Source organism: Anabrus simplex, chromosome 2 (genome assembly GCF_040414725.1).
Source record: "Anabrus simplex isolate iqAnaSimp1 chromosome 2, ASM4041472v1, whole genome shotgun sequence".
In the NCBI taxonomy this organism is placed as follows: domain Eukaryota; kingdom Metazoa; phylum Arthropoda; class Insecta; order Orthoptera; family Tettigoniidae; genus Anabrus; species Anabrus simplex.
In genome coordinates, this window is record NC_090266.1 from 1,170,121,826 (window position 1) to 1,170,266,004 (window position 144,179).

The window sequence follows — 144,179 nt, forward strand, 5'->3', positions numbered from 1 at the left end:
GGGGTAGATTGGTTTGGGTTTCTGAATCTGTGGTGGCAGATATGGCTTCTATGGTTTCTTGACGGATTTTCATTATTTTGGTTCAGATATCTTTGTTTTTGGTTTTGATTGGGTTTTTGGGAATGGTCTGGGTGCCGGTTTTCGTGGTTGAGTGTGTGGGGGTGGATGGGGGTAAGAGGTCACGTTGGTTTGATGAATTTTGTACAGGAGTGATTTGAATTGGGGGATGGGATACCGGTGTGCTGGAGTTTATTGAAGATGATGGGTATTGATCTGCTTCTGATGGGGGTAATGATTAGATGGTTATTGTGAGTTTCTTCGATAACAGCTATATGTTGACTGATTATTGGTTGAATTGCTAGGATAACTGTTTGACGGAGAAGCCTCCGTGGCTCAGGCGGCAGCGCGCCGGCCTCTCACCGTTGGGTTCCGTGGTTCAAATCCCAGTCACTCCATGTGAGATTTGTGCTGGACAAATCGGAGGCGGGGCAGGTTATTCTCCGGGTACTCCGATTTTCCCTGTCATCTTTCATTCTAGCAACACTCTCCAATATCATTTCATCTGTCAGTCATTAATCATTGCCCCAGGGGAGTGTGACAGGCTTCGGCAGCCGGCACAATTCCTATCCTCGCCGCTAGATGAGGGCTTCATTCATTCCATTCCTGATCCGGTCAAGTGACTGGAAACAGGCTGTGGATGTTTTTTAACTGTTTGCCGGGTGAGTGGTACGGGTCCTGGGTTCGTGAGTGGTATGATAAGGAAGTTGCATTTTCGGATAGTGGGAAAGGGGTGTTTCGTCTGGTGTAGTGGAAGGGATGTTCGAAAGTGTCTTCTTTTTCTTCTTCGTTTTCTTGATGTTATTTTTCCTTATTCTTCTTCTTCTTCCACTTTTTTAGAAGTTGTTGTGAGGTGGGTTATGGACGGAGTAGTTGGGCTGTCGGTTGGGTTGGTGGATTGGTGAATAGTGTGGTATAGTTCGCCATTACATTGAACCCATAATTCTACGGTGAGAAAAATTTTTTTTCTCTCAATATTTATTTGGTATTAAGAAACTACTTTTATGTTTGAGGGCAGCCATGTTGCGCTCCTATGAGCCCCGATGTCGCGTGGGAAGGAATTCACGAGCTTGCCGTGGAACCTCGGTGGAACTCGAGTGCCCGACAATTCTTTAAATTCATGGAATTCTATACAACGAGGGATTTTGGCAATACAGCAAATAAAGAAATAAATAAGCAAAATTATTCGTACACCCTACGTGAAGACAGAGACACCAAGGAAAACATAAATGTAGTTAAGCCTAAGTACATGTTGGCGTCAGATCAGTGAATCAGCTACACGTGCCAAGGTCAGGGGATGTAGAAAACGCGCGAAACGCACGGGCAGAAATAATTTATTTCCCCTGTTGTGAGTGTGGTAAAATTATAAGACTAACATCTAAAATAAGTGCAAGCCTGTCCGGAGTTCTGGGACAAGTCTCATCAAAATCGGTCTATTAGACGCAAAATTGGCAGATTTCACAATCAGGCTTCATAGTGGGGATAGCGTCCCTCCTGAGATTATAAAAGAAACCCCCCACCGTAGATTTTTCAGTGTCGATCTGGAACTTGAAGCCGCGGGAGCTTGTGCCCGTCGTCATTGGGAATTCGCGCCAGATTGATCGACAAATAATTAAATACATGTCCGTGGCTAAGGTCCACATACTCGGGTAAGAAGAGAAAGTGATTGGAAAAGTTCTGAACGTTTGCCGACGAACTAGGAAAGTGTAGGCTGGTTGAAATATACACAGCAGGTTTTATTTATATCATCTCATGTACGCTTGAAAGTGAAGAGGGTTTGGGGAAGCTATTCAGAGTAGTTCTGCTCCCTTTATCTGTTGAACACCTGTTTTATTGGAGTAACGGAGAAGAGACCACTCTGGGAGCGAGTCAGACAGTTGTAGTCGACTGCAGAACGAGGGAAGTTCGTGGTGCAAATTACAGAGAAAGTGCTTGATTTATGTGGTAATTTTAATATCGTGTGTGAGAAGGGTAGTGTTGGTAAGAGTGAGATTTTGGAAATGAAAATGTTAAATGTGAAAATGTATGGCTAAGTACGAGGTCTGCTGGTGACAATGCGACCAGAATGCTGGGAATGATGCCATTGTTCAGGTCTGTCTATTTTTATATTATGTTGTAGTTAGTATTGTTCTGTCCCAACAAACTGTTCCAGATGATTGTCGGGTTGATATTCGTAATTATCAGGCGAAAGGTGTTGTAATTTTTGGTCAGCGTGTGAAAATTTCAGTGTGTAAATTTCATGTCAAGAACGGTAAAATGCGACGGTTAAAATCTGGTGTTAAATGTTCGATGAGATATTGTCCAAAGCGTGGATTTTTGGAAAGTTATAAGTGTAAATTAATCGTGGCGAATATCTTAATTTCAAATGTCAGTTGAATTCAGAAATGTTGGTTAATAATAATAATAATAATAATAATAATAATAATAATAATAATAATAATAATAATAATAATAATAATAATAATAATAATAATAATAATAATAATGTCTACCGCGGGATAAGGAAATTTTTCTATGTTAAAAGTGCATTTAACCAGTATATTTTACAAGGATCGTAGGCATATTCAGATAATTTCAATATAATTTGATAGAGTTACAGTCATTAATGGGAAGGAAATTTTCGAGACATCGAGTATATCAATGATACGAGAAAACGCTATGTGCTCCTGAATTCTCGAGGTCCGGAAGTCGTAATAACAGAAAGTAAGAGATGTGTTTAACAATGGCAGTTGTTTTCACCAGTGGATTGAATTATGAAAAGGTGTCTTGGAAATAAAAGAAAAGGGATTGAGAGCGATGAATTTATACGTATGTGGAGATGAGAGAGGAATAGATGAAATGAAGCCTGGATCGTAAGGGATACCGCTGGAATAAAGCGAGGAGAATGAGTTTGAGAGAGGCTATATTTTTGAAGAGGAAGTATTTAGGAACAGGCTGTGTTGAGGCAGGCTGTATTGTTTTCCGCTACCAATCCGAATTTGAGACGACTACTGTGTGAAGCACCGTAAATTTTCTAGTAAGACCCCAAGTGAAAACGACTCTAGTAAAATGTAAAAATCTTGGTAGTAAACGTCCAGTGATTTTGTTACGTAAAGCCTGTATGAATATTAAAATGATGCGACCTCAAGGATAAAAAGAGCACTTTGGACACACGGTTGGTGTTGTATTGAGTTTGTTCACTGGATAGGTCATTGATAAAATTAGTTGGAATTGATGATAGGCGATTTGAGCATTTCGAATGCGGTAGTGATGATTATTATTTTTAAGGCATCCACTAAATGGTAAACGTGTGTTGGGAATTTTCATTTGCTTCCCTAACACTTCAGTGCACAGGCTGAGATTGTGTTTGAGGTGGAGAATCGTTCGTCACGTATATTTATTTTCGAGTTCACGTATTGTTACGAGGTAGAGACTTACTGTATTTTTTGACTTGCATTCGTTTGATAGTAAGAGAAGTGGTTCCGTCGTGCGTTGTTTGTCTGACCAGGCTTAGTATTAAATGTCAGAGTCTGTTCGAAATTGCTAGTTCGCCTGATATGTTAAGGGAGGCGTAGTACAACCCACTTTGACGCCCAACGATAGATTTAGGACGTCACATGTTATCCTTGGTGTCACTAATGATGAGACGTCCTAGTTCACGCCCGACGATAGAACTTGGAAGGTATCATGTACATAGTGATTAGTGTTAGGATGTACAGATTTCAAGTGAGCCCGACGATAGGTCTGGGATGGCAGCTGTATACACTCAAGTCTCAGATTAGATGTTTCTTTTGTTTTTTTGTTGAAGTGGCCTGGACGAAGGTAGCATCTACAGTATGATATGATTATGAAGAGGGTCAATGCGTAGCTCTCCACTGAGATAACGGGACCGCTGTCGACGAGTGAGGGTTGTCCAAATATTGGACATCGACCTGATGGAGATTTAATATTTTTACCGTGATTCTCCGTGCGCGTTGAGCTGTAATGACTTCGAGATGTTAATTTATGTTACGGACTTTATTGTTTTATCGTTTTGACGTCCGTTTCGTTTGATAGTGTGCATATTGACACTTAGTGTATTAGTGTGAGACTTGAGTTGCGAATGCGGTTTCGATTCGTCAGCCAGTAACACTATTTTATTTTCAACCCTTGTTGTATTTTTCATTTTATTCATAGTTAAATTTAATTAAGTAATCACTTTACAAGTAGTGTGTTGGGACAGACAATAAATAGATAGATCTGTACAGGTAGCATTGTTTTTCAAGGGAAAGAATTCCTTAAAGTTGTAGTAAATTTTAGCGTGGACTGGTAATTTTATTAAGCATAACAAACCCATTTCTAACCTGAAAATCGGTTCGATAATAATATTTTCCAAGTGATTTTCCACTTTTTAATTAACTTCAGTGTTTGGCATTTCTTCTAAATGCATGATTAGTCATTGTTTCCTGCATTTCGCAGTTTTGTTCCTTTAGAACGACATAACGTAAGATCCTCAAGGATCCTGTTGTTGTTGGTTCCTTCCGAACAGCTGTTTTGGGTGATGCATATTTAGCATCGGGATTACCTTATCACTTAAGGGTGTCATGAATGACAAATACATGGTGGAATTTTATTTCAATTGTGAATGATGCTGTTAATTCGTAGTGAACACCATGCTTTCACATAATATTTCGCAACCTATCCAAAGCAACTGATAGTCAATTTGGTTCGATTAAGGGTCCATTCGGCGGGTGTTCCGTATCCGTGAAGGGTATTCGACTGGTGGATAACCTTAATTGAGAGAAAATCAGGTGTTCTACTTGTTGAAAGTCAGATTTTCCACGGATCGTGTGGATTAACTCTCAGTTCTCGTTTGGAATAATAGGTGCCCGGTTTTCAGGTCTTCCCTTTTTCAGTTTTTCAGTTTCGCTGTCCACTAACATATTAACTTCTCCGAAGCAACTCTTCGATATTGTAAGAAACAAATTGACGTTATGTAATATGACTGTGTTTGGAACATTCAAAAATCAATAATTTATATTTTTTTTATTTTGCAAGAATGCATATTAAATTAAGGATGTTATCGTGCTATATTTCAATTTAATAAAAGTTAGTAAGCACATTTTGCTCCTCATTTCAAGTAGTTAGGCTCTCTTCTGAACCCCATCGTTTGGTTAAGATCGTGACCGAATTTATTCCCGCAACGACCCATGATTTAAGAGTTCTAGATTGTTCTACTGTAGCAGCCGTGGCCGACCAACGATGGAATGGTAAGTTCAAGGGTTCAACATAGGGTTTCTGAGAATATATGATTGTCAGTAGGATGATGGGGTATAAGATAAATGGTGTGCTTGGGGTGTTCTTCAAGACTGTGGATTAGGTGGGTTATAGGGCGTAGGATTGAAGCGATTAGCTGTTTGTGTTGAATTAATTATTCTTGGGATTTTTCTTTCGGTGCGTCAATAACAAAATAGTTATTGATGTTACGAGGACAGGTCAAATTGAAAGTGATTGTGAGGGCTAAATTAAAATTAGAATACGGGCCCCAGCTACTCGGTCCACCGGGGTTATCCATATTTCTGGGTGGGAGGTTAGTCATGGTGTGGGTGAGAGGTGGATTCTTGGTTGGGCTTGGAAAGAAGCACTGGAACGGTCAAACTCCTACGAGGATAGGCTTCGAATTTCTTGGCGCTACTTAGTGAGTAACTGTTGGGTCAGGTATCATTTTTGGATCTCGCCGTAACAAGACCTGAACAAGTTATTTCACTAAGAGCTAGACAAATTGTTTTCTTCTGATTCTTGGTGGGCAGTTGACGATCATTGTTGATTTGAACGGTTGTGTTCGGCGGGTAGCTTGTGTCGGTGAGCTAGGGGCTCGCTGCTGGCTGGCTATTCGTCTGGGCGCTCTGTGCGACTAGATTTGGTAGTAATGTACTGGAGAGCTGAATATTGTCGGCGATGTCTAGCGATCTGGGAGCTAGATTACTGGCGATGTGTTCTGATCGAGCGCTAGGCAATGCCAATGCCAATGCAGCGAATGCCTCAACAGCGTGGCCTGTAGAGGAGGGCGGGGAGAGGATTTCAGCTCTCATTTACTTATTCCTTTATTTATTTACACTGCACTACTACTATTACTACTAAAATGTTTTCATTCCTCCCCTAAAGGGGGAGGCGGGCCTCTTAGACGATGACGCCGTCTCTCAGGCCGGAAGATTTGTAACGGTGAAGGAGATGCTCGGATAAGGTGAGGGGGTTGGCGGCCGTGGCCTATAATAGGAACTATCCAGGCATTCGCCTTAGTGCAGGAGAATGGAAAACCACGGAAAACCATTCTCAGGACAGCCGACGGTGGGGACCAGCCGTGAGGTCCAGCCCTGTCCCGTCTCCCGAATGCAGAGGCGTAGAACCACGCTAGATGCCGTGGCCCTCCTCTGCTCGGTTGGGCAGTCAGAGTGCAGAGCTGTCAGACCATGCACCAGCTGTGGCCACTTATGGGTCGAGACCCACTCTACATCTTCCGACTTATTTACACCGCGTTGTCCCACCGTGTCAGCAAATAGTGGTAGCCAACCTGCTAAGGAGAAATGAACTCTCCGTTTTCAAAAATATGCACATCCCATGGAGACACAATTCCAAACATGCCTTTCATGGCCGCAGCTGTAAGAATCACTGGTATAGATCCAGCGTTTGGGTGGTTAGGCCGTGTGCATTTGCACAACAGTGTAAGAGAAAATTGCAAAAAAAGAAACAAACGAAAAAAAACACCTCTTCGCGTCTTCCTATAAACTCCCAGTCAATTCAGTATTTTTTAATGGTATGAATATCAAAACCTGCTCCTGACTGAGTAGACACTAGATATGAAGTTTGGTCGAGATGTATTTAGCCGTTTGATGGTGGAACAAACAGACACGAAAGTTAAAAACTACTGATTCGATCTTGAATTGACCTGAAACGGAGAAATATATCAAAATTTGGCGAATTATTTGATATTACAGACAACGGACCCCCTAGAACTTCATTTATAATTTCTATTTGTAATTTTGAATAATACCGACCTATTATGTGTAACGACTAGATTAACCGAGTTTAGCAAAACCCGTCCTGCGATATCCCGGCACTAAAAGCCATACGACATTTCATTCATTTCACCGAACACAGGACAACAGGAAGTTGTCCAGCACTTCGACAAATGAAGGTATCGGCTAAAGAAAGACAAGGGCCATGAAGGGCGTGAAAATGAAAGACTCCCTAACATTCATAGACCTAATACTACAGAAAAGAACAAAAGTTGACCAAGGGAGGTGGGATAGGACTGATAAAAGTGAGTAGCCTGGCACAACTAAGTGCAAGCAATGGCAGAATTCAGCTAAAGGCCCCATGGTCGCCAACCCAAGCTCCCAAGTTGACAGCCCTTGGTACCCTTTTAGTTGCCTCTTACGACAGGCAGGGGATACCGTGGATTTATTCTACAGACCCCGCAAACTCAGAGGGCTCCATGGCAGCCGTTATATATTACCATCAGTAAGCCTATACAGTACTTCAATGTAACTTTATTACTAAAGATTGCTGCTATTGGCCCCTTAGCTTAACGGTCAGCGCTGACTACTTTACTGCATATACTCGAACCAAGGACCCTACTACGCTTCAACAACACCGCCGAACTTTACGCCACGCGCGCTCATATCTGATTATCACGACCCTCGACGTTTTTGGACGACTTTTCGATAACTAACCAAAACTACCAAACCTCTTCCTCGCTACCCTATTACACATCCCCCAATCATCCACAAACTGACCAAGACAAGGCTAATCTTTTCGCTGACTATTATCAAACTGTTTTCCCCCTCCCACGCCCCTAATTTCCATCATCCTCACGAACCCACCATCATTGCTTACTCTGATCCCAACCTCTGATCCTAACCTTCATTCCTTCATTTTTCTCGTGTTGATTATACTCATCCATTAAATGCTCCCATTACACCCAATGACATCCGGGTTTTCCTGAAACATCGGAAAAACACCTCCCCTGGCTCAGATACCATCTCATATCGTCATATTCAAGAATCTCCTCCTATTCTTTTTGATCTTCTTAGCATTATTTACACCTACATTCTCTATGCTGGCGCGTACCCCGATCATTGGGGTAACGCCAACCTTCCCTTATTCCTAAAACCCCATCAACTCCCATCCGACATTCGGTCGTATCGCCCAATCTCGTTACTCCCTGTCCTCAGCAAGATCCTAGAAGGGATTCTGAGTAGGAGACTTTCCTCCTATCTCGACTCTCTAGGTCTTATTCCATCGTCTCAAGCCGGTTTTCATTCCCATCATTCCACTCGAGATCACCTCTTTCACATCTCCTCTTCTCTCAATGCCTATCTTCGCCCCCGTAAAACTGCCGCTTTAGTTTGCCTCGATGTGAATAAGGCTTTTGATTCAGTCTGGCATGCTGGTTTGCGTTTTAAGTTACGCCATCTTCCCATTCCTATCACTATCATTCGCTTTATTTTCAACTATCTTCAACATCGATCAGCACAGATCCTCATCCGTGGTACCCGTTCCTATTCATTTCGTATGACTGCGGGCGTAGCCCAAGGTTCCCCCCTTTCCCCACTTTTATATATTTTATATACTTATGATATCCCACATCCCGACCCCCCTTTAAGACTCTATCAGTATGCCGGTGATCAGGCTATCCTTGCACTTACACCTACTACTGTTACCTCTTACCCGTTATTTACAGACCTACCTCTCCCTCCTTGAATCCTGGTTCGACGCCTGGCATATTGCTCTTAATCCCACCAAGACCCAATTTATTGTGTTCCGGAAAAATTCCCGCCTCTCTAGACCCCGTCACCGAGTTCTTTTAACGTTGTATAATACTCCACTAACAGAAACTAATACCCTAATCTACCTTGGTATTCAATTTCAGAACAACCTTCATTTGAAACATCATTTAACACAAGTCTACAAACGTTCTCTTGAACGCTTCCGAGCCCTACGTATTCTTACTGGTAAAACTTGGGGCCTCCGTCCTTCCCAAATCCTCACAGTTTATAAATCTTTTATCCGACCTGTCGTAACATACAGTTCATTGACCTGGCTCACAGCTGACAGACAACTATACGTGACCTCGCTTAAACTTGACAGACATGCTATGCGTATTGCATACCATCTCCCCTTTGACTCCCCTTCTGCTGACTTCCAACCTCTTTATTCTTTCCCCGCCGGGCTGAGTGGCTCAGACGGTTAAGGCGCTGGCCTTCTAACCCCAACTTGGCAGGTTCGATCCTGGCTCAGTCCGGTGGTATTTGAAGGTGCTCAAATACGACAGCCCCGTGTCGGTAGATTTACTGGCACGTAAAAGAACTCCTGCGGGACTAAATTCCGGCACCTCGGCGTCTCCGAAGACCTTAAAGAGTAGTTAGTGGGACGTAAAGCAAATAACATTATTATTATTATTATTATTATTATTATTCTTTCCCCAACATCCTTACTCACGTCCATGATCTTCGTCTCAAATACTTACAATCTGCCCTAGCCATCAATCATTCTGCGATTAAAGAAGCCCTCAACCTTTCTCCTCTTGCCACCTCTATCCTTAATAATGACCGCTCTCCTGCTATCTCTTACCTTTTAGCCACCCCTATCACGTAACTTCCCCCTATGTCCCACTGCCTTTTTATTCTAACTTTTTCTTTTACTGGATATTATGATACTCCTCGCGGCAGTGGTACCGGCCTCCAATATCTGTGTCTGAGTGCTTTACGACACTGGCCTTCTTAGCCTAACTTGGCAGGTTCGATGTCGGTCGGTCTATCACACGCTTTCTTAGCTTACGCTGCGTGAACCGTCAACGATAGACCCCAAGTGTAAGCGTACGAATTGTAAAACATAGAAACCTCTACAAAAAGACCGCGGTGGTATATACCTATTTCGAACAGGTTGCCCTCTAGAAGCGATTTTATAGTCCGCGGTAAAGAAAAACAACTCCTTAAGATGAAATAAATATTTCTATATTATCCTCGAATTCCTCATCGAAATAAATTGCTTGACCTCCTCCACTATTTCATAAGGATTACAATAACCTTTTCAGGACATTATTTGCATGAATGGTTCAGAAGTTATGACCATTTTAGACTGTAGTGGTAATTCGTTCCCTGTTGTCTGCTAGCAAGTTGCCTCTACCTCGCAGCTTGGAGCGCTTTAGTCGCCTCGGATGAAAAATATCATCAGAGCTTCGCGATGTGCTGTTACAAGACAGGAAGCTCCGTTAACAGACTGGTGACAGCGAGACATCTCCGCGATGTATCCTACACCTCACTTCAGATATATTTAATCGTAACTGACAGCAGATGCAAGAGCTTCATGTTCATCACAAAATACGATACGTATTCTATCGCAACATACACAACAGAATGCCGAATGTCCTGTTCGTACGAGAACGCGAAAACACACAGGCACAGATACACAAATACAGTAAATTTTAAAAGTAATTTAAATTTAAAAATAAATTAATCTCCTGCCCTTACAAGATCAGGTTCCTTATTCGTCTACTACCCAGTTCACACTTTGTCCTGGATACTTTGTTTTCAAACATTAAAATGTATTAAGCACAATCTGCCGTTCCTTTGTCCTGAGAACTTCATCACTTTTCCTTTTCACGCATTCAGCAACAACTTAGAAAAATATTACTCGCTGATTGATCATATAAAATACTAAACAAACAGAAACAATACACACACAACGAAAAGCAATGCAATGCATGGACTACGAAACACAATATATTTACAACGAAACACTATGCACCCCAGAAAGGCGATCACTTCAATCTGACGAATATGTCCTTTACATAAGCAATCAGTAGATGAACAATGATGACGAACGTACGAATCTGGAAAACACCGAAACGAATTCGTACGTTTGTCATCACCAGGTGGTTCATTACAAGTTATGTGTTATGTGTCATACTTTCATAAGGTATGTTCACGGGTTATGACCACCCCTCCTACACACACTTACACCGTCTCACATCATTATCATCCTCTGGTTTTCTCCACACAAGCTACTTTCTTTCCATTCTTCAGCTCGGTTCTATTCTATCCTGGTGTCTTCAGTTGCATTTTATTTTATTTTATTTTATTTTATTTTATTTTATTTTATTTTATTCGTTCTATTTATTTCGTCTACTACATTCGTCACTGATTCGTCTGATGTCCTCTCTGTTACTTCTTACGCACACACGGAGTGATGAACATCTTAATTGGATGCTGGAGCTTAATGTTGTCGCCAGCTCCCGCTTGGAGCGCTGTGCCAGCATACAGCGAGCCACCTGGTGACGAATGAGCGTACCACTAAAGTTTCAACGGTAAGCATTCCTAAATTCAAACCCTCATTATTGTAGAAGTCTTTCTCGTGAACAGTCGAGATTTTCTTCTGAATACGCGAAGCAAAGTTCTCTGCGAGACGTAATTCTTGACACGGCATAAGTCCAAAAACCTACAAGTACTGGCCGTGAAAGCATCAGTGTTAACAAGGAGAATGCTGCTCTGCAGTGATCACTTACCATGTTGGAAAAGGACGACAAATTGTTCAGAGGACAGTGTGAGTCCTTGTCCCACGCACCTTTCACATCAAGGCACATGTTCTTTATTGCTGAAGCATCGCTACGAAAAAACACTATTGTTCGATATACATCCTCCAGCTTGTAGAGATTACCTGTAAGCCTGCAACAAGAAACGGACGTTAACAAAAATGAAGAGAAGCATAAAATGTGGAATAATAGTATTCTATTCATTCACTTTGCCTGCTGCCATTTCTTGATGGATACAGTACTTTTGTATCCATCTCTTGGCACAGGCCAGAATAAAGTGTAGCTTTCACCAAAGTCCCAGTCTCATCCATGGCTGTGACAATATGGAAGCTGCTGGGGTATGGGTGGTGCTAAGTAATGACATTCAGAGCACGGCTAGTGCATCTGAGTGTTATGAAAGGTGTTGCTCATAGGGTCAGTCGTGCTGCAATAGCACTTTCTGACCCAGTGAGGAAAGCAATGGCAAACTACCTCACTCCTCGTCTTGCCTAGTACGCCTCATTTTGGTGCCGCCATTGGTTTTTGCGGTTTCCTTATAACCGCATAACCTTTGGTGGTGCTATTTGAGGATCCAACCAGCCTCTGGGCTGATGACCTAACAGACAGACATTCATTCACTGTCTCACTTACAACATTCCTCTATAACGCCACACCCATAAAGCGTCTATTCCCTTTCATTCTGTCCGACTCCACGGCTAAATTAGCTTGCATACGATGATGCTGGATTTAGAATGTTAAGCTAGTCCTATTTCATGTGAAATTTTCTTTCCATGGAATTGCTTGTTGTACTCGTGTTGTTGTTGTTGTTATTGTATAATTATATTTTGACTTTACTTTATTATCACACTACTGTAATTGACCATTGCCAAAGGGATATTTCCCAATTGGGATGTATTTGTTAATAATAGTAATGAATGAGTAGCATGATAGACACTGGTCCACATGGTCGCGGGTTCCATTCCCGGTTATGTGTGTTGGGTATTCAGCCCGAAGGCTGGTTGGATCCTCAACAGGTCCACCATTAGCTGTCATAGATGGGCTAGGTGTCACTGAAGAGGCGTACTAGGGAAATGAGCAGTGAGGTAGTTTCCCGTTGCTTTCCTCCATTCCCGGTTAGGTTAGGATTTTAACCTTAATTTGTTAATTCCTCTGGCTCAGGCACAGGGTGTTTGTTGAACTGTATAACTGTATTCTTACGTGCCAGCCCCGTGGCAGCTCCTTTCGGAACTTCCAGGAAGGGGTTGGTGACTCATACGACCTGGAATCTCCCAGCCGGCTTGTGGGGTGGGGCCCGCCTTTCCGTGTATTCTACTCGGCGGCCGGCTTACCTGTGAGTCTCTTGGAGATTCCGGAGCCATCTCGATCTCCCCCGCAAACCCCCTCACGCCCTTCCACTTTTCGTAACCGCGCCCGGCTTCCCAACCCCCAACCCCACCTTCCAAACCCCCACAACCACTCCTACCTACTCCAAGTCCTACTCACATCCCTACTCAACTTCTCCACCTTATATCAACAAATCACCCAATTCCTCTTCCCCAACTCCCAACAATAAATTTTAAGTAAACTGTATTGTAACTACTGTACCCCTTTCTAAATCACTGTAACTCTTATTTTAAAACAAATTTTTCTGTAACACAAACATAATAAAAAGCAGAGAACGGACACTGCACCCCTTAGCCAAGAAGCCCCATCTCCAAATCTCCAAACCAAAGCTCCTCCTTTTCATCTTCCCAACACCACAAATCCCCAAAACCCCGCCAAATCTCCTGCCAGAGAGAAGGCGTAACCTTCTAGGTGGCCCGCCCCTTATATTCGGGAAGGGGAATGAAAACATTCCCCTTGGTCCTTGGTCAACAGGAATATTCTGCCGCCAGTAACATCGCGATATTTCTGGGACAAACCACGCGAGCTATAAAAAGGGAGGCAAGCCGCGGACAGTCAGTCAGTGTTGGACGCGGAGTGACAGTTGGGCTCCGAAGTGGAGTCAGTGAAACACTCGGTGAGTTGGAGTTCGGTGGCTGGGCTGAGGGCGACAGAGGTGTTGGCTGTTGCCAGTATCCCACCGAGATCCGAACCAGGAGCGGTGGTTGTGGTGTCGGAGAGACCAGTGTGTAGGTGAAGACGACAGAACGGAAGACGTGTACTACCTGAGAGTACTGCGTGTTTGTGTATTTCTGTGGACTGAGGATCGCCGTGAGTCAGTGAGGACATCCGCTATCGTAATGGACCTGTGTTAATGTTCGCTGTCGTGAGTATCGTCCTGCTGTTGAATACTGTTGAGCTGTTTAGTTGTTCACTGCTTGTGACAGTATGAATTACTGAACATTCTGTGGAGTCGAACCAACGAATAGTCGTCGTGTGTTCTAGTGGCACTGTGTTCAAATCCGGCGGTCTATACACAGCTGTTGTATGAGTTGACTGACTGGACTTTGGGAAAGTGAAAGCAAGGATTAGCGTCCCAGGTAAAGGAATGGGCTGGACCTCTGCTGCGCCATAAGGAAGAGCAATTTGTAAATAGACAGTAATTAGTAAGTGTGGCCATTCAAAACTGGTTAGAATTGTGTGTGTTTAAATATGTGTGTGTGCATTTATTAGGTCATACTGAATAAATTAGAGTAATGAAACAGATGGAGTTTTATTCGTAACAGTATCCTAGGTAGGGCCCTATCCTAACAGAAGTTGAGATCGCCTATTGGGCGTCTGCTCAAAAGACCTGCACTAGGCCTCTCCGGAAGGCCAAACGCCATTATTTCCTCAACTGAGATTGATGTCAGGAAGGGCAAGGATTAGGCCCTACCAATGATGAATTCCAGTATTGAAGATGTCACACACACCCTGCCCACAGCCACCGAAATTAACTCGGGATCCCTCGGAAGAAACACTATGTATCCTGTCGCGAGACGGGAACTCGCAACGCGCCCTTCCTCTTAAGATAGGAGAGAACGGATCGAATGGGATTTGATCCGAGACCTCCAGGGTAAAGATCCCTGCACTTTACAGGGTATTTAATCGCATATATTATAATGGAAGCTAATGTAGCTGAACACAAGACTCCAGTGAAGTAATACAGTGATTTCGGTTATAGTGAAAATAATAATAATAATAATAATAATAATAATAATAATAATAATAATAATAATAATAATAATATTATAATAATACTTGGTGACTGCTTCATAAAGTCATTTGGCTGTAGTGGAGACAGCTCCCAATGCTGAGACAAGTTAGTGCAATGTGTGTTTAGTAAATAAACATATAAGGCAGCTTGTTATTTTTGGAAAATTTTAGAAGGAATTCTTGGAAATGCACTGACTGTGGTCATGTAGCCGCAGTTCTGAAACCAAGCAGGAGACATCAGCAAGAAAGAACATATTTCCAGAACACATTAGAAGTTAGGTACATGTGTAGGCCTACTGAGACTTAGAACTTGCACAGGTCTGCTTGAACCGAACCAATGAGAGCTCAGCAAACTAATCATGTGAGTAAATTGTGTCACCCTTCGGGAAGACAGGGGAATTGTTCTGGAACACTTAGGAGGAGAATAAAACTAGTCAGCAGTCGTGCCGCGGAGGTTAGTAAAAGGCTAGTAGATGTTCGAGTAGAGAGTGCTAGTAAGAGTTCGTGAAGTCGGCCAGTAGGCTGATAGGGTAGATCAATATGACAGTACTGTGAAAGCTCACAAAGAGACATTAAAGGGACTGTAGCCTCAGTCCACGGGTATGTTGAGCATCAATACAGCTGAACGTTTCTGAGTAAAGCACCCTAGACTTTAATTTGGGAATTTACCGTATAGGCAGTAGTACGGTAAGACTTTAAGTGGGAGAGTTTGCCCGTGTGAGATCTCGTCAGCCAGAGAAAGAGTTCCGTGTTCGAGTCCCGAGCACAGCAGAGAAGAATCCAGTGGAGCCCAACAGCGAGAGTCAAGAGAGAAGCCGCCAACGTCAGAGCTAAGTATCTACTATTTAAGAGACTCTAAAGACTAGAGGAAACTTGAGGCGTTGTAAAGTGAAATTTTAATATATGTGCTTTTAAGGTTTTCAAAGACTAACGAACTGCTAATCGATGACAGTTTGAGAGATGAACATCTGTAAAAATATTTGAGAAGCTAAACGAGCTGTAAGGTGTTAATGTGTGGATGGTATATCCTAGCTGTTACTGCATATCGCATTAACAGTTATATTTGAGTGATTTTATGACTTATTTGTGTAACTTACATTATTGTAGTGTTTTATTTATATTTCTTGAAATTGTGAATAGAGGGCAGCACTTGGCTTCCGGGACTGTTTTCTGGCGCAAGTGACTGGCGAGAGAAAAGAGTAGCGCGTCAGACATGCCGCTAGTAACATGTAGAGATAGCAGTCTCACAAAATACTAGCACAACAGTGCTAACCTTTCAGGTGCAGCCAAACCATTGGCACAATAACAATTAGGAACACAAGTGTAAAGAATATTTCGAGTGTTAATTTGTGTCAGTACGTACCGCATGTGTAAATAAAATTTTATTGTATATGTACAAGAAGTACGTTCAGTACTAGTGCCTTTTGTAGTTCACGTACATCTGAATATATGTGACTTGTGTACTTTTTATGTTTTATATACTGTATTGCCTTAATAACATTTAAGTGGTCCTCCGAAAGTGTAATTCATTGTTTTTATGTGTGGTTATCATACGCGACCTCCAGAGGTAAAGTTTTGATCGAAAAATAAACAACATTTTCATCTCGGTCAAACATTTGGTCCTAACGGGCCGGATACTTCGAGCTTTCATTTTATGTGACAACAAACATAGTGCATTTACAGTGACTGGATTATGCCGATAATATATTGTGATGTATCGTGGTGCAATTTATGACGCAATTCGCCACATGGCTGATTTACGCGCGAACTCACGCCGCTAAATCAGAGCTACCAACCGCGCCGGTCAAATCTTCCGCGCTGTGGAATACAACCTGTGGACTGTTGGCAGTAGCAACCCTGAGCCATATCAAGATGGCTCCTTGATGACAACAACTAGTTCCCACACCTTACAAGGTCAGATCCAATTCATATCTTTATTCCTATCCTTTCATTATGGCAGAGGAGAGTATTAAAATTCTAATACGCAAACGAGGTGTAATAAAGGGCAGCGTAACACGTATTAAAAACTTCGTAGATGGGTTTAACAGTGAGCAGGGAATTGTGGCTATTATCTCTCGTAGGGAAAGTTTAGAGGAATTGAAACAAAGGTATGAGGACATTCAATCCCAGCTAGAAATCAGTGAGGAGGGAGAAACATACGAAGCAGATAGAGAAATATTTGAAGACACATATCATCAGATAAAGGTCGACATAGACAGAATAATCACCCAGCATGATATAACAGGTCTTTCCAGACACTCCAGTCAAGGGAATATCTCAGTAAGCAATAATTACAATGGGGCGCACATCAAATTACCTACTATTACACTGAAACCATTTGGAGGCGAGTACGAAGACTGGAGAGGATTTCACGATTCCTTTGTATCTATGATCCATAACAATCAAGATTTGCATGATATACAGAAATTTCACTACCTAATTAGCAGTCTAAGAAACGAACCTCTTTCAATTGCACAAAGTCTCCCTCTATCTGCTGAAAACTACAGCATAGTTTGGCAAAGGTTAATAGACAGGTTTCAAAACAACAAATTAATTTCGTCAATCCACATTAAACGGATATTAGAGCAAGACTCAATCCAGAAAGAGAATGCCAGTTCTCTCAGAGAGGCTATAAACACAAGTCAGGCCAATGTAAAAGCATTACAAGCCCTTGACTTAGATGTTTCAATTGAAGATTTATTATTGTCACAATTGTTAATCAACAAACTAGACCCAGCGACTAGGAAGGCATGGGAAATACACACTTCAGGTTCTGAGTTAGAATCTCTGGAGGTGTTGTGGACATTTTTAGAAAAGAGATGTTTAGCACTTGAGGCAATCAAGCCAGGTACTCAAGTTCAACAGATTAAACAGTCGATTAGATCTACACCCAAACATCAAGTAAGCAATGTGCATGCTAGTGTTAATTACCAATGTGTACTCTGCAAGGGCTCACATTACCTATTTAAGTGCGAGTCCTTCAAAAGGCTCAATGTCCATGAGAGACATAATGTTGTGAGAGATTACAAATTATGCTTTAACTGCTTGGGCAGTAATCATAATGTCAATCAGTGCCAATCAGGCTCGTGCAAGATGTGCGGAAAGTATCACAATTCACTATTGCATGATGACACCAGACGTGACCGCAGCAGGCCAATGCTTAGCTCACGGGAAACAGAGAGAGAACACAGCTCACGCCAAGCAGTAGCTAATCACACAACCCGTTCAACAGATGTTACTCACTGCGCTGTCAAGGAATCCGATCTGTCTACAGTCTTGATATCAACAGCGATAGTCAAGGTTAAGGACATTCACGGTAATATGCATGAGGCTAGATGTCTTTTGGATTCAGGTTCTCAGACAAATTTCGTGAGCGAAGAACTAGCTCAATTATTACGTCTAAGAAAACAAAAACATGTTACACCAGTAACTGGAATTAACGGTGCAGGAGTTCAAACCTCACACTGCATTACAGTTCATTTGCAATCTGCGGTCAGCCCTTTCAATGTAGATGCCACATGCTTAGTGCTACCAAAGATTACAAACAATTTGCCAAGTAGAAAAATCGACATTTCAAGATGGAATCTACCCACCAATATAAAATATGCCGACAGAAATTTCCACATTCCAAGCAAGATCGATTTGCTACTCTGTGCAGACATATTCTTTAAGGTTATATTGGAGGGCAAGAAAACTCGTGATGGGTATCCAACATTGCAGAATACGAAACTGGGTTGGGTAGTAGCTGGCCAGGCACCCATACAACACCAAGGGGAACATGCAACATCACTATTCATCCAGGTAGACCAATTAGACACACACCTTAAAAGATTCTGGGAAATAGAAGAACTGAATATGCCACCAATCACTAAAGAAGAAAGAGATTGCGAAGAACACTTCACTAAGAACACAACGCGAGATGCTACAGGAAGGTTCCGAGTTCGACTGCCACTTAAACAGACTTCATCGCAGTTAGGGAATTCATACCCTCAGGCAGTAGTGAGATTCTACAGTATTGAGAAGAAACTTAATCGTGATCCCAAATTAAGAGAAGAATATTCAGCATTCATGAATGAATATCTGAAACTTGGCCACATGAAACCGGTACCCACGTGCACTGAAGATGGAGGATACTTCATGCCACATCATGCCGTATTCAAACCAACAAGTACCAGCACTAAAACTCGTGTTGTCTTTGATGCGTCTGCTAAGACTGACAGTGGCGTATCTTTGAATGACAAGTTACTCGTAGGTCCTACCATACAAGACGACCTGCATTCTATTGTACTACGTTTCAGATCACACAAGATTGCTCTTGTCGCAGATATTACAAAAATGTATCGACAAATACAAGTTGACAACAAGGACATGAAACTACAACGAATACTATGGAGAAACACTAGCACCGAACCTCTCCAGTGTTATGAACTCACGACAGTTACTTACGGTACGGCAAGTGCTCCCTTTCTCGCTGTGAGGTGTTTGAAACAGTTAGCCGATGACGAGTCAAAGGAATTTCCACAAGCAGCAGCTGTCCTTAGAAAGGATTTTTATGTTGATGACCTCCTAACCGGAGCCAGTACTGAATCAGAAGCCATTCGTTTACAGCAAGAATTAGAGACATTACTGTTAAGAGGGAGATTTGAACTTAAGAAATGGTGTTCTAACAGCAGTAAGGTCATGTCAAAAATACCAGAAGAAAATAGAGAAACCAAATCACCACTTCAACTCGACAATGCAGACACAGTAAGAACATTGGGAATACTATGGCACCCTTCTACGGACCAGTTTCAATTCGACATAACTGTTAAAAGGGTTTCCCATGCAACCAAGAGAAGTGTACTCTCAACTATTGCTGCAATTTTTGACCCTCTGGGCTTATTGGGTCCAGTTATTCTCTCATGCAAGGTCTTCATGCAACAACTCTGGACCTTTCAATTAAAATGGGATCAAGACCTGCCGAGTCAGCTTCTTAACACTTGGAATGCTATTTACTCGCAATTACCAGAACTTAACGACATCAAAATTGACAGGTACATTTTAAGTAAGACTAAAGTTGTAAATTGTGAATTACATGGTTTCTGCGACGCCTCTGAACGTGCTTACGGGGCTTGCGTGTACATTCGTACCACAGATGAAGAAGGGCTTATTTCATGCAATTTGATGTGTTCTAAATCAAGAGTCGCCCCACTTAAACAATTGTCAATTCCACGCTTAGAATTGTGCGGCGCTCTCCTGTTAGCAAGATTACTTAAGCGAACGTTCACGAGTCTCAACCTGGATATAAGTTCTATTCATGCGTGGACAGACTCTACAATTGTCTTACAATGGATTGCGTCACCGTCGACGAGGTGGAAAACATTCGTCGCCAACCGGGTCTCTGAAATCCAGGACACGGCAGAAAACTGCACATGGCATCATGTGTCTACACAAGAGAATCCAGCTGACATATTGTCACGAGGAAGCGAGCCTCAAGCATTAAAATCACATGACCTCTGGTGGCATGGACCGTCCTGGTTGTGCCAGCCTGAAGAATTATGGCCAATCAGTACTGCAGAATGTACCTCAGAAGCACTTGAAGCCAAACCCACTACATGTGCAATCAACAGCTGCGATAATGAAGACATCACTACACGGTTTTCCTCGTTATCAAGAATGAAACGTGTCTTTGCGTACTGTAAAAGATTCATCTACAATTTACAGCACTCACATGCGAAGATTACAGGAAATCTAAGCACGGAAGAATGCAACAATGCACTACTTTGCTGTGTACGATATATTCAACACCAGGAATTTCAGAAGGAAATTCAATATCTTCAACTGAAAAAAGAAGTTGACAAGAGAAGTCAGTTAAAATCTCTCGCTCCATTTCTTGATAAAGATGAGTGTCTCAGAGTGGGCGGGCGATTACGTAATGCAGACGCAGCATATGACCAGAAACATCAGATTATACTACCAGCGCATCACCATGTCACGAAATTAATTATTCGTGACGAACACTTAAGATTACTACATGCGAGCACACAGCTACTAGTTGCATCACTTAGAATGAAGTATTGGATTCCTCACGCCAGGACAACTGTCAAAGGTGTCATTCGCAAATGTGTGACATGTTACAGGTTCAAGGCCGAGAGCTCATCGCAATTGATGGGCCAGCTGCCTGCTGAAAGAGTTAAACCCACTCGTCCTTTCCTATATAGCGGTGTAGACTTTGCGGGACCCTTCTTCATTAAACAAGGTTCTCCACGTAGTAACACGAGAGTAAAATGCTACGTTGCACTTTTTGTCTGCTTAGCCACCAAGGCCATTCACTTGGAACTTGTAAGCAATTTAACCACCGAAGCCTTCATTGCTGCCTTAAGGAGAATGATAGCCCGGAGAGGAAAGGTACTTCAACTTCACAGTGACAATGGTTCATCATTCATCGGAGCCAGAAATCAACTTCGAGAACTTAACAAATTATTCCAATCAGAGCAACACCAACGTGAAATTGATAATGTTGGAATCCAAGAAGGATTTACCTGGAAATTCATTCCTCCACGAGCACCAAATTTCGGAGGTCTTTGGGAAGCTGGGGTGAAATCTATGAAATTTCACCTTACTAGAATCACCAAGCACGCTCACTTGACATTCGAAGAAATGACCACTCTTCTCTGTCAGATTGAATCCATTTTAAATTCACGTCCAATCACTCTCCTGAACAATGACCCAAATGACACCTCTTATCTTTCACCCGGACATTTCCTGATAGGAGAACCCATGATGGCCATACCTGAACCAGACCTAACCTTATCAAATACTTCAAGGCTTTCCAGGTGGAATCATCTTCAAAAAATGAAGGGACATTTTTGGAACAGGTGGTCATCCGACTATCTGGGCAGCTTGCAGCAACGCATGAGATGGAAGTCAGCACAGCCCAGTGTATCTACAGGAACTGTTGTCCTAATTAAGGAGGACAACACTCCACCATTGGACTGGAGACTAGGCATCATTGAGCAAACATTTCCAGGCAAGGACGGGTTGGTGAGAGTCGTTGATGTCCGTACACCCACAGGAGTTTATAGGAGACCTGTGTGCAAATTATGCCCACTCCCAATTGACTAGTGACCTCAGTGTAGTGCGTCGTCCATATTTTCTTGTGTATTTGTGCATATGTATTTATCTTTGCCTTGACAGTTTTTCTTTTTTTTGAGACAGAACTCATGCATTACTTGTTTTATTTTCAGGGTATTTAATTTCATTGTTATTGCATTTAATTTGTAAAATGTGAGCACATTTTAAGTGGGCCGGTATGTTACTGCATATCGCATTAACAGTTATATTTGAGTGATTTTATGACTTATTTGTGTAACTTACATTATTGTAGTGTTTTATTTATATTTCTTGAAATTGTGAATAGAGGGCAGCACTTGGCTTCCGGGACTGTTTTCTGGCGCAAGTGACTGGCGAGAGAAAAGAGTAGCGCGTCAGACATGCCGCTAGTAACATGTAGAGATAGCAGTCTCACAAAATACTAGCACAACAGTGCTAACCTTTCAGGTGCAGCCAAACCATTGGCACAATAACAATTAGGAACACAAGTGTAAAGAATATTTCGAGTGTTAATTTGTGTCAGTACGTACCGCATGTGTAAATAAAATTTTATTGTATATGTACAAGAAGTACGTTCAGTACTAGTGCCTTTTGTAGTTCACGTACATCTGAATATATGTGACTTGTGTACTTTTTATGTTTTATATACTGTATTGCCTTAATAACATTTAAGTGGTCCTCCGAAAGTGTAATTCATTGTTTTTATGTGTGGTTATCATACGCGACCTCCAGAGGTAAAGTTTTGATCGAAAAATAAACAACATTTTCATCTCGGTCAAACACTAGCTTTGGTATTAATACATTAGAGTAAGTTTGAAATGGTGTCAGAGTGTTGATTTATATTGAGGTCAATCTGGTATTCGAACCCCAGTGCCCAGCCTGTCCATTCCCTAGGATACGAGAATCCATGGAGCGTGACAGTTAGTGAATGAGTGAACCCCATGGCCATGTGCTTCTTCAGAAGTGGAGGACTTGTTTCTAATAATAATATTATTGGCTTTAGATCCCACTAACTACTTTTACGGTTTTCGGAGAAGCCAAGGTGCCGAAATTTAGTCCCGCGGAAGTTCTTTTACGTGCCAGTAAATCTACAGACGGGAGGCTGACGTATTTGAGCACGTTCAAATACCATCGGACTGAGCCACTCAGCCTGCCATTGCAGGTCTTCACATTTAGTTTTCTTCCGACTCTGTGATATTAGGGTCACAATGTAAAGAGAGTCCTTCCTCCTCCACCCGTGACCCCCGCCTTGTCTTATTCTTAAAGCGACCCTTTCTTCACGATTTTTCTCATTTCCCTTGTCGAAATGGGCTTTTAACCACGAGGCTTCTCACCTTAAGATAATCACAATAAAACTCACCTCCTTCAAAAGTTAACATGACTGAACAATATTTCCGTGTTAGCGATACTTGGCGATGATATGAACTAAGCGACAAAATTCTAAATCCATGAATATATTGTACCTGTTATCATAGTCGGTAAGGTAAAACTGTATAACACATAAGTGATCGGAAATTGTATTCTCAATAATGTTTGTTAAGTTGTATTTATCGATAGGACCACTAATAACTAGACATCGGATTTTAGGCAAATGCCTATTTTTTCCGTAACATATACATGCGTCACGTTTTAAATTTACATGTTTCATTAACGTTTAGGTCTATTTAAAGCAGTTTTATAATGCCTAAAAATGCCTATTTTTACCTTAGCGCCTATTTTCCATTCTAAGTCTATTTTTAGTGCCTATATCCCAGTTTGAATAGTTTTTCCTTTGTTAGATTTGAATTTCCGTTTTAATTTTGATATTTTACACCATTCATAACAATGGTCTATTGTGCCTTTATTTTTAAAGAGCATGTAACTTAAAAGTCAACTATGATTCTTACGAGCCTGTGTAAAACACTCCAACCCCTTCCTTATTCCCAGATTTGGAAATCCCAGCAATTAGTGACACAATGCGAACGTTCCAATCTCTTTACCTTTATAAAATAATATAACCTTCTCAAATCTTGAAATTTCATCTTTCACTAGAACAACAGCTGCACCTCTGGTACGTGTGTACTGTTGATCTTTAGAGCTCGACGTGTTCACTTCAAGAAAACGTAATGCCGAAAATAAAATCATCTAAAGTATCATTAATTCGACAGTGGCTCCTTGAATTCCCCAAGTACACGACAGAGTTTTAATGTTTTCTTGATATCTGCTCAGTTATATATATCTGCCTATTATTCATTCTAGTGCCTAAATAAAGCAGTTACGGAGCCTATTTTAGGCGTCTAAAACATTACCTTTTAAACCCTAAACTTCCGCTGTCTACTAATAACATAAGAAACTTGGGTATTGAATTTTAGTCCTTTCCCTAGACTACTATTTTACCCAGCGCGAATAAAATTATTTACAGCCTTATTCTCAGTTTTTACATACCGATTGTCATGAAAATTCCATTCAGCCATTTTCTCGTGATGCGCGTGCATGCATACAGACAGAGAGAGAACGGAAAATTAAAAATTGCATTCCCTTCTTACTGTGACTACGACTGATACAGAAATGTTTTTTTATTAAATTCTGAGCAATGTAAAGACAAAACTTTTATATATAAATAGATATAAGTGTTTTATAATCCGTCGGCTCTTGTGATTTACGTCCTTTTCTAAATTTATATTTGCCTTTCACGTGATAGCTGGCCCCGTGGTGTAGGGGTAGCGTGCTTGCCTCTTACCCGGAGGCCCCGGGTTCCATACGCCATTTCATTTTCAGAAGCTTGAAGAGAAAACAAATATGAGCGAAATCCCTACTGAAAAGAATACACACCGGTGTACGGCCTGTATGGGCATCCCATATCACCATGTTGAAGACGGGAGGGAATTCGATTGCCATTCACTCAGTTACTTTACTCGGAAGAGAACAAGGAATCACAGAAGAATGAGTCCTAACTGTATATTTTCACCTACAATACGGGAGCTATTCCCTTACTAAACAGGGGCCAACCAGGAATATATCACGAGAAAAAAAAACCAAACCCCATGGCACCACAGCCCTTGAAGGGCCTTGGCCTACCAAGCCCGAAGGCCTGCAGAATACGAGGTGTCGTGTGGTCAGCACGACGAATCCTTTCGGCCGTTAGTCTTGGCTTTTTAGACCGGAACCGCTATCTCACCGTCAGACAGCTCCTCAATTCTAATCACGTGGGCTGAGTGGACCTCGAAACAGCCTTCAGGTTCAGGTAAAAATCCCTGACCTGGCCGGGATTCGAACCCGGGGCCTCCGGATAGGAGGCAGGCAGGCGACCCCTACACCACGGGGCCGGCAATAAAAATAATAATAATAATAATAATAATAATAATAATAATAATAATAATAATAATAATTATTCTACCACTTTCCTTATACCTGCGGTTTACGTTTGCGAACTGTGTAGGACATGTGGATTTCGCCCTGTTTTACGTCCGAATGCCCTAAATCCCGGTCAGGCTGCGAATCGAGCCCGGGACCCTCTGAACCGAAGGCCACAACGCTGACCATTCAGCAAAGGCGTCGTACATTATTATTATTATTATTATTATTATTATTATTATTATTATTATTATTATTATTATTATTATTATTATTATTAATTCTACCACTTTTCCCATACCTGGGGATCGCGTTTACGAACTGCGTAACACATTTGGATTTGACCTTGTTTTAAGGCCGGATGCCCTTTCTGTCACCGACCCTATATGGAGAGATGAAATCTTTATTGTGTGTTTCTGTATTCGTTGATAGTATAGTGTAATATCTGAAAATGAAAAGGAAAGTGATGCGAAAAACACAAACAACCAGTCCCGCGAGCCAGAATACTTAATCAGATAACATTAAAATCCGCAACCCAACTGTGAAACGAAGCCGAGATCCTCTGTACAGAAGGCATCAACGCTGACCTCTCATAATAATAATAATAATAATAATAAAAATAATAATAATAATAATAATAATAATAATAATAATAATAATTGTACCGGGCGGTACACCTCCACGCCGCTAATTCAAAAGGTGCGCCAGTTGAAACTCCTCTGCTGGAGGAAACCTGAACTTTATTGACGGTATTAATTTTCTACTTTCTCAGAAGATGTCACTACCTGTAAATTTCGGAGTTTTAGAACTGTGTCATTTTTGATGTGTTTTTGTTTTGCTTGAAGTAAGCAGTGTGAACTTTCTCTTCTAGAGGACACTACTGAAGAACTACAATAGTGCACCCTAGTGCGAAGAAAAAGAACTGTTCTTTGGAGAAATTTTTATTTCAAAAGTTTGTTTCTTGTTAAATTTCCTTCTGTTATGGTTTAAGTTGGCTGTATACCCCTCTCTTTCTCCTTGTTTTGTATTCAACTAATCCCGAATTTCTTAACTTAATTTTCCACCAATAATGTGTTTCTTCTTCATCTTGTGTAGGGGTTTCTCTTTATTCTCCAATAAAGTGATTGTGGGCGGGTGTTCTCATTCCCCTAACGCCTAGAACCTTCCGCGAGAGTATATAAACTGCTGATTTTAGGGTCTCTGGGCCACTTCTGTTCCATCTTTCAGTGTGTAAAGTACATTGCAGGGGGCGGGAAGCGCCTCTTTCTTCGGCAGCGGTCAACAACAAGGTAATGGCCAATTAATAACTTCTTTCTTTGCTAGCTCAGCAGTTTAACTCTCGGGGCGGGTCCGAAGTTTTTCCGTTATGTAACCTTCCTTAAAAATGTAAAGAATCTGGTATCTATTTTACCTTTTAAACTACGTATTGGGATAGAGAGTGCTTAACCCTCTCGATCTCCCACTCATATTGTTTTGAGGTGAACTTTTTTCTCATCCTATTCTTCCTTAACATTATGTAAATTTGTTTTTTTTTCTAAAGTCACCTCCGTTGTATGGGATTAGCCCTTGCATCAGTGGCCTAAGAGCCAAATTAGGTTTTAAAAACAAAGTGTATTAGGAGTGCCGATCGCCTCCTCTCAAATTGTTATTTTGGAGGTCATGTAATCAACCTTCTTTTCATTTAATAGACCTCAGTAGGTTGGGTATTTTACCCCTGTGTCTATGTCCAGTGAGGACAACTCGAAGGTGGAGTTTGGTGTGGCCTTTGAGAGGCTTAAAGTTGAGAGCGAGTGGCTCTTTTTGAAAATTGAGTGTTGTATGCCTCGTGGAGGCTTTTCAGTGTAATTTGGAGCAAGGGCTCCTAGGCATGAATGGGGTTTTCTGCCCCTCTGTTGAAACTTGTGTTTGGGGTAAAACTGAGCTGATTGCCCAAGCATTGTGAAGTCAGGGCGCGAAGCCCAAATCCTGTAAATATTGTAACTACCCTTTTGACTTGCTACTTTGTACCTGCCATGCTTGTTATTTCCTTATTTTGAAAAGAAAATATAACCTTGTTAAATTTTAAATTAATTTTACTTTCGTAGCTTGAGACCCGTTCACACCCGCACCTTCTTTCACCTCTACCTACCACGGAAAGCTCCGTAACAATAATAATAATATAATCATAAGAGGAAGAAGAAGAAGACAGAAGCGACGATATCACTCGCTAAAGACATTATATATAGATATTAATCGCTGCGTTTACAGAAGCGTAACACATAATACTGCTTAAATTTACTGCGATCACAGTTAATAGTGTAATCACGTCGATTATACACATCACAGTTACCTTAGTTAACGTAATATAAACTTAGAAGTAAAATAAGTAACTTCACTCCATATCCCTCCACCCCCTAGCTTAGTGAGGAAAGTAACAGTAGCTGAAAGCTACACACGCATTTCAGTACGCCATTATCAGCTAGACTAACTAGGTTACCATACAAAATAAGCAACGACACAGTAGGCTTAACACACTGATACGTAATAGCATCTTCTGGCTTAGTGAAGAAAGCGACGATAGCTCTCGCTACAGACATTATATATAGATATTAATCGCTGCATTTACAGAAGCGAAACACATAACACTGCTTAAATTTAGTATGAAAACGGTTAATGTTGTATACACGTCGCAGTCTAGTGAAGAAAGCAACGGAAAGCGACGCATTTACGAAAGCATAACACTCACACAGCTTTTATGAACGCGTTTGATTCTACACACACAACAATCACTTTTTAGTATTCAATTACTTACCTCATATGGTATTAGCAAAATATATATACTTAAAAGTATTAAAAAATATATAAGGAACGGGCGAATTGGCCGTGCGGTTAGGGGCGCGCGGCTGTGACCTTGCATCCGGGAGATAGTGGGTTCGAATCCCACTGTCGGCAGCCCTGAAGATAGTTTTCCGTGGTTTCCCATTTTCACACCAGGCAAATGCTGGAGCTGTACCTTAATTAAGGCCACGGCCGCTTCCTTCCAACTCCTAGGCCTTTCCTGTCCCACCGTCGCCTTAAGACCTATCTTTGTCAGTGCGACGTAAAGCCAGTAGCAAAAAAGGGGATTAATCATGTTTAAAATGTTGCATGTGGACTGCAATCAGTGGTCTTAAGAAATGAACGCCTCTGCTTCTCAGCATACTGTTTGCCGAGGGAACCGGAAACGGAAGTTTTATATTTCATTGATAATGCGTTCTCCCACACACAGTGCACTGCAGAAACTCACTACTGCTCCTTGATCCTCGCTTACAATACAGCGTGAGCGGAAACGTAATTAAATAAAAAAATAATTAACAGATACTATTTACACTGACTTAGCAAATGTCATGGGATAGTCACCTAATAACGTGTGGGGCCTCCTCTGGCAATGCGAACTCCAGTGAGACGCCGTGGAAATGAGTCGACAAGTCCCTGGTAGTCCTCTGGACGCAGCTGACACCGAATCGTTTGCAGAGCGGCCGCCAATGCTGGTCTGTTCGTGGGTGCAGGATCCATGGCACGGAGCCTGTGTTCCAGGACATCCCAGATATGCTAGATAGGGTTCATATCGGGGCTCCTGGGTGGCCATGGCACTCGTTGGACCTCCGCTGCATGTTCCTGGAACCATTCCTGGGCGACGTGGTAGCGATGTGGCGGCGCGTTATCATCTTGAAACACCGCAGAACCGTCTGGGCGCTGGAAGGCCAAAAATGGGTGGCGATGGTCTCCGAGCAGCTCAACATACCGCGTACCATTCAAAGTCTCTTCCAGAACAACTAGGCGACCCATTCCATACCAGAAAAATGCACCCCAGACCATAACAGAGACACCAGCGCCATGGACCACACCTTCGAGGCAGGCGGGATCCATTGCTTCATGTGGTCTGCGCCATACACGGTGCCTCCCATCGGCATGGTGCAGTTGAAATCGTGATTCGTCCGACCATATCACGTTACGCCATTGTTCCAGTGTCCGTCCCTGGTGACTGGCGACAAATGCGCGTCGTTGTACCCGATGACGTTGGGTTAACAGTGGCACTCGTGTGCGGCGCCGGCTCCCATACCCCATAGAACCCATGTTCCTACGGATTGTCCACCGAGAGACGTGTCTAGCACGGCCTGTGTTGAATTGAGCCGTGATTTGTTGCACGGTTGCCCGTCTGTCACTATTGACAATCCGTCTCAGATGTCGCCGGTCACGGTCATCGAAGTTGGCTGGACGGCCGGTCGTTCGTCTGTTGTGGACGATGACACCCGTATTCAACCATTCACGATACACCCTGGACACGGTTGATCGTGTGAAGCCGAATTTCCGCACCACTTCCGAAATCGCACTTCCCGCCCGTCGAGCACCGACCACCATACCCCGTTCGAACGGTGTCAGCTCACGACGACGTTCCATGTTACACCTGTCACATGCACATCCACTGCTTACAAGGTCTCCTATACAAGTGCCGCTGGCACAGGGGGTGTGTGATGCGCAGACAACACACCTGCGCATCAGTGCTCCGCTATCCCATGACATTTGCGCAGTCAGTGTAAAACGTTTGTTAGCACAGTCCTTGTCCCGTTCCTCTACCGTGTCTGGGTTTGAGGTGAGATGAATCTGTCGAGGTGGATTTTTATAACCGGATGCCCCTTCTGACGTTGACCTCATCTGAGGAGTTAATAAGATGAAATGAATGACGTGATATTGAACCATATAGTTCATGGTATGAGAGAAAAAATATTTAACGCATTAGAAATGTGGTATCAGGCAGTCGAATTCAGAAAGGGCGAGAAGTAGCATCTTGGAACGAAGGGGGATATCCAGCCAAGAAGGGCGCGGCTCGCTGTGAGACAGAGCAAGGAAATCGCCTGTGAAGGATGGAGCGACGCATATGCTGTTAGAGGAACTACAAGTGCCACCCTGGTAAGAAGAAAGGCGGCAGAACGCAGGTCTGGCAAGGTTAAAAACGAGGAGGATATCTTCATTTGTCATAATTTTCTGAGGGCTAAGACTCGATTTCCGATATGAATAGCCATTGCCTTCCATTATACAACTTTCGCGGGAGAAGCGTGGGAACTAAACTCCTCTATGCACAAAGAAATCAAGTATGTATCTCGGTTGTTTCCCTGGCTTGGCGTCTCTACCTGAACCAATAATTAGCGCGTGCTTAGTGGAGAGGGCACTTACTCGTTCTTTCAGTCTCGCCCGTAGTAGATGTTTGCCACGCAGGAGGCTGCGTCGTGATTTTACAAGCTACACAGAGACATTATCTTTTGCTTATTTGCTAGTACCCGAACTAAAAAGGGAACAATTCATAGACTTCAGCGTATAGTTCGTGTGCGGTTGAGCACTAGGCAATACTTTACGCCCTAACGAGTTTATAGACTTCAGCTCGTATTCCATGTGCGGTTGAGCACTAAGTATTTGTCAAGTAACTGTCGACTGTAATGGGCAATACTCTCAACTCTAACGAGTTTGTAAACTTCAGCTCGTAGCTCGTGCGCGATTGAGCACTAAGAATTTGTCAGATCACATTTTGACCGAGTTAGGCAGTACTTTCAGTCCTAGCGAGTTAATGGAGATATAAGAGTGATAGGAATGCACCAGCAGACGTTTAACTGAATGTCTAATTGCAGTCAGTGCGGTGGAAACTACGACAAGAGCTCCCAACAGCACGAGACCTTCCAACAATTGCATCAAGTAGACGACCTCGCGTCAAGCAGATGGTGTCGCGGCAAGTAAGCGGCATCACGATGAAACAACTCCAGGAGCTGAACCGAGGACCATCTACCCATGATAGAGTGATATTGGGCTAAGTCCAATAACCGAGTCCGGCCTGGGGGAGCCATGAGGTCATCATGATAAGACAATTTTGAACAGATTTATTCAGCATGAGTTAGGGACAGTTAGCTCCGCATATATTTTATCTGTAAATAGTCAATTCAATGATCCCCTATGGCATTCATGTATTTTAACACTGGGCATTTGCACGTATAGTTAGTGTAGTAGCTTTGTATCTTTTGTTTACTTGGATATGAGGGAGTTAGGTTGGATTTAGATTTCTTTTAGTGTCTGTTATGTCATGTTATTTCTTTGGGTTATATTGTGTAGTGATTTTGCGGAGCCAGGATCCTTCAAATATAAAGGACATAAATGCCTTGTAACGTCGAGTGGGAGACTCTTATTAAAAGACCAGGCGACCTAAGAATATGACTTGCATGCTATAAGTTTGTGCATGAAATTCACAGGTGCAACAGAGGCTGAGGGTCATGTATCCTCAACGTTGTATTAAAGAGGGTCATCCATATGTTTCCGGCGAGTTTTCTCATGACTGTGCACGTGGCTTGAACTGGGGATTGTTGGATAAGAGATGCAATGCACGGATGATATTCCGTTTAATTTGATTGACCTGAAATGAGGTCCGGCATAATAGCCAAATTAAGAGTCTGAGGAAAGTGACTCTCATATAAGAAGGAATGAGTTGTTATATTATCGGAAGGCAGAGAGAGCCTGCGAGATGCCCTGCTTTGAGGGGATAAATGTTTACTCAGCTGATAGCTCAGTGGAATAGGGTGTGAGGCTAGGCAGCCATGTGACATAAGCCAGCTGTATGAAAGACTCGGTCGTGTAGCGGAAGTCAGATGACGTAATTTTTTGTTTGTACCCGAGGAACCGGCGACCTTGCTACCCCTCTCTCCTCAAGGAAGGTCGATGTTCCCACCCACACAGACGATGGAGAAAGACCCGCTTCACCAAGACCGCATGATGAGTGTATTTCTTTGTAAATTTCGTTTCAGGTGCAGTGACATTTTGATTGGCAACGTGGTATCTTGTTGTGTTCATGTATATGTTTATATTCAGTGTTTGTCATCTGATATGTTTCATAGAGGGATAGCACGTACGCTAGCTAGGGTTCGCGAGTTTTAGACTCGTCTGTGCATATAAGCGCGGGCTCATCTTAACTTCAGTGCTTTTGGGGGAAATTGATAGTCCTGTATTTGTGTTCATGTATATTTGTATCTCGAATTTAAGGGAGTAATGTTAGATTTAATTTCTTTATGTGCGAAGAATTTCTGTTCCTAATCTCGTGTATCCGGACGTTTTGTGACGACAATTTCAGAAGTGAATCTGTTTAAACTTGTCAAGTTGTAAATAAGTGCTCTTGTAAATTGGTTACGTCTCAAAACTCACGAGTCTCAAAACTCACGGGCTATAATTAGTAACAAATAGTATCAAAACTCACGACTACAAACTGGTAGCTAAAGTATACATTCTAATGAGTCTCAAAATTTACGAATCCGGACATCAGGTGCTTGCGATGACTGCAGGAGGGATGAGGTACGCGGTGACTCACGTTTCCCCTCAACACATGTTTTTCCACCTACTTAGGGCAGTCACCTAGGTAGCAGATTGCCTATCATGTGTTTATCTAGTCGTTTTTTAAATAATTTAAGAGCCCCTGGGGCCCCCTTTTAGTCGCTTCTTACGACAGACAGGGGATACTGTTATTCTGCCACCCCAACCCACGGGGGAGAATAATGGTTAGTGAATGAAAGAGACCGAGGTATTTTATTAATGGTAGTTATGGTATTTATTAATGAACAACACAGGCGTTTAGCCCCAATACATGTTCACAATAGAGTTCTACCTAAGCCACCCTACAACTATCAAATAAACAAATGAATAGCTAAATATACTAATAATAATAATAATAACAATAATAATAATCGTAATAATAATAATAATAATATAATAATATTAATATTAATAATACTATTAATAATCAGCTGGCCAACGGTTGATTCCCTCTATGAACCGTTTGCCAATATAAACATATAATATCACATGCGCGCTCCCGGAGGCAGACAACTCCTTCTACCAAGTGTCCTTGTTGACACTGCACATTCCACACCGCCATTGTTTTTCTACATGACCCACTCTGCATTGCTGTGCTCAGGCAGACCTTGCCTCGCTAGCCATAACTGTGTTTACCTCACACCTCACCTGTTGTGACTTTGTCCTTTAGCAATGCATATCTCCTACACCCCTCCGTCTCCACAATTTCGCCACCAATAGATTTGTATATTACACAATACATCAATGACTCACCATTTCCAAACCCGCATTCACTCTTACAAACTCACATACATTTTACACATACTTACTCCCATATTCTTCAGATGACCTTATTTCACTCAACACTTACATCACTATACAACTAATCAATCATCATTTCAGCACTTGCCGGCAATGCATAACAAATACCCATCACGCATATACCAACACCTCTCCAACATCATATTTCTTCCTCCTCTCCATACAAACAAACCAAAATTTACAAAATGATAATACAACACCAACTCCACATTATATACCACCTCTACTTATATCACCACTTCTCCCACACCACATTCCAACGATATAACACTTTTCCAACACCACATTTACCACCACTCCTCCAACTCCAAATATCAACAATAAATATACCACTTCTCCATTACCACATTTCAGCCTTCACAAATAATTACCATCATAACCTAATAAAATTACAATGAATAACAAATACCAATCACGCATATACCAACACCTCTCCCACATCACATTTCTTCATCCTATACCACTTCTCCATTACCACATTTCAGCTAAGCCTTCAATACTTCCAACACCACATTTCAGCAATATAACACCAACTCCACATCATATACCACCTCTACTTACATCACCACTTCTCCCATACCACATTCCAACGATATAACACTTCATAATTAATCATAACATATAATCATACCAAGCCCTAAATATTTTCCGACACCACATTTCAGCAATACAACACCAACTCCACCTCTTATACCACCTCTACTTCTTCTACCATTACACTCACCACTGCCATCCGCCATCTTATACCACCACTTCTCCAACACTACATTTCAACCCTATAACACATCATAACTTATACATCACTTCTCCCTCACAACATTTCAGCCCCCACCAATAAATAACACATAATCATACATACCAAGCCCTACCACCACTCCTCCATGGTCTACTTGAACCCCACATTGCTCTCAGATCTCTGTCCCTGAGCCTAGCCCTACTCTGAACTAGACTCAACAAGCTTTTACCCTGCTCTTTCCTTACTTCACTGACACTTCCCTTACTTCTCTCTTCCCTGCAAATAGTCACATTCTCACTTGTCCTTTCTACCCGCACTTCTTCACTCCGAACACTGCCATTGGCCACTTTATCACTTGACACCTCTCCCTGCCTCTCTTCACACGGTACACTGTTACTTCTTGTATTTTGCCTATCCTCTCCACTACTCGCTGCACTACTCCCTTTTTCTTCAGCCCGCTTTGACTTCATCTCTAAGTCCATCCTCTGCACACTGTTATTTGTATCTCTCCTCACTTGCCTACAGTTTATTGCACTACTCTCCTTTTCTCCCTCTTGTTTTAATTTCGATTCTAAATCCATCAATCTATCCACAGACCAGATTCTCTTCCAGTTTCTGTCTGACACCACTAGATTTTGACCTCTGATAGTTGCCCTCAGCCCCTGTTTTACAGCCAGTATCTTGTGTTTTCTGAGTAGCCTCTCATTTCTGATCGCGTCACTTCCCACGTCTCTCCTTATCCATATTTTATCCCTCTGGACATTTCCCGCATTTGCTAACACAATATCCGCCATCAACGTTGAAAACAATTGAACCTTTATAGGCCTATTGCCTCTAGTTCTCCCCACTCTGTGCACATCGTCAATATCCACTTCACTAAAATTTATTTTCATTTTTCCCTGTATTAGGTCCACTACTTTATAAGTTGTAATTACTTTGGCTTCACTCGTCTCCTCAGGCAATCCATAAATAAACAAGCACTTCTTCCTTCTATATAAAATATTCGCTTCCACTTCTACTTTCAGCTTTAAATTCTCCTCTTCAAGTCGTCCTACTTTTTCCCTTAATGCTACCACTTCCTCGGTGTTATTTCTCACCTGTGCTGCTATGTCGTCCGTTTTTCCTCTTATCCATACTTCCATTTCGTCAATCTTACTGGTCTGTTCCCCAATCATCTCTTTTATTTGCCCTAAAGGGCAAACTTCTGTCAACACCTCCCTCACAGCTCTTTTGATTGCGTCCATATTTTCTCTTTCCTCATTTCTACTAGATGACGGGCCTGGGTTCAACTCGACTCCCCCAATACATAGTAAAATTATAATCACTGCTGCCGATAACAATAGTTCTCCTTTCCTCTCCATATCCATTTTACACCCACCTGGCTTCTTTTCTTCTTTCTTCATTTTCCTCTGCCATCTTCCTATCGTCGCTCTGTACTGCTCTATACCAATCATTATCGGCCCACTTCTCGGCGACCTTCCAGCACTCCACACTCTCGTACTCCACTCCCCCTCCCGGGACTCACCGCTCAATGCAACCTCCTTTGTCGGTGGCTTAGGCAAGACTGACGGAGGTATTTTATTATTATTTTAAAAATATTTTGCTTTTGTCTTAAAGTTAATACTGTATAATGCATTTTTTCCCCTTTCACATAAATTTATAATAATGACGTGTGGCCACCGGAAAGGTCTGGTGCAGGTCTTTAGAGTTGACGCCGTGCAGGCAACCTGCACGTCTGTGAGGATGGGATCCTACCTAAGATGAAGTCTAATGCTGAAGATGGCACTAACCATAGGAATTAACTAATGAAAGTTAAAATCTCCCACCCCCTGGACCCCTTGGACCAAAGGCCAGCATGCTAACTATTTATGCATGCAGCCGGGCGACATAAAATTAAAGTAGGTATATTGTCCGCTGCTAGTTAAAAGAAACTGTCAGTAGTTAGTACAGGGGCTTAGTTCCATAATACAGCCAGAAGGCGGCATTTACTTGAATAAGGAATTTTATTTAGAGATATTAGAGATCAAGACAGTTAATTCACTCATTAATTTCAACATTTGGAGATTCATTTGGGAAAAGGCGTATTTCTAATTTTCGTAAGCGTTCATTTATACGCTTACTTCAATCGGCTATCTACTAGACACATTTAAACCGAAAGAAATATCCATGACGCATCCTACTGTTCTGCGCGATATAATTGAATGATATCTGAAACTCATTCGATTATTTGATTTTATTATTCATTCGATTATTTAAATAATCGGATGGAAGTTATTTGATTATTAAAAGTATTCGATTATCCCATCACTAATAGGGTAGACATTTATCCATCCAAAGAAGAACTGGCCCTGCTCGTGAGTTTTGAGACTGGCGCAGGTAGAGAAACCTAATCTTTCTAAACCTCTTCCAGGAATTCGTGAGTTTTGAGCCTGGCCCAGGTAGAGAAACTTGTTCTTACTAATCTTTTTCCTGAAATTCGTGAGTTTTGAAACTCGTGAGTTTTGAAACTCTTGAGTTTTGAAACGACACGTGTAAATTTACTCACGGCTTCCGACAACATTATTTGATTAGGTTGTCACTGATACTGTATGTATTTGTGTTTATGTGTATAGACTCTTGAGACTATTAATGTTATTTTTGGCCGATTCTTATATTTCGATCATTGAAGATTAGTTTATAAAATATTATTCTCATTCATTAACACAATCGTGATTCCTGTCCCATATCTTTAAGTTTATTTAGTTAATTTGAAAAGTCATGGAACGTTCGCGAGCTCGCCGCTGATCAGCCAGGTAAGAAGAGGACAGGAATAATATGGTAAGATGTGCCTTCTCACTCTGTGACCCACTTTTTCTATTTATTAATGACCCAGTAAGGTATAATATATGGCAGTAGGAAGGGAGAGGGTGGCGGCACAGTATGGTCAGCGTTGGGGCGTTCGGTTCAGAGGATTCCGGGTTCGATTCGCCGCCGAGTAGGGGATTTGAATTACAGTACTCTGAGTTAATAATAATGTTACTGGATTTTTGGCTCACAAACTACATTTGACGGTTTTCAGAGACGCCGAGGTGCCGGAATTTATTTCCGCAGGAGTTTTTCTATATACTAGTAAATCTAACGACACAAGGCTGGTGTATTTGACCACACTCACAACCACGGGACTGAGCAAGAATGGAACCTGCCAAACTGGGGGTCGGGAGGTTCCCGTCATCTTTCATTCTACTCCACAATCTGATTTTATTTTATCTGTCAATCAATAATCATTGCTGTAGAAGGGCATAACTGGCTTCGAGAGCTGGCACAATTCCTATCTTCGCTGTTAGATGGAGCTTCATTCTATCTCGAATCTGGTTGAGTGACTACAAACAGGCTGTATTTTTTTAATTTTCACTTCTAACTTATACATAAGATATTCTGAGGTATTTAATAATAATAATAATAATAATAATAATAATAATAATAATAATAATAATAATAATAATAATAATAATAATAATAATAATAATAATACTGTTATTGGCTTTTCGTCCCGCTAACTACATTTGTCGGTTTTCGGAGACGCCGAGGTGACAAAATTTAATTCCGCAGGATTTCCTTTATGTAGGCCTACCAGTAAATCTGCCGACACATGGCTGATATATTTCACTACATTCACATACCACGGGAATGAGCGGGAATCGAACCTGTCAAGTTGGGGTCAGAAGGCCTGCGCCTCAAACGTCTGAGCCACCAAGCCCGGCTATTATTATTATTATTATTATTATTATTATTATTATCATTATTATTGTCCGAGTCCTTGGTAAATGGTCAGCGTTGAGACCTTTGGTTCAGAGGGTCCCGGGTTCGATTCCAAGCCGGATCGGGGGCCTCAACCATCAGAGCAACTCAGCCCGGCTATTATTATTATTATTATTATTATTATTATTATTATTATTATCATTATTATTCCTATTGTCCGAGTCCTTGGTAAATGGTCAGCGTTGAGACCTTTGGTTCAGAGGGTCCCGGGTTCGATTCCAAGCCGGATCGGGGGCCTCAACCATCAGAGCAACTCAACCCGGCTATTATTATTATTATTATTATTATTATTATTATTATTATTATTATTATTATTATTTTCCGACTCCTCGGCTGAATGGTCAGCGTTGAGGCTTTCGGTTCAGGGTTCGATTCGCCACCGAGTCGGGGATTTGAATTATTCTGAGTTACGTAATAATAACATTATTATTGTTTTTTCGTCCCACTAACTAGATTTGACGGTTTTCAGAGACGCCGAGATGCCGGAATTCAGTCCCGCAGGAGTTCATCTATATCTTCTAATATTCTCATCCGCTTACATGTCCTCAGTTCAGCGTAACAGGTGAGGCCCTGGGTAGATGACTACGGAACGCGTATGAATTAACGAACCGTAAAAAACAACGTTTTCTGGCAAGATACTCTTCCTATCATTTTTATTCTCTTATTTTATACATCAGAGCGAGATATTTTTTCATGCTTTATTCTACTGAGGTAGAAGAATAACACCCACGGTATCCCCTTACTTCTTGTAAGAGGTGACTAAAAGCAGTCGCCTCCCTAGTGCCTCTCAACTCAGGAGCGTGGTTGGTGACAGTTTTACATAGTTTTAATTTCACTCTCTCTTTTGCTTACTCGATGATGTAACGAACCGTAAAATAATGTTTTCAGACAAGATGCTCTTCCTATCATTTTATATCTTCTTTTTATACGTGAGAGTGCGATATTTTTTCAAACATTATTCTACTGATGTAGTAGAATAACACTCATGGTATCTCCTTGCCTCTTGTAAGAGATGACTAAAAAGGGGCTCCCCTAGGGGCTCACAAATTTAGGAGCGTGGTTTGCCGACTATAAAGGTGATCTGACCTCTGTGGGTAGGGGGCGTTAGAACAAGTCTACGGTATCCCCTTGCCTCTTGTAAAACGAGTCCAAAAGGGTACTGAGGTAGTAGAATAACAACAAATGGCACTCTGTTATAAATAGAACTGTTTGCCACGTGAATACGTGTGTTAACGCATTTCCTTTGAAATGTATCTTTCTTATGCTAGATATCAATCAATCAGTCACTACTGATCTGCATTTAGGGCAGTCGCCCGGTTGGCAGATTCCCCATCTGTTGTTTCCCTAGCCTTTACTTAAATGAGTGCAAAGAAATTGGACATTTATTGGACATTCATTGAACATCTCCCTTGGGAAGTTATTCCAGTCTCTAACTCCCATTCCTATAAACCAATATTTGCCCCAATTTGTCCTCTTGAATTCCACCTTTATCTTCATATTGTGATACTTCCTACCTTTAAAGACACCACTCAAACTTATTTGTCTACTGATGTCATTCCACGCCATCTCTCCACTCTCAGCTAGGAACATACCACTTAGTTGAGCAGCTCGCCTCCTTTCTCCCAAGTCTTCCCAGCTCAAACTTTGCAACATTTTTGTAACGCTACCCTTCTGTCGGAAATCACCCAGAAAAAATCGAGCTGCTTTTCTTTGGATTCTTCCTAGTTCTTGAATCAAGTAATACTGGTGAGGGTCCCATACACTGGAACCATACTCTAGTTGGCGTCTTACCAGAGACTTATATGCCCTTTCCTTTACATCCTTACTACAACCCCTAAATACTCTCATAACCATGTGCAGAGATCTGTACCCTTTATTTAAAATCATATTTATCTGATTACCCCAATAATGATCTTTCCTTATATTAACACCTACTGTAGGTATTTATAGTACAATGTTCCCCAAAAGGAACTTTCACCCCATCAACACAGTAATTAAAACTGAGAGGACTTTTCCTATTTTTGAAACACAACCTGACTTTTAACCACGTTTATCACACATTTGCCTACTGTCCATCTCACAACATTATCAAGGTCATTCTGCAGTTGCTCACCATCTTGTAACTTATTTATTACTCTATACAGAATAACATCATCTAAAAAAGCCTTATCCCTGATTCCACTTCTTTACTCATATCATTGATATATATAAGAAAACATAAAGGTACAATAATACTACCTTGAGGAATTCCCCTCTTAATTAGTACAGGGCAGGTAAAGCTTCGCCTACTCTAATTCTCTGAGTTCTATTTTCTAGAAATATAGCCACCACCAATTCAGTCACTCCTTTGTCAAGCCCAATTGCACTCATTTTTGCCAGTAGTCTCCCATGATCTACCCTATCAAATCCCTTAGATAGGTCAATCATGATACAGTCCATTTTACCTTCTGAATCCAGGATATCTGCTATATCTTGCTGGAATCCTACAAGTTGAGCTTCAGTGGAATAACCTTTCCTAAAACCAAACTGCCTTCTATCAAACCAATTATTAATTTCGCAAACATGTCTAATATAATCAGAAGGAATACTTTCCCAAAGCTTACATAAAATGCATGTCAAACTGACTGGCCTGTAATAATTTTCAACATAGCGTCTATCACCATTTCCTTTATACACAGGGGCTACTATAGCAACTCTCCATTCATTTTGTATAGCTCCTTTATGCAAACAATAATCAAATAAGTACTTCAGATATGGTACTATATCCCAACCCATTGTCTTTAGTATATCCCCCAAAACTTTATCGATGCCAGCTGCTTTTCTAGTTTTCAACTTTTGTATCTTACTGTAAATTTCATTGTTGTTATAGGTAAATTTTATTACTTCTTTAGTCCTCTATCTGGACATTATCTTTGTAACCAACAATCTTTACATACTGCTGACTGAATACTTCTGCCTTTTGAAGAGCTTGGCATACACATTCCCCTTGTTAATTAATGATACCTGGAATGTGTTCTTGGAACCTGTTTCTGCCTTAAAGTACCTATACAAACTCTTCCATTTTCAATAAAAAAATATGACCGCCAATTATGCTTGCCATCATGTTAACCGTAGCTGACTTCTTTGCTGGATTCAATTTCCCAGTAAGTTCCTTCAATTTCTCCTTACTTCCACAGCCATTTCTAGCTCTGTTTCCTTCCAAGCTGCACCTCCTTCTTAGTCTCTTTACTTCTCTGTTATAATATAGTGGATCTTTACCATTCCTTATCACCTTTAAAGGTACAAATCTATTTTCACATTCCGCAACAATTGCTTTAAACCCATTCCAGAGTCTCTTTACATTTTTATTTACCGTTTTATACCGATCATAGTATACTTTTTTTTAAACTCCCTCATGCCTGTTTTATCAGCCATATGTTACTGCCTAATAGTCCTAATTTTAATACCTTACTTTCTTTCACATTTACTTTTAACTACGACAAAAGCAGCTTCGTGATCATTAATACCTCTATTACTTCGGTTTCTCTATAGAGCTCATCTGGTTTTACCAGCACCACATACAGAATATTCTTCCCTCTAGTTGATTCCTACCGAGCTCGATAGCTGCAGTCGCTTAAGTGCGGCCAGTATCCAGTATTCGGGAGATAGTAGGTTCGAACCCCACTGTCGGCAGCCCTGAAAATGGTTTTCCGTGGTTTCCCATTTTCACACCAGGCAAATGCTGGGGCTGTACCATAATTAAGGCCACGGCCGCTTCCTTCCCACTCCTAGCCCTACCTTGTCCCATCGTCGCCGTAAGACCTATCTGTGTCGGTGCGACGTAAAGCCACTAGCAAAGAAAAAAAAAGTTGATTCCAACACTTTCTGAATCAGATGCCCTTCCCATATTAATTTATTTGACATTTGTTGGCCATGCTTCCTGTCGTTCGCATTACCTTCCCAATTGACATTTGGTAAATTGAGATCACCTGCTACAATCACGTTCCATTCCTGATCATTTCCCACATATCTGATCATCTTATCATATAATTCTGGATCAGCGTCAGCGCTACCCTTTCCCGGTCTGTACACTCCAAAAACATCAAGTTGCCTATTATCTTTAGAGATGAGCCTTACACCTAGAATTGCATGTTTGTCACCTTTAACTTTTTCGTAGCTTACAAATTCTTCTTTCACCAGAATGAATATTCCCCCTCCTACCATTCCTATCCTATCTCTATGATACACACTCCAGTTCCATGAGAAAATTTCTGCATCCATTATATCATTTCTCAGCCATGATTCAACTACTATTGCATATCTGGTAAGTATATATCTATTAAATTACTTAATTCTATTCCTTTCTTTTACAATACTTCTACAGTTCTGCACTGACATTTTTATGTCATCCCTACTTGACTTCCACTGTTCCATTATCATCGCTCCCCAGGCCACCTCGTTTCCCTGAATGTACTTCCCTATAACCCTTCCAAACAAATTTCCTAATTGATATGTACCACTGCGGTTTAAGTGAAGGCCACCTGAGCACAGATCCCTATCTCCTACCCACCCATTAGGATCTAGAAATCTCACTCCCAATTTCCCACATACCCACTCCATAGTCTCATTTAAATTTCCAACCACCTTCCAGTCAGCATCCCTCCTACACAGTATTCCACTGATAACAATCTCCGCTTCCTTAAACTTCACCCATGCTACATTTACAAGATCCCACACATCCCAACTATGTTGGTACATATACTTGCTTGTCTTACGTTTTTAGTACCAACGTGAAACACTACCAGCTTCACCTTTCCCTTCTCATTATCTTCTACATTTCTCAACATCTGCCTCAACCTAATTCCTGGATAACAATCACTCTACCCTGGTTCCCTTTCCTCCACACACTTTCTCCGCATGTCTAACAATGGAATCCTCCATGGCCAGAGCCTCAACTCTACCCACCTCATTTGATCCCCTCATCTCCTGGTCAGTCCTTTCTTTCGTAATAGCTGCAGACGGTACTTCCTCCTCCATTTTCTCCATCCCATGACCATGTCTCACCTGTCTTTTCCTATCCACTACTCCACAGTTCCCTTTCCTACCTTTTCCCTTCCTCCTACTTCCACACATCTCAGCAACAGCTCCCTATTCCTCACCTTCCCTCTGTTGTTCTACCTGGAGTGACTCGTACCGATTTCTCACAGACACCTGTCCTGAATTCTGATCCTGAAAGAAGCCCTTAGCCTGCAATCCCCTTCCCCTTAAAACATTAGACCACCTGTCTTCTACAATTCCCCACTTTCCTTCCCATCCCTCTTTTACACCTACTGTAACCTTTACATTGCTTGAGGGAGGCCTACTTTCCTTCCTGCCCTCTGAGGGAATCCTAATTATCTCCCTCAAACTCTCCAACTCCTCCCTCATATTCCTTAATGCCTGGCCACACCCACAGTTCCTACACTCACATTCCTTAGCCATCCTTTACTGAATAATGAAAAGAAAAGGAAAAATTAAGATAACTTATTCTGTGCAAAATAAAAATAAAAGGAAGAAATATTGTCTAGGACAGTTCACAAAGATCACACGACAATAAGGTAATTAATATAGGCTACTACTACACTACAATATTACTTAGTTGTACGATTTTTTCCTACAACACCCTAACAGGATGAAAATTGCTGTTAATTACTGAAAAGAGAAAATAATACACAAGAATAACACAATTCTAAACTGCAGTTACGTCTAACCTAATTACTACAACACAATTCTAGTAAGAGAGTTACTACAGGTACCACAGATACTACAGAGACTATACTACACAAATATTTCACAGTAATTGAATAAACACACTAATTGCTAATAAGATACTATAATACACTACAATAAGTTTATACTACGTTCAGACCATGTTCAGATACTACAATACACTACAATAATTTTAACCTACGTTCAGAAGTATCCTAATTACAACATGTTATTACTAACTACAAACAGAAATGGAAATTACAATTAAAGTTTGAAATTCGCAAGACTACTCAAAATAATAGAATAAGCACTCTAATTTCTAATAAGTTTCTACAATACACTACAATAATTTTTAAACTACGTTCAGACGTAACCGTAATTACAATAGGTTATTACCAAGCAAAAATAGAAATGAAAATTCCAATTAGGCCTAAAGTTAGAAATTCTCAAGAACTACTCAAGGATTACCAAAAATGTTAAACGCGTAGACATATTCATATTAGTACTACTTTATCGTACTATGTTGTAAGAGAAATGAAACCTGCCGTTTGGTTAAATGCTGAAGTATAGAAACGGTTACCGTACACAAAGATACACACGAATATAACAGGCAAGATAATATCTAATATACCGTATCTATACTACAATTTTCAACTGAAATGTGGTTATGTGATTATTGCAGATGGTGGATTACTATTATTTTCCCTACTCCGCGGAACGGAGAATAAAAGTGTCCTTAAATGCTGAAAAATATGAGGTTGTCTACAATAATTTCTCAAAAATACTTCTGTCAAAACTATGCCAGAAACTTGAATTGCAATTATTGGGATGTAGGAACTTTATTATTATTATTATTATTAGCTAACCGCTCATAAATACTGAAAGATCGAGGGTGTGAAATATAAAGTACGATATATAGCATGTTACAAGTAACCTTTGTACTTAACGCTCTTTATACTATTTCTTTTCACTTCCTTATCTGACCTATCTGAATATCCTCCTCCTAACAGAGACTTCTATCCTCCTTATATAACTAGCTTATAACTACCTCCTCATCCTCCCCCTCCTCATAGACTTAGACTTCCTCCTCCTCGTCCTCCTCCTCCTAGTAAACATAGTAGCGTATGACAACCTATTCCTTCTCACAGACTTCCTCCTCCACAGCCTCCTTCTCTTCCCCTTATAGACTTAGTAGTTCTATAAGGAGGAGAGCAAGTAACTTTTTTGCTTAACGCTCTTTATATTATTTCCTTTTACTTCCTTATCTCATCTATCTGAATATCCTCCTCCTCCTAACAGAGAGTTCTATCCTCCTTATAGAACTAGTAGCTTATAACTGCCTCCTCATCCCCCTCCTCCTCCTCATAGACTTAGACTTCCTCCTCCTTATCATCCTCCTCCTCCTAATCAACCTAGGAGCGTATGACAACCTATTCCTTCTCATAGACTCCCTCCTCCTCATCCTCCTTCTCTTCCCCTTACAGACTTAGTAGCTCTATAAGGAAGAGGGAAGAGGAAGTCTAAGTATATGAGGAGGAGGATGAGGAGGTAGTTTAAAGCTACTAGTTCTATAAGGAGGATAGGACTCTGTGTTAGGAGGAGGATATTCAGATAGATGAGGTAAGGAATTAGAAGGAAATAGTATAAAGAGCCCTAAGTACAAAGGTTACTTGTGACATGCTATACCTTGCATAAGAAAGATATATTTAAAGAGGAAATGCGTTAACACTCATATTTATATGAAATCACTTCTACTTATAACAGTGTCAGTTGTTGTTATAATCGGTTGCAGTCTAAAAACTACACATCATAACTACCTAAGTGTGCATGTTAATATTAAAACACCTATTATGTTTATGTCTGATCTTTGTGGTGAGATTTTTTCAAGACGAGATTATTTTCAGCGACATAAAGCTGTTAAGCATAACCTCAGAATATTCGCATGCATAAATATACTGCTACATTCAACAGGCGTGATGATCTCACAAGTCATGTGAATTCTGAACACATTTGCTCAAGTAATCTACCAGTAGAACGCATAGAAACTCTCTCTAAATATCGTCAGGGAAATATAAAGAAGCGTGATCTAAACGATACGACATCGTCTTAGCCTACTACAAGTTCTGTTAATAACCACACACACCTCCAGATAAAGAGAAGCAAGAGGAGGAGATGCACGAGGAGGGAAAGGAAGAAGAGCAGGAAGAAGAACTCAACGTTTCTTTACCATCGGAGCTTTTTCATTCTACTTTATTTCCTAAGCCCACCAGACGTTCTGTCGCTGTGCAAACATCTCAAGAAGAGAAGCAAGATGAGGCAGTAGAAGATGAAGGATAAGAAGAAGATTTCAGCGCTTCTTCGCTATCAAACCGAGTTACTACAGATGTCATTGCAGAAGCATACTACATTAAAACTAGTTCTACCGTTTCCTATACATCAACTGTCTGGACGTATTATCATTGTTAACAGCAAGACTGTTACCCTATGCAGATTTAAGATATTGTAAAGACCTCGATTTATTCGTTGAACTTTTACAACTCATAAGACCTTATCAAGGTACTGGTCACACAGAGTATGAACCAGAGATTCTGAAATAGAGCAAGAATTACGTCGTACGGGTCTCATCGCACCTACCGTTGAAGACGTGTCATCACATGTAGAAAGGATGAACTTAGTCATCCGTTTTTTCACATTCGTTTTACAGTAACTCACAAACTCGCCGTCAGAATGTACCTCAACACTTCTTCCTTTCTCCGCAAGCTGATGTATTCTCCCACTTGCACATACGCAGAAGCTATTCCCCCTGTTATGTGTCTAGCGGGATCTGATAAACCTAGTAGCGTATGACAACATTTTCCTCCTCCTCATAGACTTCGTCCTCTTTTCCCTTATAGTCTTAGTTCTATAAGCATGGAGGAGGAAGTCTATGAGGAAGAAGTTTGGACTCCACTGAAAAAATACAATTTTCAATAATTTATCTTATATTGTATGTTCCTACCGTAAAATTGTATAGAAAGTATTATTTCATGCGTACGTTTGAAGCTTATGTTCCAGTTCGAAGACTTGTCAATGACATAAGTATAACGAACTTGTCAGTGTTAAGAGAAAAAGTAACTAAAATGGTATGTGTTTTTGTGCACGAGCTTAAATTCTTGTAGGCTTGTAGGCTAATTCGACTGTCAGACGGGGTGGTAGGTGACCTGGAAGTAAGGTTAACACGTGCATTTACCTAACCTCACACACAGGCTCTTAACCGTCTGCTCCTAGAGAAGCGTAATCAGTCTGATGACATGTAGTTGAAGATAGAATGCTATTATGACATTATAACCTAACTTTGTTACTGGAAACGCTAACCTAACAATCTACGCGATCTTTATCGACTCCCTTGAAGGAGTTGAACACGTAAGGTAACTTATAGGTGAGGATAACACATGTGTTAACCTTGCCTATAAACGCTAACCTAACCCCACACTCTCCTTTTTCAAAGTGCCCCCAATTACCGTCTCCTTTTAGAAGAGTCAAACTGGTAAGGTTCATTCATTCACCGAAAATAAACATGTAGATGTTCTTTACAGTTCAGAACACAAAGGATTGTATGCTGACTGTTCAAATCTTTTATGTTTATTACATAATACTGTATATGTAGATTTGTAATTTATGAGCAAGGTAAGATAACAACCGACAATGCATTATCAAAACACGAAATATAGGTTGTATACATTCAAAATTGGCAGGCGCGCCGCCACCTTGTCCACTTCCGCTACTTGGTAGAGGATGCATGCTCTCCGTTCCCCCTCCACGCACACCTCTCTTCTCCTATGGACAGGGTAACATAACATCAGGGAATGCATGTGATTAAAACAATTACAAAAGCGTGTGTCAGGCATCTTCTTTACATGCGTTAACAAGCGGAAAAACAGCAAACTGACTGCTAGTGCGCGATCTGTTACCCATTTTAGCAACTAGCTGCTAGGCAGCGTTTCTTCTCAGCCGCGTTTATAACTCCAGAGGGATCTGATAGTCATTTGCTTACAGTAACTCACGGAAGACGAAACAAGAGCGCACTGTTATCTCGCTAACGGGATATTTGTTTGCAGTAACTCACGAAGGCACTACGAGAGCGCGCTGATATGTCTCCCCTCCCCGCACACATAGTAACTCGCAAAGACGCCACGAGAGAGATGTGTTAGCGCGCAGGCACCCTACCATTCCCCTCCATGCTCCACCGATATCCCCCATCCGCATGACTATGCTATAAAAGCCAGAGCACAGAGAGATCCCGGCCAGGAAGCACTTCTTAGTGCTATTTCCCTTTCAGGTTTTTATTTCAGGAAGCAACAGGAACGATGGAACTGCGAGGCGACCTACCAAAGAACTTCAAGGAAGCAGTGGCGGAGATTATTCACTGGGTCGACCACAGGACCGTCCCACTGAACATGGCCCTCCCTGCACTACTGGTGCAGTACCGACAGGGAAGCAACCCCTACAGGGACCTATACCTCATTATCGACCTCCTCACCAGGCTGGAGGTGGCTGCAGGGAAGGACTTCTCTACTAACGACATCATGGACATCCTGAACTGGGCGATAACCATTCGCCTCATGGACCCAGGCCAGATCAGCCGCTACGAGAGAAGCTTTTCTGTTTACTTTCAGGTCACCCGACTACCAGGATTGAGAAGCTGCCCTACCGGCATCGGCAGCCAGGAGACAGCCACCCAGACGTCACAGGGGACGTCAACAGCCGAGACGCAGACAGCCAGGAGGCAGAGGCACAAGCAGGTGGGAATGGACCTACGCTTCTTGGCTCTTCTGGAGCCGAGGACCGACGACGGCGGCGGCGCTCCCGAGTGCTGCGACGGTACAACACAGATTGATTTGTTGTACTTCACGAAGTACACGCAGACCAACAGGGCCGCTAACCACGAACGTCCACCATCTGCCGGACCACCCAGGGAAGGCCCACCACCCGGGCGCAGACCAGGAAGGCGACCCGGACGGCGGAATGCGGCACGGACGCGGACGCCCCCGGGCGTTCAGAGGCTGCTACCCAGGCCTGGCCTGCTAACTCCTCGTTCACGATGCAGACATCCATATGCGCCCTACAGGACAGGGATCGCAGAGAAATGGTAGCAACGAGCGACGCCGCCGCCAGCCAGGAGGAGGGAGAAGACGGCGACGCAGTGGGGCCACCCGCTTCCCCTGCCGAGAAGAGACCCCCGCCCCAGGACCAGGAGGAAGAAGAAGACGACGGCCCACCAGGAGAGGGCCCCCCAGCCACAACGCAGGACTGCTCCCAGGACTGCAGTCGACCGAGGAGCCAATCAGGAGAGGACCTTAGCTGGTAGCGGCAATCAGGTGAGATTGAAACGTCCCCCTCAACAGCTCTTGCAAAGTTTCCGCTGTCTGAGGTGGGGCCATCGGCAGGTCAGCTGTGGGCTCCAAGTGAGGTGCAACCGCTGTGGTGGTGATCATGATTACACGGCCTGCGCTACACTTATTGCGGCGCCGGTGTGCGCCAACTGCGCGGGGGGCCACCCGGCCTCCCATCGCAGTTGCCCTGTATACCGGGCCATGGCGCGGGCAGAGAGGATGGAGGCCCGGCACCATGTTCCGCATCCATCCAGCAGGTCTCCGCCTCGGCGGCCTTGGCCTCATTCTCCGGGATCGGAGACGGGGTACGAGGGACCCCAAGGATGTCGGGCGGTGCGACAGGCCCTAGTGGCTATCGCCGCATGGCTCGGCAGCCGGCAAGACCCGCGCTAGTCACAGCAGTGCCCAGAAGGTCTGATCCCCTGAATAACTGGACTGGCGTGGAATAGGCTTATGACTTGTGCATGATACCTATTCTCAATTAATGCAATTACCTGGACCTATCCAGAACCACATCCTTGCATGTGCTATCCACAAAATGTCAGGTTTTACATGTAGGCATCTTTCTATTTGCGCCTATGTGGTCTTATCCTGACCCTTATTACACGATTACACCACTATTGATAACCACCATCATATCTGGCCTGGTAGCATGTTGAGCATGGAGACAGGCAGATACTCCTGTAGTATCACACTTCCACTCCTCCCTGCTATCTTTCTCTTCTTAGAACTAATAGCATGACGGAGGCCATGTAGATTGAGTCGATGGTCACGCGGGGGGAGCGCGCTTCGGGCCCCTCCCTCCCGAAAAGAAAGATCCCTGTCAGTCTTCCCGCAAGGTAATGCGACCATGCCTGGCTAAGCCGGCAATATTTTTTGGTCGAGGACCGGGAAGTGGTCCTTTGTGTGAGAGGGAGCAATCACTCTCTCACTCTTTCCCTATTTTTGGTAGGGGCAGGGAGGTAGCCCCCAGGGAGGGAGGACAGGACCCTCTCCACCCTCGCAGAAAACCAAAACCTCGGTCCCTAACCTAACCCAATGAGGTTAAGCCTGCTCACGTAGATAAGTTTTGACGTCACAATAACGTCATTGATCTGACGTCATTGACTAGGGATCAATGACCTCGCCTGCACCAAAACATGTTGCCGACTCGGCAAAAATTAAAATTTCCCGCCAAAAGCGTAGGAAAATGCTGATGTAGCACTAATTGTTTTAGAACATATTTTGGTCTACTACTGAAAGAAAAAAGTTTTAATAATCAGTTAATGGGGTTTTAGCTTTCAGTCATCCCAGTAAATCAATTGGGACTACCGTATTAGTAAAAATGTATGAGCCGTTAAGGTTCTGACAGATTTTGGTCGAATTGCTGACGGTGTAGGTTTGTGATGTAGAATGGTCCAGATAGATAACAAATATGAGCACCGTGTAACCTTATCCCGAGAAGATAATAACCAATGAGAACGCCAGCGATCAATGCTGAGATAAACTGAAATAATGCTGAAGTGAGAAAACTTATACGCTAATCTCTAGATGATGAGAGAGCTGATATCTTCGATTGATGAATATAGGACTGAATGTAATTATATGGAGTAAATGAAAGAAAGGACAAGATTAGCTAGGGAATGTCACGGCCCATAAGCTTGAGTGCTCAATAATATAATAAAGGGATCAGGTAATGAAGAAAACCCGTACGAAAATCACCATCACGCAGTCGTATGTAACACCGGGCGAGTTGGCCGTGCGCGTAGAGGCGCGCGGCTGTGAGCTTGCAGCCAGGAGATAGTAGGTTCGAATCCCAATATCAGCAGCCCTGAAGATGGTTTTCCGTGGTTTCCCATTTTCACACCAGGCAAATGTTGGGGCTGTACCTTAATTAAGGCCACGGCCGCTTCCTTCCAACTCCTACGCCTTTCCTATCCCATCGTCGCCATAAAAGACCTATCTGTGTCGGTGCGACGTAAAGCCCATAGCAAAAAAAAAGTCTTGTGTAACAATGTTGTTGACTCAAGGATCCCAAAAAGTTAGGCTCATTTACTCACAATGGCGGCTTGTGACAAATTTTCAGGGGGGTTCACAACAAAATTTGTGTCCACGTCTCAAATATACCAACGTAGAATGCAAATAAGTACAAAATCACTTAAATCATTTCAGTAAAAGTTCCTTGTACGATTGCTTCTCTACTCATAATATGGTAGAACCCTTACAACCGAGGATGCATTTTTCCGAGAATAATCCGTGCGTGTACAAGAAAATTAAAATTACGACTGCCGGGCTGAGTCGCTCACGCTTTGCCTGAGGCTCTGGCTTTCTGATCCCGTGATTACGAACACCTGTTCAGAATTGGCTACTAGCGAAATCTTCCGGCGGTGTAATGCAATAGTAACTTCTGGGAGCTGTAGTCAGCAGTAACGGGGGAGGTGGCGGACTCTTGTGGTCAACTGTTATACTATCTCTGTTTTGAGGGCGGTTGTAGACGGAAAGGCACATTCCTTACCGTGCTCCTCACTTATGGAGACATCTGTGCATAAACCATGACGTCATCACCATGCGCATGCGTATAGCCTTAAGGCTCCTAGCAAAATCTCCAGTGTGCTCCCTGGCATTGTCAGTCGAAACGAACAGCTGTCAGTGTAACGGAGCTTCAATATAAGTCGAATGCTTTCGATTGATTGACGAAATCAGGTCGAAATAAGGAAACAATTTTCAATTACCGGTATCCATGAATGCGTGGATATGCGTTAGAACTGGGTGTTCACGTGCTCGTGTGCTTCTGAGAGCCCACCGCCACTGTTACGCAGCGAGAATATTTGTGCCCAATTGTTCTGATAGGAAATCATTAGGGATGTAATTTTGATAATTATGATTAATGTTTTCAGTGTCAACGTTCATTGAATAAGGTTGTTTTAAATGTCTAAATTAATAGCATTTGTTGAGCAGAAGTTCGTGATGTTAATCTTAGTGAATGATCATGATAAATACATTAAAGGCATGATAGACTCTCATTTTCAGTGAAAATATAACCAATAGTCACTGAAAGCAAAAGCAGTCTTAGGAATTGAAGAAACAGTTCAGTATTAATAATATTGTGTAAACAAATCTGTACGTAATTCTGTGTTTTGTAAATAAGTTTACTAGGATAACATAGGCTAGGATGTCTTTTGTTTCAGGTTTGTAATATTTTTTTTTGCATGAGCTAGCGTAGACGATGATTTAACTGTAGCTTCAAATGTATTGTACTTGGATAGTAATGTAAGGTGAGAGAATCACCCACAAATGTATTAGCGACAGGGCTAGGTCAACAAAACGCGGTAATTAAATTAAAAGCAGCATTTCGATACACTTTTACATACAGCAAACACAACCTAGAAGTCACTGAACAGACCATTATAAACTGTATTTGTAAACTGCGAGATCGTATTCTGGTTAATCAAGATTGTTAGTAGATACTCAATTTGTGTGTCATTGTACTTAAGTAATCAGATCTAATCGAAAGTAGGTGCGACCAGTTAAGGTACTTATAACGTGTAAAGCGGTATCTGTTCAGTCGGCCAGAGTGAATATTATTCGAGGAAAAATGACCTCTCTACTGTCATGGATTGCCATGGTGTATTCGTCACAGCATAATGTTCGTAATGTAACTTAACAGGGCAATTTAAAAGTCAATGGAAGAAATCATGGCTATATTTTTGAATTCTTGCTAAGCGAAGTTGGATGTGGACATTGAGCCATGAAATTAAATGGCGTATGGCTTTTGGTGCCGGGAGTGTCCGGAGACACGTTCGGCTCGCCTTGTGCAGATCTTTTGATTTGACTCCCGTAGGCGACCTGCGCGTCGTGATGAGGATGAAATGATGATGAGGACAACGCATAAAATACACCCAGCCCCAATGCCACCAACATTAACCAATGATGGTTAAAATTCCCGACCCTGCCGCGAATCGAACCCGGGACCCCTGTGACCAAAGGCCAACACGCTAACCATTTAGCCATGGAACCGAACGTTGAGCCATGAGAGGCCATAGAGGCCATGTAAATTATGCATCGATTTGTTATAATTAGGAGTATCGACTCCGTATTTGTGTGTGTATTCTGAAATTAACTTTGTAGAGGTCCATACTAGAACAGTTTAACTCAACGAGTTTGTTCAAGTCTTATGTAAATCATTTAACATCATTTATGTATCAGAGTTTACTGGGCGAGTTAGCCGTGCGGTTAGGGGCGCTCAGCTGTGAGTTTGCGTCCGGAAGATAGCGGGTTCGAGCCCCACTGTCGACAGCCCTGAATATGGTTTTGCATGGTTTCCCATGTTCACAAGAGGCAAATGCTGGGGCTGTGCCTTAATTAAGGCCACGGACGCTTCCTTCTCATTCCTAGCCTTTTCCTATCACATCGTTGCCATAAGACCTATCTTTTCGGGTGCGACGTTAATCCAATTGTAAAAAATGTATCAGAGTTCGTGCTCAGAGTTTGATTTAGTGTTTCAATGCCACAGGAGCAATAATTTGCCCATTAGTAGACTTAATTCCAGTTATCAATTTAGTTTACAGTTCAGTTGCCAATTACTTGTTTGGTAGATATTTAAGAGAAGTTTGAAATTATGTTCTTTGATGACGTTTTGAGTTGATATAGTTTCACACGACGATTTTATCTGGTTATTTCAATTTGTTTTCTTTAACTAACTTCCTTTTAATTTGTCAATAAATTAATTTATTTAAATCAGTCTGGTCAACATTATTTTATTGTAACTTAGCCTTTATCTGGGTTTCCTTACGTACCCGAGAAGACGAGTCCAATGAACACTTCGCACCCTCAGGCAAGAGTCAAAAGCGGTAAGTATTTTTTTACAGTGCCGAGGCAGAACCCGTAACCAAGACGCCGCAGATCACGCAGTTTCAAAGGTACAGTATAGGACACTTAGGACGACTAATCCACTGTCATCGAATACCATCATTAACCGTTGCTGATTTAACTGACCAAGTGCAAACAGGCCTGGAACTCCATACTACAAAATGGCATACGGCACTTGTACGACACAATGCGCGCACGTTTGCATGCTTGAAATTCAATATCGTGGCAACTACAAGGGTTATTAATGTACCACAATGCCACATGTCTTCTTGCGCATACTTGAACCTAGACAATTGCTTAGCCTAAATTCCATGCCTCTAAAGTAATATCTTCTCGGTGTTGGAATTTCGTTTTCCGCCAGTGTATGAGCGAATTAAGTGTTGTACTTTTATATTTTCAAAGCATCCTTGAGTGCGCGCACGAACTGGAAATCCAAAGCTAGGCCACTGCGCTGAACCCGATCCCTGGTGGTGATGATGATGATATCGTGTATATTCTCCCAGGATCGTAGCACAGTAAATTAAATACAATCAAGGTATACTAAAGGTTCGCAGTTGCGATCAACGATATTTTGCTTCGCTACTATGAAGTGTAAACTCATCATCATCATCTGGGTATCTTTCTAGCGGGCCTGTTAGACTCTTGTGGACAATATGCCTCCATCGGTTCCCATCATTATGGATTTCCTCTCCTTTCATATCCTGCTAAAAGGTAAATAATATTTTATCACGGTCTTTAGGAGTGCGAAATCTATCTCATGATTTCTTTTGTTAGACAGAGGCTTCGCAAAATACATAGAGTGTTCCTTGATTCTGGAGACGCCTTACTGTTGTTTAAGTCGCACTCACTGCTCTTCGCTGCTGGCAGTTGATGTTGGTTATGGATCATCCTGGTTATCTTCTGGAGAAATACTGACAGGTGCGGTACTAGGAGGCGCTAAACGCCTGGCAGATAAAGCCACTGTTGGGTGCATCATGCGAACATGACGAGCAAAATGAAATGCATTTCCTCCTTTGTACGAAATTCGCTTCGAACAAAAGCTACACTTAGCTTTCCCGTCACCTAAATCAGCAAATAAACTCCAAATTTCACTACTTTTCCGCAATCGCGAGTTGCTAGTCATTGTATAGCAGCGAAGAGATACAAAAACTGCTTTCGGAATACAAGAAAGAGGGAGATTTTACCCCAAATGGCACCAATGGCCCAACATGGCAGTTTACGTTTTGAATTTCAAGGATTATTATTCCTGACAAAAGTAAAATCGAAAAGAAAATTAATGAAAGGTTCATCGAGGTAGGTAAATAGACATTTATGGCAGTGGTAATCATATTAATTCTATTCTGGATTTAATTTTAAGAGGAAAAAATGTTATGATATAATGAATATCGTTGGTAACCCTGTTCTGCCAGAGAACAGCTAAAAAGGTATCACATGGCAGATAAAGACACTGTTGAGTGCATCATGTGAATAAGGCGAGCGTAGATTAAATGTATTTCCTTCATTATATGAAACAGGTTTCTCTATTTTATGTTTTCCTTGTCCATATCAACCATCATCTAGATGCTGTAACCGGGCAAGCCACAGCCAATCTGTTCGTAATACTTTTAAGAATTACGAGGATTTATTGAGTCAGTGAGACACTGTGAACGAAGTCGCTGCTGAAGGACATACAAAGCTGTTTCATCAGTCTTCATGAACGAACTATATCACTTGAACGATTCACAGTAAAGAGTATGAATGAGTGAAGTTGTTCATAGGAATGAACTGGTTCGACACATCGTTAATAGCTTGGACAAGCAGATATGAATAAATAAAAGCGACCATTACAAATGAGCTCGACGGATGAAGTCTTCGGCGGTGGGGTCATGTCGTGGACTTGGCCACAGAAGGTGAGAGAAGCCAAAGACTACCAAGAGGGCAACGGTTAGACTCCGGCGATTATGGTGGCTGCTACTGCACTTCGCACCCTCAGCGCTCAAATTACCTCGTCACATCCATTCTGCACGGAGCCTAACTCACTAACAGAAGAGACCACAGTCCTACTTGCTGTGGAGGCGTATAGTTCACCCACAGAGGAATGCATATTGGACACTGAAAGACATAATAGATTATAACAAAAATATGTAAGACTTACTGTTTTGAGATGTTACGGAACTTCTCCTTATGGTCAGTCTGGCACACGGTGACGGAAGGGAAGTTCGTCTGCCATTTCCAGTAGCCAGCCTCGACGACGAACTTGACAGGGCTGGTCGTGAAGGATTCGTAGGATGACCTCATCAGCATAGCAGACCCTAGCCAAGACACCAGGCAACAACACGCCCAGAAAAGCCTGTGGATGATCACATGAAGGAGGGAGGTAAATGTATGATGATAATACACATTTAAATGGATATTTTGGCTTTTCACCACGTTAACACGTGACAGATATAGAAATGTATCATTGTTGATTTAATAGATGGATATATAGATACCGGGAGTAATAAAATTCGTTCTAGGGATGGTAAAAGAGACAAAAACACTTGTTTTCAGGTAACGTTTTTATCGAGACGAGCAGCGTGTCATCAAGTACTTCTCCATGTTTTCCATTGTCATGTTTTGACACTGATCCGATACAATTCTCTTTCAGGCTGAGAAGGGTCGTTCAACATCGCAAGAAGTCACCGGTGCATATTTTGGTTACGTGCCAGAAGCGACCGTGCCGGATGCGACCCGGCCATTATCGTGCCACTAGCGACCGAGTGGTTAAGCATCGTGCCGCATGCGACCCATCAATCAGTTACAATTGATCTGCATTTCGGGCTGTCACCAAGTGGCAGATTGATTATCAGTTACTAACTTAGTATTTTGTAAAATAAAGGGATGACGCCGTGGTTAGCCGGTTCGAGTGTCGTTGGACGAAAAAATAATTATGATAATGTTGCTAGCTTTACGTCCCAGTAAATATGTTTCTGGTTTAAGGAGACGCCAAGATGCCGGAATTCGGTCCCGCAGGAGTTATTTTACGTGCCAGTGAATCCACCGACACGAAGCTGACGTATGTGAGCACCTTCAAACATCAACCGGACTGAGCCAGGATCGAACCTGCCAAAAGTTGGAGTCGGAAGACCAGCACCTCGACCGTTTGAACCACTTAGCCTGGATGAAAAAAATTTTCACCATCAGAATGTAGGCCGGCAGAGTAGGAAAGTTGGTGGTATACAATTTGTAATCACTAGATTGCGTGCCAAAAGCCTGGATTCAAATCCAAACCTCTTCGCATTGTTCAAATGGAGTGAGGGAAGATGATGCTGTTTATGGTGATTCGTCCGTCGGATGACGACGTAAAGCTTTGAACAGACCCTTTGGTGTTATTCGAGAGGAGTAGGCTACGAGCCGACACCGGGTTTCACCCTCTCCCTACCTCATTATCATAATCTCACGTCCAGAAGCGCAGGACTCCCATGGGTGTCAGGTTGAAAGACCTGCACCAGGCGAGCCGAACACGTCCTCGGGCACTCCCGGCACTAATAGGACACGATAAGTAAGTAGGCGTAAGTCATAAATAATTTCAGAGAATTAGGAAATTTATTGAACATCTCCCTTGGTAAATTATCCCAATCCCTAACTCCTCGTCCTATAAACGAATATTTGCCCCAATTTGTCGTCTTGAATTCTTACTTTATCTTCATTTTGTAATCTTTCCTACTTTTAAAAACACCACTCAAATTCATTCGTCTACTAATGACATTCTACGCCATCTCTCCACTGACAGCTCGGAACATCCCGCTTAGTCGAGCAGCTCGTATTCTTACTTCTAAGTCTTCCCATCCCAAGATTTGCAACATTTTCATAACACTGCTCATGTGTTTTGTTACCAAACATTATCGATTGTTTTCTGAAAGGGTTTCGACCTTAATGTCGAAGTCCCCGGTACAGCGTAATATTAGATTCTGAAACAAATTTAGGTATGACTGGCTGATGTGCCCGTGCTTCGCTACGGAATCCTACATTGTATTCAGAATTCTAGATTAAGTACTCTATACGCTGTGAGTAAGATTATATTAAATTGCATAGTTCTTAAAGTTACCCAGAAAAGCGACGGGAAAGTCACCAAACGTCTTTTCTCATGTGAAGACTGGGTTAGGGAATTATAATGGCAGGTCCTCTTGCCTACTATCAGTCACAATAAACTTGGGAAGTTTTAATTATGATGGCAGGCCCACTTCCTACCGCCAGTCAGTCGAGTTGGACAGTTTGATGATAATGGCACTCACTCCACCTGCCTTTTTACATCCTCAGAAAGGCTGTCTTTGCGGTTTTCCCAACTAAAATCATCATAGGTCATTACAATGAAGTCAGTAGGAATGTCGCAATTACAAGCAATATTATCATATGAAATATTCAATCAAATATAAAACCGCACATTTTCTCATTTTTAACGAACAGTGCTATGCTGCCGATCTAACAATCCAAAGTTCTCGACCTGGAATGACCAGGCCGCAGACGGCCGTGCACACTGCTCATTCCAATCAGCGCCTCAGAGTAGGGATCAATTGCGTGGAATACTATGATAAACCAGTGCGCTACGTACCAGTAGTATCAGACAATCGATGAACCAGAGGAATGTCATGCTAAGGAGGAAAGTTATCTAACTTCACATCCCTCTGTGGGTAGGGGCAGTAGAATAACATCCTGCCTGTCGTAAGAGGCTCTCAACTTGGGAACGTGGGTTAGCGACCACGGGGCACTGAGTTGAGTCCTGGCACTGCTCCTACTTACTTCTACCAGGCTCCTCAATTTCATCTATCCTATCCCGTCCCCTTGGTCAACTCTTGTTCTTTTCCGACCTCGACGGTATTACAACTTTCTAGGCCTAGGGAGTCTTTCACTTTCACGCCCTTCGTGGCCCTTGTCTTTCTTTCGCTGATATCTTCATTTTTTTGCACTGTCGGATGCCTTCCATTTTTTCTCTCTGATAATCGCAACCACCACATTAACACATAGCATTTCTCCTCTAATGGTTTACGTCAAGAAAAACATCCAGCCGTAAAAGTCTGCCAAATCTGCTACAAACCCTGACCCGCAGTAAAAACTGGATAAAGTGGGGAGTAATAGAAACGAGCCCAGTGGCATCACTGCTCGCTTCCCACCAAGGCAGTCCGGGTTTGATTCCCGTCCAATACGTGAGGGATTTCCGAAATGAAATGCCACGTCCTATGGGTCGGATTCCACATAAAAATGGAGGTCCTGTGGCTTATGACCACAAAAGTAGAAGTCACGTAAAACTCTAAGCGTATTTACTTTTTAATAGAAAAACATTAAAACAACGACAAAGCGTTTATGTACCTATTAGAGAATACCACACTTGACCAGACTGGCCGTGAGAGATGGTTTTCATTGTTACAGCAGTGTTCGAAAATACCATCGGCGGTAATACATGCTCGGCACTTTCGGAGAAAATTCTCTTGAATTCGCCTCAGTAGCTCGTTGTTTTGACTGATGTCCAAAGCAGCTTCCAAGACACATTCCCGGAACTCTTGCAGAGTTTCCACTTCTCTGCGATAAACCTTAGATTTCATGAACCCCCAAAAAATTAATCTAAGGGGTTTTTATCGGGACTTCTTGTCGGCCAATCCATCGTTGCGGATAGGCGGCGTCCAGGTGACGGCGCACCGCGTTGGTAATGTGCTGGGGTGCTCCATAATGTTGCAACCACAGATGCCGCCGCGTATGGAGTGGAACATCCACTAGTAGTAGTAGTGGTAGAATGCCTCCTAGAAACTGTAGGTAAGATACGCTAGCCATTCTAATGCTCCCCAAAATCCCTGTCCAAACATTAATGGGAAAACCAAACCTTGTGGTGGGAACGTCTCATAGCATGGGGCTCGTTCTCCGACTACACATGAGTGTTGTCTAAACTGAAGTTGCCATTCCTCGTAAAGGAGACCGCATTTGTGAACAAAATATGATTCATGAAATCTTTGGGTTGAAGATGGACCTATTCTCAGAAGGCTATCTGCGGTGCATAATTTATTTCCAATAGTGCTGAACACGCTGCAAATGATACTGATGTTGCCGGTCTTCCCGTTATGTTCGTAGAACTGACCACTCCTACCACTAATGTCAGCTATTCTCTGTAGGGCCTATACCTGGTGCAACATTCCTCACTAGAAGACACAACAAATCATTGATTGATTAACATTTTAGCATCTGGCTTTTAGTGCCAGGAGTGTCCGAGGATGTATGTTGTGTGATGGTGTTGCCTGTGAGTGTAATTGGACGGGCTAGAAATTGGAGGAAAGTGTCATCAAGGCATTTTACTGAAGATGAAAAAGGAAAACCACGAAAAAGCATTTTCGAGGATGGCCAACGGGGTATTCAAACCCAACAGCCTACCGAAGTAGCTGTAACTAGTCATGCTGCAAGGTACTGACCTAACCTGCTTGGTACCTTCTCCCAGACATGGAAACTCAGCTCCATATATGAACATATTTTAGGAAAAGACGTAAGCGCATCACCATATTTCGTGTTGTAAGACAACGAGTTTCCTCCAGAAGTGTTACGTAAAGTAGGGGCAGTAGCTGCTGTTGAAATGACATTGCACTCCGTACTGGTACTTCACAGGAAAGTTCTTGAAAAGCAACTGAAGAACATGCTGCTCTGTCATATCTGTTTCCCGAAAATCCAGGGACTGGTCCCGATGATCCCCAAGAGCTGTACTTAAAGATCAGTTAACTGTAAAACAAATAATCCTTGTTAAAATATAACCGAACTTGTGTTATTCTAGTATTCAGCAGAAGATTACCTGGTTGTACATTTCCCCCACATTTTTAGGATTTTGTCCTTGAAATATCTCTTGCGTTATGCCTATTTATAACCCATCTGTGTTTTCTTTGGGGAAGGAATACCTCGGTTTATGGCATTTTAATTATACATTACACTGACATATTTCAACGAGTGTGTGTGTGTGTGTGTGTTTTATTTAAACTTCCGTAAGAAATGTACTCATTCATTATTTGTGAGCCTTTCATGCAATCGTTCGAATTGTTCTACGTAAAGAGCTGTATAGGTTGTATTTCCCGATGACTAATTCAGTGTGCATTAATGTTACGGTTTAGTAGTTGAACAGAACAAAAACAATTTCATTCCCTACCCCGTAAGCAGTATTCTCAATTTTTGGCCTTTTTTCTAACTTTTCTGGTTCTGATTTAGCTTACCTTATCTTGGGAGATGACAAAGCTTATCAAATGACAATTTGCTTGTCAACGCCGGCCGCGTCCGGCACGGTTACAGATTATGCGGTCGCTAGTGGCACGGGTCGCATGCGGCACGGTCGCATCTGGCACGCCACCGCATATTTTAAAACTAACTGATTGAAATAACTTCCGGGTGCTCTTCTCGTTCGCCACTAATGAACTTGCAAACGGATAGAGAGCTTGAATGATTTCGTTTCAAGGCTGCATGGAGTTCGGTAGAAACTCTGATCAATGAAAGGCGTCTAGCCATCCCATTTTTTGAGAAATGATTAGTGCTGTTGTATGCAATTGAGGCACTTGGACCTACTGTATTTCACAGAAGAAGGGTTAAATATCCCAATAGGAAAGGAATTTTAAAGCCAAATTTAGGAACTCAAATATATTCTATATGATGATGATGATGATGATGCTTGTTGCTTTAAGGGGCCTAACATCGAAGGTCATCGGCCCTATTCTATATGAGATTATTTAATTAGAGTTACTATAGTCTGAAAATTAAACGAGCAAACATTTTTTAATAATAACCTAAATATGCACAAAAATGTTACATTCTTCACATAATATGTAAAAATATGCAATATTACTAAGAATATGTAAGAAAGAGATGAAAAAAATGAAACATAGGTATAGCCATATCAGAACCACAATTCGCCGACACTTTCAGTTGTTTACAAGTAAAGGAATGGAATATGTAATTACATAAGAATCTGGTCCCTAGTTATAATAATAATAATAATAATAATAATAATAATAATAATAATAATAATAATAATAATTGTACCGGGCGGTACACCTCCACGCCGCTAATTCGAACTTTGCGCCAGTTGAAACTCCCCTACTGGAGGAAGTCTGAACTTTATCTAATGTTTTAATTTTCAAGTTTCTCAGAAGATGTCACTACTTGGAAATTTTGAAGTTTCTGAACTGGGTCGTTTTCGATGTATTTTTGTTTTACCTGTAGTAAGAAGTGTGAACTTTCTCTTCTAGAGGACACTACTGAAGAACTACTATGGTGCACCCTAGTGCGAAGTGAAAGAACTGTTTTTTTGGAGAAATTTTTATTTCAAAAGTTTGTTCCTTGTTAAATTTCTTTCTGTTATTGTTTAAGTTGGCTGTATAACCCTTTATTTCCCCTTGTTTTGAATTTAGCCAATCCCGAATTTCTTTAATTAATTTATAACCAATCAGGTGTATCTTCTCCAACTTGAATATCTTGCTTAACCCTAGCCAATAAAGTTTTTGTGGGCGGGTGTTCTCATTCATGAAACGCCTCGAACTTTCCGCGAGAGTATATAAACTGCTGATTTTCGGGTCTCTGCGCCACTTCTGTACCAACTTTCAAAGTGTAAAGTACGTAGCAGGGGGCGGGAAGCGCCTCTTTCTTCGGGCAGCAGTTCAACAACAAGGTAATGGCCGTTTAATAACTTCTGTTCTTGCTAGCTCAGCAGTTTAACTCTCGGGGCGGGTCCGAAGCGTTTCCACCATGTAACTTTTCCCTAAAATGTAAAGACTCTTAGCATCTATTCTCTTTTAAAGCTACATATTGGGATAGAGAGTGCTTAACCCTCTCGAGCTCCCACTCATATTGTTTTGAGGTGAACTTATTTTTCACAACTGATTCTTCCTTAACGTAATGTAAATTGTTTCTTTCTAAAGTCACCTCTTTTGTATGGGATTAGCCCTTGCATTAGCGGCCTAGAGCCAGATTAGGTTTTAAACAAATGTATTAGGAGTGCAGATCGCCTCCTCTCAAATTGGTATTTTAGAGGCCATGTAATTAACCTTTTCTCACTTAATAGGCCTCAGTAGGTTGGGTATTTTACCCCTGTGTTTATGTCCTTAGAGTACAACTTGAAGGTGGAGTTTGGTGTGGCCTTTGATAGGCTTAAAGTTTGAGAGCGAGTGGCTCTTTCTTGAAAATTGAGTGTTGTTTGCCTCGAGGAGGCTTTTCTGTGTAATTTGGAGCAAGAGCTCCTGGGCATGAATGGGGTTTTCTGCCCCTCTGTTAAAACTTATTTTGGAGTAAAGTGGGGCTAATTGCCCAAGAATTGTGAGTTCGGGGTTCGAAGCCCAAATCCGGTAAATACTGTAATTGTACTTTTGTTGCCTTGCTACTCTGTACCTGCCATGCTTGTTATTTCCTGATTTTGAAAAGAAAATATAACCTTGTTAAATTTTAAATTAATTTTAATTTCGTAGCCTGAGACCTGTTCACCCCCGCACCTTCTTTCACCTCTGCTAATCCACCAAACCACGGTAACAATAATAATAATAATAGGTGAAACATTTATTTTTGTGTTGCAATTTCACGCACAACAGAGTATGTGGATTGCGTTATTATTATTATTATTATTATTATTATTATTATTATTATTATTATTATTATTATTATTATTATTATTGCTATTTGCTTTACATCGCAACGACACAGATATGTCTTATGGCAACGAAGGGATAGGAAAGGCCTAGGAGTGGGAAGGAAGCAGCCGTGGCCTTAATTAATGTACAGCTGCAGGTACAGGTACAGGGCTGCCGACAGTGGGGTTCGAACCCACTATCTCCCGGATGCAAGCTCAAAGCTGCGCGACCCTAAACGCACGGCCAACTCACCCGGCATGATTATTATTATTATTATTATTATTATTATTATTATTAATATTATTATTATTATTATATAAGTACAGCATATTCTTAAGTATATCAAATACAAGCTTTCGTACTTTATCCCGTTACCCTGTGATAGCATTTACTGAACAAAACATTTGGAAGAGAGTAACATTTTACGAACACAGACATATGGTCGCTAACCTGCAGCACTGCTGTGCTTTGTTTCTACTCGCTGAACCTCTTCTTGTTATTTCATCTACCCTGAACTTTCACGCAGGTCCTGTATGCATTCTGGTGGCATTTGTGGCCATAACTGTGATACTTCACGTTACTGAGGATCTCTTTGTAGGATGAAAATCCATAAGAAAGTGATTTGTTAGCTTTAAAAATTTGGAAGAGGGGATTTGTCTTTTTTTATTTTTTTATTAGTTTTCTCCTCCTTCGAGGTCGTGTGGTAACCCCGTTTACAGTGACATGCGTGTCAAGTACTATTCTACACGCCGCCCACAGGGCGTAATTACCTACAGTAATCAATAGCAACGTGCTCTGATCTCCATCAGACCAGTCGTAAAAAATCAACTGTCCAAGGGTCAGAAACATGTCATTAGAACAATCGTTACGTTCGTCAGCTGACCACGGTATATTACGAACAGATAACTGAGAAAATAAGCAATTTGCGTGTTCTCGCTGGACTTATTATCTGCCTAAAACCACGCTGTTCTTGTTGACGCTACTTAATACCATATCGTCCCTGCTCTGGCAAACTAGCGAAACTGACAAACTAAGGAATCTGTAGTTCTGAAGTTCTGGTCTAGATTTTGTTATTTATATACTGTCTACCCTCTGACAAAGTCTCACATCTGCAGCTCATTCTGTATGCCTAACACATAAAACCAATAATTAAATATAAAAATTGATTTGACATGAGTAATCACAACTTCTTTCAGCTCTCCTAACCTTTTGACAATTTTCAGATTCGTTAGTTTGCCAGAGCAGGGACGATATAAAGGTATCGACATTAGATTCCCGTCCTCTAGACTGGCGTACAATCACGTTTAAAGAGGTTGCACCCAGCCTCATGAGGACAACTGAGATAAGTGGCCTCAAATTATCTCTCTTCTTCACCCTAGGACTGCTTTCCCGTGGCTTTCCCAATATCAGCACCAGGCGAAAGCTGATATGGTATGAAATATAGACGCCTTCCTTTACCTAGGCTTAGTTACTCATAAACTAGCATTTTTATAGGCCTATCTTCTTTGTCTTTACTTCTTTCTTTCTTTCTTTCTTTCTTTCTTTCTTTTCTTTCTTTCTTAATTCGTTTACACTCCAGGGTTGGTTTTCCCCTCGGACTCAGCGAGGGAACCCACCTCTACCGCCTCAAGGGCAGGCTCGGGGATACAACTGGGGAGAAGGACCAGTACCTAGCTCAGACGGCCACAACTGCTATGCTGAATAGGTTTCTTGTTGGGAAATAGGAAGATTGGAAGGCATAGATAAGGAGGAGGGAAGGAAGAGGCCGTGGCCTTAAGTTAGGTACCATCCCGGCATTTACCTGGAGGAGAAGTGGGAAACCACGGTAAAACATTTCGAGGATGGCTGAGGTGGGAATCGAACCTCCTCTACTCAGTTGACCTCCTGAGGCTGAGTGGACCCCGTTCCAGCCCTCGTACCACATTTCAAATTTCGTGGCAGAGCCGGGAATCGAACCCGGGCCTCTGGAGATGGCAGCTAATCACGCTAACCACCACACCACAGAGGCGTACATTTCCTGCTTCATTTTCCTTGTTTTTTTTTCTTTTTAGATGTCAATTGTTTCCCTAACTGGTGTCAATTTAAGGTAAGAATTACTCCTTTTGTGCCGTAGAAAGTAGTTCTTAACTTCTTTAAAGTTTATATAATTCTTCTTTCTTTAACTTTCTTTATTTTTGGATATCGAGTACTTTAGGTAATATATGGGCCCTATATTTATTTTTGCTAGTGGTTTAACGTCACACTAACACATTGACGACTTTCGGCGGCACAAAGATGGGAATGAGCTAGAATCTGGGAAAGGTAGCGACCGTGTTTTTAATTATGGTACAGCCCCAGCATTTGCCTGATGCGAAAATGTGAAACCATGGAATAGCATATTCAGGCTTGCCGACGGTGGGATTCAAACACACTATCTCCCGAATGCAAGCTTACAGCTGCACGCCAAGCTGAACTTCGTCTTATTTCGGTGATGATCGGAAGCACTTGGTTGCACGAGGACTATCTGATGTACCCGTGCTTCGCTACGGAATTCTACATTGCATACAGAATTCTAGGTTAGGTAGTGTACACGTTGTGAGCAAGATTGTACTAAATTGCATAGCTCTTAACGTTACCCTAGAAACGCGACGGGAAAGTTACCAAACGTATTTTCTCATATGAAGACTGGGTTAGGGAATTTTTATTGTAATGGTAGGCCCGCTTGCCTATGAGCAGTCACAATCAGGTTGGAGAGTTTTCATTGTAATGGCAGACACTCACTCTCCACCTGCCTGTTTACATGGCGCGATTAAAAGCAATGCTTTCATATGAAATGCTCGATCAGATATGAAACACATTTTCTCACTTTTAACGAACAGTACTACGCTGCCGATCTAACAGTCCAAAGTTCCAGAGCTGGAATGATCACGCTGCAGACAGCCATGATCCGTTGAACACTCTTCGTCTCTTTTCGGCGGAGGGGGTGGGTCGAATAGTGGAAAGTCCCAGGGCAAGAACTATGGCCTTTTACTAATCTGTTTCCTAGGAGTACCCGATGAGTCGGAAAATCTCAATTATCTACACTGGCGGCGGAAAAATCTACCTCACTTGGAGGCAAATTTTTCCTCCAAGCCAGAGGATAAACCCCCTCTTCACTGCTAATTTGGAATAAAATGAATGTAGAATTTAATAAAAGTGAAGAGGAAGGAGCTTTTCTTAAGAAACGGCTCTTTTCAGGGTTGAATTTTGAGTTATTTAGTAATTCATGGTGCTATAATTTCGAATAGACCTAAACTGTAATTCTAGACCAGGTCATATTACTACACTACTAAGTGAGTCTCTGCCTTAACTGTGCACACGGTTCATTCAACAAAATCAACGCGTCAGAGTAGGGATCGAATGGCTGGAATACTGTGATGAATCAGTGTGTTACGTACCAGCAGCGTCAGAAAATATATGAACCAGAGGAATGACATGCTAAAGAAGAAAGTTTTGTAACTGCCCAGCTATTTCCCGCCAATATTCAGTCAGGCTGTTATACTCGGTACGCAGCAGTAATCCCATCTATCGAAGTTGAGTGGCAGCATAAGAGACAAAGCACATCACAACAAACAATGGTCAATGTAACGTTATTGTTGATCGATGTTATGCGCTTTCGATATTCTAGGCTTTCACATTTAATTTTCTTCCGACTCTGAAATATCACTCTTATCATAATCGGTACGTAAAACTGAATAAAACGTAAATGATCGGAAAGTGTGTTCTCTATAACTTTTCGATAGAACCAATAACAGGTATTTAAAAATTAAATTTTAGGCGCCTTCCCCTAAACTACCATATCATCCAGGGCGAATAAAATTGTTTATAGCTTAGACTGTAGTTTCTTATTCCCCGACTCTATATACCGACTTTCATTAAATTCTGTTTACCCATTTTCTCGTGGCTCGGCGTTGATATGGACTTAGCAACAAAAATACAAAATACAATACAATACTGGATGTCGCCAATTTCTGGGCAAAAGTAGTATAGAATTTTTCTTATAAGTGTGACTTGTATATAATGTTTATAATTCAGTAAGAGTATATATGTATTTATAGTATTAATGCTCCTGATACGAATTAATAAATAAATAGCCGGTACGGTAAAAATATATAAGACATAAATAATTGAAAAGTTAATTCTATATAACTTTAGCTATGTAGTATTTATAGATAGGACCACTACTAATATAAATATTTCAGTATTACATTTTTACCTTCCCCTAAACTACCATTTCACTCAGCGTCAATAAAATGATTCATAGCCTAGGTTGTAGAGGCTCATCCCCCGACTTTACATACCGATTTTCATCAAATTATCTTCAGCCATTTGCTCGTGATGCGTGTACAGACAGACAGACAGACAGACAGACAGACAGACAGACAGACAGACAGACAGACAGACAGACAGACAGACAGACAGACAGACAGACAGACATAAATTACGGAAAAGTAAAGAGTGCATTTCCTTGATACTGTGGACATGACCGATACAGAAAAACCATTATTTTCAAATTCTGAGCAATGTACAGACAAAACTCTTATTTTATATAATACTAGCTGATGTACACTGCTTCGCAACGGGATTCTCAGAAAGACTGTCTTTGTGGTTTTCCTAACTGAAGTCAACTTAGACCATTACAAAAACGTCAGTAGAAATGTAGCGATTAAAAGCAATGTTATCATATAAAATACTCGATCAAATGAAAAACCGCACATTATTTTCGCACTTTTAACGGACAGTACTACGGTGCCAATCTAACAGTCCAAAGCTCCAGTGCTGGAATGCCCAGGCCGCAGACAGCCGTCAACACTTCTCTGTCATTATTCCGTTAAATATGCACACTGCTCATTCCAATCAGTGCCTCAGAGTAGGGATTGCATAGCTCGAATGCTATGCTGAACCAGTTTGTTACGTACCAGTAGTATCAAAATGTTTATGAACCAGAGGAATGGCATGCTAAAGAAGAAAGTTATCTAACTCCCCAGCTACTTGCCGCCAATATTCAGGCAGGCTGTTATACTCGGTACGACCAGGCGAGTTGACCGTGCGGTTAGGTGCGCGCAGCTGTGAACTTGCATCCGGGAGGTAATGGATTCCAACCCCAGTGTCGACAGCTATGAAGATGATTTTCCGTGGTCTCCCATTTTCACGCCAGGCAAATAGTGAGGCTGTACCGTAATAAAGGTCAGGGCCGCTTCCTTCCCACTTCTAGCCCTTTCCTATCCCACCGTCGCCATAGGCCTAAGACCTATCTGTGTCGGTGCGACGTAAAGCAAATTAAAAAAGCCTCAGTATACAACAGTAATCCCATCTACCGGAGATGAGTGGGAACAGAAGACACAAAGCACATCACGAAAACAATAGTCAATGTAATGTTATTGTTGATCAATGTTATGACTTATGAGCTTTCTGTATTGTAGGCTTTCACATTTAGTTTTCTTTCGACTGTGTGATATTAGGGCGTCTTACAAAATTATTTTTAGCGGAGACTGTAGTTCATTATTCCCCGACTTTACATACCGATTATCATTAAATTCTGTTTACCCAATTTGGTCGTGACTCGGCGCTGATGTGGGCTTAGCAACAAAAAAAATCAAAATTCATGAATATCTCAGTTACCATAACCGGTACGGTAAAAATGTGTAAGACATAAATGATCAGAAATTTAATACTATAGAACTTTATTTATGCGGTATTTGTCGATAGGACCACTAATGTCGCACATATTTGAGATGTAAATTTTAGGCCTCCCCTAAACTACCATTTCTCTCAGCATGAATAAGATTATTTACGGTCTAGATTGTAGCGAGTTATTGTCCGACTTTGCATACCGATTTTCATTAAGATAGGATCCTAATAACATAAATAATTTGAGAATATAATTTTAATAATGCTATTGGCTTTACGTCCCACTAACTACCTTTTTTTAGGTTTTCGGAGACGCCGAGGTGCCAGAATTTTGTCCCGCAGGAGTTCTTTTACGTGCCCGTAAATCTACCGACACGAGGCTGACATATTTGAGCACCTTCAAATACCACCGGACTGAGCCAGGATCGAACCTGCCATGTTGGGGTCAGAAGGCCAGCGCCTCAACCGTCTGAGCCACTCAGCCCGGCAATATAATTTTAGGCCTTCCCCTAAACTGCCATTTTTCTCAGCGTGAATAAGATTATTTATGGCCTAGATTGTATCGACTTATTTTCGGACTTTACATACCAATTTTCATTAATTTATCTTCAGCCGTTTTCTTGTGATGCGTGTACTTACATACAGACAGACATTACGGAAATTTTAAAAGTGCATTTCCTTGTTGCTATGGACACGACCGATATAGAAACACGATCCTTTTTTAAATTCTGAGCAATGTACAAACAAAACGCTTATTTTATAGATATAGATAACTTTTTTTTTTTTTTTTTTTTTGCTATTTGCTTTACGTCGCACCGACACAGCTATGTCTTACGGCGACGATGGGATTGGAAAGGTCTAGGAATGGGAAGGAAGCGTCCGTGGCCTTAATTAAGGTACAGCCCCAGCATTTGCCTGGTGTGAAAATGGGAAACCACGGAAAACCATCTTCAGGGCTGCCGACAGTGGGGTTCGAACCCACTATCTCCCGATTACTGGATACTGGCCGCACTTAAGCGGCTGCAGCTATCGAGCTCGGTGATATAGATATAGATATAGATATAGATATAGATATAGATATAGATATAGATATAGATATAGATATAGATATAGATGTAGATATAGATAGTTTGCAGTAGTAGCCGAGCAGTGGCGTGGTTGTCTTGCTTAAAGATGGACGAACAAGTGATAGTTCTAGTTCAGCAACATGAATGTCTTTATCATTTACAGCATAGAGACTACGGCAACAACCATTTAAAAGACAAAATATGGAAGGAAATTGCAGTACAAATCAACATCATTGGTAAGTTTCCAAAAGCAGAAAGTTATTACTGTGAAGGAGATATTGCGTAGGCCAAGGTGAAATGATTAATTTGTAATTCTGTGATGTTTTCAGCTGAAGAATGCAAAAATAAATGGACGTTGCTGTGATATTATGGGAGAGCCTTGAACATGTGAGAGGAACTGCGAGTGGCCATGCTGACAAGGAAAGTAAAAGATGGAGATTTTAAATGCAATGGAATTTCTCAAACCTTTTCTACAGGAACGATGGTAACTTTAAAAGTTTCTTAGGGTATCCTTAAAATTAAGATGATTTTTTTTTTTTATTTAATTTTTTAATTTTTTATGTTTCTTCTTTTCTTTCTTTCTTTCTTTCTTTCTTTCTTTCTTTCTTTCTTTTTTCTTTTTTTTTAATCCGTTCACACTCCAGGATTGGGACTCAGCGAGGGATCCCACCTCTACCATCTCAAGGGCTGTCCTGGAGCATGAGACTTTGGGTCGGGGGATACGGTGTCCGGACATTTCGTACCACGGACATTCCGTACCACTTGATTTTTGAGGACATTTCGTACCACCTAGCCGTTATCCACCCTGCGAACGGTTTTCCCGTAATCCACAAATATTTACGCCAGGACAATCCGTACCACTTGTTGTCAAATTTGAATTCTATTTCCACACAGGCGGTTGTAATTAGCCTATAGACACACATTAGTAATCGGAAACAAAAATAATTTACATATGCTGAAGAAAACTTCTATATTATTTTAATAATTTGCCTTTAAACTATACTTACGTTTACGTAAATATTATCGTAAGAAAGTAGATTTTTTGAAGTATAAATCCTAAAACAAAGCAATACAACAGAAATATACGTCGTGTTTGGGCGCAATGTGCCTGGCGAGCATAAGGATTGATAATATTACTATTATTGTGAATGTTTATAAACTACTGCATTATTTCATTATCAAGTAAGCAAAATGAAAGATTCGACGAACTGGCCGACATGGGCTTGAAGGTCACACGGAAACAGCAAACTACTGAACGGTGAAAGTAGCTAGGTCCCCGCGAATGGCGAATACGAGATAATTAACACGTGTACCAATCAGATAAGTTGAGCCCGACGGAATGTTAATATCAGTAGTGGTCATACGGTGTGGAGGCTTCTGCGCCAGTAATGGACAATGGATATACAAATGAATACATTAATTAGGATATCGTTTTTACTTCGCAATACTTCCCACTCTTTCAAGTGGTAAGAAATATCCTCTCCTAAATATTTTAAAATCATTAGCTGACACTTCGCAGGTAATCAGCCGATCAAGTGGTACGAAATGTCCGGTGGTACGAAATGTCCGTGGTACGAAATGTCCTAGAACCGGGGATACAACTGGGAAGGAGGGTCAGTACCTCGCCCAGGCGACCTCACCTGCTATGGTGAACAGGGGCATCCTGAGTAGATAGGAAGATTGGAAGGGATGGGCAAGGAAGAGGGAATGCAGCGGCCGTGGCATTATGTTACGTACAATCTCGGCATTTGCCTGGAGAAGTGGGAAACCACGGTAAACCACTTCGAGGATGGCTAAGGTGGCAATCGAACCCCCTCTACTCAGTTGACTTCCCGAGGCTGAGTGGACCCCGTTGCAGACGTTGCAGTCCTCGTACCACGTTTCAAATTTCGTGCCAGAGCCGGGAATCGAACCCGGGCCTCCAGGGGTGGCAGCTAATCACACTAACCACTACACCACAGAGGCGGACTTATTTATTTATTTATTTATTTATTTATTTATTTATTTATTTATTTATTTATTTATTTATTTGTTTATTTATTTATTTATTTATTTATTTATTTATTTATTTATTATATTCTAGAACTCGCAGAAATTTGGACGAAGAACGGGAGGAAAATGAAGGCACATACGAGTTTGATGAAGCAAATAATTCAACACAGCGACCAACTCCATCTCTAGCGGTATCAACCGTGTCATTAAAGCGTAAAAGAGCAGCACCATATACCTGATTAAGCGAAAACATTAAATCAGTTTGCCGGCCCCGCGGTGTAGAGGTAGCCTGTCTGCCTCTTACCCGGAGGAACCGGATTCTATTCCCGGCCTGGTCAGGGCTGGTTCGATTATGCGATTACAACTGATGAGCTATCTGACGGTGAGATAGCGGTCCCGATCTAGAAAGCCAAAAATAACGCCCGAGAGGAGTCGTCTTGCTGACCACATGACACCTCGTAATTTGCAGGCCTTCGGGCTGAGCATCGGTCGCTTGGTAGGCCATGGCCCTACGGAGATGTTGCACGATGGGGTTTGGTTTTTGCTTAAATCAGTTTATCTCACCCTGGACCACAACTCAGCAAATCTTGGACCCAGCCAAAAGGAAACAAATTACGTTCTCTGACGACATATCCAAAACAATCCTGAAATTGAATAAACTCGAACAAGTAGAAGTTAAGCGGGATATTTTCAACATCGTTAACAACAAGGAATTAGAAGTTATTCGAAAGGAACACGGGCAGGAAAACGAGGACATAGTGAGATAATTTCGCTAATATCAATGCTGCAAACATGAATCATCACGTTTCCGCACCTGGCAATCTCCCCCATCTAAACTTGTATGATCCTGGCACAAATACTCCACACAGAATGCCAGGTCAAGAATCTCATTACCAGAAGCCTAGCATGAAGTACAGCAAATAGCATTAACATTTTATTTTTAATTGGTATTATTTTGTAACAGAGGATTTATCACGTATAGTGCTGAAAATACAGTGAGTTAAACGCCACTAAGCAAACGGCACACATACGTCTTTGTGTTATTATTATTATTATTATTATTATTATTATTATTATTATTATTATTACGGAGATATCCGTGGTAGTTAGAGGTGAAAGAAGGTGCGGGCTGGAATAGGTCTCAACTACAAAATTAAAGTTCATTTTAAAACTTTAACAAAGGTTATATTTTCTTTTCAAAATCAACAAATAACAGAGTATTAACAGGTACCAAGTAGCAGATCAACAAATAAAGCAATTACAAATTACAGTTCGTTATAAGATTTGGGCTTCGAGCCCCGTTTTACATTCCTCGAGCTGCAAGCTCAACTTTGCCAGGTTACAGATCAGATCCCAGGGGCAGAAAACCCCTTCATACAAGGAGCACTTGCTCCCAACTATTAACCTCAAGCCTCTCTAAGGCACCTTTACCACAACACCATAGAGAGCTGACCCGCTCTCGATCTTTCAAGCCTATAAAGGCAATAACAGACTCTTATCCAAACTGCCATCAAGGCATACAAAGAAACAGGGGTATATAATACCCAACCTACAGGGCCTTCGCATGAAGAAAACAAAACATCAGGTTAAGTTAATGGCCCAAAGTACAGAAAGGACTGGAGGCGTGAACTTGCACTCCTAAATACACAATATTAAAACCTAAGTGGCTCTAGACCGATATACAGGGGCTAATCCCAAGCTAGGGAGGTGACTCGTATGAAAAAACTTTAATACATTAAGGAAGAGACGAAACGGTTATGAAAACGTAGTCACCTCGATTTCAAATTGAAAGGGAGTTCGAGAGGGTGAAGCACTCTCTATCCCTGCTTTATGGAAAAGGGATTTGAAGTTTTTACATATACTGAAAAGTAATTTACATTTTAAAGGAATTGGTTACATATTAAAGGTTTCGAACCCTCCCCGAGAGTTAAACTGCTGAGCTAGCAAGAAATACAGATGTTAAAAGGCCATTACCTTGTTGGAGATCTGTTGCCCGAAGAAAAAAGGCGCTTCCCGCCCCCTGATACATATCCACACACTAAGAAAGATGTTACTGAAGTGGTCAGGAGACAAGAAAATCAGCAGTTTTTATACCCTCGTGGAAAGTTCGAGACCTTTCATGAATGATAACAACCCGCCCACAAACTCTTATTGGATAACAGCAAAAACTAATACACAAGACGGGGAAGAAACACCTTATTGGTAGAAAATTAATTACAGAAATTCCTGATTGGCTACATTCAAAACAGGCGGAAAGAAAGGATTTATATTGCCAACCCACAAATTACAGAACAAAATTTAGTAAAGACAAAACTTATGAATACAAAATGTCTTCAAGAAAGTTCATTCCATTGCACCAGAGTGTATTACCATAGTTTTTGTAGAGACATCTGGTAGAGAACGTCCACACTTCTTGATCAATGACCAACAAAAACACATCAAAATTTACACAGAGCCATCTTCGGAGAAACAGTGAGTTGATACTTTTTTTTAAAGTTCAGACTTTCTCCTGTAGAGGAGTTTCAATTGGCGCAATATTTGAACTAGCGGCGTGGAGGTGTACCGCCCGGTACAATTATTATTATTATTTCCGGCTCCATGGCTAAATGGTTAGCATGCTGGCCTTCGGTCACAGGGGTCCCGGGTTCGATTCCCGGCAGGGTCGGGAATTTTAACCATCATTGGTTAATTTCGCTGGCACTGGGGCTGGGTGTATATATCGTCTTCAACATCATTTCATCCTCACCACGACCCACAGGTCGCCTACGGGTGTCAAATCGAAAGACCTGCACTTGGCGAGCCGAACATGTCCTCGGGCACTCCCGGCACTTAAAGCCATACGCTATTTATTTTTATTATTATTATTATTATTATTATTATTATTATTATTATTATTATTATTATTATTATTATTATTATTATTATTCATTCAACTTCGCTAATCGGCCAACTAGGGACCACGATAAGCCTCACTTTACAATCTGGCATTTGTTCATTTTTCGCTTGATCCACATCGTCTTCATTAGCTCATTGTGTTTAGCACGACGTGTTTCTGTCCATTTAGCACCAGTTGCCCGTTTTTCGTCCCCGAAAGTCCCAAAAGTCCTTTTGATGGCTGCTCTGAAAAGGTTTCGGTCTTGTGCATCTTCTGCTTGTAGGCCCATTTCTTTAAGATCTTTCTTGACATTAACGTACCATAGCATTGCCGTTTTGGTTTTGAGTCAAATATATTGAAAATACGTTTCGTCCATCGAGAGTCGATCATCCGTCGTATATGACCGTAGAAGCGAACTCTGCCTTTACGCATTGTGTCCGTGATCTTCTCTATCTTAGAGTATACTTCTTGCCTGGATTTTCTAATGTAGATGCCATTTTTGTAGTTTGGGTCAAGTATGGTGTGTAGGATCTTTCTTTCTTTCCTCTCTAAATCCGCAAGCAAACATTTCTCGTATAGGATAAGGCATTCAGATGCATACAGCGATACTGGTTCGATGACAGTGTTGTAGTGACGAATTTTTGTGTTCAGGGAAAAGCTCTTTTTGTTGCATATGTTGCGGGTGGTTTGGAAAGTGACTTCCATTTTCTTGATTCTTGCTGCTATGGCCTCTTTGTCAAGTCCATTTTGCTGAATCCATTCCCCAAGGCTTTTAATTTTACTAACACAGTTTATCATTCCATATTTGGTGTTTAGTTGTGCCGTATCATCTTTGATATTTGACATTACTTCTGTCTTTTGAAAGGAAATTTGTAAACCTGTTTGTTCTGCTACTTCCTTCAACACATTGATCTGTTCTGTTGCACTTTCGAAATTTTCTGTCATAAGGGCTATATCATCAGCGAACGCTAAGCAATCTATTTCCACTCCATTTTCTTTGTCCCAATACTTACGGGTTTGTAAAGGTTTCTTTCTTTTAACGTCTTTCGCCACTCCTGTATTACCTACTCAAGTACGCTGTTGAACAAAAGAGGTGACAGCCCATCTCCCTGTCGAACGCCTGTCTTTATCTCAAAGGTTCAGAGAGACATCCTTGGAATTTTACTTTGGATTTGGTATTAGTTAGTGTTGCCCTTATTATCGCCAGCAGTTTCTCATAGACTCCCATTTCTGCAAGGATGTTAAGCAACACATCACGGTCGGTGGAGTCGTATGCTTTCCTGAAGTCTACAAATGTAGATACATAGGTTCGACCTCTCACCATATGGTATTTTATTGTGGTTTTTAGGTTAAGTATTTGTTCTGCACTTGATCGGCCTTTTCGGAAACCTGCTTGGTATTCCCCGAGTTTGTGTTCAACTTGCTGTTCTTGTCTTTCAAGGATGGATAGTGACAGGATCTTGTAGGCTACTAAGAGAAATTCCACGGTAATAGGGAACATGCATGATTTTCAAAAATATTTTTTTTGGAAAAGTACACTAATGAAATAGTACGTAAACCTATTACATTGTGGTAAGTTGCCTTGTTTTCTACCATTAAAATAATATTTAATAGTGCCTTACCGCAAAGCGAATGAAACGGCCTCTGACGTAAGCGGCGCGCTGTGACGTCACGATCCAGTACCGCATGCAGCTCTACCAGCCGTTGTGCATCAGCCGTTGCTAAAAGCCGATTGTTTATTATTCGTGATCACGAATAACTTCGAAATGACAGAAGAAAGGTTCAAAACAGCACAGTCAGACAATATACAATGTGTAGACGTCATCATTCTTGAAAAATAGTGACTTTTGTGGCCGCAGAAATTCGCGGATAAAAAGCAAGTTTGTAAGTGGCGTCTTTTATATACGTGCAGTGTACTGCAACTCATAGTATTACGATAACAACGAACCTGGATAGATATCACATCACTTTCAACATTTCCTTCTAGACTGATCCCCGTATTAAAGAATAACATTACATTTTCGGGCTTTCAGCATTAGTAAAGTAAGAAATCGGACTTCAGCACTAACATAAACATATAGGTAGCATTATAGTACTAGTCCACCTTCGTGGTGTAGTGGTTAATGTGATTAGCTGCCACTTCCGGAGGCCCGGTTTCGATTCCCGGCTCTGCCATGAAAGTTGAAAACAAAGAGTACGAGGGCTGGAACGGGGTCTACTCAGCCTCGGGAGGTCAAATGAGTAGAGGGGTTTCGAATCCCACCTCAGCCATCCTCGAAGTGGTTTTTCGTAATTCCCCACTTCTCCTCCAGGCACCTAAGGCCACGGCCGTTTCCTTTCCTCTTCCTTGTCCATCCCTTCCGATGCTCCCATCTTCCAACAAGGTCCCTGTTGAGCATAGCAGGTGAGGCCACCTGGGCGAGGTAATGGCCCTCCTCACCAGTTTCATCACCATACCCAATGTCTCACGTTCCAGGACACTGCCCTTGAAGCGGTAGAGGTGAAATCCCTCCCTGAGTCCGAGAGAAAACTAACCCTGAAGGATAAATTAAGAAAGAAAGAAGAAAGAAAGATCATAGTACTATACGGCTATAATCTATCATTCCCGAAAAAATATATATTTATCGTAGGGACAACTGGCCTACCCACTTCCGGGGCCCATGAAAGAGAAACATTAAATATCTTTGTGGAAGGAAAAAGTTAAACATGATAAAGATAAATATGACTTCATCTAGTTTTCACAATTGGTTCAGACGGTTGAGGTGCTGGCCTTCTCACCCCAACTTGGCAGGATCGATCCTGGTTCAGTCCGGTGGTAGTTGAAGGTGCTCAAATACGTCAGCCTCGTATCGGTAGATTTACCGGCATGTAAAAGAACTCCTGCAGGACTTAATTCCTGGACATCGGCGTCTTCGTAAACCGTAGAAGTAGTTAGCGGGGCCTAAAACCAATAACATTAATTACACTTGGCTTTTAACAAGCTGAGCATATCAGGCAAAAAAAGTGTCCTGGTGACATTTTAGTCGTTCAATACAGGAATGTCTTTTGGGTGCTGTGATTTTTACTTTTTTTTCTTATTTGCTTTACGTCACACCGTTGCAGATAGGTCTTATGGCGACGATGGGACAGGAAAGGCCTAGGAATGCGAAGGAAGAGGCCGTGACCTTAGGTACAGCCCCAGCATGTGCCTGGTGTGAAAATGGGAAACCACGGAAAACCATCTTCAGGGCTGCCGACAGTGGGGTTCGGAACCCACTATCTCCCGGATGCGAGCTCACAGCTGCGCGCTCCTAACCGCGCGGCCAACTCGCCCGGTATTTTTACCCTTCGGTTTATTGACTTGGCTTGTATAACCTCAAACTTAGACTAAGTTGGATAATGTTTTAAACACCAACATCACTATTTTCACCTGTGTGCAATTATGTAATTTATTTCATTAATATTATGATAATTATTATATTTGAGCATTGTTAACTTACATAAGACCCCAACAGACAAGCATTGGTTTTGTGTAGAGTTATACATTTGTTAAATTCACGTTGTTTCCTTTCATGATGTACACGCCTATTTTTTGTTATATTACAGAGTATTTAGATATAGCCTAAATTTCTTTACAAATTAAGCTCTTCAATAAAGACATAAATAACTGTCGCGTGCCAAGGTAAATTGGTAGAATTAGAGCTGTCAGTATGGTTCATAACCCCTTTGATTTATTATCTTGACATGGATCGCCCAAAACATAGGTTAGGTTTGGAGATTACTTTAATAATCAGCATTAATTAAAGCACTGTTTATTACTTTCATATTCCAAGATGTAATTGAAGCATTTAAATAAAGCATCATACATTAAAATTTAAAGTTTTACCACTAGAATAGCTGACATGGAAAAGTGATTGAAAATTCAAACAAATTCATCTTACGTTAAAATCTCCAAAAAATTAAACTGTAGACTTTTCCGATATATCACCAGCATTTCTCCGGCTCGCCAAAATCCATTTCTCCCTAGTTTTAGCGTCTTTGGATCATTTATAAACAATTTGTTTGGGATGGTATGCGATGTGTTATTGCACATCGGAACTCTACACCATTTATAAGTTTTCTGCCTCACTGTCTGCGCAGGATTCATTTTAAGTCTAAAATATACCACTCAGATTATTATCCAATGTATAGACCTCGAATTCAACTATACCAGACACTAACATAAAGTAGAAATACGCGAAGTGTATCCTGCTTCTCACAGCACACTATGTGTTATTTTGTCTGCTAATTCAGTCAACCTGTACGATGACGTCAGACCAATGAGATCGCGTACTTGCGTCACGTGACAGTTTCGTACATTGATTTAGATTTGTATCGTGTTTGGAGTTATTATTTGTACATTCTGATCACATTTTTGAATTTTTCATGAAATTTTGAATCAGATTAGCATATTTTTAATTAAAACCCCGGATCATGCATGTTCCCTATTGTTCACATCTCTTATATTTCCTTTCTTGTGTAAGGGATGGATCAAGGCTAGCTTCCAGTCCTCTGGTAGTTGTTTTTTTTCCATATATCTACAATGGTTTGGTGTAGGATGTCAATTGCTTCTTCCGGGGCATGTTTCCACAGTTCCGCAATCATGGAGTCTTCACCAGGAGCCATGTTATTTTTCAGTCTCTTTATGTGGCGTTTGATTTCATCGCGATTTGGTGGAGAAGATGGCAGGTTTTGGCTCACCGGTTTGTTTGTTTTGATGGGATTGGCTGGTTTTTCACAGTTTAGAAGGTCGTTAAAATAGCTAAGATTTCGCAGTTTTCTTCATTTGATCTTGCAAGAGTTCCATCTTTCCTTAGAAAGCAAAGGGAAGGTGCCTTGTATACTTGTACCTTCTTTTTAAAATTTCTGAAGTATTCACGAGTCTCACATCTATGAAAGTCTTGTTCAATCTTGTCCAGTAGTTCCTTTTCAAACTTGCGTTTCTCACTGCGCATTATTATTATTATTATTATTATTATTATTATTATTATTATTATTATTATTATTATTATTAAAATCTAACGATTATCACATACTAGTCACACCTTCCCTTCACCACAAAATCCCGTGTCTAGTGACCCAGTTTGTCATTCATTAAATATTCCCGAAACGTTTTCCCTGACCCTCGTAGCATCAAAACTTCCATGGATTCCAACATGTAAACAAAGATTGCTGGGAACTTATCCTAGCCTATTTTCTTCGTAATCGTTTACTACTGGCAAGTCACTGCGTAAATAATTATGTAAAACACAGAATGTCAACTTTTTCAGCATTTTCTGGGTGCATATAGTGTCTCTCGACGTGTTCTCGATTGGCTGTAACCGGGCGAGTTCGTCGTGCGATTAGGGGCGTGCGACTGTGAGCTTTCATCCGGGAGATAGTGGATTCCAATCCCACTGTCGGCAGTCCTGAAGATGGTTTTCCGTGCTTTCCCATTTTCACAGCAGGCAAACGCTGGGGCTGTACCTTGCTTAAGGCCACGGGCGCTTCCTTCCAACTCCTAGGCCTTTCCTATCCCATCGTCGCCAGAAGACCTATTTGTGTCGGTGCGACGTAAAGCCGCTAGCAAATTGGCTGAAATTATAATTCGTCTGGCTTTCATCACTGGGAGCTCGGACTCATCAGATACGTTTTGAGTGAGGACGCTTCGCTCACCAAGTATTTCATAAGGCAAAGGTTCATTATAATTCGGCAACGGTTTAGGACCTGATATATTTAACGTCTTGTTTTCCAAAGATCTTTCTAAAAACTGATCTTGAGAATAGTCGTCCGTCACTCGACTTATCTTAACCTCCTATATCAACAGCAAGGAATCTATATTTGGCGTCCACGATCGCCAGGAGAAACAGGGAAATAGTACTGTATATTTTTAGTTATAAAAGAGAGTCTCGCTCCTTGGAGGCATTTGAAAAACAACGTGTTTTCCGTCTATAGCTCCTGCACAATTCGGAAAAGGGCACTATCATGAAATCCTTCGGATATGTTTTTTCCACATTTCCGCAGTAGGCAGGGGCATTTCTTGTGGAGATAAACTGTCCCAAATAGCCTCACAGCTGTCGGAGAAATTCTGTAACTGAAACTCATGTAGATATGTGAATGTCCAGAAGCGGGATACCGGGAAAATGTGTAAAATTAAAAATATACATATCTTATCTACTCAACACATCCTTTCAAAGCTGTTTTTCAACCGCATATATCTGCACATAATCCTAGTGGACACGTTAGTGCCAATTTTACTCTAAAACATACATTGCTGTAGGATCAAATACATATGAATTAAGTAATATTGTTTATCTTAATGTTAATGCTAGTCTCTCTTATGCACTTATAGATTTCCTTCATTCTGTTTTTTTTTTTCTTTTTCGATAAGGTGTGGATTCAGTTGTTGAAACAACTAGTCAAACTTGGAGTAACTCATTCGAAAATATGTTAAAAATGTTTCTTGGTCATTTCGCAGCTGACCAAAAATTGTTTTAATTTCTTCTTCCTCTTTTCTCGTTGTAAACAATTTATGAACCCACTATCATTTCTTATCTCCCTTCTTCGTTAATTGTAAAATAATGTGTGCAGTAATTACGTCCTCTTCATTCGGATCCATCAGATCCATGTCTCCAACTTGTGAGCACAAAGACGACAAGACCACTGCACAGTCCGCCGTAGCACGATCACGGCGCTGCACTGGCGTTATACTGCCCACTTCCGATGTTGTATCTCAGCAGTTCATCTGACTGCTATTTTGATGTGAGCCCAAGAGTCGATAACCAATTTACAGTACAAGTGAACATTTTTCACACTTCTGTTATATTTTAGGTACAACAATGGTTAGTGTAAGCAAAGAAATCGTGGATAGGTGCTCAGAACTAGGTAAAATAAAGGTTGTAATTAATATGTTTAATTACTTTAATTACTTTTAAAATAACAAGGCTAACGTCAGTGTGAACAGCATAGTTAATGAAACTGCTCTGACTACAGGAACATCGAAACCTACTGTTTTTAAAAAACATAGTGAAAGTGGACGTAGTCCATTGGAGTCCCGCGCGAAAAAAAGGAAAAAAAAGAAAGACGTAGTAATGTAGTGCGCGGGAATACCAGAAATGTGAAATATAATGACTTTGTGAGGAGTAGTATTCGACGTATTGTGCCATATCATATATGCCCCAAATATTAATTATATAATATGGTGTAACATTGTACATCTAATACAAGTATGAGTCATGATGCGACCTAGAAGTTGCGTAATCCAGTATTCCGTCATCGCGTGACATCAGTAATAGCTTCTTATCTATGCATAGCGACAGTGAATAACTCGGGTATTCCGTATGATTCAACCGGGGATGCACAAGAGTGTTTGAGAGCGGCCGATTATAAAAGGACCAATCACAGCCCTGGAAGTGATATGGCAGAATGAAGGGATTTACAAAACAAATTAAGTCAGTCTTACCAACTTCTAAATTTACAGTGCTGCACTACTCTTTATTTTATTAGGCAATTTGTTATAAAGCTATACTTCACGGTTTTAATATGAAATAGAAGCCAGTTAAACATTAAAAGAACTACCTGTAGACAGTTGCAATACTTAATTTGAATTAATAAAGTAATTAACATATTTTTATTGAATCAGCGCTTTGTAGAGTAGTGGGTGAGCAGTAACGTCATCACGCCAGTGGAATCCCCTAAGATATGACTAATACCGGTAGCTTGGTGTATATAGTAGCCTCTGGAAATGGAAAGTCACTCTGCTTTTGAAGTGTGAACCGCGCGGGTCGGTGTTTTTTGATATTAAGCCAGTGGTATAGGAAAGTAACTTTTTTAGTGACCAGTTGAAGCTGAAACGTTTTCCTTTATGAAAATATGCATTACATGAATGCAAGTGATAGATTGCAGTTACGAGTGTGCATAGTATATTAACAGAGCAATTACCTTTGCTATATAAATAATATCAGGTATCACGTATGTCAAAGTGCGGTGGTGACACGGGATAATATCAATAAAACGATAGTTACTGTCGATATTTCCGTACCCGTGTATGCGTAATTTGCATACGGTTTGTGCAAATACCGTGTCCGGTACGCGTTCGGTTTCGCGAAGAACTTGTACGAACCATCGTCATCGTATCGATACAATTAAAGGTGTGTGCGAAGCACTATTACATAATGATGAAGAGAGAAGAAAGGACTTGCAGAGTATTTGATAACGCCATGCAGTTTGGTGCAATAATGGCGTAATTTGCTGGACGCTGTGGCCTGGAATCATGAAGAAACTGAGACGCTACCAGTTAAGTTCATTTTTAATTATAGGCATGCTTAGATACAAGGAATTAGGCTAATTCGATCCCAGTGTAATGTAATGTAATGTAAATGTAAATGTCAGTCTTGTTGTGACTGAGCTACGTTGTATTTTTATAGATTAGTGTCATGTTTCAGGGAAATGCATGTTTGGAACCCTGATTTTTATATTTTACTTTATTTCCTTTTTTATAAGATGGGAAAGAGGGAAATGATTACGTGTAGATGAGGATATATATGTCTAAAGGTAACTGTGTATTCCATTTTGGTACAAGATGTAGACTCTTTTAGTATGAAGGCTACACAGCCTAAAGTTTGGTCTGGGAATAAAATTTAGCAAGGTATTTTTTTTCCTGCATGTAGCACGTTTATAGGAGTACATGGCAGTGATGACCAACGTAAAAGTGCACCGTCGAACTAATATCTTCTAGATCCGCAGAGAGAACTAGCTAATTGGTATTGAGTTATGTTTTTACGAGAAAAAGGCAAGATTAGCCTGAAACTGAGATTACAATGTGTGTTATTACAGGACGGTCGTGCCTGGAAGTGAATATCGGAAAGATATAATGGTGTCAGCTGCATGAAAAGAGAGGGGTTTGATTTGCCTCAAGTGTTCATTATGATTGTGAGAATCGAACTCACGGACCCCAAAGTGTTAGGCCAGATGTGTTGAGTATCATATCTGCAAGCCGTGTTATATTGGAATATGTAGTTAAGGCCATAGGAATGTGTATTGGCTCTTTAGTGTGAGTTCGTGGCCTTGTGTTAATTAAATGAACAGAGAAGTGAATGGCAGCGTAATTTATGTTTTCAAATTTATTAAAATTTCTCAGGCAAGATTTACCAAACCAATTAGTTAGAGTCTTTTCTGGCGAAGTAAGATGTCTCATAGCCGGAGCATTACAAGTGTTCCGTGATTTATATTACAGCGTGCTAGTGAAAGATCAACAGACGGATAGCTGAGCCTGGAGTTCGGTGTTCTTTTTATATGAAGGAGTCTAGTATCTTATTGTTTATATTTCAGATATTGAATACACAGATGATATTATTTTTTTTATTGCATGTCATTACAGGTTTCTCCGAGAGTGTTTTTTTGTAATAATTTGTGTTACTTGGATTGTTGTTGATTATGTCATGGCCAGCGTTGAAAAGGATTTGTTCTTAAATATGAGTCCGAAACTCATTCTATTGGGAGGTAGGCTTTTAAGCCATCCAATTTATAACAGAACGGTCTGTTAAGTAAATTCAGTGTAGATGTAAGCTAAGGTCCCTGAAATATTGATTTGATGATAAGTGATGTACATATAGTTTATTTATGGATCGGATTTAGCATAATTTTATTCTGTCGCGGTATGTCCTGTAATTATAATTTGAATGATATCCGTCAGGATGCGTTAAAAATGAATTTAACTGCGTAAGTCGAAGCGAAGTGTGAATTTCTTCCCCAGGTCGTTGCGTTTATTTTGTAAATGTTTTCATTTTGAAACGGGACATTGCCCGTCCTTTGTAAATTGGTGTAAATTTATGTTAATTATGTGCCCGGCACATATTAATTTTTGGCATTTATTTGAGCCATATTTTAATTATTTTCCATTTTTTTTTGTTTATCTCGAAGTTCAATAATGTTTATTAGTCAATAAATCCATCTTACCCCTTTATTTTGTATTTTATTTCGGAAATATGATACTGTTTCCCGTTCATATACCCATGGTATTTATTTTATCCTGAGATTTTTAATTTATCTTAGCCCGATCAATTTTTTAAGAACCGAACACGCAGCTCTCCGATTGGCGCCGGTAGACTGTATTTCAGACGGGAACGGTACATATTTATCTCTGGCGCCCAACGTGGGGCGGATTATCATGTTGATTGGGTAAGCTCCATAGCCAGGATAGCGCATTGTTGTCGCCCATTATCATTGCTATGTCCGGATATTATTATTCAGGAACGGAGTAGTATATTATTTAAATTTATATTGTTAACCCTGAATGTGCGATTTCATTTTAAAGTAGGCAGACGTCATATATTTTGTTAAGGCTATTATATGGATATTGAAACCACAAATAGTGAAAAACGTCGCACCTATTTGGAGCCAACAGAATGATGCTCTTCGCACACATAGCAAGTTGTTATATAGGCTTTTATAGGATTTGGAATTCGAAATTTTGGGAATGTCCATAATGGATACCTGAGCTTTTATATTTATAAATTTAGATAGGTAGAGATAATTTCGAATGGGCGAATGATAGATGATGAAGTCTGAGATTCTTATTTGATACCCGGACGGAGTCATATTAACTGGCAACCTAACGTAGTAGACAGTTGAGTCTAAGGTCCTGTGTTCAATATCACTAGTTGGTATGAGAATGCAAGAAGACAAAGTATATTTAGGAAAAGTTAGTAATTACTGAATATATTAAATTACGTTGGGTAAATATCGGCATTTATATTTTTATATGGTAGATATCGTGCATAGAACATGCTAGCCGATGAGAAAGGCATGTCAAATATTGAATGATTCCATTGGAATTCGTGAACAATAAAATGATTTCACGTGAGGCAGATGTTGTTATATCCTTCAGATATAATTGACCGTAGACATAGCCTGAACAATTTGTTTGTATAGCAAATTTTAAATAGCCAGTGCGTTAGTAGATTTTGTTATTTAGATTTAGTTAGGGACACGAGATAGCCTCAATCTCGGATGGAAAAGGATAACTATGGCGGCATTGTTATTGAAGGTTGAAGGTGTGTGGACCATTGTAACGGGAAATATCATCCTTTAGCTGGAGATAATATGCAAATATAGTTAGGCATTGTTGTCTAATGCATAGTTTTGAGCCCATATTAGGAAAAGCCTATATTTATTTAAAATATTTGGGGCTATGGATTAAATTATTTTTTTAAATACTTGAACACGCGTGGATTTTATATTGATTGCGTGTGATGAAAACATTATTGACATTCGGTAGGTAGTTTCTGCATGGCGTATTGTGAAGCCATATTGTTTGTTTTCCTTGAGTAACGTAAATCGCAGAAACTGATGAAATTAATCTATAAAACCTGGGGAACACACTTAAAGTTTTCGGAAGTGATTCTAGGCCGCGTAGTCGTATTTGATTTGGTATTATGGCAGTAACCTTAGCTGACCTGTTGGCTAAGATGGACTTGGCGGAGAAAGAGGCGAAGGAGCGTGAGCAAGCAGCTGAACGGCGTGAACAAGAGGCGCAGAAACGTGTACAGGAGCGTATGCGGCAGATTACGGAGAAAATAGTACAGGGGAATGTAAAATTGGAGGAAAAGATTGATCATGTTCAAAAGTGCTATCAGGAAGGGATGATACGTTTAGAGAAGCGTATGGATGATATAGAGAATAGAAATGAGGAACAGGTAGACCGGATTAGAAAAACCGTTGAGGAGTTAACTGGCAAAATAACAGATGGAGCCGTAAAGACTGAAAAGCAATTGGAGGAAATGGCAAATAGCTTAGAGGAGGCGCGAACTGAGATAGGCAAGAATCGAAGCGCGATAGACCACTTAAGCGAGGCTACAGAAGAAAGATTTTCTAATATTACGGTGGAAATTAGTGCCCAGATAGCCGAAGTACAACGGAAGAATGCGGATCAGTTGGAAGCGAAGTTAGGTGAAAAACAACGGGAAACTGAGTCGAAGATGAGGACGATGGAAAAGGAATTGAGAAAAGAGGTTGTAGGTCAAATTGCAGGCAAGGGTGAAGAGATCAAGAAGATGATTTTGGTAGATAGAGAGAATGCTAGAGTCAATATACAAGAAGTAGGTGCAAATATTGAGGCATGGGCTGAATCTTCGCAGAAGAATACGAATAAGTTGATATCTGTGGAAAAGGAAGTACAGTATTTGAAGGATAAAATAGAATTACTTGATCTAAGAACAAATAAGGAGATGGATAAACTGAAGTGTTCAATGCAGAATGATAGTATTGAAAGAGAAGCGAGTCAAGCTAGTGAACCAGCTCTACTTAACGATCTGTTAAATTTACCAAGACCGGAAGAAAAATCATCTACGCCAAGAGAGACGAATGGAGGCCAAATTTACAACATATTTCGTACATCTTCAGAAGATAAACCCCGTAAATTTAGTGGGCTAGATGATAGAACACCAAGGGCATTTCTTCGAGAGATAGAAGACTATATGACAGATGCGAAGGTACCAGCTGATAGAAGATTACGTACAATTAGCAAATTCTTATCTGATTCGGCTTTAGAATGGATGATGGCATTCCAATATACATTCAGTACGTATGAGGAATTTAAGGTAGCATTCTTAAAGAAGTTCTGGGATGTATCTATACAGCAATCATTACGTATGGAGCTTTATTCAAGAAAATATCCTACTACTATTCCAACAAGGTTTGCTAATTATTTTATTTCCCAAATTATCAAATTCAGAGATTTGGACACACCACCTTCCGAGTCCGAGATGATCGTAGCGATATCTAAACAATTACCGTTGGAAGTGCAGAGAACTCTAATAGCAGCAAATGTTAGAACAGCGACTGAGGCGGAAATGACTTTACGTCAGTTGGATTTAACTTCTACACAAAATCAACCAAGGATCAGACATGCAGAGGCTTTACATACGATTGATTTAACGGAAGATAGAAGTCCACCACCTAAGATTAGGAAGGGAGGTAGAGTGCAAAGTTCAGGAACGCAGACGATATCACAGCAAGCTAAACCAGTTGAAAATGTGCAATCACGGAGAGGTGAATGGAATTTCAATAATTATCCAGATGATAGGAGAGGACAAGTATATACCCACGATAGGAATGATAATAGAGGAAATAATTATTCATATGGAAGGAATGGACGAACATTTAGATATCGGCATAGAGGTTATGCAGGTCAGCGGCGACCTTATAATAGATGGGAGAATAGAAGGAATATGGATTTTCGGAATGATTTCAGACAAAGATCTGATTATCAACAAAGGAATGCTGAGTCGCAGAGATACGTGACGGAGTTGAGAAGTAAACGACAGGACGGAGATCAATGGCAACAGGCCATACAGGGAAACACGTGTGGCCAAAACCATGGTGCAGAGAGCAATGCTTACCGCGAATTCCGGGAAGCAGAACAAAATAAAGGATTGAATCCACATGCATCAGATTTCAATACGAGGGACAATGGGGCTAAAAAAAAAGCTCAATACTAGTATGCGGAGATAGTCTGAAGAAAGCAAGTAATGCGGATGATGACAGATGGGTAACAGTTTCAGTGGATAGTTGGGTGATTCAGCCTGAGGATTTGTTAGAAGAAAATGAAAAATTAAGTCAAAATTGCTTAAGGAAATTACCAGTGATTTATGTCAGAGTAGGAGGAATGAGAGTTCGAGTTTTGGTGGATACCGGCGCTACTATTAGTGTAGTTTCTCAAACGCTGATAAACGAATTAAAGACCAGAGTAAAAGTTCCTACAATACCCATTTCAAGATTAACCCTCTTGGAGCCAAGAGCCGATCTAGTCGGCCGCTCCCCATCAGCTGGAAGAGGCCAGAGCTCCGCCTCCACTCTACTACTGTAAAGTGCCAGGCCGTTTTCAGTGGAAATACATGTATTTTAAAATTCGCGTATATCTCCCGGTGTATAGCAAATACCGGCAGGAAATTTTCTACATATCGACTACGTAGAATAAGAAACTGGTTTGGAGTGATATAAAGAGTCAAAGACGTTTTATTGTTGATTTATAGTTGTCGAAAACGTTTATTTTTAGGAAGAGAAAAATATTTTCGCACTTTCTCTCTCAATATCTACTTTGAAAAAATAATTTACGATACAAAAGAATATACGTAATTATGTATAATGTATTTCTAAATACAATTCTATAGAATAACTAATTTGAACGAGAAAAATAAAAACGTAAAAAATAATAATTCAAACATATGTCACTAATAAAAACAAGACAATTTTACTCACCGATAAAATTCGCGTGTATGTATCGATGTTTGGCAAATACTGACAACAAATTTTCTGCGTGTGGACAACACAGTATTAAAATAATTCTGAATTATTAAATAAGTAAAAAATAGTAGTATATATTATAGTTTTTTTGTTTTCAGAAAAAGTAGTTTCTCGTTTTCGGTTGTAGTATATATTAGAAAAATAATTTTACAATACAACAGAATTTACGAAATTAAGAAATGTATGGCACTAAAGCCGTGATTTGCTTTGAACTACTAAGCGACCGCTGCTCAGTTCGGTACCTGCACTTTACGAGGTGAATCATGGTCAGTGAGACAGATCCTCTCAGTAATTATTCTTGGTTTTCCAGACCGGGGTCCCCTACCCTCAGATATCTCCTGAATTGCAATCACCTAGGGTCACTTAGATTGAGTGAACCTCGAACCAACCCTCAGGACCAGGCGAAAATTCTTGACCTGGGCGGGAATCGAACCCATGACCTCCGGGTGAGAGGCAGGCACGCTACACTTCGCCCGCGGAGTCAGGCATTTAGGTAATGATAGAGGACTATATGTGACTATAAGGTTTAGCAGAGAGTAAGTGAAAAGTAAATAGGAGTGTGATACGGGCGGAGAATCAGACTGTAGGGCATGTTTAGGTCCAAGAACTTTCTTTGAAGGAGACAGGAGGTTGAGGAATGTTGTCGGGTTCATTGGGACAAATTTCCACAAAATGTTCTCCAGAGACATCATCATCATCATCATATTCGTTATCACTAGTTTCATCTACCACCATATTTAGAGCAGCTTTAGTGCTGTTAGACATAATTAAACGTCTCTCCTTTAGCTGCGGTGATTCCGCGGACGTGTCCGGTATAATTTCGTCGCTACTCTCTGAACTAAATTCCCTATCGCTATCCGATAAATCATCAGCGTTAACTTCGCACAGTTCTAAATACTGCATTAATTTATTGTCATCAATACCTGCTGAAAAATTATCACGTGAATAACATGCCATTTTCCTGTCACAAAACCACTCACTGCAAGGAGCAATCTCTTACTGACCGGTTAGCGGTATTTGTAAACACAGGAAACGACTCTTGTGAAAGGTATAACACCCTCTTAGAACTGCCAAAGCAAGGCCAGGCACACAATGACGTGTAGCCCCTTTACTACAGGTTGTAACAAAAGTATGCACTTCACTATAGGTTGCCTCAAAATTACGTATATCACAGAATTTTAAGCCGGCCGATGTAATCGGCTCTGGCAACTTCCGACTGGATTGTTAACGGCCGACCAGATCGGCTCTGGCAATTTAAAGGGTGGATGCTCGCACTACCGCCTGGCACCAAGAGAGTTAAAAGTTCGTGGAATTGTACCCGACAAAACTACTATTTGTAAAGAACAAGCCTTATTAGATCTAGAAATTGGGAATTCAACAGTATCACATCCTTGCGTTATCCTACCACGCATGGAATATAACTTAATTTTGGGTGCTGACTTTTTAGGAACTTACAATGCTGTGATTGACATGGGGTCAAATACGTTAATTTTTCGGATGGAAGATCAAAATGAAAATTTGCAGTTAAATCAAGCAGAGGAAGATTTTGGCGAAGAGCAGATATGGACAACAGTTGTGGATGAAGGAAAGGAAGTGGATGATTTCCCGGTAAATTGGATTTCAAATTGTGAAGAACTTAAGGAAAACTTTGAAATTATGATAGCTAATTTAGAAGAGGATGATGAAGAAGCAATATTTAATCAATTATTACCGACTAAAGTAGCGGAATCACCAGTAGATGATGAGCAACGGGGAAAGCTACGGGAAATACTAGTTAAACATAAGACTGTTTTTGGTTCAAAACCCGGTAGAATACCAAATTTTGAGTATAAGATTGTAGTAAATAACTGGGAACCTTTTAAACAACGCCCATATCCTGTACCGGAAAAGCTTTCTCCTCAGGTGAAAGAAATTATTGATGCAATGGAAAGGAACGGCATTATAACCAAAGCACCTAGTCCGTTTCTTAATCCAATTTTGGCAGTACCAAAGGCAAATGGGTCTATTAGGGTGTGTCTTGATGCACGAGCCATCAATAAACGCATAGTCCCCGAGTACGTGCAGGCTCCACCGATTAAAGACTTGTTGAAGAAGTTTGGAGGAATGGAGTATTTCGGAACCGTAGATCTGACGTCATCATTTCATCATATTGTTTTAGATCCAAGTACGAGTATGCTGACTGGTTTTATGTTTGACAATCAGACATATATTTTCCAGAGATTACCCTTTGGTCTGGCTAATTCAAGTTCAGTATTGATCAGAGCTTTAGAGAATAATTTAGGTCCAGCAGTTAAAGAATTTACAGTAAAATACATAGATGATATCATATTTTGCTCCAAGACATTAGAAGAACATTTGAAGAAAATTGATTTGTTACTTGAAGATTTGAATAGAATTAATTTTAAAGTGAATTTTGAAAAATCTCACTTTTGTCAAAGAAGTACTTTGTTTCTTGGCCATGTCATTGACGGAGAAGGGGTTAGGCCAAATCCTGTCAAAAATTCAGCAGTACAAAATTTTCCTAAGCCAACTCGAATCAAACATATTCGTCAGTTCTTAGGCCTATGCCAATTCTTTGCAGATCATTGTATATCATATACAGATACAGTTGCTCCATTGCAAGAATTATTAAAGACCAATAATCGTTGGAAATGGACTGAGATTCATGATGAAGCTTTTCGTAAAACCAACTAGATGCTAGCCAATGCTGTCAAATTAGGATATCCACAATACAACAGGCGGTTTATTATCCAGTCAGATGCGTCAAGTGTAGGTATTGGAGCGATTTTGTACCAGGAGACACCGGAAAAGGAACAGAAGACGACGTATCTTGCATTTATGAGCCGAAAACTGAGATCTCATGAGTTGAAATGGACGACCACGGAGTTAGAGATGTTATCCATTGTTGTAGCTCTAACTCAATGGCGTAAATATATATACGGATTCCCGATTACTATCCGTACTGATCATAAGGCTCTGACGTTCATACAGAAAGCAAATGTGGGTAGCGATCGAATTTGTAGATGGTCATTATTTATTCAACAGTTTGACCTAACATTTGAGCATTGTCCTGGTAAGCTCAATGTTGTGGCGGATGCACTCAGTAGGAACCCAAACCCAGATGAAATCACAATTAATCTTACAGTTTTGGATGATGGAGATCAAGCCGTTATTAATCGTTTACGAGAAATAAGGCAAGAACAGGAGAATTATCCACCCACACGTCTTATGTTGGATTATTTTAGTAAGCAGATTGAACCCGGTACCGCGAGATTCAAGGAAGCTGAGAAGAAAGCAACATCATTTCATTTATTCAATAATCTTCTACATAAATTTATTGATGAAGATCATACAAAATTTAGAATTGTAATTCCACCAACACTTCAGGTTGATTTAATATGGTTGTCACATCATATGACTGGTCACGCAGGGATTGAGAAGGTGACGGCAGTTCTTCAGGAGACATTCGTATGGCCAAGAATGAGACGAATGGTACAACAGGTCATTCGTACTTGTGATAAATGTCAGCGAGTAAAACCAAATACATTTTTACTGAAACAGTCGCCGAAGCCCATTTTGCCTAACGAACCCCGACAGCTGTTCGCAATTGATTATTTCGGTCCCCTTCCAGCTAGTCGTCGTGGAGTTAAACATATATTAGTATGTCTTGATGTTTTTACAAAATTTGTAACTCTGTGTCCTGTACGGAAGGCAAACACGAGATCAGCCTTGTACCAGATTAAAAACAAAATTATAACTAAGATGGGTACTCCTCAGAAGATATTAAGTGACCATGGGCCACAGTTTACTTCGCCTGCATTCAAGCGCGAACTTGAGAAATTAGGGATTCAGCATGTACTTAGTTCAGTACGACATCCAGAATCCAATCCTAGTGAAAGAATCATGAGGGAGATTTCAAAATATTGTAGATTGTTCATATCTAAGGAGCATTGGAAATGGTTGGATGTAATACCGATTATTACTGATAGTATTAATTCGACACGTCATGAATCTACAGGCCAAATTCCCATTGTTTCGCATTTAAATGAATACCCAAATAGACCGTGGCATAATGTCATTCCGTGTCCGGTAGATCCAAAGCCATCACTTGAATTATGTGTAAGAGAGACAGCAGAAAAAATGAAAAGTCAGGCAGAGAAGAGGGCGCGCAGAACCAGAGGGAAACGTTTTCATCGTCCTTTGCGCATAGGAGAATTGGTATTGGTAAAGCAACCTGCTAGTTCTGATGCCCCGGCACGCTTTTACCATAAGTTTTCAGAGCTCTATGTTGGACCTTTTCGTATTGTTCATGATTATGGCAATAACTCTTATCGTGTACGTAACTTGGATGGAACAATGGAGAAGACATTCAAGGCTTCTAATTTAAAACTTTATTACCCACCTGGTCAGATCCGTATTGATGAAGTACAAGAAGATGATGACTTAGGAGATGACGAAGATTATGATGACATTGACGAAGAAGATGACCCAGTAGAAGAAGATGTGGATCAAGAAGACGAAGAAGAAGCTACAGAGGATGTAAACATGGCAAATATAGAAGACACAGACCCATTACCAGCAGAAATTTGTCTACAATGTGACGGAAATGAACGCAAGTTTCAAGCTCTTTTGGAAATATTTTTTGAAGCTCGGAAAGAGAAGGAGAGATTGCTAGCTGAACGTGAACTATTATTATCAGGGAGAATAACTGAAGTGGAGCCATAGTAGTGAATCATAAAAATAAAAAAATACGTTTTCACATATTTTTTACGGGGTATGGGGAGAATGTGCCATATCATATATGCCCCAAATATTAATTATATAATATGGTGTAACATTGTGCATCTAATACAAGTATGAGTCATGATGCGACCTAGAAGTTGCGTAATGCAGTATTCCGTCATCGCGTGACATCAGTAATAGCTTCTTATCTATGCATAGCGACAGTGAATAACTCGGGTATTCCGTATGATTCAACCGGGGATGCACGAGAGTGTTTGAGAGCGGCCGATTATAAAAGGACCAATCACAGCCCTGGAAGTGATATGGCAGAATGAAGGGATTTACAAAACAAATTAAGTCAGTCTTACCAACTTCTAAATTTACAGTGCTGCACTACTCTTTATTTTATTAGGCAATTTGTTATAAAGCTATACTCCACGGTTTTAATATGAAATAGAAGCCAGTTAAACATTAAAAGAACTACCTGTAGACAGTTGCAATACTTAATTTGAATTAATAAAGTAATTAACATATTTTTATTGAATCAGCGCTTTGTAGAGTAGTGGGTGAGCAGTAACGTCATCACGCCAGTGGAATCCCCTAAGATATGACTAATACCGGTAGCTTGGTGTATATAGTAGCCTCTGGAAATGGAAAGTCACTCTGCTTTTGAAGTGTGAACCGCGCGGGTCGGTGTTTTTTGATATTAAGCCAGTGGTATAGGAAAGTAACTTTTTTAGTGACCAGTTTGAACATATAAGTAGTCAATTTGTGAAGCTGAAACGTTTTCCTTTATGAAAATATGCATTACATGAATGCAAGTGATAGATTGCAGTTACGAGTGTGCATAGTATATTAACAGAGCAATTACCTTTGCTATATAAATAATATCAGGTATCACGTATGTCAAAGTGCGGTGGTGACACGGGATAATATCAATAAAACGATAGTTACTGTCGATATTTCCGTACCCGTGTATGCGTAATTTGCATACGGTTTGTGCAAATACCGTGTCCGGTACGCGTTCGGTTTCGCGAAGAACTTGTACGAACCATCGTCATCGTATCGGTACAATTAAAGGTGTGTGCGAAGCACTATTACATAATGATGAAGAGAGAAGAAAGGACTTGCAGAGTATTTGATAACGCCATGCAGTTTGGTGCAATAATGGCGTAATTTGCTGGACGCTGTGGCCTGGAATCATGAAGAAACTGAGACGCTACCAGTTAAGTTCATTTTTAATTATAGGCATGCTTAGATACAAGGAATTAGGCTAATTCGATCCCAGTGTAATGTAATGTAATGTAAATGTAAATGTCAGTCTTGTTGTGACTGAGCTACGTTGTATTTTTATAGATTAGTGTCATGTTTCAGGGAAATGCATGTTTGGAACCCTGATTTTTATATTTTACTTTATTTCCTTTTTTATAAGATGGGAAAGAGGGAAATGATTAGGTGTAGATGAGGATATATATGTCTAAAGGTAACTGTGTATTCCATTTTGGTACAAGCTGTAGACTCTTTTAGTATGAAGGCTACACAGCCTAAAGTTTGGTCTGGGAATAAAATTTAGCAAGGTATTTTTTTCCTGCATGTAGCACGTTTATAGGAGTACATGGCAGTGATGACCAACGTAAAAGTGCACCGTCGAACTAATATCTTCTAGATCCGCAGAGAGAACTAGCTAATTGGTATTGAGTTATGTTTTTACGAGAAAAAGGCAAGATTAGCCTGAAACTGAGATTACAATGTGTGTTATTACAGGACGGTCGTGCCTGGAAGTGAATATCGGAAAGATATAATGGTGTCAGCTGCATGAAAAGAGAGAGGTTTGATTTGCCTCAAGTGTTCATTATGATTGTGAGAATCGAACTCACGGACCCCAAAGTGTTAGGCCAGATGTGTTGAGTATCATATCTGCAAGCCGTGTTATATTGGAATATGTAGTTAAGGCCATAGGAATGTGTATTGGCTCTTTAGTGTGAGTTCGTGGCCTTGTGTTAATTAAATGAACAGAGAAGTGAATGGCAGCGTAATTTATGTTTTCAAATTTATTAAAATTTCTCAGGCAAGATTTACCAAACCAATTAGTTAGAGTCTTTTCTGGCGAAGTAAGATGTCTCATAGCCGGAGCATTACAAGTGTTCCGTGATTTATATTACAGCGTGCTAGTGAAAGATCAACAGACGGATAGCTGAGCCTGGAGTTCGGTGTTCTTTTTATATGAAGGAGTCTAGTATCTTATTGTTTATATTTCAGATATTGAATACACAGATGATATTATTTTTTTTATTGCATGTCATTACAGGTTTCTCCGAGAGTGTTTTTTTGTAATAATTTGTGTTACTTGGATTGTTGTTGATTATGTCATGGCCAGCGTTGAAAAGGATTTGTTCTTAAATATGAGTCCGAAACTCATTCTATTGGGAGGTAGGCTTTTAAGCCATCCAATTTATAACAGAACGGTCTGTTAAGTAAATTCAGTGTAGATGTAAGCTAAGGTCCCTGAAATATTGATTTGATGATAAGTGATGTACATATAGTTTATTTATGGATCGGATTTAGCATAATTTTATTCTGTCGCGGTATGTCCTGTAATTATAATTTGAATGATATCCGTCAGGATGCGTTAAAAATGAATTTAACTGCGTAAGTCGAAGCGAAGTGTGAATTTCTTCCCCAGGTCGTTGCGTTTATTTTGTAAATGTTTTCATTTTGAAACGGGACATTGCCCGTCCTTTGTAAATTGGTGTAAATTTATGTTAATTATGTGCCCGGCACATATTAATTTTTGGCATTTATTTGAGCCATATTTTAATTATTTTCCATTTTTTTTGTTTATCTCGAAGTTCAATAATGTTTATTAGTCAATAAATCCATCTTACCCCTTTATTTTGTATTTTATTTCGGAAATATGATACTGTTTCCCGTTCATATACCCATGGTATTTATTTTATCCTGAGATTTTTAATTTATCTTAGCCCGATCAATTTTTTAAGAACCGAACACGCAGCTCTCCGATTGGCGCCGGTAGACTGTATTTCAGACGGGAACGGTACAGTATTTTACGTTCGAAACCGACCCACATTCATGGCTGCAATAAAGTCGGATTCCGACCTTCTGATTTGCAGATCAAATTTCCCACATACATTCCCTGTTTTATTTTGGTGAGCTTGTTCTGTTACGTTCAGCGTAAGTTACAGTTCATAGTATTTCGTTGTACGTGTTGTTATTATTATTATGTTTATTATTATTTTATTTTTATTATTATTATTTCTTTCTTAAACCGTTAACTGTCCAGGGCTGGTTTTCCTTCGGACTCAGCGAGGGATCACACCTCTACCGCTTCAAGGGAAGTGTCCTGGAGCGTGAGACTTTTGGGTTGGGGGATACAAGCGGGGAAGATGACCTGTTCCTCTTCCGGAAGGCCTCACTTGCTATGCTGAACAGGGACCTTGTGGGGGGAGGGGGGAGGAGGATTGGAAGGAATAAGCAAGGAAGAGGAAGGGAAGCATCCGTGGCCTTGAGTTAAGAAACATCCCAGCATTTACCTGCAGGAAAGTGGGAAAACACAGAAAACCACTTCGAGGATGTCTCAGGTGGTAATAGGAAACACCCTCTAGTCAGTTCACCTCCCGAGGCTGAGTGGACCCTGTTCCAGTCCTCGTACCACTTTTCAAATTTCGTGGCAGAGCCGGGAATCTAACCCTGGCCTCCTGGGGTGGCAGCTAATCACATTAACCACTACACCAGAGAGGCGAATATTATTATTATTACTATAATAATTCGAATCTTCGCCACAGCACAACCACTGCTTCTGTGGACGGTGGATTCAGCACACGCAGTCCTCTGTATCGCCTTCTCCCACAGAGGACAGAGCGTATTGGCTTACAGAAATACACCAAACAGTTAACAGTACGGTACTGTCTTTTATTTTTCCTCTGTTTACAATATGACTCTCATGGATAGAAGATATAAAACAATGAAGTCCACGACTGAACTCTGTGAGCAGCAACTGTGAGAGTGCAAGCAAGGCTGTCGAGATGGCGCTAAAGTCGCACTTTAACGAGCTGCAATTTCAACACAAAATTCCTCGTGAATGTCTCATATTAGTCATTGCTGTCAATATAAGTTGATTTACGGTAATCGCTGCTGTGCTCAGCAAAGCAATTTTTCGAATTAGTAGGTATGTGACGTGAATAAATCGAAACTTTGAAGAAGTCATACGCTTACAATGGGGAACTTACAGTAGATTAATAAAGCCAGAGCTCCAAGCACACATAGATAGCAACATGTGATTCGAATAAATCTATAGCACTTCATTTTTGGTAAAAGCCGGGTCGTTTGGGCAAGTGTTTGATTTTGCCCGTGAAATAAAACAAAGCATAAGGATAGACTGTACTGAGGACTTGGTAACATAAGGGTACGTCCAAGATGCGCGCTGGTTGTCTGAGTCAGACAGTCGGCGCTGACTGTCTGACTCCGAGCGGCAGGTGGGATGTGGCCATTATGAAAGCTGATTGTCAGCACAGACAGAGCTGCCACAAAAGAAAGGATATGAAATTCAACTGATCAGTGTAGCATGGAACTAACAAGAGAACAGGCTGCAGCTCTATTGCTGCTAAGTGACAATGTTACAACCAAGTTAAAACGAATGAGAAGTGATATACATCCAATTAATGAATTAAGATCTATTTACGGGGAGTGCAAATACCTTTTTCCACAGTTACTTGCCGATGAAAACAGATTTTTCGAATATTTCAGAATGAGTTTGGATACGTTTTATTTTATTTTGTTAAAAATTGAACGCAGGCTTACGAAGAACTGGTCGAATTACCACACTCAACACGAAAATCAACAGCCTGTGCGGCAGGTTGACTGAAACCAGAATGAACTAATCATTCCGGTAAACATCTGAGTCAGACTACCAGTGCGCAGGCTTCCTGCACGCAGGTGCATTATGGCCAGTCCCGCTTAGCAACAAAGGATATACTTATGCCGACTCGGCGCCGACTGTCTGACTCATTTTGGACGTACCCTAAGGGTACGTCAAAGATGCACGGTAGTTTTCTTAGTCAGACAGTCGGCGCCGAGTCGGCATAAGTATATCCTTTGTTGCTAAGCGGGACTGGCCATAATGCACCTGCGTGCAGGAAGCCTGCGCACTGGTAGTCTGACTCAGATGTTTACCGGAATGATTAGTTCATTCTGGTTTCAGACAACCTGCCGCGCAGGCTGTTGATTTTCGTGTTGAGTGTGTCTGACATTTTGTTAACAATGGATATCGAGGAAGAACAGGGGTTTTGTGGTAATTCACCCAGTTCTTCGTAAGCCTGTGTTCAGTTTTTAACAAAATAAAAGAAAACGTATCCGAAATCATTCTGAAATATTCGAAGAATCTCTTTTCGTCGGCAAGTAACTGTGGAGAAAGGTGTTTGTACTCCCCGTAAATAGATCCTAATTCATTAATTGGACGTATATCACTTCTCATTCGTTTTAACTTGGTTGTAACATTGTCACTTAGCAGCAATAGAGCTGCAGCCTGTTCTCTTGTTAGTTCCATGCTACACAGATCAGTTATATCTCATATCTTTTCTTTTGTGGCAGCTCTGTCTGCGCTGACAACCAGCTTTCATAATGGCCACATCCCACCTGCCTCTCGGAGTCAGACAGTCAGCGCCGACTGTCTGACTCAGAAAACCAGCGTGCATCTTGGACGTACCCTAATGTATGTTACATGAATGCACCCAGCACCGTGGCTGACTCAAGATGTTCGCTTGGGTTTTGATGAATTCTGCCCAAAGTATCAGTTTACTCATCAAATCGGCCCCACAGCTGTCTAATAAATAAATTCGTTCTCCACGTAACGTGAATTCCACTCCAGCTGTCCAAGTCGGCACTGTTATTGCCAGTATAAGTAAAAGCATGTTCCTCATTGAGGAGCATCGGTGGTAGTGCGCTGGCCTTCTGACTCCACATTGGCGGATTCGATCCCGACTCAGTCCAGTGGTAACTGAAGGTGCTCAAATACGCCAGGCTTGTGTCCATAGGCTTATCGTTGCGGGACAAAACTCCTGACACATCGGCGTATCAAAAAACCGTAAAAGTAGTTAGGAGGACACGAAACTTTTATTATTATTATTACTATTATTATTATTATTATTATTATTATTATTATTATTGTACCGGGAGGTACACCTCCACGCCGCTAATTTAAAAATTGCGCCAGGTGAAACTCCTCTGCTGGAGGAAGTCTGAACTTTATCTACGCTGTTAATTCTTTACCTTCTCAGAAGATGTCACCACGTGGAAAATTTTGAGTTTTTGAACTGTGTCATTTTTGATGTGTTTTTGTTTCGCTTGAAGTAAGAAGTGTAAACTTTCTCTCCTAGAGGACACTACTGAAGATCAACAATAGTGCACCCTAGTGCGGAGTCCAAGAACTATTTTGTTGGAGAAATTTTTATTTCAAATGTTTGTTTCTTGTTAAATTTCCTTCTGTTATTGTTTAAGTTGGCTGTATACCCCTCTTTTTCCCCTTGTTTTAGGTTTATCCAATCCCGAATTTCTTTTAGTAATTTCCGACCAATCCGATGTATTTTCCCCCAACTTGGATATGTTTCTGTACCCTAGCCAATAAAATTATTGTGGGCGGGTGTTTTCATTCCCCTAACGCCTAGAACCTTCCGCGAGAGGATATAAACTGCTGATTTTTGGGTCTCTGCGCCACTTCTGATCCATCTTTCTGTGTGTAAAGTACATAGCAGGGGGCGGGAAGCGCCTCTTTCTTCGGCAGCGGTCAACAACAAGGTAATGGCCGATTTATAACTTCTTTCTTTGCTAGCTCAGCAGTTTAACTTTCGGGGCGGGTTCTAAGCGTTCAAACCATGTAACCTTTTCCTAAAATGTAACTACTCTTTTCATATATTCTCTTTTAAAGCTTCATACTGGGATAGAGAGTGCTAACCCTCTCGAGCTCCCACTCATATTGTTGTGAGGTGAACTTAGTTTTCTCAACCTATTCTTCGTTAACGTAAAACAAATTGTTCTCTTCTTAAGTCACCTCTTTAGTATGGGATTAGCCCTTGTATTAACGGCCTAGGGCCAAGTAGGTCTTAAGCAAAGTGTATTGGGAGTGCAAGTTCGCCTCCTCTCAAATTGTATTTTAGAGGTCATGCATTAACCTTCTTGTCATTTAACAGACCTCAGTAGGTTGGGTATTTTACCCCTGTGTATATGTCCTTGGAGGACAGCTTAAAGGTGGAGTTCGGAGTGGCCTATGATAGGCTTGTATTTTAGGGGGAAGTTGCCCTTTCTTGAAAATTGTGTTTCTGCCTCAAGGAGGCTTTTTGGGTGTAATTGGAAGCAAATGTTTCTGGCATGTTTGGGGGTTTTCGGCCCCTTTGTTGTATGGTGTTCATTGTAAGGTTGGGCTCATTGCTCAAGAATTATGTTTCTGACTTTTGAAGCCCCAAATGGGGTACCTATGTAAATGTATTTGTCAATCGTGTTTCGGCTACTAAGTACCTGTTCTATTTGTTGTTACCTAATTTTGAAAAGAATATATAACCTTGTTAAATTTTAAAATTAATTTCACTTTAGTAGCTTGAGACCTATTCACCACCCAGCACCTTCTTTCATGCATAACTACCACAAAAACACGGTAACAAGTATTATTAGTTGTTTTACGTCGCACTAACACCGACGGGTCTTACGGCGACGATGGGATAGGAATGAGGTCGGAGTGGGAAGGAAGCGGCCGTGGCCTTAAGGTACAGCCCCAGCATTCGCCTGGTGTGAAAATCGGGGACCACGGAAAACCATCTCCAGGGCTGCCCACAGTGCGGTCCGAACTATCTACCGAATGCAAGCTCACAGCTGGTCGCCCCTAACCGCACGGCCAACTCGCTTGGTTGTTGTTATTATTATTAGAGGAACTTCGTCAAATAAGTACAAATGATTGTTTATGAGAAAGTTAGTCCAATAAAAATTTAAAATAAGAGAAAGTCATCGCCTGGCCGAAGCGGTAAAGGCGTGTTCGGTTCACCCGGAAGGACGTGGATTCCGTTCCCGTCAGAAAGTCGAACAATTTAAGAGGCAAGGTTTCCACTCCTGGAGCGGTGCATTAACCTGTGGTTCACTCAACCTGCACTGGAAATGAGTAAGGCTAAGGCCACAGAGAAAGCAGTAATATGCGAAGGCAATCAGGAAGGCAGCGTTGAGCTGCGCTGGTACGTTGGCCAGACAGAAAACAGTATTGTGACAGCAATTGTACAGACAACATGCCGTTAGTGCTAACACGTTCGGCTCCATAGCTAAGTGGTTAGCGTGCTGGCCTTTGGTCACAGGGGTCCCGGGTTCGATTGCCAGCAGGGTCGGGAATTTTAACCATCATTGGTTAATTTTTCTGACACGGGGGCTGGATGTATGTGTTGCCTTCTTCATCATTTCATCCTCATCACAACGCGCAGGTCGCCTACGGGTGTCAAATCAAAAGACCTGCACCGGGCAAGCCGAACCTGTCCTGAGATCTCCCGGCACTAAGAGCCATACGCTATTTCATTTCAGTGCTAACACAATTTGAGGGATTATTATTGCAAGGCGAGGTTTCTCCAGCGTGGACTGATCTAACTGACAGTCAGAGACAATGGACTCGTGACATTAATTTACGATGGGAAGAACTAGGCGAGTTTAATTCATGTAAAGAACTAGCTTTTACCCGCGGCTTCGCTCGCGTGTATTTCGTAATTTGATAAAAGTAATCGTTCCTCTATACTGCACAAAGACATTATTTAAAAATCCCTAAAGTATAAAAACTCACCTAAAAATTGAATTATTTATCCCAGAACCTCTTTTTACACCACATCTGTGGTGGTGTCTTTTGGGGCTAAGATGACCAAGCTACTGGAAGAGCTAACTCTGGAACATGAAAGAGAACCGTACATGTGAGAAACAGTCCTCTCTCAGGTCGAAAACAAAAAATATGCGTGCTTCTTTATTTTTAAAGGAGGTTCAAAATACATAAATCCACGTCTCTAACGTCTTCAGTTTTGAGATATAAGTATACCATGAAAAGAATTCAACCACTTTATCAGTCCTCCCCCCACCCTCCTTCCCCAACTAAGTGAATTTTATGAAAACAAATAAATATGTGCTTTTTATGTTTAAAGGAGGTTCCAAATACCAATTTTTACGTCTGTAACATGTTAAGTTTTTGAGATAAATGTATCCCCATAAAAAGAATTCAACTGCATTCTCACAATTTTTACATTTCTTATGTGAATTTTCTGAAAACAAAAAGTATGTGTCTCTTTACTTTTAAAGGAGTATCAAATACCAATGTTCACGTCTTCAAACTGTTAAACTTTTGAGATATAGACATACTCATTTTAAACATTCAACCCCCACCCCCATCCCATTTCACCTCCCTAGAGACGGAATATCTTAAAATCCTCCCTTAGAGAGCACGTACACTGTAATATATGTGTATCGCCAAATTTTATTTTCTTTATGTGCAGTAGTTTTGGCTCGGCTATGATGATTCTGTCAGTCAGTCAGTCAGTCAGTCAGTCAGTCAGTCAGTACATGTTATTTTATATATATATTATGCAACTGCATTGAACGATTTTTTTAATACTTGCAAATGTCTGTAAAGACATTTGATAAATTATTACATAAGCTGAAACCGAGGTTGCAGAGAAAAGAAGTAACTTACAGAAAACCCATCACGGTAGAGGAGAGGCTTGCTGTTATCTTTTAAGTAAAATACCAACACTAGTTCTATTGTGTTTGAAATAGTATTTGATTGATTAACTGAAAGAATCACAGTTTTTATAAAGTAAGAAAATACAGATATTAGATCATTATAGAATCATAGGGTCCGCCTCTGTGGTGTAGTGGTTAGCGTGATTAGCTGCCACCCCCGGAGGTCCGGGTTCGATTCCCGGCTCTGCCACGAAAATTTGAAAAGTGGTACGAGGGCTGGAACGGGGTCCACTCAGCCTCGGGAGGTCAACTGAGTAGAGGTGGGTTCGATTCCCACCTCAGCCATCCTCGAAGTGGTTTTCCGTGGTTTCCCACTTCTCCTCCAGGCGAATGCCGGGATGGTACCTGACGGCCGCTTCCTTCCCTCTTCCTTGTCTATCCCTTCCAATCTTCCCATCCCTCCACAAGGCCCCTGTTCAGCATAGCAGGTGAGGCCGCCTGGGCGAGGTACTGGTTATTCTCCCCAGTTGTATCCCCCGACCAAGAGTCTGAAGCTCCAGGACACTGCCCTTGAGGCGGTAGAGGTGGGATCCCTCGCTGAGTCCGAGGGAAAAGCCGAACCTGGAGGGTAAACAGATGATGATGATGATGATGATGATAGAATCATAGGACCGTATAAAGGAAGAAAATGGATATATTACATCATTTACGGATGGAACTTGGTATAAAGTAAGGAAATTAAACATAAAACCATTAACTGTGGTAACTAGGTCCATAAGAAAATAACATTACGTCGCTGAATATCTAAATATCACTAACAACCTCAGTCGGGTAATGTTTCTGTCTTTAAAATGTTTGTACATCCCATAGTACCGGTCGTTTAAAAACTAATGAAATCAGTTCTTCTGTTACAAAAGATATGCTTCTACTGCTACTACTAAAACTTTTTCATTCCTCCCCTGAAGGTGGAGGCGGGCCTGTTAGACGGTAACGCCATTTCTCAGGCCGGGAGATTTGTTACGGTGAAGGTGATGCACGGAGATGTGAGGGGGTTGTCGGTCGTGGCCTATACTAGGAACTGTCCCGGCATTCGTCTCAGTGCAGGAGAATGGAACACCACGGAATCAGTGTGGCCTTGCCCTTCAACAGAGAAAAGGTAGCTGAGCGTACAGCTAACCACCCTACGCCACCCAGTGCCGAGGTTACGGAAAGTGCAAGCCTTTATCTTCTACTCTACAGTACCAAGGGCCGTCATGGCCTATACGAAGATGGTTTCGCTTTACATCTTTATTTACGGAGATGTTTATAAAGCTGCAGCTGTATCCCTCGTTCATGGGTCAGGTCCTGTAACAATGTCAGCTGTATTGCCATCTAATGGTGATGCTTAAAACCAGGAGAGACAGAATGACCCCAGTTAACTGGTCAGTGCAATGTTATTGTTGACTATCATCGTGGGGTTGGGAAAGGGGCAGGATGACCTGTCTTAAGCCACCCACACACTTTCAGTTTTTGTCCGACTCGTTGACTGAATGGTCAGCGTACTGGCCTTCGGTTCAGAGGGTCCCGGATTCGATTCCCCGGCCGGGTCGAGGATCTTAACCTTCATTGGTTAATTCCAATGGCTCGGGGGCTGGGTGTTTGTGCTGTTCCCAACATCCCTGCAACTCACACACCACACATAACACTATCCTCCACCACAATCATCGGAGGGTCTGCCTTACAAGGGCCGCAACCGGCTAGAAACAGCCACACGAGAAAAAAATCTTCAGTTTATCGGATCGATCTTCACGTGTGACGTCATTTCTGAAAGATCATTTGAGTGAACTGCGCTGTTTGTGCAGATAATAAGGCAGGTACTATAGGTTATTCTATGTTAAGAAAACAGTATTGCTCTTATGACAACACTGTTGCAATATCGAACGGCTCTGCTCAACAGCATGACGGGAATACTGTGGCACGGTACAGTGTAAGAATTATTTGAAGTAAGGTTAAATCACTCTTTTTACTTTCAAGGCAATGATATTGCAAATATAAACAATAGCTAGCCGTCTGCCTTTCCAACAGAATTTCTCTTCATTTGACAAAACGTTTACGATGTTCATCAGATGAATATTTGATCAAAGATTGTTTAAAATAGGGGCAGAAATATTTTGTCCAAATGTGATCAAAAAAATTTAATCATTAAACCTATCCAGATTGAATGTTAATCGACGAATTCAAGATCATACCGGGCGAGTTGGCCGTGCGCATAGAGGCGCGCGGCTGTGAGCTTGCATCCGGGAGATAGTAGGTTCGAATCCCACTATCGGCAGCCCTGAAAATGGTTTTCCGTGGTTTCCCATTTTTTTGCTACTTGCTTCACGTCGCACCGACACAGATTTTCAGGGCTGCCGACAGTGGGGTTCGAACCTACTATCTCCCGAATACTGGATACTGGCCGCACTTAAGCGACTGCAGCTTTCGAGCTCGGTGGTTTCCCATTTTCACACCAGACAAGTGCTGGGGCTGTAACTTAATTAAGGCCACGGCCGCTTCCTTCCAACTCCTAGGCCTTTCCTATCCCATCGTCTCCATAAGACCTATCTGTGTCGGTACGACGTAAAGCCCCTAGCAAAAAAAAATCAAGATCTTAGCGAAGAACTACGGGTTGTTATTGCCAGCCTGCAGGTCATCGCTGGCGCACTGGCAAGCGGCTGCTCGTGGGCTGTTCGAGCGAGACAAGCCTGCACATGCCTGTGCTATAGCATTCATTACCTTTCCGTCCAGTGTCGACCGGGCTCCGAAATGAAGTGCAGGCCATGGAGAGATGTGTGGAGGCAGTATTCCTTGACCACTGCGAGCATGATCTATCACTGGAACTCGTCAGGTATGAACCTTAATAAGTATAAAGTGTGCTATTGAGTAGTGAGTGTGTATATTCGGTATTTCTTTCTTTTTGTTCTCCTCCTGAGTGATTTCATATATGAGACTACACTAGACTTATTCAACTGGCCTTTGATACATATTACATGATGAACATTGATGAGTGGTTGGGGAAATACACGTAACAACAAGAAGGGCAGGTGTCATTAGTACTTAGTGTAACACTTCGTTGTTAATGATGCTCTGTATACAGGGTGAAGCGAAATTCGCGCACTCGGGCGTCGCAGCGCCATTCCTCACATCCCAGCAATAAAAAAAACATGTCTCTCACAAAAGTTCGCCCTGCAAATATATCCGGCAGAAAAAGGATGTTGAAGAGTGGCAATCTGGCAACACTGTAACCATATGTAGGGTAACTACCTCTGTCAGCACACTTTAGTCCTGCTGTATAGTTGGTGCAGTGGATAGAGTTTTGGGTTAGTATGCAGGAGGTCGAGGGTTCGATCCTGGGTTGAGGCGCATTTTTTATTTGCTAATTTCCATCGGACATTGCATACTGTAACACAGTAAGACACCGTTTCTTAGGTCACATGTATCCTATATTTACAAAATTTTGGAACGCTGAACACGTTATAACGCATCTAGTAGATAAAGTGGTGCGAATAAATTCACGCCCACGATGTGGAAAGGGCGTCTTTCAAAGCTGACCAATGAAAACGATTGTTCATCCATTTCTAGGATCGTAGTATGTAAGTGCAAATGGTTTCTAGACGACCCGCTGCAATCGCTGTTGACGATTAAGATGCCAGATACCACACCACCTGGACTACATTTACGAAACAAAGAAAGCATACTCCTCAACCCAGGATCGACCCCTCGACCTTCTGCATGCTAACCCAAAACTCTATCCACTGCACCAACTGTACAGCACGGGCAATATGTGCTGACAGAGGTAGTTACTCTACATGTGGTTACAGTGTTGCCAGATTGCCACTCTTCAACGACCTTTTTCTCCCGGATATGCTCGCAGGACGAACTTTTGTGACAGACATTTTTTTATTACTGGCATGTGAGGAGTCGCGCTGCGACGCCCGAGTGCGCGAATTTCGCTTCATCCTGTAGGGGCCTATACAGTGGGGGATATAAGTATTCGTACAGCCTGACATCGACATGAAATTACTAATTGTCTTATGTACACAGTTCAGATCACTTGATGCTTGTTGTTTAAAGGGGCCTAACATCTAGGTCATCGGCCCCTAATGGTACGAAATGAGACGAAATGAAATGACAAATTAAAAACCAAAAATCCTCCACTGACCACAATTCAAAACGTGAGGACGATGAATGGATGGATGGATATGAATTTAAAACGATCATTGGAACCGACCCACAGCGTCTCACATGCACAGAAGCTGGCGTAAAACAATAGTACTACTGACCAAGGGACTGCTTCTATACAGTAGATCGATGATGCTTGTAGTCGAAAGGAGTCCAAAATCCAAGTCATCGGCCCCTCATAATGGTACTTATCGCTAGAAAAGTAGAACCATGGCATTTGTCATGTTGCGGTACCTACTAATCAAGAGTGGCGTAGACTCGCGGTGTTCCACACACATTATGGCACTACTCACAGGTAATGAAATTCGCACATGTATTACAGACCTACGCTGTTTCGCACAATGCGGCGCCATTGACATGCAACGCAAACCTATGGTGTTTAATACATAAGTGTACTAACCACAGGGACTCGTACTATCCCGTGGTGTTCCTCATATAGTGGGTACTAATCATAGGCAAGCCAGAACCATGGGTTCCGTCATCCCATGGAGTCGCTCATATAGTGCTACTAATCACAGATACTGTAAAAGCCGTCGCGCTCTCGTTTGCTACTAATCACAACCTATTTGGTACCCAACATAGTGGTACTACGCGCAAGGAAAAGCTACCCATGTTCCCCGGTGGTGGTACTAATCACAAGGAGATTCATGGTTCTAATATAATCATCCCTTGGTCGCCCCTTCTTGTCGCCTCTTACGACAGGCAGGAGACACCGTGGTTGTATTCTTCGTCCCCCACCCACAGGGGGTGTTCAGATCAGTAAAACATAGCCGGGCTGAGTGGCTCAGATGGTTGACCCCAACTTGGCAGATTCGATCCTGGCTCAGTCCGGTGGTATTTGAAGGTGCTCAAGTACGTCGGCCTCGTGTCGGTAGATTTACTGGCACGTAAATTCCGGCACCTCGGTGTCTCCGAAAACCGTAAAAGTCGTAAAGCAAATAACATTATTACCAAAACATAAATGGAGAAGCTTCATCACAAAACATCGTAAACGACACAACGTGAATAAGTGGAAAACGTTTGTAAATAATGACGAAATACGTAATTAGTCTGGATTAACCCAGTGACATAAGTAGGCTAATCATACACCTGGTTTTTACTTCAACTGTATACGCAGTGGATACATCCCTCTCCCTACTCAGTGCTCAGCAGTTGTTAACAAGACGTCGATGAGCAGTGCACAGCACCGGTACAGAGTACTTATAAATTAGCACTGATATAAAGACAAAAGAAAGTACGTATCACATACATAGATATTACTATTACTACAACAGTAATAAGCTGCCAGGATTCACAGAGTAATGGATTACGCGTCGCATGTACCGGAGCGACACAGAAGGAAAATGAAGGAATGCAATGCAGATTACCGAGCTCGATAGCTGCAGTCGCTTAAGTGCGGTCAGTATCCAGTATTCGGGAGATAGTGGGTTCGAACCCCACTGTCGGCAGCCCTGAAGATGGTTTTCCGTGGTTTCCCATTTTCACTTCAGGCAAATGCTGGGGCTGTACCTTAATAAAGGCCACGGCCGCTTCCTTCCCACTCCTAACCCTTTCCTGTCCCATCGTCGCCATAAGACCTATCCGTATCGGTGCGACGTAAAGCAACTTGCAAAAAAAAAAATTGCAATGCAGATTGCTGGTACAAACAGGCGGGAACAATGGCAGGAGGGTATTCGGAACGAGGAGATAAAGGCTAAATGAGGAATGAACTCAATGGATGAAGCTGTACGCATAATCCGGCTTCGGTGGTGGGGTCATGTGAGGCGAATGGAAGAGGATAGGTTACCTAGGAGAATAATGGACTCTGGTATGGAGGGTAAGAGAAGTAGAGGAAGACCTAGACGACGATGGTCAGACTCAGTTTCTAACGATTTAAAGATAAGAGGTATGGAACTAAATGAGTCTACAGCACTAGTTGCAAATAGTGGATTGTGGCGACGTTTAGTCAATTCACAGAGGCTTGCAGACTGAACGCTGAAAGGCATAACGGTCTATAATGATAATGAATGAATGAATAAATAAATAAATAAATAAATAAATATCAATGCGTAGCCTACTTATCTCGTGTTTAATGAGTGTTATGTGACATTAATACAGAGATTTATTTACTTTATGGATCAGGCTGAGGAAGAAACAAAAGTAAACTGTGCTTCATTTGGAGCATATTTTCTTCCTCGTTTTATCATAAACTTAACAACCGAGTTTCACAAATTTATGTTCCGCCATTTCCCCGTTATGCTGTGAACATCAAAATGAGACCCTCAAACGCACCACCCATTCCCCTAAAATTCATAAAAAGAATTTTCAAATTAGATACTTCCCTCTTTTATCTTGAATGTAAATAATTACTGAGTTTCGCAAATATACGTGCCACCGTTTTCTCGTGATGCTGTAGAGCAGAAACCTTCGATATGATGCTTTGCAGTTAAGTTCCCCCAGTGTTTCACAACCAGGAAAAATTCCATTCAAGTTAGGAGGAGGTGACAGAATAATTTCTCAGATGTTCAGAATAAGTTGCAAATTTGATATTATGAGGTAGGTAGTGGATCACACAGTAAGTACTAGCTTTAAAAAAACATGATGATGATGCTTATTTTTTTTTATTTTTTTTTTTTGCTAGTTGCTTTACGTCGCACCGACACAAACACAGGTCTTATGGCGACGATGGGACAGGAAAGGGCCAGGAGTGGGAAGGAAGCGGACGTGGCCTTAATTAAGGTAGAGCCCCAGCATTTGCCTGGTGTGAAAATGGGAAACCATGGGAAACCACGGAAAACCATTTTCAGGGCTGCTGACAGTGGGGTTCGAACCTACTATCTCCCGAATACTGGATACTGGTCGCACTTAAGCGACTGCAGCTATCGAGCTCGGTGCTTATTGTTTAAAGGGGTCTAACATCTAGGTCATTGGCCCCTATTGGTATGAAATGAGATGAAATGTAATGACAATTTAGAAGTCCAGAATTCATCCACTGACCAAAATTCAAAACATGATGAAGAATGAATGGATGAATATGAATTTAAAAAAAATTAGCAGATCCAACTCAAAATACTGAAAGTTAAAAATAATTCTAAAATCGATCCACTGGCTAGAATTCAAAAAGATGATGGTGAACAATGAACTTCAGAACGGTAGAACGAGATGGTTTACTAGAAAGTATCAACAGGGGCGTACAATAAAAATACCATGGTGTTTGCAAGCACTGGATATTTCAGCAAGATCCTACTGCCCACCCAACATGCCCAGGATCATTGCCACTGCTAATTATCCCATGTGAATTCCCAGTCTTAACACAATGGACACATCACTTGCAAAATATTTTAGAGCAAACTTCTTGAAATTATAAGAGTCCTTAAAAACAAATTTTCAAGAAAGCAACCTCACTACCATTACAATTGATGCTTGCATGCAGCTATAGATGATTGGGTTGATCACATGAAGAAGTGTGTCAATGCAAAGGGAGGATATTGAACAACCCCTGAAGGGCCTTGGTCTACCAAGCGACCGCTGCTCAGCCCGAAGGCCTGCAGATTATGAGATGTTGTGTGGTCAGCATGATGAATCCTCTCGGCCGTTATTATTGGCTTTCTAGACCGGGGCCGCTATCTCACCATCGGCTAGCTCCTCAATTCTAAACACGCAGGCTGAGTGAACCTCGAACCGGCCCTCAAATCCAGTTTAAATCCCTGACCTAGCCAGGAATCGAACCCGGGGCCTCCGGGTAAGAGGCAGGCACGCTACCCCTACACCATGGGGCCGGCCTTACCACCTACACTTCCCTCAAAAACCAGCTGTACAAGTCGTGGTTGTGTTAAGATGTGCCCTAACATTCTATCACTTCTTCTGTTCAAATTTTGCCAACTCGATCTCCTTTCACCAATTCGATTCAGTATCTCTTCATTCGTGGTTCTATCTACCCATCTCACCTTCAGCATTCTTCTGTAACACCACATTTCAAAAGCTTCTATTCTCTTTCTTTCTGAGCTAGTTATCGTCCATGTTTCACTTCCATGCAATGCCACGCTCCAAACGAAAGTCTTCAAAAATATCATTCTAATTTCTATATCATTGTTCGAGGTGAACAAATGTCTTTTCTTCAGAAAGGCCTTCCTTGCTTGTGCTAGTCTGCATTTTACATCCATCATTAGTTATTTTACCACCCAAGTAACAATAGTCGTCTTATTCCTTTAAGACTTCATTTCCTAATCTAATATTTCCTACATCACCTGGCTTTGTTCGACTGCACTCCATTACTTTTGTTTTGGACTTATTTATTTTCATCTTGTATTCTTTCCCCAAGACTCTGTCCATACCATTCAGAAATTTTTCCAGATCTTTTGCAGAGTCAGATAAAATAACAATATCATTGGCAAATCTCAGGTTTTGATTTCCTCTCCTTGGACTTTGATTCCCTTTCTAATTTCCTCTTTGATTTCCTTTATTGGCTGCTCTATGTAAACATTGGAAAGGAGAAGGGAAATTGCAGCCTTGCCTCACTCCTTTCTGGATTGCTGCCTCTTTTTCAAATCCCTCGATTCTTATCACTGCAGAGTGATTATTGTACAGATTGTAGATAATTCTCCTTTCTCGGTGTCTGATCCCTATCACCTTCAGAACCCCAAACATCTTGGTCCAATCAACATTATCGAATGCCTTTTCTGTACGTGGGCTTGTCCTTCTTAATTCGATACTTTAAGATCAGACGTAAAGTCAGGATTGCTTCACGTGTTCCCACATTTCTGCTGAAGCTAAACTGATCTTCTCCCAACTCAGTTTCAACTTTTCTCTCCATTTTTCTGTAAATAATAGTGTTAAAATGTTGCAGGCATGAGATACTAAACTAATGGAGCAGCAGTTTTCACACTTGTCAGCACCAGCTTTCTTGGGAATAGATATGACAACATTCTGCCGAAAATACAACTAGTGTATTGTTTACTATACACAGGTTGGAAGGTAAACGATGCACCCGGGAGTGGATCACAATGTCACATGTTTAAGGTCTGTTGCTTGCACCATTATGCTGCATCACAATGAAATCAATGATGTAAAAGGTAAAAGGCTCAAAACGCAAGACAATGGAGTGTACAAACATCCAGGAATATGTGTCAGAACAAATTCTTACTGGTTATTTGTCCTATATCTTAATGTGTTTAGCAGTACAAAAATTTAAAAAGTTATGATTTGAATGGTAGCAAAGAACATGTGTCAACGCAGCTACAATGAAGCGAACGGTGTACAAGGTCGACAACCACGTTGGGAGGGAAGGAGTGACCTGTGATGTCATGTTTACAATCCGGACATGACTAGTGTGTAGATAGAGAACACATACACTTAGCCATGGCACAGTTTACATCGAGACAATATTTGGACGCAATTTTAATTTTCTTTTTTTTTGCTAGGGGCTTTACGTCGCACCGACACAGATAGGTCTTATGGCGACGATGGGATAGGAAAGGCCTAGGAGTTGGAAGGAAGCGGCCGTGGCCTTAATTAAGGTACAGCCCCAGCATTTGCCTGGTGTGAAAATGGGAAACCACGGAAAACCATCTTCAGGGCTGCCGATAGTGGGATTCGAACCTACTATCTCCCGGATGCAAGCTCACAGCCGCGCGCCTCTACGCGCACGGCCAACTCGCCCGGTAATTTTAATTTACAGCGAGGTAAGACAGAATGCTCGTGCAGCTGCAGAGATGTACGCTCAATGATTTCCATAAAGAAGGGCTCCATATCGTCATATGATCAATCAAATGACAGGCAGGAGGCAGATTGCCTATCAGTCAGTTGCAATTCAAATTGAGAAAGGATCCACATATTCAATACTCATTTACTAACAATCAATAAATCAACCAACCACTACTGATCTGCATTTAGGGCAGTCACCTAGATGGCAGATTCCCTATCTGTAGAGCTCTGCGTGAACATACAAAATATTATCCGCATCCGCACTTCCTTCATCCCCACCGGCATTCGCGGTTATTGTAAATATTGAACTATATTACACCGAAAGTCTTGAATTGGATAGAACCCTTAACATATTAAAAATACAATAGGCCTGATACCTGACAACAGACCTCTACAGTGAACAGTGACAGTTTTATTAGGAACTGCCTTTCGCGACTACCGACATATTGAGCTGTTCTCTTTCGGAACCTTTGTTCCTTCCACTAACTGCCGGCAGGAGCCAGTTAGGATTAGGTCAGATTTACCGCTTTATGATCTCAAGGCTCTTTACATATCCACATCCTCCCATATCAATGCCAAGAGTCGCCTAACCACAAGCTAAAATAAAAGGATACCCCGAGTAAAAATCAATAAACTTCATTATTTAGAAATTGTCAGCAAAATTATCCGCACTGGCATACAGTTTGTATCTGCCAAGACATTAACTTCGCGGATATCCTCATCCATGCACGGCTCTACCTATCTGTTGTTTTCTTAGCCTTTTCTTAAATTATTTCAAAGAAATTTTATCTTTATCTTTATCTTCAGAATTGTGATCTTTCCTACTTTTAAAGACACCATTCAAACTTATTCGTCTACTGATGTCATTCTACGCCATCTCTTCACTCACAGCTCGGAACATACCACTTATTACAAGTGATTAATTGTAAAAAGTTTAAATACATAATACCACTTAGTTGAGCAGCTCGCCTCCTTTCTCCCAAGTCTTCCCGGCGCAAAATTTGCAACATTTTTGTAATGCTACTCTTTTGTCGGAAATCACCCAGAACAAATCGAGCTGCTTTTCTTTGGATTTTTTCCAGTTCTTGAATCAAATAATCCTGACGAGTGTCCCATACACTGGAACCATACTGTATTTTGGGTCTTACCAGAGACTTATATGCCCTCTCCTTTACATCCTTACTATAACCCCTAAACACCCTCATAATCATGTGCAGAGATCTGCAATCTTTATTTACAATCCCATTTATGTGATTACCCCAATGGAGATCTTTCCTGTAAGTACGTACTGTAAGTACCTAGGTACTTACTGATCCTCATAAGGAACTTTCACCCCATCAACGCAATAAGAATCGAACTGGGACAAATAGATTGACAATGAATTGTGGTTTCTGACACACGTGTGATGCCATACTTTGGACTGTTCAGCAGGGGTACATTTATTTGTCTTAATTAAGGGACGACCCCATCATTTGCCTGGTGTGAAAATGGGAAACCACGGAAAACATCTTCACGGCTGCCGACAGTGGGGTTCGAACCCACTATCTCCCGAGTGCAAGCCCACAGGTGTGCAACCCTAACCGCACGGCCACTTCCTCAGTATATCAGTCTCTTTAATCTTGAGCATAATCACATAGTGGTATCTTATGATATTACCAATATGTATTCCAATATTCCAGTAAATAAAACTGTCAAGATTATTAATACGAACCTTTTAAAACATAGTAACCTGAGCAAATGCGAAATAGATAACTTCATCTGTTTGTTAGAATATGTGCTTAACAATAACTCTTTCACCTTCAATAATAGAATATATCACCAAAAGGGCCTAGCAATGGGTGACCCGATTTCAGGCATTCTAGCTAATATTTTTATGGATGATTTGGAAAATAACAAAATAATCAATAATATCAACGGTCTTCAATTATGGATAAGATATGTTGATGACACTTTTGTCATTATAGATACATAGAAAAATGATAGTCGCAGTATACTAGCATCCCTTAATGATCTTGAAAATGATGTCAAATTCACTAAGGATGATGAAGTCAATGGTTCTTTGAACTTCTTAGATTTGATCGTTTTAAGGGAGAACCATAAGTTCATTTTTCAAATATATAGAAAGCCTCCTTGTCACTATAAGAAATTATTCCTAACATCCGCAATCCCATAAACAGGCTGAATTTTTTAGTCTTATCTATACAGCGTTAAAGATCCCGCTTACAATTGAAAATCGTAAGAAAGAACTAAATTACATCAAGGATTTAGCCAGAAATAATGGCTATAATCCATTGATAATTAATAAAATTATCAATAAGATAAATTTAAAAACTGCAACCACATCGATCCTGGGCAAGCCCAAGAAGACAAAATTTGCTGCCTTTACTTATAAGAACACAGGCTTATTTCAAGTCACTAACTCACTAAAGAAATATGATATCAGTATCGCTTATAGAACTCGGTACATGGACCGTAATATATTCTTCAACTCTAACACAGTTAACATTAATTGCAATAAATTCTCGAACTCTGGTATCTATAGACTTCAATGTACTCATTGCGGGTTTTCTTATATCGGACAGACTGGATGTAGCTTTTTGACCAGATACCTTGAACATTACAACGCTTCAAAACATAATAAGTATTCCACCATGAGCACCCATATGGAAGAGTGGTACAAATGACATTGCTGCAAATGAAGGTGAGGAACTAATTACGACTCTCAGAGGTAAGATTTCCAAACTACCTGACTCAAAAGTAATTGTAGTTAATGTGCCACCTAGGTAAGAACTTTTACAGGACTCATGTGTGAACAAAGCTATACATGATGTAAATATAAAAATCAAGAGATTATGTAAGAGTTTTAGAAATGTATATGTAGTAGATACTTTAGGTCTTGGCAGGCAAATGTTCACTAGGCATGGGTTACATCTGAATGGTAATGGAAAAGCAAATCTCTGTAGACAAATTGCTACAATTATCAACAGAGATTTGCAAACTAATCTGTACTTAAGAAAACCCATACCACTAAACTGGCACATATAGGGAAACTTGCCAGAAAACCCAGACCCTTAAATCAAGATCTATGTACAAGGATCTGGGTTCCAGGGACGTTCTCAACTCATGAGTCAAATGTTACCCAATTGCAACAGTCAAGTTTTAGGGAGGAAGGAGGTCTGAGATTGCTCTTGGTAAACTGTCAGAGTGTTGTAAATAAACAATTAAAATTCGGTACATTGATGGAATCTTATGAGACTGATGTGGTGATAGGAGTGGAATCGTGGTTGAGAGAAGGGGTGGGTAATAGAGAAGTATTTCCAGAAGGGTACACAGTCTATCATAGAGATCGAGGAGATAAAAAGGGAGGGGGTGCGTTTATTCAGGTGAAGGAAACTTATTGTTCACATGAATGGTTTACCGATGAAAGGGATGAAATATTAGGGATAAAATTAGTTTGTCATAATATGGAGGAGGTGGGAATTGTAGGAACATACAGGCCTGGAAGAGAGGAAAGAGACATAGAAATATTTGAGAAAAAAATAGATTATACTCATAAAAACAATAATAATGATATGGTAATAATAGGGAACATGCATGATCCGGGGTTTTAATTAAAAATATGCTAATCTGATTCAAAATTTCATGCAGAATTCAAAAATGTGATCAGAATGTACAAATAATAACTCAAAACATGATAAAAATCTACGAAAATGTCACGTCACGCAAGTACGCGATCTCATTGGTCTGACGTCATCGTACAGGTTGACTGAATTAGCAGACGAAATAACACATAGTGCGCTGTGAGAAGCAGGATACACTTCGCGTATTTCTACTTTACGTTAGTGTCTAGTATGGTTAAATTCGAGGTCTATACATCGGATAATAATCTGAGTGGTATATTTTAGACTTAAAATGAATCCTGCGCAGACAGTGAGGCAGAAAACTTATAAATGGTGTAGAGTTCCAATGTGCAATAGCACATCGCATACCATACCAAACAAACTGTTTATACATGTTCCAAAGACGCTAAAACTAGGGATAAATGGATTTTGGCGAGCCGAAGAAATGCTGGTGATATATCGGAAAAGTGTACAGTTTATTTTTTTGAAGATTTTAACATAAGATGAATTTGTTTGAATTTTCAAATCACTTTTCCATGTCAGCTGTTCTAGTGGTAAAACTTCAAATTTTAATGTATGATGCTTTATTTAAATGCTTCAATTACATCTTGGAATATGAAAGTAATAAACAGTGCATTAAATAATGCTGATTATTAAAGTATTCTCCAAACCTAACCTATGTTTTGGGTGATCCATGTCAAGATAATAAATCAAAGGGGTTATGAACCATTTTGACAGCTCTAATTCTACCAGTATATCTTGGCATGGGACAGTTATGTATGTCTTTATTGAAGAGCTTAATTGGTAAAGAAATTTAGGCTATATCTAAATACTCCATAATGTAGGCGTGTACATTATGAAAGGAAACAACGTGAATTTAACAAATGTATAACTCTACACAAAACCAATGCTTGTCTGTTGGGGTCTTATAAGTTAACAATGCTCAATTATAATAATTATCATAACATTAATGAAATAAATAACATAATTGCACACAGGTGAAAATAGTGATGTAGGTGTTTAAAATATTATCCAACTTAGCCTAAGTTTTAGTTTATACAAGCCAAGTCATAAACCGAAGGGTAAAAATACCGCGCGAGTTGGCCGTGCGGTTAGGAACGCGCAGCTGTGAGATCGCATCCGGGAGATAGAAGGTTTCGAACCCCATTGCTGGCAGTCCTGAAGATGGTTTTCCGTGGTTTCCAATTTTCACACCAGGCAAATGCTGAGGCTGTACCTAAGGCCACGGCCGCTTTGTTCCCATTCCTAGGCCTTTCCTCTTCCATCGTCGCCATAAGACCTATGTGTGACGGTGTGACGTAAAGCAAACAGCAAAAACAAAACAAACAAAAAGTAAAAGTCACAGCACCCAAAGACATTCCTGTATTGAGCGACTAAAATATCACCAGGACACTTTTCTTTCCTGATATGCTCAGCTTGTTAAAAGCCAAATGTAATTAATGTTATTGGCTTCACGCCCCGCTAACTACTTCTACGATTTTCGGAGACGCCGATGTGCAGGAATTTAGTCCTGCAGGAGTTCTTTTACGTGCCAGTAAATCTACCGACACGAGGCTGACGTATTTGAGCACCTTCAACTACCACCGGACTGAACCAGGATCGAACCTGCCAAGTTGGGGTCAGAAGGCCAGCACCTCAACCGTCTGAACCACTCAGCCCAACTTGTGAAAACTAGATGAAGTCATATTTATCTTTATCATGTTTAACTTTTTCCCTCCACAAAGATATTTAATGTTTCTCTTTCATGGGCCCCGGAAGTGGGTAGGCCAGTTGCCCCAACCATAAATATATATTTTTTCAGAAATGATAGGTTATAGACCTACAGTACTATGATCTTTCTTTCTTTCCTTCTTTCTTTATTTCTTAATCAGTTTATCCTTCAGGGTTGGTTTTCTCTCGGACTCAGCGAGGGATTTCACCTCTACCACTTCAAGGGCAGTGTCCTGGAACGTGAGACTTCGAGTATGGTGATGAAACTGGTGAGGAGGGCCATTACCTCGCCCAGGCGGCCTCACCTATTATGCTCAACAGGGGCCATGTTGGAGGATGGGAGGATCGGAAGGTATAGACAAGGAAGAGGGAAGGAAACTGCCGTGGCCTTAGGTGCCTGGAGGAGGAGTAGGAAAATACGAAAAACCACTTCGAGGATGGCTGAGGTGGGATTCGAAACCCTTCTACTCAGTTGACCTCCCGAGGCTGAGTAGACCCCGTTCCAGCCCTCGTACTATTTGTTTTCAACTTTTATGGCAGAGCCGGGAATCGAAACCGGGCCTCCGAGAGTGGCACACATTAACCACTACACCACAGAAGCGGACTAGTACTATAATGCTACCTATATGTTTATGTTAGTGCTGAAATCCGATTTCTTACTTTACTAATGCTGAAAGCCGGAAAATGTAATGCTATTCTTTAATAGGGGAATCAGTCTAGAAGGAAATGTTGAAAGTGATGTGATATCTATCCAGGTTCGTTGTTATCCTAATACTATGGGTTACAGTACATTGCACATATATAAAAGACGCCACTTACAAACTTGCTTGTTATCCGCTAATTTCTGCGGCCACAAAAGTCACATTTTTCAAGAATGATGACGTTTACACATGGTAGATTGTCTGAGTGTGCTGTTTTGAACCTTTCTTCTGTCATTTTGAAGTTATTCGCAATCATGAATAATAAACAATCGGCTTTTAGCAACGGCTGATGCACAACGGCTGGTATTGTTGGAGTAGAGCTCCATGCGGTACTGGATCGTGACGTCACAGCGCGCCGCTTACGTCAGAGGCCGTTTCACTCGCCTTGCGGAAAGGCACTATTAAATATTTTTTTAATGGTAGAAAACAAGGCAACATACCACAATGTAATACGTTTACGTACTATTTCATTGGTGTACTTTTCAAAAAAAATATTTTTGAAAATGATGCATGTTCCCAATTGGGGGAGATCTAAACTTGCCTGAACTTGAATGGAATGGAGCTGCAAGTGAAGCCCATGAACAGAAACTGGCAAATAAGTTAATATGGGAGGGAGGATTTACACTAGTAGTACAAGAACCGACTCGTCTCAATAACTTACTAGATGTATTCTTGGTTAAACCATGGGAAATTGTTGATAAAACTGAGGTAATTGAAGGAATAGGTGACCATAAGGCTGTAATAATGGATTTAGGACTGGTACCAAAAAGGCTTAATAAGAGGGTCACACAAGACACGAAATTGTACAGAAAAACTAAAGTTGATGAATTTGGGGCTTACCTTAAATCACAATTCAGTTGTTGGATAAGTGAAGGGAGTAATCTGGATACACTTTGAGTTAAATTTAAAGGAATCATTTGGGAAGGAGAGAAGAGATTTGTACCTGTTAAGAAGGGTAAAATGACCTCAGACCCTGTTTATTATACAAGGGAAATAAGAAAATTAAAAAGAAAATGTAGAATAGTAAACAGGAAAATCAAAGAGGGTAGGGAGAATAGAGAAACGAGAAAACAGCTAATGAGGGAACTGAATAGAGTGAAAAAGGAAGCAAAAGAGAATTATATGAATGGCATTCTTCAAGAGGGTAATGACCACAAAGGGAAATGGAAAAAGCTGTATTCATATATTAGGAATCAAAAAGGAAAAGGAATCCAAATCCCTACAATGGTGGGAGAAGGGGGTGAACACTATTTAACAGATACTGAGAAAGCAAACCTCATTAGTAGGGAATTCAGAGATTCAGTAGAAGATTGTCAGGACTTGGAAACCATAACAGAAGATAGAGAGGGAGAGACACATAGGGAAACAAGAAGCTTCTCATTCACAAATGAAGATATTTTCAGAGAAATCCAACTGCTTCAGCAAGGAAAAGCAGCAGGAAGTGATCAAATTACTGGGTAGGTATTAAAGGCAATGGGGCGGTATATAGTGCCTTATTTAAAATTTCTCTTTGACTATGTCACAAATAATAGTGTAATACCAAAGGAATGGAAGGAACCTATAATAATACCAATTTATAAAGGAAAGGGTGATAAAAGGAAACCACAGAACTACAGACCAATCAGCCTGACCAGTATAGTTTGTAAAATACTGGAGAGTTTAATAGCAAAGTACATCAGAGGGATATGTGATGATAAAAATTGGTTCATGAGGAGCCAGTATGGATTTAGAAAGAAATTTTCTTGTGAGGCACAACTGGTGGGATTTCAGCAGGACATATCAAATCAGTTGGATTCAGGAGGCCAGTTAGATTGCATAGCCATAGATCTTTCCAAAGCCCTTGATAGAGTGGAACATGGAATATTATTAAAGAAATTGGAGGGAATAGGATTGGACGTAAGGGTTATACGTTGGATAAGAACATTTCTAAATTCAAGGATTCAGAAAGTCAAGGTAGGAAATAATATATCACAGGAAGAGAAAGTTTGGAAGGGAATTGCACAGGGTAGTATAATCGGTCCGTTACTTTTCTTAATACACACTGACTGACAGAGCAAATGCAACACCAAGAAGGAGTGGTCAGAACTTTATGCCAATTGTAGGGTAGACTGACGTCACTGAGGTATGCTCATGATGTGAAATGCGCCGCTGTGCTGCGCACGTAGCGAACGATAAATGGGACACGGCGTTGGCGAATGGCCCACTTCGTACCGTGATTTCTCAGCCGACAGTCATTGTAGAACGTGTTGTCGTGTGCCACAGGACACGTGTATAGCTAAGAATGCCAGGCCGCCGTCAACGGAGGAATTTCCAGCAGACAGACGAAGACGACTTTACGAGGGGTATGGTGATCGGGCTGAGAAGGGCAGGTTGGTCGCTTCGTCAAATCGCAGCCGATACCCATAGGGATGTGTCCACGGTGCAGCGCCTGTGGCGAAGATGGTTGGCGCAGGGACATGTGGCACGTGCGAGGGGTCCAGGCGCAGCCCGAGTGACGTCAGCACGCGAGGATCGGCGCATCCGCCGCCAAGCGGTGGCAGCCCCGCACGCCACGTCAACCGCCATTCTTCAGCATGTGCAAGACACCCTGGCTGTTCCAATATCGACCAGAACAATTTCCCGTCGATTGGTTGAAGGAGGCCTGCACTCCCGGCGTCCGCTCAGAAGACTACCATTGACTCCACAGCATAGACGTGCACGCCTGGCATGGTGCCGGGCTAGAGCGACTTGGATGAGGGAATGGCGGAACGTCGTGTTCTCCGATGAGTCACGCTTCTGTTCTGTCAGTGATAGTCACCACAGACGAGTGTGGCGTCGGCGTGGAGAAAGGTCAAATCCGGCAGTAACTGTGGAGCGCCCTACCGCTAGACAACGCGGCATCATGGTTTGGGGCGCTATTGCGTATGATTCCACGTCACCTCTAGTGCGTATTCAAGGCACGTTAAATGCTCACCGCTACGTGCAGCATGTGCTGCGGCCGGTGGCACTCCCGTACCTTCAGGGGCTGCCCAATGATCTGTTTCAGCAGGATAATGCCCGCCCACACACTGCTCGCATCTCCCAACGGGCTCTACGAGGTGTACAGATGCTTCCGTGGCCAGCGTACTCTCCGGATCTCTCACCAATCGAACACGTGTGGGATCTCATTGGACGCCGTTTGCAAACTCTGCCCCAGCCTCGTACGGACGACCAACTGTGGCAAATGGTTGACAGAGAATGGAGAACCATCCCTCAGGACACCATCCGCACTCTTATTGACTCTGTACCTCGACGTGTTTCTGCGTGCATCGCCGCTCGCGGTGGTCCTACATCCTACTGAGTCGATGCCGTGCGCATTGTGTAACCTGCATATCGGTTTGAAATAAACATCAATTATTCTTCCGTGCCGACTCTGTTTTTTCCCCAACTTTCATCCCTTTCGAACCACTCCTCCTTGGTGTTGCATTTGCTCTGTCAGTCAGTGTACGTAAATGATTTAGGGAACAATATAACATCGAAAATAAGATTGTATGCAGATGACATAATTGTTTATAGGGAAATAAATATCATTGAGGATTGCTCAGAATTACAAAGGGACCTTGAGAGTATCCAAGAATGGGTTGAAGAAAATAATATGAAGATTAATGGAGGCAAATCAACTGTTACAACATTTACAAACAGGAGCTTTAAAACTGAATTTGAATATACTTTGGATGAGGTAGTTATCCCTAAAGATGGCAAGTGCAAATACTTAGGTGTGAGATTTGAAAGTAATTTGCACTGGAAGGGTCATGTTGATGACATTGTTGGGAAAGCATACAGATCGTTACATGTCATAATGAGGCTACTTAAAGGATGCAACAAAGAATTAAAAGAGAAAAGTTAATTAAGTATGGTTCGTCCATTATTGGAATATGCAAACAGTGTTTGGGATCCTCACCAAGAATACCTAATAAAAGAACTAGATGGTGTGCAGAGGAAAGCAGCAAGGTTTGTAACAGGGGATTTCAGGAGAAAGAGTAGTGTATCAGAAATGATAAAGGAACTTGGTTGGGAAACTTTAAGTAAGAGAAGGGAGAAAACTAGACTTATAGGATTATATAGAGTCTATACAGGAGAAGAAGCATGGAGAGATATCCGTGAGAGGCTTCAGTTGGAAAATAATTATATTGGTAGAACTGACCACAAGTACAAAATTAGAAGGAATTTTAGCAGAAGCGATTGGGGTAAATTTTCATTCATTGGGAAGGGCGTGAAGGAGTGGAACAGTTTACCAGGGGTAGTGTTTGATCCTTTTCCAAAATCTGTACAGATATTCAAGAAGATAATAAACAACAACAGAGAAAATAAATGAAATGTTAGAGGGCATTCGACCAGTGCAGGATATTGTAAATAAAAAATGTGTGTGATTAAATTAATTCCATCCCCTGGTCTATGGAGTTTGGACAGCCCAAGTAGGGGACTGCCTGTAGGGGTGAAGTACAGTGGGGACTTCGAGGGCCCTGGGACCGCTACGGTAGCTGTGAAGGCCCTTCAGGAACTCTGAAAAGTGGTGGCAAAAGGGGCTCTGGATAAGACGCAGCAGGTCGTTATGCTACTTAGGTTCCAAAATGGGTAAAATATAAATATGTAAATAAATTCAATGTTAATTTTAATCTTATACCAGTTGTATATTATTATTAGAAGTAATTTCACATACTGTATATGAGTTGACTATGTTTGTAAGTATAGGAGATATTATAAGTAGAATTTTGTAAACAACATAAATTTATTAAGGATGATGTGTGTGTTTAATAGAACAAATTATTAGCGTAAATTGTATAATATTGTATTCTAGGAAAATTTTCTTCGTCTCTTGTTAATTTAAAATTTAGTGCTTGACAATAATGTATTTTAGTCTATCATTTGCCACGGAGGTAGACACCTCATTTGCAAATAAAGAGATTTTGATTTGATTTGGAAGAGATTGGCCACAGTTTTACGACAACTGAAAAAGATCTTCAAATCTTAAAATACGTTTGTACCGGGCGGTACACCTCCACGCCGCGAATTCAAATATTGCGCCAGTTGAAATCCCTCTACAGGAGGAAGCCTGAACTTTAACAAACTGTATTAACTCAATGGTTTCCCGGAAGATGTCTCTACTGCAAATTTTGAAGTGTTCTGAACTATGTCTATTTCGATTTGTATTTGTTTGCTCTATAGCAAGAAGTGTGGACATTCTCTTCTAGATGGCACTACTTAAGAACTATAATTATGCACCCTAGTGCGAAGTGAAGGAACAGTTTTTTTTTTTGAAGAAATTTGGTATTCATAAGTTTGTTCTTTGTTAAATTTCTTTCATTCATTGTTTGGGTTGGCAGTATAACCCTTCTCTTTCCGCCAGTTTTAAATTTAGCCAATCCTAAATTTTCTAAATTAATTTTCCACCAATCCTAGATTTCTTCTTCAGTTTTGACTTGTAATCTTTAGCCGACCAATAAACGTTTGTGGGCGGGTTGTTATCATTCATGAAAGGTCTCGAATTTTCCGCGAGGGTATAAAAACTGCTGATTTTCTTGTCTCCGGGCCACTTCAGTAACAACTCCCTTAGTGTGTGATTATGTAGCAGGGGGCGGGAAGCGCCTCTTTCTTCGGGCAGCAGTTCATCAACAAGGTAATGGCCTGTTAACATCTTCATTTCTTGCTAGCTCAGCAGTTTTAACCCGCGGGGGAAGGTTCGAATCCTTTTTAATGTAAACCTTACTATATTCATGTAAATTAACCGCAATTTGGGATAGAGAGTGCTTAACCCTCTCGAGCTCCCACTCATGTTGTTTTGAGGTGACTACGTTTTCCTTCTCTTCTTAGCGTAATAAATTATTCTTCTACGAGTCACCTCCCTAGTATGGGATTAGCCCCTGTATTACTGGCCGAGTGCCACCTAGGTTTTAAGAAGTTTTGATGTAGGAGTGCAAGCTACGCCTCCAGTCAATTTGGTTTTTTGGGCCATTTAATTAACCCAGAGTTTGTTTTCTTCATGTGAAGGCCCTGTAGATTGGGTACAAGATACCCCTGTTTCACTGTATGTGTGCCTTAAGGGCAGTTAGGAATGAAGTGTGTTGTAGCCTTTGATAGGCTTGTAAAATTGAGAGCGGGTTTGCTCTTTTCCTCTTAACATTGTAATTAGGAGCAAGTGCTCCTCGTACTTAGGGGTTTTCTCCCCTTCAGCTATTGTGGTGGTGAGGTGAGAGCTCAGAAATTAATCTTGGGGCTCGAAGCCCAAATCTTGTAACAATTGTAATTTCTTAACTTGTTTTCCTGCTACTTGGTACCATTTACTCTGTTGTTGTTATCTGTTGATTTTGAAAAGAAAATATAACCTTTGTTAAAGTTTTAAATTAACTTTACTTTTGTAGTTGAGACCTATTCCAGCCCGCACCTTCTTTCACCTCTAACTACCACGGATAACTCCGTAACAACGTTAATGAAAGTAAACTGATGACAGAGTTCGAGAACACCGACATATTGTTGGACCAGCACTTTAATGGCAATCAAAATTTAAAGGACACTTCAAAAACTAAAAGTCCAATAATCGAAGAATAAAAATCCAGAACTACTTTCTCTTTTCAATATAAATAAAAATAATTTTATGAATATCTTTAATTATAAAACTGCTAAAAACATTTCTTCTGTAACAACAGCTACTGTTCCATCATCCTTCATGTTATATCCCCTCCACGTGCATCTGACCTGCCCAAGGCATCGGCCGTCGCTACGTATACATATGAACAATACTAGAAGCAGTAATAAGGCTACTCGCCAGTTTGCTTCACGCGGACACCTCATACCAGCTTCAGGGGTAAACTTCCTTTTCATCTTCCGTTATCAACTCAAACTTTCATTCCCCCTTTTTTCTTTTTCAGATTTCAAACTCCAATACACGCCATATTCTGCTCTCTTTCACCTATGGATTGTCAGAACTCCCCCTATGTTCAAGATTGTCGTTAATTTATAAGGACACTATTTGGTGTTCCACGTCACATACAGTTTCCTAGACTTATTGCTAGCACGTGCATATTGACTAGCTGGTATCAAGATTGTGTCTCTCGTATGGAATTCACGGACTTTGGTGTTCACGTCATACGTAAAACTATCTGTATTGCTGTTTTGTGCCTATTGAATGGTTCAACTTGGACATGCGATGATTCTTTTTTTTTTTTTTTTTTTTTTTTTTTTTTGCTACGGGCTTTACGTCGCACCAACACAGATAGGTCTTATGGCGACGATATGCGATGATTCAACGAACCCTATTTTAACTTTTGTTTTCAATCAATTTGAAGGAATTCCAACCTCACAATGTGTAATTTAATCCACGCTTCACGCATTGATGTATATTTTAATTCCACAATGCCTATTGTCATACTTTAACAACCCCATAACTGTTTTTATTCTACAGATTGTTTATTGTTAAAGCATTTCATGATAAATATTGTCCGGCTGTATGGCTAAATGGTTAGCGTGCTGGCCTTTGGTCACATGGGTCCCGGGTTCGATTTCCAGCAGGGTCGGGAATTTCAACCATCATTGTTTAATTTTGCTGGCACAGGGGCTGGGTGTATGTCATATTCATTATGACACACAGGTCGCCTACGGTCGTCAAATCAAAAGACCTGCACCTGGCGAGCCGAACATGTCCTCTGACACTCCCAGCACTAAAAGCCATACGCCATTTCATGATAAATACTTGCTTTTATTTTGCACATATTTCGTTACAATCTCAAGTCTATTGTTTATATTGTGTTGATAATTGATGATCATTCTTTTATTACGACACGGTTACTTTTTGATCATTTTTAACTCAGAGCCCTGACCTAGTCTTTGTGTATTAATGGCTGATGATGTTTGCTATGCCTAACGAAACATGTCCCATTATTTAAGATACTTCATGATTATACTATAATCCAATGAGTATATTGTAATGTATCGAATAGGTGGTTGTAAATACACTGACTGACAGAGCAAATGCAACACCAAGAAGGAGTGGTTCGAAAGGGATGAAAGTTGGGGAAAAAACAGAGACGGCACGGATGAATAATTGATGTTTATTTCAAACCGATTTGCAGGTTACACAATGCGCACGGCATCGACTCAGTAGGATGTAGGACCACCGCGAGCGGCGATGCACGCAGAAACACGTCGAGGTACAGAGCCAATAACAGTGCGGATGGTGTCCTGAGGGATGGTTCTCCATTCTCTGTCAACCATTTGCCACAGTTGGTCGTCCGTACGAGGCTGGGGCAGAGTTTGCAAACGGCGTCCAATGAGATCCCACACGTGTTCGATTGGTGAGAGATCCGGAGAGTACGCTGGCCACGGAAGCATTTGTACACCTCGTAGAGCCTGTTGGGAGATGCGAGCAGTGTGTGGGCGGGCATTATCCTGCTGAAACAGATCATTGGGCAGCCCCTGAAGGTACAGGAGTGCCACCGGCCGCAGCACATGCTGCACGTAGCGGTGGGCATTTAACGTGCCTTGAATACGCACTAGAGGTGACGTGGAATCATACGCAATAGCGCCCCAAACCATGATGCCGCGTTGTCTAGCGGTAGGGCGCTCCACAGTTACTGCCGGATTTGACCTTTCTCCACGCCGACGCCACACTCGTCTGCGGTGACTATCACTGACAGAACAGAAGCGTGACTCATCGGAGAACACGACGTTCCGCCATTCCCTCATCCAAGTCGCTCTAGCCCGGCACCATGCCAGGCGTGCACGTCTATGCTGTGGAGTCAATGGTAGTCTTCTGAGCGGACGCCGGGAGTGCAGGCCTCCTTCAACCAATCGACGGGAAATTGTTCTGGTCGATATTGGAACAGCCAGGGTGTCTTGCACATGCTGAAGAATGGCGGTTGACGTGGCGTGCGGGGCTGCCACCGCTTGGCGGCGGATGCGCCGATCCTCGCGTGCTGACGTCACTCGGGCTGCGCCTGGACCCCTCGCACGTGCCACATGTCCCTGCGCCAACCATCTTCGCCACAGGCGCTGCACCGTGGACACATCCCTATGGGTATCGGCTGCGATTTGACGAAGCGACCAACCTGCCCTTCTCAGCCCGATCACCATACCCCTCGTAAAGTCGTCTTCGTCTGTCTGCTGGAAATTCCTCCGTTGACGGCGGCCTGGCATTCTTAGCTATACACGTGTCCTGTGGCACACGACAACACGTTCTACAATGACTGTCGGCTGAGAAATCACGGTACGAAGTGGGCCATTCGCCAACGCCGTGTCCCATTTATCGTTCGCTACGTGCGCAGCACAGCGGCGCATTTCACATCATGAGCATACCTCAGTGACGTCAGTCTACCCTGCAATTGGCATAAAGTTCTGACCACTCCTTCTTGGTGTTGCATTTGCTCTGTCAGTCAGTGTTTAATTTTAATGTGCCTTAGTTTCCAAAACCAGCTACAATTATTGTAGTAGTGGAGTTTAATCACACACTTTTGATGCATGGAATTATGTATCGAGTACGTTATCATAGTGATGGGCAGTCTGAGACGAGGTCTCGAGATTTCTCGAGACTAGCGCAGACACTATTTCTCGCGAGAAATTTCGAGAGATCTCGAGAGCGCTGTCCCCGCACTGTGCGGCGAGCAGCGTGCCGTAGGCCTACAGGTAGTCGGAGCTGAATGTTGTTTGTGCCGATTATGCGACTAGCCAACCACGGGCCTTCTCAACTTCGTAAATACGTGCCAATACACGTACCTGGATACTACAGGCGTGCATTATTCGAACTCGAGACGAGGCAAGATGCACCTTGCTGCATATGCAACCACCATTACGCATGAGTGAAATGTGTAATCTAAAATGCTTCAGTTTGCACCAGTTCATTCGACAGGTAGGTGTACATAGTTATCAGACCCCGCATTCAATAACATATGACCACTGCTTGTGTTTACCGATATTTTGGTGACGAAGGAAATAATTCCTTACAACGTTATAGAGTATTTGCGTCAAAATTAGGTACTTCGATATATGACGGTGCCTTGTGAAATTGTCTATAGTTGTACGCGACAACTTGAAGACTGTCCGAAACGCAACGTAAGTCGTGGATGTCGGTTATTTTAAAGAGATGTCACATAGCACAGCCCACTGTGTTGTTTATTCAAAAGAAGTAAATTACATCGGCGGAAATACTTCTGGGATGATCCGTCACTGACAAACGCATATCAATGAAGAGGAATCGTCACAGAACACCTCCGGCCCGATGTGAATCACAATAAGCTACCCTGCCGACAACGATTGTAAGGCATCCAGGCAGGTTTACATCCTAATAACAATTTATTAAAAAATTATACACGTTATTCGCTAAGAAATCCACCTGACATAACTCGTGAACAGTCTAAGATACTGGCATTCTGTATTCACTTTCGTTAATGGTATTAATGAGCTCATAGTGCTTTTCTAGGCTTTTGACAAAATTTATCTTCACACATGTTTCCGTATGAGAACTGCTGATGATAACTTTCAAGTTTACACTCGTAGTTACTGGGACGTCGCACAGCTCGCAGCACACGAGAATCGGTCTCGGGAGCGTTGCCCATCACCCCTGCTGAAAGAATTGGAGCAATGTCGGGCATTTTAGATTACACGTTCCACTCATGTGTAATGGGGGTTGCACATCCTCCCCGTCTCAGGTTCGAATAATGCACGCCTCTAGTATCCAAGTAGGTGTACATCCTATCTACAGTTATTCAGCTAAGATGTTCACCCCAAATAAGTCGTGAACAGTTTAAGATACTGACATTCCGTTCTAACTTTCGTTAATGGTATTAAGGGGTTTATAGTTGAACATGCAGTACTTTTCCTGGCTTTTGACAAAATGTATTGGCTCACACGTTTTCATATGAGAACGTTATTTCACGCAATAACTGCCAATGATATACTATCAAGTTTACAGTCGTAGTCACTGGTGCGTCGCACAGCTTGCACCACAGGAGGATCGGTCTCGAGATTCTCGCGAGAGTCTCGAGATCTGCGACGTCAGTCTCGAGAGTCTCGAGCGAGAGCGTTGTCCATCACTACGTTATCATATATAATAGCTTCCGTGGCTCAGGCGGCAGCGCGCCAGCCTCTCACCGCTGGGCTCCGTGGTTCAAATCCCGGTCACTCCATGTGAGATTTGTGCTGGACAAAGCGGAGGCGGGACAGGTTTTTCTCCGGGTACTCCGGTTTTCCCTGTCATCTTTCATTCCAGCAACACTCTCCAATATCATTTTATTTTATTAATCATTGTCCCACAGGAGAGCGACAGGCCTCGGCAGCTGGCACAATTCCCATCCTCGCGGCTAGAATGGGGCTTTAATCATTCCATTCCTGACCCGGTCAAATGACTGGAAACAGGCTTTGGATTTTCATTTTCACCATATATAATGCATACACACGTAACGGAAGAACGGAGTATATTCGAGTCCGGTGTGAGCTGTGGCAGAGAGCGGTTCGCTGAACTCTGCCTTCCTTGCGAGTGAAGTTGGTGCGCTAATATTTTTCAGAACAGTATAGTACAGTGACATTTTTTTTTTTTTTGCTAGGGGCTTTACGTCGCACCGACACAGATAGGTCTTATGGCGACGATAGTACAGTGACAATGGCAACCAATAGCATTAGGCGAAATACAATGAAATGTGCATTTACCGACAAGACAAATAAACCGGGGCCAGCAGAAATTCATGAGTGGATTCAGCATACTTTAAAACTTACCGTGGATCAACTGGAAGCCATTCAACTCGATAATTTAGAAACCGCTGTTTACATCAAGCTAACCAGCAAACTACTGATGGAGAAGATATTACTCACTACAAACGGAAAATCACAGGTACGAAAATGTAATGGTTCCTTCTCTGATGTTGTTATTACATGTGCAGATGTTGATAGTAAGTTGGTCCGAATAATGAACCTACCAATAGAAATGCCGAACGAGAAAATAATGTCAGTTTTTAACAAGTATGGGAAAGTCAGGGAAATTAGAAATGAAAGATGGTCTTCAACTTACATCTATAACATTTACAGTGGTATCAGAGCTATGCGAATAGAACTTAAAACTGCCATACCACCCATCGTGGCCATAGAGGGATATAAAGCGCAGGTAATATATGAAGGGCAACCTAAATCTTGCTTTTACTGCAACGCTACGGATCACTTTAGACAAGATTGCCCTATACGGCGAGGTAGGAACGACAACAAAACAGGGCCAAGGTTACTCAGTGATATCGTTGCGGAAAGGGAACATCACACTGCTTCACCCGCTGTGTTAGAGGTGGATACTATACCCACAAGCATACCTCCCACGGACAAACCTGCCCCAGTACAAACACAGGATGCAGACCAACATGCAGTTGCTGAGTCACTTACTCACTCCAATGAAAAATGAAATGGCGTATGGCTTTTAGTGCCGGGAGTGTCCGAGGACAAGTTCGGCTCGCCAGATGCAGGTCTTTTGATTTGACTCCCGTAGGCGACCTGCGCGTCATGATGAGGATGAAATTATGATGAAGACGACACATACAACCAGCCCCTGTGCCGGCGAAATTAACCAATTAAGGTTAAAATTCCCGACCCTGCCGGGAATCGAACCCGGGACCCCTGTGGCCACTCCAATGCCTTATCGCCAACACAAGTCAGCCAGACAGCCTCACCGGACGACATATCCACACCGCAACAAATACAGCTATCAGCACAAGACGAACAAGAGCAACAACAAACATCCGATAGTAGTCAACACAAGAATGAAGGTCATGTCGGAACAGAACTTGCTCTCATACACAACCACGAACAGGAAATTGTAAACATACTTATCAACACTGAAGCGGAGAATACAATAAATGCTAGGACACTAGAGAAACCAGGAGAGAGGGACATAGGTATTCAACCACTGAACAAGAGCGTTATTCCAGACACTACGACTAATAGCATGCAATGAGCTGATGAGATCGAAGCGGAAACCTCGAATCTTATGGAAATAGAAGAGACGAGGTCAGTGAATCAAGACAGCTTGAAGACAAACGAAACATCAACCCAAGAAGTTGCACTTTCGAAAAGCAAAACAAAGGTAAAAACACATAGACCCTCGAGGGAGGAAACACAGAAGCCACCCAACAGCAGAGACCCGCGGCTACAGGGGAGTAGAGTAGGAGATAGACGATAGAGTCCCTCCCCCCATCCCCGTTGAATTTATTAGGAGAAGAAACATGTATATATTCACGATTATGCTGTTAACATACACATTGATGACACTAAATATAAATTGTATTCAAACTGCAAGTGAACAGTCGCTCCTTAAACAGATTATTCGTGACCAGGACGTGGATATCGTTATGTTGCAAGAAGTGGCAACCGAAGATCTTGCTCCCTTTCCTGGATACGATAAAATTATTAATGTTAACGAGCACAAACGCGGTACAGCCATATACATTAAGGACAATATACCATACTCGGACGCAGCGCTCCTGCCAAATTCTCGAGGTATCAGCATACGTATTCGGGACTTACTAATTGTAAACATCTATGCCCCATCCGGTTCACAAGCAAGGACGCAAAGACGGCTGTTCTATACCACAGACATCCTTCTACTTATTTACAGACATAGAGACAATATGATCCTTGGGGGTGATTTTAACGCAGTATTATCACCCAAAGACCAAACAGGACAGTTCCAGGGATGTCCCGCGCTACGTCTAAAAGATACATGGGAAGTGAAGCAACAGAGGTCAGCTGGATATACGTATTATTACCCAGGTGGCGCTTCTCGTCTAGATAGAATATATGTCAGCGGGGGACTGAAAGAACACGTGAGGGAAACAGATGTCTGCCCAGTGAAATGTTCAAACCATTGTGCGTTTATCTGTAAGATCCGACAACCTGAGTGGGGACCTAGACGCGGACGAGGAATTTGGAGGTTAAAAGAATCTATTTTGAAGAACATGGACTTAAAAGAACGATTTTTCGCTGAATGGCAAACATGGAAAACATACATACCCCGATATAGAGATACTCTTGATTGGTGGATTTCATACGCTAAACCTCGCACAATCTGGCTATTGAAGTCATACAGTGCTGAGAGGAGACGGCACTTAAACCACACGACAGAATTCTACTATAAATGCTTAAGACAGCTATATAAGGAGGATCCTACCAACCCTGACACCTATCAAAGAATAAAGAAAACAAGAGCGCAGCTACTAACGATACAGCGACGAGAAATGGAAGATTTGAAAATTCAAGCGCAAGATCATCAAGTTCTAGGCAACGAATCTCCTTCCAGTTACCACCTTACAAGAAATTGCAGGAAAGGACGTCAAAAATACATCCATGACATCGAAACAACTAATGGACAAATAACGAATAGCCCCGATATAATAAAAGAAATGGCGGAAAGCTTTTTTCAGTCCTTGTATAACGAAGAGCCGCCCACCATCATAAATCACCAACACCCCTTCTTTGATGGTATAAGAGGAAGAATTCAGCATAGGGAACAAGAAAGTTTGACCGAAGACATCACCTTAGCAGAAATCCAGCAGGCAATATTGCAAAGCGCACCGAATAAATCTCCTGGTCCCGATGGTCTAGGAAGAGCTTTTTATGACATACTGGTCCATCATTAGCGACGAACTTGTTGCAGCAATGAATGATGCCTGTAATCCAGAAAGGAACATCGACAAGATGAAAGAAGGCCTTGTGGTCCTTCTTCCCAAGGTGACAAATCCAACCAAGTTATCTGACTTGCGGCCCATAACGCTCTTAAATTTTGACTATAAGCTATTAACTAAATGTGTGAAAAAGAGACTAACTGCGTTTATGGAGGACGCCACATCCGAACACCAGTCTGGTGCGATACCAGGAAGGTGTGTAATAAATTCTCTATGTGTCATTCGGGATATTATAAGCGAGTCATTGGTCAGCAATAAAAAGAAACTGCTAATATCACTAGATTTTGACCACGCATTTGACAGGGTAAACCACAAATATATAATTGAAACACTCCATGCCCTTGGCTTTGACACTCGATTCGCGACTCTCGTGGGCAAAATTCTTAATGGAGGCTCTTCAAAGATTAACATAAATGGTTATTTAACAAGGCCAATCCACATCCACAGAGGAGTACGGCAAGGGTGTCCGCTGTCTATGTTCTTCTTCGTTCTGTCTCTAGAACCCCTTCTTAGCAATCTACAGCAAACGTTCAGTCCTAGCAATTTGGATATTGTCGCCTTCGCAGATGACGTTACTATAATATTCGATCAAACCATTGATATCCAGCATTTGTTCAAGGTAATCGAGGATTACGGGAGATATTCTGGGGCTCAGCTGAACCCAAGGAAGACAAAGGCGATGTGGATTGGGAAACTGGGCCGAGTCCAATCGGCACTTCCAGAGTGTGTAACATTAACACAAGAAATTAAAATTCTGGGAATAACCTGCTTTAACAGTGTGTACAAGATGATCAAAAAGAACTGGGCCGATGCTTTGCATTCCGTCAGGGGTATATTGTAACAGGTTAGGTATCGATCTTTCCACTTGCAACAAAGAATAATGTATGTGAATATGTACTGCTTAAGCAAAATATGGTATCTGAGCCAAATTCTTCCCATGCCACGGATGATTGGTAAACGTCTAATTTCGGTTGTTGGTTGGTTCATTTGGCAAGGATCACTACTACGACTTGCCAGAAGTACACTCACCTTACCTAAATCCCAGGGTGGGCTGGGACTAATTGACGTCAAAGAGAAAGCAAAAACCTTGTTTCTAACAAGACACTTAAAGCTCTTTCACAAAGCAGGGAATCATAAATCGAAGAACTTCCTCATGAGATGGTGCAGTCTTCCACAATGCATTAACCCACCAGCGTATTATGACATCCATCATCATGCACCTCACGCAAGATATCTGAGAGTTGAGCTGAGTTATATGCCAAAAGACGTCGTCACATCTCCAGATGTCTCAACGAAAAACGTTTATCGCTGTATACTATCTCAACAGTATTTAGCCCCACACATAACGAAAGCAGCTATGGTAATCAACTGTAATAGAGTATGGAGGAATATCTCCCATCGCATCCTTCCAGACGCAGTGAAAGAAAGATGGTATAAAGTAATCCATGACATTATACCGACAAACAGCAGACTTCATCACATTCATATGCTGGAGACGGACTTGTGCAACTTCTGTCAACATACAGATACAATCCAACACCGACTTACAACTTGTACGCAGATTCGACTGACATGGAAACAGACGCTAAAGTGTATCATCGGACGTCCGAATACATACATTGCACCTGAATGGGTGATCCGCCCTGTATTGAGCTTCCAACCACCGGAACTGAACAGTGCTGTCGTGTTACTGTTAGGTTGTTACGTCGACTGTGTGCTGAAATCTTCTGAGCCTTATAGTGCCCTCGACAGAATGTCCGAGATAAGTGACTGTTTTAATGTGCATTCAATGTCCGCAAAGGAAGCGATGGTTGGGATAATATGTAGAGCAGCTAAGTAGTGTTCTGTAAGTGTGAAGTGCTGGAAGTGCCAAGAGTAAATTAAACTAAATTTAGAAACAAACTAAGATAGACTATATAAAAATGTGATATACGTTTGTGTGATTCATTCGTATGTTATTTGTTAATTCTTGTCAAGTACAGATATGCATTATTGTGATATTCTGAGACTTCAAATAATCAACGAACATTAGGCAATACGAAGTTGTAACGACGTTTCCTGCTGTGTTTTCTCTAATTGTGTGTTCATTTGTTAAACAGTTGAAATCATTTTATGTATTACCTATTACATGTAAATATATCAGATGGAAAAAAAACGCAAATGATATGCACAGTTTAGAATAGTACTGTGTATGTTAATATACTATCTAAGTACAACCAAATAAGGGGTTTAGGCTATGTCTGTTTCATCAGCTTCCATTAATTCAAAGTCCAAAGTGTCACCACCATGATCATCATCTGCATATTCATTCAAACTTTGAGCGTCAGGGTCCTGCTCTGCAAAGACATAGAATTCCAAATCTGGATTACTGCCTCATGCTTCCCCAAAGTGAAGAACAATATCCTTGTTCTTAGCTGATTTCACAATACCCCTTGGGATATTAGGGATGTGAGCAATCTTAAAATCCTCCCCTTTCCTCCACAAACATTTTGCTTCACCAATGTCAGAATTGTATATGGGTTCTCCTCGAACTAGGAGAGATTTGTCGCTTTTGTTTCTTGTGACTGTTAATATCTTTGCTTTCTGAAATTGGAAATGCCATTGTCCATGGTTTTAAAGAATGTAATCTGAATATGCTTTCCAATCCTCAGCAGGAACATCTTCTCCTACACATGTTACGATTCCGTCAGCTTGTAGGCTGCATCCAAACAATGAACTTACAGAAATTGGTGAGCAAGGGAAACAATTGCAAGCAGAATTTCACAGCTGAATCTCTACACTATGCAGTACAGCTCACTTAACTATCTACAATAGAAATAAGCATTTTATCATTATTTTCTTTGACAAAGTGGAAAGAAAAATAGCAGGTTTTGCAACTCTACTCAAAGAACAGCCATGCTAGACATAAACATAAACGTAAACGTAAACACTGACCTGTGAATTTAGCATGCTTTGCATCCGTACATGCCATATGCCATTCGTGTAGCAGGTTTTGCAACCGTTTGACATTTTTTATATCAAATTTAAACTTATAAATTATAGCTTGTTTTGGAATCTGAAACATATCTAAATTAGAAGCCAGTATCATAAAGCAACATGGGATACCATTATCTCATTTTCGTAATTTTATGCACGTAGCTGGTTTTGCAGATGGGCTACTCAGTTAATAAATGTGATGAATATTAAGTGAATATGAATGAAGTATTTAAACAAGCGTAAAGTTATGCCCTGTACCGTCGCAAAACTCTGTCAATGCACTAGTGTTAATTGAAAATAACAAAATTATTTGCTTTACGTACCACTAGCTACTTTTACGGTTTTCGGAGATAGTGCGGGAGTTCATTTACATGCCAGTCATACCTCTGTAAAGAGGATGAAGGGTGGGTTTTTTTTTTTTTTTTTTTTTTTGACAGCATACACTTGATATCACAGATAAAACAGCAGGAAGCATCCCTTTTAAGCATTTCTGCACGTACCCCCAGCAGCCTCATCAGTAGCTATCGCCAAGCTGCTGCATTGCAATTCCCAAAACACCACTTTTCTCGAGAACAGTGCAAGTTACAGACCTAAAACTTGTGCCGTTGTGATCATCTTCCAAAGATGTAATGTGTGTGTTAATTTGCTGCATCAGTTACCTTCCACAATATTGCCAGTAAGGAATAATTACAATATACAGGGGGAGAGAGAGACCCACAGGGGTTGCCATTCTTGCTGCATACTACGGCGGTGAATGAGAACACAGCTGCCGTCCAATCCCCACTCCAGAGAAATCATCAACTTCAATGAATGGATAATCTGATTGAAAAACTGATAGAAAAGCTACAAAATATACCACATTACAGTTAGTATTGAAAATTATCTCCCTCAGCCTATAGACAAGGACTGTCTGGTTCACTCTCTGCAATTCAGCCGCATTACTTTTCAAAATTTCTGTGTGAATTGCATTTTCAGTTCTGCAGTGTGGGGGTTACTTCCATGAATTTTTGTTTTACAATTTGCTCTACGTCGCACTGATAGAGAGAGGTCTTATGGCAACGAGCACTATCTTGCAACTTCTATTTATGGGTGGCTTGAAAGGCATTAAATCTGCCCATAAACGATCACTAATTAATAACATTTAAGCTCTTTAGGTTTTTACAATCATGGAATTACCAGTGTTTCGCTCCAGTGTAGCAGTGGGCTAATCAGTTAGATTGCTACACCTTTCCAAGCATGCTTCCCCTAGTGCGACACTGCCTTGTCCTACAAAAGAGGCTTGCAATGGTGTCTCAAGGACGCACTAGCCGCCAGCATCTTGGAAAGGTGTAGCCGTCTAACTGATGAGCCACTGCTACACTGGGGTGAAACGCTGGTAATTTCACAACTTTAAAAGCCTAAAAATCATAAATGCTTTTAACATTTGCAATTGATTAAATTAAATTACGATTTTCTTCTAGAAGCCATACTTTTGAGCACTAATTATTCTGTCCCTAAAATCATCATGCTCTGCAGTCACTGAATTAAGAGCAGTACGCGTTGTAGCCCTGTCTTGCTGGAAATATCTGAGCGAAATTTTACATTCAGTCGGATGAGGAAAGGAACTATTAATTCATTGTACTGGTAAGAAATAATGGAGTTGTTAAAAAATTAACCTCACAAATTCTTTTAGTACTAATAGCGGTTTTAAGGTCACGAGACAGAGTTTCACGAATTACTCTTGGATTCTCTCGTGAGCAATACTGGTTATTTTGCTAATTTACACATCCATGCAAAATAATTCACCACTATAGACAGACTGAAGAAACCAACTGCGATAATGTTTTCTAGCAGCTGGATCTTTCGGTCTTAAAAACTTAGCACATCTGACTTTGCAACGCTGGTGTTTCTTTTTTTCATTTTTTTTTTATCCAAAGTAACAAGAACCCTCTCTTTGCTGAGCCATTTTCCTAGAAGATTTTCATAATGGAGATTCTCAGAAGTCCTTCACAAATATCTACATTTTTCATCAGTAATGACAGACTGTCATTTAAATCCTTTTCTGTTCAGCAATAAATCCAGTTTTTAATTTATTCACCATTTTATTTATGCCATTATGTGCTGGCATTCGTACTCCAGGAATATGTTAGCAGAGTTCTCTTCTCACTCTCCCAGCATATTTATGCTTCAAAAAGCTACAGCGCAAGAAAATATGCTGTCCAAAACTTTACTCAGAAGACATCCATTGCACTAAATTGATGAATTGCTGCTGTATAAGCAGCAATCGCGCTGTACAGAAGCTTATCGCATACCACACAGGACCATGACATCACTGAGAAAGCTATGCGGGTCAGGAAGCTACCGCATCATCCACTCGCCCAGACATGGCACAGGGAATAACTTGTTAAGAAGGAAGCTATACTTTTCAGTGTCGACTCAGTTTAGGTAAGTTTACAACTTTTCAGTCTGTCGAACACTAATTATAACACCTATAAACATACCTGTAAAAACTTTTTTATAGGCATGTTATAAGTGTTATAATTAGTGACCGATAGACTGATAAGCTTTTTATATTACAGGGAATAATTAGCAACTCAAAAAAGGCTCGCTGTCACAGCCGGTGTCTCTAGGAATATATGGTTACGTACTCAAGCGACCATCAAGCCATGTCGCAGCCCCTTTGGCATTTCCTGAAAGGGATGACTTACGCCAGCTCGCCCGAGGACATGCCGTGGCCCTTCCTCTATTGTTCTCTTCATCATCTAGTTTCTCCACGAGATTTCTGGAAGGTATAATGAGAATGTTCCATCTCCACCCAAACGCTGAATATTCTAGTAACCCATCATCGAGGGATAAATACAAGGTCGTTGAGAGAGAGAGAGAGAGAGAGAGAGAGAGAGAGAGAGAGAGAGAGAGAGAGAGAGAGAGAGAGAGAGAGAGAGAGAGAGAGAGAGACTTTTTTTGTCCGAGTGTCCAGTGAGTAGCGTACAGAACGAAAGACTGTATACCACCTGAGAGTACTGTGTGTTTATTTCTGTGGACTGAGCACTACTGTGAGACAGCGAAGGAGGCAGCTATCATGAGTGTAACTGGATCTGTGTTAATAGTCACTGCTGAATGCTGTTGAGCTGTTACTGTTTAGTTGTTCACTGCATGTGGCTGAATTACTGGACTGTCTCTTGGGGTCGAACCAAGGAACAATTATCGTGTGTTGTGTCGTGGTGGGTACCCGTGTTCAAACATGTCTGTAGGCAGTTGCTGTGTGTGGTGGCTGGACCGGTGCACACTAGCGATGGGCGATATTTCACAAACTGTGATTTTTTTTTTTTTTTTACCGATATCTATAAATCATGAGTAGGTAACGACTTACTTTCTACGCTATCACTGTGATCAGTCGTGATTTCAAGATTTCACTCAAGTGATCATCGTGCGCCCTCTTAACCCCATACAGCGAACTAGTGAATGTTGCTATATACAACTGTGACTGATCCATGCTGTAATCAGTTGTGATATCGCAACATGTGGTGCCGTAACGGTATCCACGCAAAGCGATGCGTTCAAGGAAGGAGCATTGCCATGATAACTAACCGTATGGACATTTGTAGATTTCATTTTTTTTAGGATGTCAACATATCGTCAGGACATAATGTATTTATAGAAATTGAGCACATTCCTCCTAATTATAACAATAACTGAAACCCCGGTAATCCTCGGCATCGCTTGCAATATTAGTTTTAGGAAATTGTCAAGTTGACTCGCAGTGTGGTATTATTTTTAAACGCACGTTCAAATTGCATCATGGTACACGGGACTCGCCTAGAATAGTAACAAACATATTTCTCCTGTATTTTGGAAGGCCCAGGGGATATTTCCCTTTCTTACCTCTCATACTGTCACTTGGGCTCAGTATTAGGAGGCAAGTTGACCAAAAAGGCGTTTTCTAGAAAGAGCAAGAATGGTTATCTGTGGCAGTTCTTTAAAGAAGTGGATGAAAACTTTGCATTATGTAATATGTGCAACCATAAATTGTCTTATAAAACAAGTACTTTAAATCTGAAGAAACATTTGAAATGCAAGCAGCCCTCAGTTGCTTTGCCAGAAAGCATTAGTCAACAACCGGCATGTATCTGATGATACAGACCTGGGATTTTCGGCACTAAGAGAAAAATTGTTTTAGGCACCTAAAATAGACTTTTTAAGCAAGTAAATAGGTTTGGAAAAGAGAAATAGGCACTTCAAATATGCTTTAAGAATATGCAGAAAATAGACTTCAAAATATGACAATACAGACCTACACTTGCACTGTTACATTTTTTTTTTTTAACTTTAAGTAATGTAGTATAAACTACCTATTCTTAACAGAAATAACTGCAAAATTAAGACATAATTAAACAGAAGTTTATCACAAACAGCTATGGATAGGTATACAAAAAATCTTCATTAGTAATGTACTAAAATTGCTGAACACAATTACAACACTGTAGGCATCCCATAATGGTGTAAATGTGGAGTACCAGTATGTGTATTTATTTGTGAGGAACATTCCTACAGCACTTTTCATTCGTAGATTGCTTTGCAGTACATAACAATAATATGAATATATATATATATATATATATATATATATATATATGTTTCATTCATTACATCCCTAACCCGGTCAATGACTGGAAAACAGGTTGTAGGTTTTCATTTCCAGAAAGTTTTGAGGTGAGGTGGAGTAGCAATCATGTAGGATACAGCATTGGAGACAAGAAGGACTTTATAATCATCAACACTTACAGGATACAACAATTGCAACCCCATGTTGATGATGTACACAATGCTTTGCTCTACTTTCTCAAGCTGCTTGGAGCGAAGAAGGTAAGCAGTAGATGCCAATTGGGTTCCAGTTTTCCTACTATAAGATTAGCAATGTACCTGCCCACAGAGTTGGTGGTTTTGTCCACACACAACCATATACAAGACTCCCAAAAATCCTCCTTGACCGACAAAATTACCTCTTCGTAATGAATATCTAACTACTTTTTCTATAATATAATGTTGAAGGTATGTGCTGTTTGTGTATTTCTGCAAACAAATCTCTGAAAAGAGGACTATGCACAGCATTCCAGGAGATATTTGCAGCAACTAGGGCTCTATAGAAACCACTGTGGGTTGTAGGAGGTATACTTTGTGTGACCAGAGTCTGTCTAATGTTACTTGTCACAGCTGATTTTGCTTTGTGACTAGCACTATCTGCATACTGCTCAAGGTGGCATTTTTTCTCTTGTGAAATCTAAAACAATGTGATGAAAATTACAGACTATAATTGAGGAATAGCTAATGAATAAAATTTGTAATTTTGAATTATTTCATTTAAACCACTCTTACTCTAAAGTTAGTTAAGAACAAGAACACTCCAGGCCTCGAAGGGTCTTGGCTTTCAATAAAAGCTGCTGCCCAGCTCTTGGCTTGCAGATATTGGATAGCTGTGTGGTCAGCATGCCACATCCCTCAACTATATTGCCTTGCCCCTGTGACTGTTTCTCACTGTAGCTTCCCAAATGCCCTCATGCCACTGGGTCAACACCTTTCCAGACCTCACATCTTTCTAAATTACTGCTGGTACTGGTATCTAGAGAAGGGTGCAGTGGTATCCTTAACCTTACATTTAGGTGGCTAAGAATAGTTAATCATTATATTTTTCACTTGTGCCAGATAAATGTGTAGAATTTCATCTCCTAGTACATAAATGAGAGTAATTAAACAGACTGGATAATTTTTAACAAGATATTTTATTCAGTCTTGAGGAGTTCATAAACCAAGCTATTTTGCAGATGATGTTATTCTGTAGAGTAATAAATAAGTTGCAAGATTGTGAGCAGCTGCAGGGTGACCTCGTCAGTGAGATGGACGGTGGGCAATGGTATGATGACAAACGGGGTTAAAAGTCAGGTTGTGAGTTTCACAAATAGGAAAAGTCCTCTCAGTTTTAATTACTGCATTGATGGGGTGAAAGTTCCTTTTGGGGATCATTGTATGTACCTAGGTGTTAACATAAGAAAAGACCTTCATTGGGGTAATCACATAAATATGATTGTTAATAAAGGGTACAGATCTCTGCACATGGTTATGAGGGTATTTAGAGGTTGTAGTAAGGATGTAAAGGGGAGGGCATATAAGTCTCTGGTAAGACCCCAACTAGAGTATGGTTCCAGTGTATGGGACCCTCACAAGGATTACTCGATTTAAGAACTGGAAAAAATCCAACGAAAAGCAGCTTGATTTGTTCTGGGTGATTTCCGACAAAAGAGTAGCGTTACAAAAATATTGCAAAGTCTGGGCTGGGAAGATTTGGGAGAAAGGAGAAGAGCTGCTCGATTAAGTGGTATGTTCCGAGCTGTCAGTGGAGAGATGGCATGGGAGGACATCAGTAGATGAATAAGTCTGAGTGGTGTCTTTAAAAGTAGGAAAGATCACAATATGAAGATAAAGTTGGAATTCAAGAGGACAAATTGGGGCAAATATTCGTTTATAGGAAGGGGAGTTAGGGATTGGAATAACTTACCACGGGAAACGTTCAATAATTTTCCAATTTCTTTGCGATCATTTAAGAAAAGGCTAGAAAAACAACAGATAGGGAATCTGCCACCTGGGCGACTGCCCTAAATGCAGATCAGTAGTGATTGATTGATACCAAATAATTAGTTACAGTATAAAACACGACCCTTGTCAGTATTGATCCTATTTTTTTCTTGACATGTTGAACTTCAGCATGTCCACAAAAAACAAACAAATGCAAAATCGATTATGTTTGTATGCCTAGAAATAAACTGGCAACGGTCATGTCTGTAATGCAACCAAAATGTAGGCTGTTTATTAAATACAAAACCTTAGGTGGCTGATTTTCTTATAAATGTTTACACAGAGATAGCCTAGTCACAAGG